The sequence below is a fragment of the Phragmites australis genome, chromosome 12, assembly GCF_958298935.1.
Source record: "Phragmites australis chromosome 12, lpPhrAust1.1, whole genome shotgun sequence".
Lineage (NCBI taxonomy): Eukaryota > Viridiplantae > Streptophyta > Magnoliopsida > Poales > Poaceae > Phragmites > Phragmites australis.
Genome location: NC_084932.1, coordinates 2709422 through 2841556, shown reverse-complemented (window position 1 = coordinate 2841556; position 132135 = coordinate 2709422). Strand labels below are relative to the sequence as shown.

Here is a 132135-nt window from a genome sequence, read left to right as displayed (position 1 = left end):
CATGTGAAAAGCATCTCATAGCACAAGCAGAAGACAACAGCAACAGAACAACCTCTTGTTTTCTGATCTGCAGCATCAGCTCAGTGTGGTCTCCTTTGTTAGATGTATATGTACCTTTTGTATTTTCCCTTTATACATGGGTTTCTTTCCATATAGCCATGCTTGTATATCTGCCCTTCTAGGGCTATGGAATACAATGAGCTGCACATTCGTAACATCCTTATCACCAGTCAGCCTGAAGAATGAGAGACGGAAGAATGAGTATGTTATATATATTTATGCAATCGCTGATTCCAGTCTGCTCAAATAATAACGGAGATTTGTTTTATATTATCTATTTAATGTTTTCTTTCCTAGAAAGTATCATTCCCGTATCACTTCTTTCCCTACTCTCCTTCCGTCTCCTATAATCTAGTATTTCAATCATTCTAGGGATGACTGAGGCAAAGGAATCTAGTTTTCTTTATGGGCTTATTTTTCTATCGATGCCTTAATAGTTTGGGTGTGTCATCGTTGGCCCATGGGCTTTCTTAATTGGACTGGGCTAACAATTTTAATCAACAGATTTGTAGGATGTCAACAAATTGTAACTCGTATTTGTATGTTTTTTTGGACAAACTGAGTATAAAAATGACTTGTAAGTGTGCATGGCCTAGGGATGCAAGCGGATAGCCCACTAACCTGTATAAGAGCTCGCATGCTACTTTATTTTCCACCAAAACATCTGATCCATGGGCGCGCGCCAGCACGCTCGATCGTAAGCGAGCGATCCGGCCCACACGAGCCCGCGTGACGGCCCACGGCAGCTCACTAGCCCAGGTCGCGTGTAACACTCAAAATTTTTGAGCTAAAACTTTTTTTCAAAAGTTTTTGAGCTAAATATTTTTTATCATAAGTTTTGATATAAAAGTTTGTTTGCAAAAAGTTTCCAAAAAATAGAAAGTCACGGAGGGAAAAAAAATTCCCAAAATATTGGAGCCCGTTGGGAACGAGGCGCGAGTTCCCGTTCCCGCGCGCGAGAGAATTAGAATGTCCATTTTCCATCCACTATTACAAAAGTGGATGTAAAAATATAAATATAATTGTGGTTAAGCGGGTCTCAAAGTCCGCAAACCCATCCCGCTTGCATCCCTAACATGGCCTACTTGTAAGCTGTGTTAATAAACTTGTGAATACACATGAATGACTCGTAGGCCATGTAAATCTGATATTTTTTACTACTACAATCCAACTTGTAAACACACTTGTAAGGAGTGGGAAGTAAAATATGCCTCTCTGATGGTGCTGGTTATATGGCAGTGTCAAAAGGGTACTCCGATGAGAACCGTCTTTATTTGTATGGTTGGTGAATATTATTGTACTATTAAACCTTAGGTTTGTTTTCGTGTGTCTTATCAAAGTGAAATTTTCTTTCAATGTTAGATGAAGTACCCGTCAACAGCAAAACGTTTATGATGAATTTGTAAATCTTCAAAATCCGTATCTCTGATCTTTAATAGATATTGTATGAGGGTGTGCATACATCTATACTACCTCCATTCCATATTATAGGGCGTGTAAAATTTTCTCTACCATTCCACAATATAGGACGCCAAAGACTGGTACATTCCATTCTCTCAGATCTACCCCTTCCCTCTGCATGCATGCACATGGGCGATGAGTAGCTACTGCATTTAGTGAGTCGCGGCTACATGCATGAAATACAGGACGCCAAATGCCGGTACATTCCATTCTCTCAGACCTGCCCCTGCCCTCTGCATGCATGCGCGTGGGCGACGAGTAGCTGCTGCATTTAGTGAGTCGTGGCTGCATGCATGCCCTTTAGCTAGTGACGCCTCGTGAGTAGCTGCTACAATTAGTGAGTCATGGCTGCAAGCGCTGCTGCATTTAGCTAGTGACGCTTCATGTAGATATGGTTCGTGAGGCCATCTGAGTTCACTTCGTCCCAGATGTTCAGGAGGAGCACGCGCTTGGCGACAGAGGCAGCAGCGGTAGCTCGATGGAGCGAGGGCTTTGTCTCGTCGAGGAGCACGCCCACGCAGAGCGAGCGCTCGCTGGCAGCGACGAGGAACACGGCTAGGCGGAGTGTGCGTTCACCGGTAGCGGCGAGGAACACGGCTAGGCGGAGTGTGCGTTCACCGGTAGCGGCGAGGAACACGGCCACGCAGATCGCGCGTTCGCCTGCTACGACGATGGCGATAGCTCGATGGAGCGAGCGATTTGTCTCGACGAGGAACACACCTAGGCGGAGCACGCACTCGCCGACAGCGATGACAGCGACATGCAGCATCTACATGACTCCGAGCGTGGCATCGACGATGATGTCATGGGCATTTGCGCGCTTGCCAGTAGTGATGACGGCGACAACTCCTTGCTACCTGACGACGATGATGACGATGAAGACATAGAGCTACGCGTGCTCCCTACAGACCACCCAAGGTGGCGAAGACGACTACGGTGCTCTCGCTACCAGTGCCGCCACGATGACTACACGTGGACTGCGAGGATTTACGGCTTCGACCAATTCGATTGCACGGTAATCCTACCTAATGAAGCTTCTCTTCGCACTTGGCATATCAACATGGGTATATCAACATGGAATGGCTAGCTAGACATAAAATAAGCACCAATGCCGAAGTCAACAATCTTGATGATTCAGTGCTAGAATCCATGGACGTGGTCCCGGACTCCCTAGCAAATGATAGTTATGTCTCGAACACCTTCGGTGAATAGTGCAGTTCAAATTAAGTTTGTTTCCTTGTTGCTACAAAACCTGTCTAAGTGATGTTTTGTTGAATTTGAGTACTTTTTGTCTTGGTGAATGGTGAAGTTGAAATTAAGAATGTTTTGTTGTTGTTGTTGTATGTGGGCAGAAACTGGAATCCATAGATGATCATCCCATTACAGTAAAAAAAACTAGGACATGTCATTCTAATTGAGGTACTCAATCGCTTGGTTTACAATTTCTGGATCACACTGCAAACTAACGGGAAGAATGTCATTCCTCTTTAGTGATTGCTTCTTCAAGTGTGGAATATGGTAGTGTTGCCCTCCTTTTTGATGTAAAATTTCTCTCATGCATGATTAGTGAGTGAGAAAAATAGGTTGCTCCTATCAACCGGATACTCGTCAAAAGCTTGGACAACCTTGGCGACGATGTCTTCAACATTACTCGGACATGACTTTTGAAACATGGCTTGAAGAGTTGCAAAAAAAAAAACCTAGGTCTAACACATTGAGATCAGGAGAGTTGGGCGATTGGCAAATCATCCTTATGTCAAAACCATCACCAGCTGTCGCATGACAAAACTCGACATCATCGACTGCAATGTGCGTCCTAGCATCGTCCTACTAGATGTATATGAATCTGCTGAACCTACGGTAAGCATGCCCATGGCCACCGTGACCGTCACCGTCGTCTCAATCCTCCTCTTCTCCTAGGACATGGCCAGTGTGCTCCTCGCCGCCAACAGCACCACCATCCAAGGCACCACCTCCTTCGCCGTCTTTATGCACACGGTCGCGCGCACCATGTCCGTGGCTGTGCTCATCACCATGGTCCTCGGCATCGTGCCCGGTGAACCCGAGCCTACGCATGGCGTGCCCGTGGTCAGCGAGCTCGAGACTGCCATGGCCACGCATGACGTGACCGTGCCAGCGCCCGGTGTGACCTTGGCCGGCGAACCTGAGCCTGCCGTGGCCACGGACACGTCACCATGCCTGGCCTGCCAGTGCCAGGAGTGCTCGTGCCCATGGCCCACTGGCCCGAGCTTGCCAAGCCTATGGTAGGCGTGCCCGTGGCCACCGTGATCATTGCCGGTGTCTAGACCTTCCTCCTCTCCTTGCGCATGGCCAATGTCCTCCTCACCGGCAACAACACCACCATCCGAGGCACCACTTCCTTCACCGTTTTCGTGCACACGATCACGCGCACCATCCCTGACACCACCTTCTTCATCGACTCCATGCGCATCATCGTCCCACTCGAGATCATAGTTTAAATCAATCACCGGTCTTTCAAACTCCTCAACCTCTTCCCAATTGATCGGTATAGTAGGAGAATTAAGGTCTAACCTAGTCATTAATTTTGACCATCTACAATTATGGTATTTATATGAAGAGAGAAGAGCAGAGAGGGAGTAGCTAGTTTATGAAATTTCAATTATTCTTTCAAATTTCCTTCCCTCCATATCTCACTCAATTTGCCAAGTTTTCAATTGATTCACTGCAACTGGCCATTTATGATTGGTGAGAAAGGCAGCGGGCTCTAAACTTGACAGCAAATGGCCATGCAGGTAGCGACTGAGCTTACGAGCAAAGCGATGGAGCTGAGGAGCAAAGCACGGGCGTGCGGCTGGAGCAATGTGCGGGCGCGTGGCTGCAGCAAAACGCGGGCACCAGGCGGCAGAAACTCACGGGCACGGCCTACAGCGAAACACATGCACAGGGTTGGAAAGAAACGCGGGCACAAGGCAGCAGAAAAGCACAGGCACAGGGCTGCAGCAATGTGCGGGCGCGGGATGGAGCTAGGCGACGCAGCTCTTCGTCCGAATCTCCCGCTCACCATAGCCTTGATCTCCCAGAAAAAAAACTATGCGCCCCATATTATGGAATGGCGGTAGCATGTTGTAATGGTGTTTAGAAAAAAAAGTATTCCGATAAAGATCAAAAGAGTAGCAAGAAGTTAGTTGTCACTAACACATCACATGTCATGTCAATCCCCGACAAACTGTTTATGCCGTCAAGTGACGGAACACAGACAGCATTATGGGAGCAACCAACCATCTTCTGCTCCCGTCGGCAGCATGGCCGAACCAACCAGCGATCCAGGCATCCAACCAGCAAATTCAATGACTTCAGCAACCCGAAACTACACGAGTTTACAACCGAAAACCATTCCATTCACTCTAAGAGCATCTTTACATGGTAACAGCGACAGGTAAACATGTCAAACAGTCAAGGCATTTTACCCCCAAAACAAAAGGGAAGATAGGTTTCATGCATGAATGACTTCTTGATTAATGGTACAAAGAACAGCTAGCTACCCTACGAATGATTCATATGAATACGGTATACATCAGCTACCTTTACAGTACTTAGTTGCGGTTGGTATGTGCGACATCAGGCGCCCGAGCTAGTCTCCTCACATGAAATCCATGGAGTCGTTCAGGGACTGGTCAACGTTTGAAGAGTTCTGGGGATGATGGTTCTGACGGTGATGCTGGCCCTGGTGCCCGCCCAAGTAGTGCATCTGCTGTGGTTGCGAGAAATAGCTTGCCATCTGCTGCTGCTGCTGCTGCTGCTGTAGTCCTCCGTTGAAGGGGTTGCCGTTCATGTTAGGAACTTGACCTGCGGCTATCTTAAGCCGCTGGACTTCTTCTCTCAGGGCGTCATTCAGAGCTGCATGAAACAAAAGGGAGATTCGACATGTTGCTTACTTAACTAGGTGAACTGATATTTGGTCATAGGATAACTGATTATATCAGTTGCCTTGTAATGTTCTCGAAACAAGAAAACTTTCTTTCAGGTTCTATATTAAAGTGGCTTAGGAGCTTCCGAAAGAAACTAGGACATACCATCTCGAAGTTTAGCTTGCTCTTCCATGGCCTGCAGCCGGAGTTTGAGCTCTCTGTTTTCAGTGGTTAAACCAGAAGTATCCCTCTGGATTACAAGGAAAGTCCAACATGACAAAAGGAGACAATATTAGATATGTGCTTAACACAATCTATTAAGATAGTCCAACAAAATATTGGATAGGAGGACAATTACTAATTAAAACAAAGTAGCACAATAGGTAATGGGCCGGATGATCAATCAAACTCTCAGAATGATTACTGACGGAGCAACAATTTAAATTTATACTAATAAGAACATGGCATTAAAATCCAATCTTGATTCACCAACTGGTCTTGAATCCAGTATAACTCTTACTAACTCTTGAACTTCCTTATTTCTTTTTCCTACTTCAATAAAATGTTCAAGACTAGCCAAACTTTGTGGAGAAAGAAACACTTGGGTATATATCCCCAATCACAAAACCAAAGCTTCGGCCTAACACCACCCATCTGATTTGGTGATTCCACATCTTCAATCAAATCAGCTTTCAAACAGAACATCATTTGCCCTGTTTGTGACAGTGACCTACCTATCAAGTACAGAGACATCTGCGTTATCACCCTGCTTTTAGGTGCAATAAACCTCCCAATAGTCACATCAACTACAAGAACACTTGCAGACAAGACTATCAATTGGATAGTTCAAAATTTACTGCAATGCTTGAGTTGTGTTGTCCATATACAAAGGGCTACACATTTACGATTATTATACTTGACTGCAGCTAACTTGGCAGCTATCAAATGACATGTTCACTAGCCAGTTATTCAGAGTTAATATAGGATAAGCTCATTCTGCTCCAGAGCATTCAGCTGTACGTAGGACTTGTTCAAAGTTTCCCTTCAACATAATGAAATTTAGATCTAAAATATTCGTGCCTACTTTAATGTAACTAAAAGTTAGCAAGCGCTGAACTGAGGGAATGATGTTACAAGGATTATACAGCCTAGACAAGGTATCTACATCCATGAGATCCACACGGGACAAAGGAAACTTAATATATAACCTAATAGGGTTTATCCGATGCTACTGAATCCTCAATTATTACTTTATATACCACTGGAGAAATACTTGATTTTCCATATATTTAGTAGGCCATCATTAAACAACATCCAAATCTTGTTAAATGGACCACTTACATATGCGCAAGAAATTTTGCAAATCAAGGCAACTTGGAAGCTATCTTTTTTCTGGTGATACTCATGACAGTAGTATATAACTTCAGCGCAGGACATATTTGAAGCTGCTACAAATACATTCAAAGTGGGAGGGATGTATCCTCAAAATTATTCAACTAAACTAGAAAAGGTAAGACAGAGTAACCATAAAATTTGTGATTCCTGAGGAGATCAAATTTCACATGTACAATAATAAAGAGTACTTACAATGAAAACTAAATTCAACCAAAATGAAACTAACAATCATTTATACCAAAAGCACAAGTTGCAACAAATTTGGAAAAAGATATGTGGGGGCTGGGTCGGGATAGAGTGCATTGATGAAGTATCATAAAACAGATGGGACATACATCATATCTAACCAACAGTATTACCAAATTTAAAGATTCATAAGAGAATACCTAATTCTTTTATGATCTTATCTTATACACAATAGCCTTGATGAACCAACAACGATAAGGTTCTTATCAAACCTAAGGATAGAAACAAGTTAAATTTCAAGGAAACCCTCAACAAATATCAATGACTAGTGAAGCGAAAACATGAAAACCCAAGTTACTTGAGTGAAATGGGTAAGCTGAAATAACGAACTATTACTGTGACCAATCATAAGGAGAGGATACAAGTGAGGGAAACCGTTTGTCTCTCTAGTAAATTATATCATGCAACAAGCTGAGTCAGATAGGTTCATTGCCACACGCTCACACTTGTCCAACACAGCAATAGACCAAAGAATTTCAAATGATCGGGTAAATAATAGCTTATCTCCTATTGGCTATTGCAGTCCTTGTAGCACGAGACAAGCTTCAGTCAAACAATTAGGGGTGGCTGAAGCAATCATACGTTTCGTACACCCCAACCAAAAGATGATCCATTCAGTAGGATAATCAGGAATCGGGAGGGGCACTAGAAGATATTATAGTAACAGGTCAAATAAACAAAGCATCATCCCTTACCTGAAGAAGCGTGAGCTGTGCTGAAAGCGTGGTCGCCTCGGTCTGCAGCGTCTGCACCTTCCTCTCCAGCTCACTTGTGTACTTGATCTTCCTCTCCTTGGACCTCGCCGCCGACTGCCGGTTGGCCAGAATCCTGCACACCGCAGGCCACCACGGAACCACAATTTTAAACCCAAATTACACCCCAATTGCACCATAAGAAACCCCCAAAACTCAAAGCACAACAAAAAAACAGATCTCGAAACCACGAAGTAACCCAGGACAAGCTAACACCCTTGGGTTCTATTCTCTAGCTGCGGAAATCAAGGGAGATGGCTCAAAAAAAAAAATCTCCGCACCTCTTCGCGCGCTTGGGGTCGAGGAGCGCGAGCTCAGCGAGCTTCTCGGCCGGCACCGCCTTCTTCGCGTAGTCCGGCAGCACGCCCGGAGGAGCGGACTCGCCCTCGAACGGCGAGCTCGCCCCGTCCATGGAGCCGCTCCTCTTATGCCCCGCCAAGCCGCCGCTCCCCACTCCTCCCCCATGAAGCGAGAGGTCGTCGAAGAAGGCGGCGTCGAGGGAGAGGCTCCTCATGTGGGCCCCGCTAGGCGGCCTTGGCGCCGAGGAGGCCGCTTGCGGCAGCGGCTGGGGCGGCGGAGGCGTGGGGTCGGACGCGGCGGGGGAGTTGTCGGAGAGGGAGGGGAAGTCGAGGTCGGAGAAGGCGAAGTCACCCTCGGGGTCGAGCAGGAGGTCGGCGTCGGGGAGCCGGATGAACGTCTCCGAGTGGGCCCGCCGGTGGTGCCCGCGTCCAGGGGCGCCGCCCCCACCCCCACCGAAGCAGGAGGACGGCGCCGGCGGCGGGAAGCGCGGGTCCATGGCGGTCAACCGCAGTCAACGCCGGCGCGGGAGGCAGTGGCGCGGCGATGGTGAGCTCGTGCGGGGACTGCTCGGGGCCGGAACCGGAGGAGATGGGTTTGGTGCTCGTCGAGCCGTCGAGGTGTGGGGAGTAGTAGAAGGTCGAGGACCGGCGCGGGGGGCCGCGGCTCGCTCCTGCGTGGAACCGGTGCATGAAGCAAACCAGGAAAGCACGAAGCTTGATGCGGAATGGATGGAGCGGATGGCTTCCGGTTCGTGCGGAGGGTGCAGGGAAGGAGGAGCACGCGGCGGCGGGAAATGGGCGATAGCTCCATGTGCGCGGGGGGCACCACTTACGGGTGGACCAGGTGCATGGACTCGTCTCTACCCAGCGTGAATCTCTTGGCAATTTGGAGCCTAGGTCCGTGCGACAGGTGCACGGGAGCGGAGAGCGGGAGCGGAGGGGAGGGGTGGAACGGTAACTTCACACGAGTGGAATAAACTCCGCGTGGCTCCGAGAGAGGAAAAAAAAGAGCGGCCCGTCGCTGTGGGTGTGGGGCCGGGCACCGGTAGCTCGCTGCCAGGCGGTGGCCCGCCTGCGCTGCGCATGACAGGTGGGGTCCGGCACGTCGGGATCACGTAGTCAGTGACGTTCGCAATCCGTTGGGAGAATCCGTGTCGCGCGTTCGGCTGCTGGCCTGCCGGTTGCTGAGGGAGCCGGTGGGGCCCAGCAGCGGGACAGCACGACTCCGACATGCCTACGGGTCGTCGGTCGAGAGGAGCTCAAACCAAAACCTGTGCAAATTTGCACGAGTTCAAACAAACATGATGATTTTAGCCTGTGGACACCGTCTTAAACCATCTATGATCATATAATTTTTGTTGGTTCAGCTATTGTTGTCCACCATTCCTCTCTTTTTCTTTTTGAAATTTGATTCTTTTTAGAACGAGATATTTGATTGCTGACTACCATTCTGGGTGCAGACACACTAGGAAATAAAAAGGTGGCAGCGACGCTGATCAGACTGTCAACCATGGCCTTTGTTTCTTTACGAAAAATTCTTCTGCCGTCGTTTTCCACGCGTCACGTCAAGGGTCTCTTCAGTCATCCTCATAAGAGCAGACTAGGAGAATACGCTGGCTGGATTTTTCTTGTCTGTTACGTTCAAATCTCGTTTCTGATATTAGATCAGATTCTAGATAGTTATATCGTATATTAGATTTAGATTTAGATTCAGAGGGTCATGTATCAGTTGGATATCAGATATATGAGAATAAAATATAAAATCAGATATTATTTGAGTCTATCTTCTAAAATTTATAACCTTCTCAAATAGAGTCGGAGACAACCTTTAAATGAAAATTGTGATTTTTGATGAGATCTATAAGGTTATAGTGAATATTTTTATTTAAAATTATTAATATATTTAAATAATTAATAGAAACTTTAGCCAGCATATTGGGCACTCGTGACTTCTCTGATTTTGCTCTAACATAACTCTTTTCATATGAGTATATTGTTTATTTGCGGACCTCTAATATAGTTGAGTTTTGAATATATGGAATAGTCGAACAATCATAACATATGCGATATATATGATTATTGTTTTCACTCAATATCTAAATAAATATTCATAATTTATATTGTCTGCATCTGACTTATCATATATTCGATATGTATTTGTGACCGAGACTATCCGCATCCGTATTTGTATCCGATATTATCCGTGTCCGGCTCCAATTCTGATAAAAAAAATATAAGATGTGATATAGAATCAGTAATATCCATCCATATTTGATCTGAAGGCAGAGATTATGGCCCCATGCATGTCATACACATACACATGTTATTGTTGTGTGACCGGCCAAATATCTAAAAATTTGGCTAAGGAACAGGATGAGCATCTGAAAACGATGTTAATTTGGGCAACAACGAGATTCTTCTTCTCCTTGATCCGATAAGTTTGGCCCTGGCCCTCCCAAGGCCTCTGGGCTTTTGGTCTTCCTAAAACATTCGTGATAGAAATTTACTAGGATTTTGAGAATTAGAATGTGCAGGTGATATATAGTCCAGTGCACAAAAATGCAGTGGAAAAAGCAACATGTGTTCGGTGTCCCCTGAATTAACACACACTAAAGGGGTGTTTGGCAGGACTCTAGATTCATGATTCACAATAGATCTGGACAAAGCTCTGCCAAATAGGACGTCTTCACGATTCTGTGGAGCAGCCCAATTATGGATCTCCTTGGTTTCCTCTGTAATTTTGTACAGCGGTCAAAACATTACCCCAAATGTGGATCCACCTCCGTGGAAACCAACCAGCCCACTGAGTTGAGAGGATATTACCCCTTATACTATCAGTCTACTGATGGATTTACTCCACCGTGAATCTGTTGAGCAAATTTGGAGCTAAAGGCCTCCAAAAATGGGGAATATTAACTTTTTGCCACTGTCTTCGTTAGACATCCTTCAATTACCACCGAGTAGATTCATCTAACATATTGCCACTGGAGGGAGAAGAATCCTTCATCGTGTGTCATTTTCGCCTCTTTTGTTCACTTGACAGAGCCATCTAGAGTTCTCGGCATGGAACGCCAAGAGAAAGGATCGCTCTGGCCCCGGCTCAAGCATGCATATGCAGCACGCACCAAAATGCGTTCGGTTCAACCGAGCCACTTCACACTCGCCCCCATGTTCTTCTTCTTCCTCTCGCGACGGCGAAGGTGACCGAGTTGGAGACGGCACCTTGCTCATCGCTCCTAGCCCCAATGCTACAGGTTTGAATGAGACCTTCGTTTCCACTTTACCTAGCTGTAGAGTTTTAGGGTGTGTGATAGTTATTGATTTGGTCTCTTTCTAGAACCCTAGGTTTCGAGGATGAACTGGGTTTTCACAAGAATCGACCAAGAAACAATGAACTCGAGTGATTGCCCCCCCCCCCTCCTCTATGGTAAGTTGTTCCCCATCTTGTTGTGTTTGATTTTGTTTAGGGTGTATGTGCTGTTTTCGAATATGGAGTTAGATCTACCCCTAACTCCAATTATTGTCATTTGTATGATTCTGTCAGTATTGATCCTAGCAGTGCATTTAGATTATCTGTTAGCACTGGTAGATATGTTGGTAAGCTCGAGTATGGTTTATTGGAGATGGAGGAGCCAGACCATGAATGGTGGGTTGATTCTCATGGGTACTCTCTGGATCGATTTTGTGAGAATCTTGCAAGCAAGATTATCTAGGGGCCAAGCTAAGAAATTGTAGTGTGGGAACTGGATAGGGATTCAGGTGCTGAATGGAGGATGACACACACTTTAGAGATTGAAAAGTTGTTTAAGGATAATTGGGCAACGAAGACAGCAGCACGTTCTGTTCAGGTTGTTGATAAGGCTGCAGTCATGCCATGCCAAAGTGAAAGTACATCTAGCCCCTATGTGTGGTTTTGGTAATTAATGACAATATCTATGGACTAATAATGGTGTTGAGTTTGTTAGTAGGTTTTTCCATAGGTGATACATGGATGAGAGATATGCATGGGCTCTAGGTAAATGGAGAGATTGAAAATGCATCAAGATGAATGAGCTCTAGGTGATGCTCGGGTAAGTGATGACAATGCCTATGGACTAACAATCATATTAAGATTTGCTATTAGGTTATTCCATAGGAGATGCATAAATAATGAAGCATGGATTCTTTGAGAAATGCCATGAGTTCAAAGAATTGCATCAAAAGTCATTGAGATTTTAGTGATGCTCATAAGAAGAAGAAGAAGCTCAATAAGACTGGCAATAAGCTTGAAGGCTAAGTTACTTGTGGAGATCAAGTAACTAAATGTATGACTTGTCAATAGAGTTTTATGGACTAACCCGTGTGCTATGTGTTTAAGAATGAGTAGGGTTAGGTTCTATATGAAGATTGACAATATGCATGAAGGCTAATAAGTTACTTGGGGAGATCAAGTAACTTAAGGTATAAAAGCTGTCATTTAGGTTTTATGGACTAACCCATATGCTTTGTGCTTGAGAGTGAGTTGGAGTTAGGATCTATAAGAAGGCATAAGTTGAATTGAAATCACATATGCCAAGAGTGAAGAACAAAAGTGGACTCCATATATGAAAAAGTGAATTCTCTGAAGATGTCGAATACAAAATAGTCTTCTATGGCAAGACGGTGAAGGGCAAGCAAGACTCGGCTGTGATGGACCATCCGGTGGTGAAGGGCAAGGAAATGGCTTGGCGCCGAAGGACCAAGGCGATGGTGAAGAGCGAGTGAAGCTTTGCGCCAATGGACTGTGCAAGGCCATGAGAAGCTATGAGTGATTCGCATCAATCACATGAGGAATCAAGAATAGATGGAGTGAAGATTTTATGGAAGTTAGCAACTCTCAAATGTTTGAAAGTGAGAAGCGGTACTTGAAAGTATTCAAAAGACTTAAATTGGTTCAAATGCGTTTTATCTTTGAAATTGAGTCTAGGTATGCCGCACTATTAAGAGAGATGTAACGTGAGCTAATTGTCGCGTCTCAGTACTCAAGAGTTCCCAACCAAACCCAAAGTGAGAGTTTCTTGTTAAGAGTCCGAAGCGGAAAGTGTGGAAGTGTCCAAAATGGGTTTTAAAGTGTTCCTAGTTTGATAATTTGTGTTTTAGGTCATGAATTCAGTTGATATGTGTAGCACTCTGAATAAGATTTCCATAGAGTCCAAATTCGTCGAAATCGGACTCCGGGATCAAAAGTTATCTCCGTTTTTCGGAGGTCAGCTGTGCTGTACTCGGAGACTCCGATGAAGACCGGATTCTCCGGTACCTGGAGTGGCCGGAGACTCCGGTGTAGGCCGGATACTCCGGCAAAGTCCAGAAAAGAGCCTAACGGCTAGTTTTTTGAAGTGGGCTATTTATACCCCACTCACCCCATCCTTTGGGGCTGTTGCAAGGGCACGAAAGAAACACTTTTTAGAGCCAAAAGAACTCCATCCCACTCCATTCTTGTGTGTGATTTGAGAAAAAAAGTGAGTTGGATTGAGAGATTGGAAGATTGAGTGCAAGTGAGCTAAAATCCAATCTTGAGCACTTTAGTTCTCGACAAGAAGTTCTCGAAACATTTGTTACTCTTGGAGGTGAAGCCTCCTAGCCGGCTAGGTGTCGCCGGTGAGCTCCCGTGCTTGTGGTGAGCCGTGGAAAAGTTTGTGAAGGGCTCAATTTCGCCTCCGCAAGGGAAGAAGTAAAGAGTGGATCGAGAAAAGCGGTTGAAAGAGACCCGGCTCGTTGGAGCTTCCTCAATGGAGACGTAGGATTCACGGTGGTGAATCCGAACTTTGGGAAAATAAATCTTGTGTCTCCTCTCTTGTTTTTTACTTTTGAGTTCTTATTCAAATCTTTGTGCATATTGCTCGATCTACTTGTTTGTGTGTATTTAAGTGTAGGTTCTCCGTGTAATCTACTTGGAATCATCTCCGGGAACACACGATATCACTTGGTTTGAGCTAGAACTCTCTACCCATCCTTTATATTCAGTTTCGGGCTTAGTTCTGTACAGAATCCAGATAATCCGGACTTTACCGGAGATTCCGGACCTGTACAACCCGGAGACTCCGGTCTTCACCGGAGTATTCGGTGAACAGTAATTTCAGGTATATGAAGAGTGTTTTAAGCCTTTTTCAATTTAAGTTTTATTGCATATATCTCGCTAGATTATAGTAATTTTTGTCACCTTAGGATTGTATTTTCCACACTTATTTAGGGTGATTGTGCACTAGTTGAGCCTAGCATATTTAGGTGAAAATCTGTTAATTTATATTCCGCTGTAAGTTTAGGCCAACGGTAAAAGGGGACGAATTTTTGTAAAACGCCTATTCACCCCCCCCCCCTCTAAGCGACATCATTGTCCTTTCACAAAGCAGTGTGCCTTCAACCTCAAATGTACAATGCCAGTCCAGTGCTCAGGATAACTCTATTATGACAGTTACAGAGTCTAACACTAGTCAAGTAGATCTCTTTGGACTCATTCGACATCATTGTCCTTTCACAAAGCAGTGTGCCTTCAACCTCAAATGTACAATGCCAGTCCAGTGCTCAGGATAACTCTATTATGACAGTTACAGAGTCTAACACTAGTCAAGTAGATCTCTTTGGACTCATTGTGGGCTGGAGTAAATTGAACATTGTTGTTGGGGATGCTTAGCCTAAACAAGATGGGGATGCTTAGCCTATCCTGGATGAGGATGTGTTGTATGAGGCAATGGGCCTAGCAACAGAAGATGCCAAAGCACAAGTAGTAGGTAAAGCTCCAACTGGTACTCCAGTGATTCATCCTGATGTTGAAAGGGAACTTAGAGAAGTAGCTATGCTAGTGCATGATGATGTTCCTGTTGAACCTTATATGGATTGGGATAAGGAGGACCCAGACATGAAAGTTGGGACAGTTTATCCTTGCATTGATGATTTTAGGATTAGTCAAACATCATGCTATAGTCAAAGAATTTGAGCTTGGCACTAAAAAATCAGATAAATCTACAATGTAAAAGGATGCCCATGAAAAATCTGTACTAAAACTCAGCTTAATAAAAGTGTTAGGATACTACACTTATTTGGCATTAGTTGTAGTTACCATATATTAACTTAATCGGTGTTGTACGTACATTTTACTCAATCTTTACTAACTAATGTATTGTCATATGCAGATGCAAATAAACACGTATCAACACAAGTATGCATCAACTAGTAGAGTATTGGGCAGAATGGCCTCTCTAGCTTGGGTAGCAGAAAGAGTAGCAGCATCTCTGAAGAAGAAGCCTAGTATTCGTGCAAAGGAACTGCAAGCAGAGCTTGAAGAGAAGTACAAGATCAAGGTACCATATCAAACAGTGTGGTATGGAAAGTAGATGGCTGCACAAAAGGTATTTGGCAAATGAGACGATAGCTTTGATTGGCTATATAGATTCAAAAAAGAGGTGCTTTCTTTACACAAGCTATTAACTCATGTATTATATTCTTTATCTTACCCTAACATCACTACAAACTGTGAGCATGAAGAGGACCAAAAGAACAAGGCTCAGGTGTGAAGGAAGAAGGCAAAGACATATGTGCAAGTTGAGGTCCTCTTGGTTGACAACTCTGGATCTGTAACAAGCAGGTAAGATGAATTGAGTTATTTATCATTTCTTACATAAAATTGACCCCTATTACCACTACGTGAAAAGTAGTCATAAGTGACAGATCATAACTATCATGGGTGATGGATCCCGCACCCGTCACTCTGAACGCGTCACCGATGACTAGTCATAAGTAACGGGTAAGGACCTATCATCAATGAGGTTATTGGTGACGGGTCACAACTTGATCGCTCCGGCAAGACGTGCTCAAAGCCTTTCACAATCACACCATCGTGGCTCCTTTACAACCTTCTTTGAAGAGCTCAACAATGTAACTACTTCTAAGCCATCTAGAAGGCGGCAACCTTCAAGAGTAACAAGTCAACGATACTTGCTTGAAGGATCACTAGTGCCACAAAGCTCAAGCGCTATAATGCAATGCACTAGATGCTTTCACACTCCCAAATGTGCAACCACTAAGCCAAGAGAGAGAGGATGAGGGCAAGTTCTCAAGAGTTCAGAAATAGAACCAGTAAGGGGTCTATTTATAGTTCACCACTCGAAATGTGGCTGTTGCCCATGATTTGACAACTCTGTACATTTGATGGTCAGACCATAGCTCATCTGGTAGTCAGACTGCCATCCATACAACGACTATAAAAGATGTAATGATGACTTTGATAAAATGAAAAAATGATCTGGTGGTCAAACCGGCTATGTCCGACAGTCAGATCGCGAGACACCAAAACTCTCTGTTCTCTAGAGGTCAAATCGGCCATGCTTGGCAATTAGACCGCGAGCCACCAAAACTCTCTGTTCCCTGGCGGTCAGACCAGACATGCTCGACAATGAGACCGTGGCACCTGAAACTTGAAAAAACTACCTTGTTTATACAACGGTCAGACCGGCCATACCCAGTGGCCAGACCGCCATTTTTTCTTTGGTTCTTTTCAAACTTACGACCTCATTCCAGATAAAATGCAAGTTTGAGCAATTTGTGGTACTTTTGATATCTCAAGTAGACGTATATCAACCCCTCTTAATAGTACGACACTTATTCTATCAATTTGATCATTTCTCTTCTTTAATCACCATTGACCGGTAAAAGAAAATGATATACATTTTATACCTTTACCTTGAACTAGCCATTTGTATATCTTCTACATATGCTTCTTCTAGCTTCGCAAAATCTTTGGGACTAACCTTTTCATAACTCAATTAAACATGTTAGTCGACAAATTACATATTATCATTAATTACCAAAACTCGAGCTTACATCCAAATTCCACTCAATATAACATGCTTGGCCATATTTCTTCTTCTTATAAAATTTCTTGAATATCTTCTTGTCATCACTCTCCTTCTTCTTCTTGATATATTTTTCTTCTTCTTTGTTCTTGCAATGTATTGCAATATGTCCATTTTCACCACATTCAAAACATCTTTTTCTTCAAAAAGATTCCCTTTGTAAGATTGTCCCTTTTTTCTATATCCACCTTGATATCTTTTCTTCTTCATGAATTTCTTGAATCTTCTCACAAAGAGTCATTTCTTCATCATCATCACTTTCTTCATGATCATCTTTGTCTCTTGATTCTTGAGTCTTGAATGCAATATTTTTCTTCTTGGCATCATAGCATCATCATGAAGGTCTTTTTGTGACTTCTTGAAAATATCATGAGTGAGAATTTTACTTAAGATTTGCATTAGACCTGTATCCTTCAAATTAGATCTCAAAAGCAAAATCACAATAGTGTCATATTTATTAGGCAAATCTAAAAAAAAATTATGAAAGAAATCATCATCGGTTACGTCCATACTAAACCCTTTGAGCTCATTTATTATGTTGTTTAAATGATTAAATATTTCAGCAATGCTTTCGTTTAACAACATAGTAAATTTCTCAAGTTATCCTTTGCAAACAAAAGTTTTGCATCCTTAACCATGGTTGTCCCTTCATGGATTTTCTTTAGCATTTCCCAAATTTCATGAACGGTCTCAAGTTTACAAATACGATTAAACTCATTAAGATCTAAATCACCATAAAGAACATTCATAGCTTGAACATTCATAGCCATGCCTGGTTGTCAGACCGTGAGCCACCAAAAATCTCTTTTCTCTGGCAGTAAGACCGTGACACCTAGAATTTGAAAAATCTGCCTTATTTATACAACGGTCAGACCGACCATACTTGCGGTCAAACCGTCACTACACAGAAACCCCAAAAGGCAGTTTTTCTTTGGTTCTTTTCAAACTTAAGACCTCATTCTAGATGAAATACAAGTTTGATCAATTTGTGGCACTTTTGATATCTCAAGTAGACGTACATCAACCTCTCTTAATAGTATGGCACTTATTCTATCAATTCAGTTATTTATCTCCTCTAATCACCATTGACCGGTAAAAGAAAATGCCCTACATTCTATACCTTTGTCTTGAGCTAACCATTTGCATATCTTCCACACATGATGCTTCTAGCTTCGCAACATTTTTTAGACTAAACTTTTTATAACTCAATTAAACATGTTAGTCTATAAATCACATATTATTATTAATTACCAAAACTCGAATTAGGCATCTAGGTGCTTCACCGGAGCACACCCAAGAAGAAGGCATCACCATCAAAGGATGCACCAAGGAAGAAGCTGACTCCTAGGAAGAAAAAGAAGGTCTCACCATCCAAGGCTTGATGTTAAATTGTTAACTAAGTACTGTGATGTATTTTGATTGTTAAGTTGCTTGCACTATGTATTCTCAAAGCTATAAACTATGTACTGTGAACCATGTCATGTGATTTGTTCTATCTGCCCACCTATGGGTTATGCAGGACATGTATCTTATGGCTTTAAGATGGCTGTATGAACAATTTGTCCTCCAAACTAGTTGTAAGAACCTATTAATGTATGCATTGTTCCAGCATTTCAAGTGTGCTGATTTTTACTATTCAATCTGTGAGGCTGCGAGGATACTGATTTATGCTATTGAAGTGCAGCCTTTGCCATTAACTTTTTTCATCTCTCAGAAAATGCTAAAGCAATACTTGGTTTGGTTCATCTCTTGTTGTAGTTTTGTATATGTTTCCTACCTTTCTGATGCATTTCTGGACTACAGGAACAAATTGAATTCTCATAAACCTTTAACATGTTATGGTGCAAAAAAAAATTCTATAAATTCAAGCACACACATTGTTCCAAAAGGCATTCTGGTGCTACCTTATGCCTTCGAGAAGGAGCATTTCATTCATGGTCAAAAACACATTATGGTAAGTAGGACAAATGCACACACATTGTTCCTAAAGGAAAATTATTCACTACATTATGGCCTGCCCTACTTCACTAGATACATCAACACACACAGTAGTCCAAGCACTACATTGATATAAACCATCGCAAGTAGGACCTTGACCAAACTCAAGACCATCGCAGTCTTTGCTTCCATGTGGCTATTCTTGACTTTGGCATGACTAGATTTCAACAAATTGATGTCCTTCTTCATGGATTCAACGTCTTCATTCAGGTTAGCAATGGCTTCTTTCAGTCAGAAGTGGCTTCAAGAAGTTCAGGGAATGCATCATGTTTCAAAGTTGAATGTGTAGAATCTGAATCCAAGTATCCAAACATCCCCAACTCCTGAAGAAATTTAGCATATTCCTTCTGAAACTTGTAGAAATTGTTGGCATTCAACACCTGAAAACACAAAAAAACCAAGCAGTGAAACCCTAATTCCCCAAATCAAGCTCATTTGCAGGAATCTGACTCAAAAATCTCAAATTGAACTGCAAAATGGGTTGCACGCACTCACCCCTTTCACATTCCTCGGGCACTTGAAGAACTTCTTCATGTAGTTCGCATCGGTCTTTGACATGAGCTCTAGGACCCTCTCCTTGTGGCACATTGGGCATTGAATCAATGGCGGGCCAGTCTCCTCCCTGACCAGATTCATCGATGCGTTAGACCCTAGGTGCTTCATCCTAGAGCTCGATGACTCCATCGACCCAATTGGTGATCGAGACATGGTGGCCAGTGGCAAGCAAAGGGAGTGGCAAGAGGAAGAAGAAGAACATAGGGGCGAGTGCGAAGAGGCTCAGTCGAAGCGAATGTCTTATGGTGCATGCTGCATATGCACGCTTAAGCCAAGGATAGAGCGGTCATTTCTCTTGGCGTTCCATGTTGGCAGGTCCAAAAGAGGCAAAAATGGCACATGATTAAGGATTATTCTCCCTTCGGTGGCAAATATATTTGATGAATCTAATCAGTGGCAATTGAAGGATGACTAACGAAGATAGTGGCAAAAAGTTAATTTTCCCCCAAAACAAGGCCTATCGCGCTCTGCTTCTTTAAGAGTAGCACCAACACGTATGGACATGATTGAAGCCAGCCTGAATCTGTTTTCCCCTACACATGTACCCACATAGATGTCACGTTCGAACTACATAAGAGCCTTGCAAGTTCTGAAAATGAATCTATGGCAGACCGCCCTACTACGTAACATGGTTTACTTTTCTGGGTAAAACGACACTCTCTAGGCCTAGGGGTGGCATCAGGACGGGTTGGGTCAAGGGCTGAGTGGAGCAAGAATACACCCCGACCCAAAACATGAAACCTGATCCATACCCAAAAATTAAACCAAGTGTAAATTCACCCCTAGCCTCGGCAAGGGCTTGAGACCTGACCTTATCTCTTTCCCACTCTACTCCCCGTCTCGACCTTATGTCTTATGCATGAAACCCCACGGCCACCCATTCGGCATCGGTGGTGGAGGCCTCACTAGCCATGTGTTGCTACGCTGCCTTCTCGCAGTGTCCGTGTCCACCACGTCCCTGGCCCCCATCCAGCGGCATCTCAACACTGGCGCTCACGCCGTCGGTAGGGAACGGCTCCCACTAGTATGCACAAGGCAACCGGCGGAGGGTTGTGGAGGTGCAGGCGAGGCGGCGGTGGCAAGGCAGAGGAGCGTGTAGATCGATCGATGGGTTGCTGGGCTACGATGACACCCTTTGATGGGAATCAGATACCAGTTGGCCAACTCTTAGCACGATTCTCCTGTGACCATCGATTGAACTACAACGGTGAGGGATGGTTCTACTCTAAGTGTGGAGGTGGCAGAGCCGAGAAGCGCGCAGGCAAGATGCCTACCGATGGAAATCACCGAATTTGAGACCAGTTGGCCAACTTGACCTTCGGTATCGGGGTCTGACCCGATGGCCCTGCAGGGCGATTTCAACACCCGCACCCACACCCGCGCTTGCGCCCGCCCTTGTCGGGTATGTAACCCGCAGGGTCACGACCCGACCCAGCTCGTTGCCACCCTTACTAGGCCCAACTGATAGAAATAGAGATCACAGTAGAGTACACTCCGACTTGACCTCGGTCCATAACAAAACTGCAAGAGCTCTTTTACCGTACCCTTAAATGAATATGTGTCAATATTCCTTTTGGACATTGCTAAATTTCGGACATGCATGCTATAGCGGTTTAGCATGCACATCCATATTTGGTAAAAGTTGATATGAATGTCCACCTCACCTTTCTATTTTTGGGATATTTAACATTCAATTTCAGCACTCAAATCTTTTTACCCACTTCATTGTATGGCAAAAAATGAAGCAAAATTTTGACAAAAATCCATATATTCCTTCCTGTACACTCATGTACATAAGCAATTTTATTTAAAAATATAAGCATATCAGAATGGACTCATAATAAAAAAAATACAACCATGTGGAGGCAAATCACATCAATCTATTTCATATTTTCAAGAAAAAAAATCAGAATAATATGTGGAGAGTAAACCTTGAAAATAAAAAATCTGAACAAGAAAAACCTTGGAACAAAATTTTGGGGGGCAAGTTGTTGCCTATTTACAAGCAAATCATGCACAGGAGCAGTTCTGTTAAATTTGCGAGCAAGTTGTGTGAATTCATATCAGAGAGAAGTAAATTATTGCATATTTGCAAGCAAATCTAGTAAAAAGCATATGACCACGGGAGCCAAACATCACAAAGGAGCACTTGTACGGTTCTTCTTTCTCAAACAACTAACTTTTCCCTCCAGCCTCCGTCCGCTAAATAGCATAGGACCATGGGAGACAAAGATCACAAAGGAGCACTTGTATTCTTTTTCAAACAACTAACTTTTCACTCCAGCCCCCGTCCGCTAGTGCATCCATGATGAGCGGCTACAACGTGGATTGGATCACAAATTGAAAGCAAAGCTAGGATAAATTTGAAAGCAAATAAGCATAGATCTAAAAGGAAATCGGCACAGTTTCTAGGCAAATTGGTACAAATTAGCAATTGAGTGTTGAAGACAAGCTCGGCAGAGGCGGACGTCCAACACCGAGCTACCACCCATGCCAAAGTACACGTGTTGTTGCTCCACGCGATGCTTATGAGTCTCAAATCGAGCATCGGCCAGCAATCTCGATGACCATATGCCTTGTAAAAAAATAGTACCAAAATTGGGGGAAAGCTAAAATTATCAATCGGGAGCACATCAAAAATGGAATTGATCCCTCGTACTCTACTGGATCAACCAAAACACACACAAACCGATTACGACATAAAAACTGATTTGAGCATAGGGATGAAATCGAATCAAAAACAAACCCCACATGCTCACATTCATGGAGACCCTCCCCTCTTCCGATATCATCTTGCAATCTAATAAACACCCTAATCAATCGATTTGGGAGGAGGGGAACGAAATCAATAGCGAGAGAAAGAAGAAACGAGATGAAATGAACAACACAACTTGTGAGTCCCTTCCTGCCTCGTCAACTTCTCGGTGGCCACCTGTCACGTCCCAAAACCATAATCACATAATTAAGAATAATCATACTTCATAAGCATTATATTTAATTTTGTGTAATTTTTGTTTTGAAACGCTAGAGCATTTCGCTTAGAGTCAGTCAGTTGAGAGAAAATAATTTGGGAGAGAAAAGAATATAATTCATAGTTAAAACGATCTTCTTTTTCTAGAATGTGGGGCTCAAATTGGTGGCCAACCACTCCCTCTCTCCCTTGCTCCTTCTCTCTCTCCCTCACTCCCCCACGCTCTCTCCAACCAGCCAAGGCAAGGGAGCAGATCCCCTCTGCCTCCCCTCAAGCTCTCTCTCTCTCTCTTTCTTCCTCGAATCCACCTTCTAGAAGCCAAATCAAGGTATGCATGTGGTACTCACATGTTCCTTAGTTCCTAAGCTCCTCATCCATCCAATTCATTTTCATTTTCCCGAAGTATTCGAGCCAATTTTGATGTCTTTTGGTGTTCTTAGTTGAAGCACAAGGAGTACCAGTGTTCTTCCTCTTCCTAAGCTTTTCCACCTTCCACCAATGGTCACCAACCTTGGCAAAGCCTCTTGGGTGAGTCTTCTATGCTCCCATTGCAAGAATACATGATTTGGTTGGTTGAAATCCGAGTTTGGAGCTTCGGTTGCAAAGTTGTAGAGCGCCTTATGTTCTTGAGCCTTGGAACGAATTTAAGGATTTTGGATAAGTTTTGAGCTAGAAAATTGAGTTGCTAGTTAGTGAGTGAGGTCTATACCCTATGGACTAGTGCAAACCCTTTTCTCCTTGGATTGAGGAAGCTCGCAAATGAAATCGACCATTTTCTCCCACGAAAAGACCTCTCTGGAGCAACCGGATAGTCCGGTTAAACCCAGAGGTTCCAGGTAGCCCAGGAAAAACCCATTGTTTTATACTCAGAAATCGTTAGGGTTTAGGGTGCATTTTGGGTCTAGAAACCCTTGTATAGTGTGTATGCATGTCTATATAGGATAGATTTAACATGCAAATCAAATCGACTAAGGAGAGTCATCGAGAAGTTCAAGTCTGCCCAACCTAGATATCCTGAGTTAAACCCGGAGGGTCCGGGTATTTCACGGTGCTTTTAACCGAGCACCCTCGCTCAAAGCCTCACTTGGACATTCCGGTCTAACCCGAAGGTTTTAGACTCAGCTCGAAACTTCCGAGTTAATCCAAAAATGACTGACCGATAACCCTTGTCCGGAGTACACCTCGGAGGTTTTGGAACCCGGATATTCTGAGTTTAACCTGGAATCCCCGACCTCCTATTAGTTTTCGGTGTTATTTAGATCACAAAGTTTGTTATTCTTTCGCATATCTTGCACTCTTAATATGTTGTTATGCATATTGTAGCATACATTGTTGCACCTCATTCATGCTTATTATTGCATGTGTTTTTCTTTAGTGAACGAAGAACCAAAGTGTGACGCGTGTGTGGGTGAAGGCAACATCAATCTACCAGAATTCTGCAAGTGTTGCCTGGGTAGCATTAAACGGTCACCAGAGTAGCAAGACAAGCATCTAAGTATACTCTTCCAAGTACTTTGGATCAATATATGTCTATTATGATAAACTATGCTTTATGTAGGTTTGCATGGGAATGAGTCGAGTGTCGGGTTGATATGGGTCGAACCTATGTTGATGCATTATATTTTTCTTGTATTGTTGGTAACTTGTATCCTTGTAACCTTGATAATATTATTGGTGTCTAACTTAAGAGTCGCTTGAAATGCTTAGAAATACATAGATCTTTTGGTAGAAGTTGAGTGGTGGTTCAATCCCGTTCGCGAGTTTAGGGCTTACTTACTTGTTCATAAAGGATATGACTAAGATGCCAGGATGTTTAAGTGTAAGGATGAGACGAGATGTGGACGGTGCTAGGGGTAGGTCGGAAAAGGAACCCGGATGCTATAGACTGCTTGCATCGGTTAAGCACCGCCCGTCGGTGACATTGGCTTTAGCACTTTCTGTAATCACCACATGCTGATTTAATGGTAAGGTAAGCCTAGTACCATACGTCGTGCTGACACTCGCCTTACGGCCCTATGACACTTTTGAACAAGAATGAGGAGAAGCAAAATGGTGGGGAGCTGGAGGTGTCCGGGAGACGCTCGCGGTAACCCCAATACCATAGGGGTATGTGCGGGTGGGTAGTTCTGGGTATAAGAAATGTTGCCTTGGGGCTAAGAGGATGAACCCGAGGTGTGTGGGTAAAGGAATATCCCCTGCAGAGTGTAAAATCAATTCGAATTGTCGCACTCTCGGTCATTAGTATGCTTTTGTCCATTTACATCAGTCGTAAAGTCACGATTATGGGTTGGTGTGGTTATGTTCAGTTATGCTAATATGGTTCAAATTACTTACATGTTCATGATATTGGTTACATGGTAGAATGGTACTTTTAGTATAGTATAGTTGCTTACATATTTATGCCAAACTGCTTTCGCATATAAATCCACTTAATTATGTGACTATTTTCTTGCTAACATCCAAATACATAATCCTTAGAGTCGGGTTATCTATAAGTACTCATTATGGATTAAATCTTGTGAGTAGCTTCATATTCACGCTGCTCTTTCAGGTGCTACCAGCGTGAAGGAGTTGGTCTTTGGCTACTTCACGCCCGCTGATGTGGGTGACGGGCATGAGTAGGTAACTACTCAGAGATCGTGCTTTTGCGATAAAGCCTAAAGACATATGGTTTTATTATCCTTTTATTGTTTATAGCTTTAGCTTTCGCTGCATAGTTTCTCTTTGTCTTGGAATTGATTAGTTGTAGTATACTCCTAGCTCTTTTGTTGTAAATTGTGAGAATCTACAAATGCTTAAGAACTTATAATATAAACTTAATTTCTTGCTCTTTATTAAGCTATGTTGTTATGTTAAATATTGGTAAGGCTTATGTTCTGATCTTGAACATAAAACACGTGCTGTGACTATCGAGATGATATTTTGATTAATCGAGTCAATATTTTTGATCCGAAAAAAAGCAAAAAAAAAAAATTGGACTGACCAGGCAACCCTCACGGTCACAACATCGCAAGTCACAAGTCACGTGTTTTTTTCGCGCGAAATACACACGCTACGCGGTTTTTGGCACTCGAACTCGAAACCTCTCGGCTTGTGCGAACCCTCCTCACCATCTCACCACAAAACTACTACTGACCATATTAGCATATGTAATTCTTTTGATATTTTCTATCCAAAATTTCAAATGATTATTTGGGCATCTAAATGACTTAAAATAAAAAAAAAATTAACTACAAAGTTATAGATCTCGTCAAGGGCTATAATTTTCATATAAAATTTATACTCATCCGACTTTGTATAAAAAAATTATAATTTTTTTAAGATAAATTATCACCTATTTTCACAGGTGGTTCACCTAATTAGCTGCCTGTAAAAATGAACATCAATTATTATAGGCGGTCCACGTAAGTAACCGCCTGTATAAAAGGGTGACAACTTATTTTAAAAAATTCATAACTTTTTCATATAAAGTCGGATAATGACAAAATCTATATGAAAATTGTATCCCTCGATGAGATCTACAACTCTGTAGTTAATTTTTTTTATTTGAAGTCATTTAGATACCAAATAATCATTTGAAACTTAAAACGATTATTTGTACCTCTAAATGACTTCAAATAAAAAAAATGTCAACTACAATGTTGTAGATCTCATCTAGAGCTACAATTTTCATATAGAGTTTTTCCTCATCCGACTTGATATAAAAAAGTTATGATTTTTTTAATGGATGATCATTTTTAGATGTGAATTGCCTGTGATAATAAATTTTCACAGGCATTCCGTAATTGCAGAAGGTCCTTGCCAACTGTTTAGGCAGTTTTTTAAATGAATCATCTGTGAAAAAATATCTTAGATATTTCGAAAAATAGTTTTTATAGTAGTATATGTAAATGATCAACTTAATAATTAATTAGAATATTATTTAAACTGTTACTGACACCACTCCCACCGTGTAAATGCAAATAACTCATAACAAACTAATAATGTGTAGGCCTAGTATGAGGAAAGGAAAAGAGGTACAAGCACATCCGGTGCAAAAACCATCCGCTAATCAGCTACGCATCTCGACGGTCATGAGGTTCTCGACGACACCGTCCACATCGGACTCGTGTCAAGACCGTAGAGCTTGGCCACCGGAAGCAACTCCGGCGGCGCGCGGCGCCATGCGGACCGCCCGTGGATCTCAGCCTCTATGGTTCATTGTAGGATGGATGTTTTTTCGAGCATTGCTAGAGCCGACAAGCCAATGGCGTTGGCAAGCACGTTGCCGCAGCGCTGCTCCGTCGGATCTGCGTTCCAAGGCCGGCAAGGCGGCGGCGCCATGAACCTATGTGCACTAGTGCATGCATGCACAGCCACCAACGAATAAACCAGTGCAAATTCGCCATAAGTTTCCTGCAAATTCGCCACAAGAACCTTAAACACTTAAATTCGCCGAATGCATAATCGCAAACGTAAGTGATAAACCAGTGCAATTCGCCGCAAGAACCTTAAAAACTTGTCGGAATTTATTCAATGTCATCATGACTCTTCGATGCCGAATAAAAACGTAAATCGTACGTCGTATACAAATGCCGTCGTATTGATCTCTCATTCTAATGAAACAAATTCATTATTCTTTCCTCTCGTGTTATATATCTGGATTCTGGAGTAGCAGTCATCGAAGCTCTCGGTCGGTTTCTTCATCCTCCTCGAGGGCAAAAGCGCGCGCGCGCGCGCATGATGCGTCAGTTCTTGGGGTTCTGCTGCGTCGTCGTTGGGATGTCGTTGCCGTGCAAGGACGGCGGTGCCGGCGTCCACTGGTTGCCCGGGTGAGGCCATGGCCACGCCGGCGTCGGCGGCGGGTGGAACGGGAATGGAGGGAGTGGTGGCCACTTGCCTGGACTGGGGTGCGGCCACGACGGGAACGGTGGCGGGTGGAACGGGAACGGAGGCAGCGGCGGCCACTGGTTCCATGGCTTCGGCCAGACTGGGAGTGGCGGTGGGTGGAACGGGAGCGGCGGCAGCGGCGGCCACTGGCTCCCTGGCTGCGGCCAGGCTGGGAGTGGCGGTGGGTGGAACGGGAACGGCGGCAGCGGCGGCCACTGGTTGCCCGGGCGCGGCCACGGGAACGGCCACGCCGGGTTCTTGCCGTTGGGGCACTCTGGCCCCGGCGCGACCGGGGGCTGGTTATCGTACGGCTCCGGTGGAGGCGCCGGCGGCGACAGGTCCGGCGGTGGAGGAGCGTGGCGCCCGTGGTGCTTGGGCGGTGCCTTCGGGTGGTGCTTGGGTGGCGCCTTCTCGTGGTCGTGGTGCTTGCTCTTCACGTGCTGGCCGTGGCCCTCCAACGGCGTCGGCGCGGCAGCGACAGTTGCCGGCTCCGGCGGTTGCACTGGCGAGGCTGCAGCTTCTGCAGCCGGCACATCAAGCACCGCCGGCTCCACCGACGGCGCCGGTGCAGCCCGGCCGCCTTCCGGTGCATCGGCAAAGGAGGAGGAGACCAACCGTGACCTCGACGTGGCGCCGCAGCACGGCAAAAAGAGCGCGACGGTGAGCGCCACCACGTACGACACCTTGATGACTACCTCTGCACGCGTACAAGTTGTTCGTGATGCCATATTGGCTGATCACTTGGTCTGCATCATGCATGGTTAATTTGGTTGTGCTTATATAAGCTACAATTGTGATCAGTGTTCTTGGGTTGGTGAGGGGGAAAAAATGATTTTAAGCTGCAACTGAGTTCGGTATCAGCACATTTTGTAGTGCCTGCTTTTTGAAAGTTGAATTCAGATTTCTACACTGGTAATGGGTTGTTGGTAATCCCCGTGAAGGTGACATGCATTACCGAATGTTTAGGCAGGAGTCATTTTTTCACTGCTCATGGTGGATCTCCGAGATCTCTCTTTAACAATGCTGTCTTCTTAAGAGTAGCAAGTGCATGCGCGCACTAGTGTTTCTTCTCGCGGCTCTCCTCGTGCTATGTAGCAAAAAAATTGCCATAAAACTTGGCAAAATTTTTAGCCTTTATCTTACTATAGATTGATATAAAGATTCTGTTTAGTAGACCTACAATTTTGAGATTTTGATAGGATTTCGAGTTTGTAGAATAAATAAAATATTTTAAATATATATTTCAAATTCACAATAAGAACCCGATGCTTTAGTCAAAGACTCTCGATTTGCTTATAACTTCAACTCTAAAGATTTTTAGAGCTAGAGATAACCAAACTGAAGCTCTATCAAACATACCTATAATAATTTAAGAACTTAGCCAAGCACTTAGGAATCGAACAAATAAGTTTAATTACATTCCACCGACACTTATGGAGAAACAGGAACCACTTATGTAAGCGGCCGCTTGTACCATCCTCGCTGATGAAAATGGCATTGAGGTTCAAAATCAGTTCGAAGGTATGGGCAGTGATTTACTTTCTCCTTTCTTTTTTATTTGAAATATAGAGTCCTTGTTATCAACTTTTTACAGTTTGATGACCATCAATATATTTAACACAATCAATATTGAATTTATGAAAATTACAAAGGGGCTGCTCCTCATCGGTCGACCGAGAATGAAACAAATCTCAGTCGGCTACTCTCAGTTGTCGGATCTCGATCCAACGAATGCAACTTCGTCTTCTACCTCCAGCCAGCTTGCTTCTCTGGTGCTGATGTGTGTGCGCCATCGTCCTCTTTGCCTATGCTATTGGGGATCTGTCGCCATCGCCATCCAGTGTGTTCGTCTTCCTCCTGTGTTGCGGCTTGATTCGTTTGCCTTGTCGAGTTTGATTGTTTTTTTTAAAGTAGAAGCTGAGAGCTTAGGACTGGATTACAATCCTTTCACAGGAGAGGCGCCAGAAAACGGGGACAAAGTCCCCTGCAAAACCGACCTATCAGTATTACAAGCATATCTAGCACATTCATATGTTGCAACATTAGCCTCTCACCCTTTAAACAAAATACTCCTTCCGGTCATAAATATTTTACGTTTTAGATAAGATTTGATTAAACCTTTTAGATTTTGACTATCAATAATTTTTCAATATTTGGTTCGGAAGCATGAAAATCATATATATAAATTTAGCTAAAAAATACTTTCAAGACTCATAAATTTATCGTATTTTATAAATATATTTTAGTAAAAAGTAGTTGTCAAAAATATATATGGGAGATCTAGTCCTGCCCAAAACGTCAAGCAGCAGGGATCACAAAAACACTATGGAAAAAAAAGCTCTCTGACTCCACGCTATACGCCGGTTATGACCGAATAATGGTCGCCTTTCTTTCCAAGTAGTAACAAGGTTGTGGCAATCAGTTTCTTTCCACCATCAGCTTTTGAACTCCCATTCTTCACGCAAGAATAACACCATCACGGCAGACGAGTAATCTTTTCTTCCATTCCCTCTGCGCTATTTCATCCCTGTTCCTATTGGTTTAATTTCCTCTGTGCTATTTCAACCCTCATCCTCTTGGCGCTGCTGGTTGTCGTTTCGGCTGCAGGTTGAAGAAAAGAAATCAGGGGCATGTTTGGATTATGCCATGTTAAACCCTGTCAAGAATTGGCTTGTCAAAGGATTGGTGGCCAAATTTCATGCCCCTGGTTTGTCCGTGCGTTGCAAGAGAATTGACTTGTGGGAGCTAGGTGATGTTAACGACGATCTACGGAAAGCCAAAAATTAGCATCCATCCAAACAATAGCCAATATAGGATGGGTGATCTAATATTTAGCAGGGCGAGCATGAACTAATCTTGCGTTGGATTGAACACAATTCTCATAAATTTGTATGAATTTGAAACAAAATTCAAGAATTTGATCTAGGATTTGCAAAAATTGAATGAATATTGGTATTAATCCAAACAAGCCTTAAGCACCGGCCTAGCAAATTAAGCACCCCGACACATGCACAGACGCCCAAATAAGAAAAGAAATACGCAGCCAAAGGGCGCCCCCTCCTATTTGACATACATTTATGAAGAATAGGAGCCAAAGTCGCATCTTAAAGACATAAAAAGTCAAAAACATCAGATAAAAAGAACCAGAGGGAGTATTTATTTTTTTAATGGCAACAAGACGGAGTATCTTGTCGACTTGGTTGGAACACATAAATTTTATGACAAATGATTCGGTTTCCATAGAAATTGAGAAAAATCCCGTAGTCTAAAAATGGGCGTAACTGTGGAGCAAACACATATAAGAACTCGTTTGGTAGGGATCCAGATTCTTCTAGAAATAATTTGAATTCGGATTCTCTCTAAAAACGATTCTCTAATGAATCAGAATAATCATCTCTGAAAATAATTTGGCTAGCTGACTAGATTCGATTTCTACACATTGACGATTCACATTTGAGGGCGAGAATCACTGCAATCATCTTTTGAGGCAATTCTCGATCCCAGGCCAAAACGCCGAATCGCCCTGATCTGATTATTAGCCAAATCACCTGCGGATCGGCGCGTTTTGTAAGGATTCTCCCATCTAAACGCATCCAGATGACAATCATAATCATTCAACATGGCATGGAAAACCACTTGTTGATGAAGTGATGAAGTCATGAAAGTAACCTTGACTGTTGTGTGATAGGATGCACACTCGCATGTGATGTAAATTCGTTTATGTATATGCAGATGCGTTCAGTGTTTTAAGTTGATACTTGTGATGTAATGTGCCGTAATTCATGTTGCTAGCAGTTAGGACATTTTCTTCTCTGTCTCTCCTGAAGAACAAAACACGAATACAAATCCAGTAAAAACACAATGACATTAGATATAGGGTGTATCTCTCATTCTAATCTTCCTATTTTCTTCGTTACACTATACGAGAACTTCTTACGTATATATAAAAGGATAGAGAAATCCCTACTTGAGCGAAAAATTTAGCAAAGGACCTACTAGGACACGGATAAGGATACTTGTAGGCTTCCCCTCCCGCTCTGTGTCGTGCCTACTTGGCCTTGCCGTGGCTGAGTCAGTCTCCTCTCGCGGGGAGATCAGCTTTACAATATAATGTGTAGCTGTGTGATAGGAGACACATCACATATTGTGAAGTGTGGTTCATGCGAGCAGCGACAAATGTGCATTTTTCTTGTAATTGAAAAAAAGAAACACGAAAAAGACGGGTAAAAAATCAACATTAACAAATAAATCCTTTGTCATCCATCCAGATGCAGTTCTTATAGAATCTTTAACTGAATTTTGTTGAAAGTTATCTGAAATTTGATTCACTATGGTGACCTATGCCCATGATCAATCAATACCATCAGATCTCCGGCCAGCAGCCTCCCATCATAACCCATCCCTCTCCCGTAATCATGCCCCCGCTCAGATGAAACTTGGGAGAGTTTTGCATTCATACTCTCGCTGCTCGATTCTGAAACCAGGGCTTTCTGATCGGTGGTTTCGATTTTGATCACGCGCGATGCGGCGGAGTAGGCGGGACGACACGATGGCTCCAGATTCGGAGGCACCGGGCGACCAGCTGGAGCCTCCCGGCAAAGACAATGACCCTAACATCGAGGAGGTCGACCCCTCGCGTTTGCTACTAATCTCATCTCGTCTCTTCGGGATGGGTTGGGTTCTTGATCTACGAGCGGAGAGCTCTCCTTCTTGCTCGATCTTGATTAGATGCTGCATTGCAAACTTTTCTCAGAAAAAAAAATCTCTTCTTTTCTGATGATGCCTGCGGCTATTTTTCATACGTGCATTGCAGTACAAGGAGATTCTTGCAGTCTGAGTATTGTTTTTTTTTTAAAAACAGAGAAGTGATTTAGTAGCTAATATTACCGAATACGGTCTATCACAGGTAAGAATTCAGACTGCAAATTCTAAAAATTGAATAGTTGCAAAATTTTGCAGCATTAGTTGAATCTTCGTGCTGCTACTCACTGAACTTTTTTTAAGGAAAACAGTGGGGGAAACCCCCAGTGTGGCATTGATATATTATATAAGAGAAGAAACAAACTGTACAAAGGAAGAGGGAGAGGGCAATACAACAGAGCAGGACCATGACAAGAGAGCGTCTCTGAGGGGCCTATTCATTCTATGCGTCTGAAGATTTACAGAGTCAATGAAACTATTTTTCCAAATTAGGAAGGAGGGTCTAGCCCTATTGAAGACCTTTGAATTACGTTGCTTCCATATTTCCCAACCAAATATAGAGAAAACTTCTATGAAAAAAAGAGTGTTGGAAATTCAGCCTTGCTTCTCGTATCATGTCAAAGAAATTAGCTGACTGGTTCATATTATTCCTATCGCATTCCAGCACCTCATGCTGAAGGGGCACTGAAAAAGAGATGGTAAGTGGTCTCTTCTGCCGGGAAAGCTTCAACGTGATTGATTTGGTGGCAGCTACAAAGGCTTCGACGCGGTGGACGGCATCGAGGTGGCGTGGGCAAAAGTGGAGATAACCGACCACATCATGGGATCTCCGAAGGAGCTTCAGCGGCTCCAGACAGAGATCCAGCTGCTGCGGTCGCTCCAGCACAAGCACATCCTCAGGCTCTATGTCTCATGGGTCGACAAGAAGAAGAGGACAGTCAACATCGTCACCGAGCTGTTCACGTCCGGCAACTTGAGAGTGCGTGTATATACATGCATAGCCCCTCTTATACTACTGATCGAGCTTGTTTGATTTTTATTGTTTACATGCATAGCCCCTCTTGTACTACTGATCGAGCTTGTTTGATTTTTATTGTTTGCATCGTGTACTTTATCTTTTGCGATGTAATGTTCAGTTAATTACCGATGTGCAGAATCTTTTTTCTAATAAGTTCATGGTACTTCTAATTTTGACGATCCTAAATGGAATATGGTGTCTCACACATAATTGGGTTTTTTGGCCTTTCATTTCAGAAGAAAAAGGAGAGAAGCTGAACAGAACTGTCTAGCTTCCCATCCCCTTATGATCTGTACCTTTTATTGATGGTTTGATATGATCGGGTACCGTACAAAGCACAAGAAAGTTGACCTGAAAGCAATGAGGCGATGGGTGAAACAGATATTGACAGGGCTAGCCTATCTGCATGGCCAGAAGCCACCAATCATACACAGGGACTTGAAGTGTGACAATATCTTCATCAATGGGAACCATGGAAAGGTGAAGATTGGATATTTTGGTTTGGCAATGGTCATGCAGCAGAGGAAAACACAGAGCTCTACAAGTCGCATTGCCACATATTTTTGAAGGATTGGGGGTGACTGCAGTTTTGCTTTGTTCGAAAGTTTTTCTTTTAATATAAGGCGTAGCATTAGATATAGCATTTACCTTGAAACACAGGCACATTAGAATTCATGGCACCAGAGCTCTTCGGTGAATACTACAATGAGTTGGTGGATATATACTCTTTCGGGATGTCTATGCTTGAAATGGTGACTAGTGAGTGCCCTTATAGTGAATGTCAGGGCTTTGCTCAGATATACAAGAAAATTTCTGAAGTAAGTGGACTTTCATCTAGAAAGTACTTACCTACTTCAAGATTTTGCTAGCAAATATCAAACAGTTCCTTTTTGTTATGGATGGCCCTATAACTGTACAATTGCAGGGTATAAAACCCGTTGCTCTCTCCAAGGTCAAAGATGCAGAAGTGAGAAACTTCATAGAGAGCTGCCTATCTTCGGCAGCTGACAGATTGCCGGCAATTGAGCTCTTGAAGAGCCCTTTTCTCCAGAAAGATGATATCAACGAGAAAAGCTCTAATTCAGTGCAAGAACCGATAGCATTCCCGCAAAATTTAGAAATGGATCTTGATGCCACACCAATTTTTGTCTCTTTGTTACCGAATGAAACTGACATTGATGGGAAGGAGTCTTTCAGTCTGATGCTTCGAAGGGGTCAATTTGTGCTAGAAGGAAATATGAGTGTCACCAACCCGGTCAAGTTGTTACTAAGAGTTCCTGCTCCCAATGGTAATTACAAGCATCAAAGCTTCATCTTTGGATTGAACTAGACTTTCTTTTCTTCATGCGACACATTTAACTCTCTTTTTTCACTTATAGGTAAGTGCAAGAAAATTGGGTTCTCATTTGACCTGGACAAGGACAACAGTCTTTCGGTGTCTACTGAGATGGTTGAAGAGCTCGAACTGCCTCCTTGGAGTAGGCCTGTTGTGGCCAAGCTAATAGATGCATTCTTACTCAAGACAGTTCGTGGTTGGAGACCTTGTGTTCAAGTTGGTCAGATGATTCAGGTGGTACACAACACTGCTTCAGGAAATGGAAAATGAATCAAAATCTCTTGATGTTTCGATCGAGTTGCCCCTCTAGTCTGCCCCTCTATATATATGATCGCATTGCAATGTCATGCAAGGAGTTGCTAAGCACGTCTTTATTTTTCTGATGATGGAAAAAATTTGTACATGGTTACTAATTAGATTAGTTGGTGTATTTCTATTTCATATGATTTTTGGAGTGTTATTCTTAGGGAAGAGTATTCTGTGAAATTAATATTTGCTCCGATTTCTTCATGGGGTCGCTGATTTGGATGCATGGACGTCCCAGCTGATTCCTGATTTAAGCTTTTTCAAGTGAATTGCTGCGATAATGTTTGGAATGGTAGAATGCTATGTCCAGGAATGCAGGAACGCAGGAATCTCATATGAAGTGGTTAAACTTCCAATGAATATGTCATGTGATACCCCTTGAGTCTGTCGCATTTCATATCCTTTTGCATGCAGCGAATCATCTTCATGTCTGCCGCTGTCGCCTACCAAACAGCTCTCTCCGGTTGTTGCTTGATCTCCTCCTTTAGATCCTTTTGCTGTCAATGTTGTCCTACAGGCATGGTGTCCCTTAACCTTCAATTTCTCTGTTGCAGAGGATGCAAGAGTGTCAGGGAAAGAGAGGTAGAGCTTAATTAAAAGTACTTACATGTGGGCTCCATATTAATTTTTGGGCTTTTAGCACTATAAGTAGTTGACTATATTGTATTTTTTTCCTTTGGTTTAATTAATAAAAATCAACAGTAGGGCTCTACCATGCTGTTTTTTCCGTTAAAAAAACTATACTATATTTTCTTTGTTCATAAATAAGGAACATTTCAGACATTAAAAACATTCTAAAATCGCAACTTTGACTATATATTTTTAATATAATTTTTTTAGAAGGGGTGATATCCATTAAAACGAAAGCAACACATACATAACAGGACAACAGAACCCTAAGAAGAAAACAACAAAGAAAAATACAAGGCCTGCTACGGACACCCCAAGCTTCTTCTCTGATCCACCGTCGTGGAACATGTACGAGGGAACCGAAGCCGCAAACCACACTGACGAGGAGAGGCCATTGGGTTTTTGACAGCCACCACAGAGAACATCCCGCAACTAGGATGTGTAAAGACCACTAAACGCTTCGGGCAACCTCGTCGGGTAGAAGTAGATCCGATGTCATCGAGCACGCCGACGACACAGAAGGAAAATCGACGTCGTCAACGAGAATGTTACCGACCCGAACAAGAAGCTCACATGTCTTTACAGAGATGAAGCAAAACAGTCTCACGCGGCTATAACAGCCATGTTGAAATAAAATCACCAATGTCGTCACCTCAGCGCACCGGCAGGGTCACACGAGGAGGCGGACCAAAGGGCGATGACACCCTGAGCACGCAGCAGGGATGGGAACTCGGCCAAGGCGACCACAACAAGCCCCGCGGTGATTCGGCCGGCACCAAGCTCCTCGACGTGGCTAGGCACGTCGCACCACTGAGTCGCCGACACCACGCGCCGTAGTAGCCCGGTCGAGTGCACCGAGCCCCGAAGCAGCCCGCTGCCCAGCACCACCGCACCCGAAGACGCCTTCCACACCTTGAGGAGCGCCACGGCGAAGGACATCGAGGACCACGTCCAACAGCACCAATGACCTCGCGGAGCGACCAGCGAACCGAGCGCGAGGAACTCCATGGTAGACCCAAAAGAAATTAGATATATACTATTGCTATAGAACTAGATCTATTCTATTCCTATAGAAGAGGCGAGACCCCACCCTGCACGTCGCCGGCGGCGAGTTGGAGACAGAGGGGAGGGGCCAAATCCGGCTCGCGACTGGAGGCTTCTCGAGAGCTCTTTCGGAAGCTTCCTGAGGGAGAAAGGTTGCTCCCTACCGCCTTTGCAATGATATGATTGCAAATATTAACTTATTTTTAATATAATTATTATAAACCATAACTAGACCTGATGGGCAGAATAGAATAGGCCCAGCCTAGCCCAAGGCTGGTCCAAAAAGCCCAAGAAAACAGGGCCGTTGATCTTGAGGGGATGGGCCTAGGCAGCACTTTCAAAACCTGACAAAATATGGCCTGGCCTAAAACAATAAATTTAATTATTTTTTACTTTGGAAAATGACGGGCGGGCCTAGGTGCAAATTTCAGCCCCAAAAACTTTTGAGTCTTTTAGCCTGGCCTGGAAATCTTTTTGTGTGTGTGGGGGGGGGGGGGGGGTTTCTTATCCAAAGCACCAAATTTAGATTTTCCTTTTTACAAAGCACAAACCCTCAATAAAGGTTTTTTTTTTCTTTTAAGATTGTTGCTGCACGTAGAATTGCTACTTCTAACGAGTATCATAACGCTGTGGGCATGAAAAACACAATTTTGGGTGTATGATTTAGGAACTGTTTGTATACCTTATGCTGGTTAGTGTAAGAAAATATTTACTACTTTATTTTCTTCTGATTTGTATACATCCGACAAAATGAGTTAGTTTTTATTTCCTGTAGAAATTGGATGAATGATACTTCTTAAAATGCTGATGTCTGATTTTTCGCCATCCTATCTTATATTCCTATGCCATGTGCTGATCAGAATGGTGCGTGCCAAATCTAATGGCCTTAACTCTCTTTTTTTTTTATCAATGCAACACAAATCTCACTTTAGTATTTCAGGGCTAACTCTTTTGCATCGGTGCTATCCTACCGTTATATCCTAAAGAAAAATGCTTCACATATCATAAACAATCAGTAGGATTGGGAAAGAAAAACATAATGTACTGCTAGAACTAAACGTTTCTGCAGCTTTGATACATCATCAAGCTATAGCTTGTGGAGAAACTCCTTCCTTTTCTTGAATTGAGGTTTCGCTCCTTGAAGTAAAGAAAAAAAAATTCTATGCAATTGTCATTGGCTTCTGAAAATGACACATGATTTCCAATTTTGTTCATTCATGTTCTCTTTAAGTAAAGCATTTTTTTAAATTTTGATCCTGAATATCCAGAAATAATATATGAAAACTATGCATGATATTTATAGAGTACACAGGAAGTTCTTATTTCACGTATAATTTCTTCTTTCTCTATGCTTAATTGTTGCTGGTTTGCTCCAATCAAAACTCTAGAATTTAGGATGCCGACTAGAGGGACATGGTGTGAATAGATAATTTTAAAACTTTAAACTAAACGACCAAAATCTAAATTGCAGGGTTAAAACAATTGATCAACGAGCAAAATACAAGTAAATAAACTACACCTAAGTTGAATAGGTTAGTTGTATTCATGTTGGACAAGAAACAAGACTTTGCTGAAGTGTTAAAATCATTGGCATGTGGATCACTTTTGCTTTATGAAATTAAGTTTTATTGTTAACATCTTGTTTTGTTCTAATTGTGCAAGAAAAAAATTGTATGGCATTTAGGAACCGTTGCAAACATGCGGACCCCTTACTAGCTGATTATTATTCTTTACTAGTTAAATATTATTTTAGAGATGTCTCGTTAGGCTAGTCCTCGTGAAAATGGGTCAATGCCTATGAACTCACTCCATGGACCTTGGCCACGTCACACGAGCTTATGTGTCAAAATCACTCTACGTTAGCGCAACATCACATGGGCAAAGGTTGATTGGCCAACAGTATAGCTGTCTGACTTCTATTTTTTTCCACTCCTACTATTATACTCGGAGAAATTAAATTTTTGCCATCCTTAAAAACGGCTACTCTCAAATTCTATCCTCTTCATTGTCTTTCATGCAAGGTTTTCAAAATCGTTTTGCAAATGGTAACCGGACTTGGGTGGTTACCGAAAAATCACAGTTATCGCAATAACCGCTTGAAATTTGGCTAAAATTCGCTTAAAATTCATTCGGTAAAATTTAAAATTGAAAAAAAAAAATGACAATCCGCCGTTTGGTAATCGGTTGAATTGGACCGGTTATCGAGCGATTTTTTGATAAACCGAACGGTTTTTTAAGGTAACCGAACGCTCAATAAACGAGCGATTTTGATCGAAAACCGACAAGATTAACTCCTGATCTATGATTTTTTAGAAAAATAAAAAACTTAAAAAATCACCCAAAAAATCAGAAAAAATAGTAACAAATATGGCATGAGATTTGCTATGTTGTATTTAATCAGAAATTTTTTCGCATGACCTTTGCTATATTTTGGACATTTATAAGGAAACAAATAGATGCTAATAGCAATACGAGCATGATCATATAATTGTTTCATCGAATATATGCATACATTACATATGTAGTACCTCAAATTAATAAATATATCGAATTGTCCATACAAAATATAAAAACACAATCACATGCCATCTAGCAGTACTTACCAAAGCGATGATCGATGCTTAAAATGTAGTTTGCATATAATCGAAGCCACGTGCAACCTACAAGATAGAAAAAAAAATTAATATAATACCATTGTATGAAAATAAAGTAGTTACAGAAAGTAAATTATCATCACTTTTAGAACCACCAGCTGGGGGGGAGGGGAATTAAATTCGGCTGTATTGTACTCCTCGGTAGACATAGCATTATCCGTCGTGAGCAACTCTGCCTTAAACTCTGCCCAAGTTTGCCATATCCATGCAGAAGTGGTTGACCATTGTCATTTCAATATGGTATAAAACTCAAGATCTTGCCACTCATAGACCCAATGAATAGGAGGCTCTGACTGATCATCAGGGATAGGATAGTGATACGGATACAGTCAGAACTACTCTCCATACTATAGTTACTAGAATAGCTCCCACTATTTTATGGTCCATCATGACTACCCTGTATGACATGACTTTGTGAGGATGGGGCACCGTGGTCCTATTCCTGTGTGGCATGCGAAAACTAACTCTCACCAGTGAGTTGCATGGGAGCAACGACAAAGGATGGGTATGGAGGAACATCACCTCCCTGACCGTTATCGTCAATGCTATCTGTCTTTGAGCTGCTGCCATTCGATTCTTGGTAAGTTAGGCTCTTTGGGTCATTATTCGTGCTCTCATCACTTTGCACTTTTCTTTTGCTCTTACCCTTAATCTTCTTGCTCTTCTTTGGATACGGCATTTACTTCTTCCTCTTTCCCATGTGTGTCACCTACCATTTTAGCAGCCCACAGTTGTAAATCTTGTGGGTTCACTATGTCTGTCAACATGTGAGTTGGCAGGAGTATGTCACTGTCTGTGTCCTCCTCATCAAGCTCTGGGGAAGCATTTGATCTACTAATCTCCATCTAGTCCTAGAGCGAATTGTTCTCCTCGTTCAATGTGAGCTCAATAAGCCGTTGAAATAGATCATCATCAACAGTCGACCTGATGCCTGCATCCAAATTATTCTGTATTCTCATGTTGTAGTTGACATAAGCGGCTGCAAACTTTCATGTGGATAAATGCAAATGTACTCCAATTCGAATCAAGCACTAAATCGTCATAATCGACAACACAACGAACTGTCGACCTCCTAAGAATGATTACTGAACGAATTACATGAAAAATCGCTAGTAAATGGGCGGTTACCGAACAAGGATCTTCAAAAATCGCTCGGCGTCAGGTGCTGCGCGCTGCTCTTCAAAGGCGGACGGTAACCGTTCAGATGCAGTCGGTTACCGATGCTAATCGCTCGATAACCGAAGCTTCAACGCCGGATTTCCACGGGACTGTCGCGGATTTGGTCAACTGGGCGACGATTCTTCGATTTTTGTTGTGGACAAATGCGAGGGGAAAGTGAGCTGTGCATCGACACGAGCTGAATACCGGCTGCCCTTATCCATTTGAGTTGGGCTGAAACGGGCCAATTTCACTGTACATTCGACCCGTTTTGTCATTTTAATCATTTTCGGCCTTTTTACAAACTCCCAATGTTTAAGCGGCTAGTTGGTGATGCAAACGATATTTTTTTAAAATTACTTTCACAGATAGTCTTAAAATTACCTCTAATTTTTTATAGAATTTTTTTCTAAAATTTTTGAGTTTTTTAAAATCAATTTGAATTTTTTAATTCAAATTCGGTAACCAAGCGTATTATGAAACCGAGCCACACTGGTACGGTCAGTTACCGTATATTTCGAGCGATAACCATGCATTGTTGAACCCTGCTTTCATGTTTTGCCACGAGAGAGAACACAAATTATTGGCGTGCCACTTTACACTCTTAGCTGGGGGTAAAAAGGCCAATTTACTTAACCTTTCTTCATCCTCCCTTCTCTCTCATTTCTCTCGGTTGCCCATTGCCCATCCGTCAGGAGCAAGCAAGAAGTCGATGCATCCAATATTTGCGCACCTCTCTCTTATCGTCCTCTTTTTTCTCATCGCCTCGCCTTGTTCCCTGCGGCCTCCACGAGAGCTACCTCCGCTGCGTCGTGCGCCTCTCGTCGACCACCGCAGACCTCTCCTGGCTTGTCCATGCGCCCGAGGTCGTCTCCTTCAACTCTTTACTCAACGCCACCATCCAGAACCTCCACTTCGCCTCGCCGTAAATGACGCGCCCAACGCTGCTCTTCACGCCCCGAACCATCACCAAGCGCAACCCTTCGTCTCATGCTGTCGGTGTCATGGGCTCACGGTCTGCGCCCGCAACAGCACCCACGACTACGAGGGCCTCTCTTACTGCTCACTCTGGACCGACGGCGTGAGCGGCGCTCGCCCCTTCGCCGTTGTCGATGTCGCCACGCTCTGGGAGGTGAGTGTCGACGCAGTGCGCCGTTTGGCGCACGCCGGACCCGGGGCCACACTCAGCTGGAGAGGAAAAAAAGAGGGGTAAAAGAGTCGCGGTGGAAGTCTTCTCTCTCATGTGGCATTTTTGTAGTCATATGATTAAGAAACTCTCTCTCAAATGGCAAAACAAGAAAGACAACGAAGAAGATAGTATTTGAAGAGTAGCCGTTCTTAAGGATAGTAAAAACTTAATTTTCCCATTATACTCGGGTAACTCAAAGATCCTTCCAGTGTGGTAGCCGTGTGGAGCAAAATGATCGGAGCTAACCATAACAAAATTTATATGAGCATGATTCTTAAATATTTTTAATTAATTTAAATATTCTTAAAGTAATTAATGGTATTTTTTATAAATTTTCTGCTGCAATCCAAAACCATGCTGGCAACTAACTATTTTGCTCGTCCGGAGTACGGACCATCTTTATCACCGTAGTCCAGGGTCACCCTGGCAACCAAACTGGGAAACGACGCGTGGCGCGGGATTCGCGCAATGGAGACGTGCTGCTCCGATCCTGCCGAGTTCAGTGGAGCACAGAGCCACAAACGCAAGCTCTTCGCCTTCCGTTTCTCTCTCTTCCTTTGAAGCTCAAACTCACTTGCAGCAGCGGCGCTCTTGTTCCACCTATGGGTTCGAGATTGACGACGACGAGGAGGAGCTTCTGAAGGTGCTGCGAAATGGTACGGATTACCTCCCCCCTCTCCGTGCGGCGTTGTTCTTTCTCTTTTCCTGTTTGGCTGGTTTCTTTAGAAGAGGACTGTTCAGATCGCAGATTAAGCAGATAAACTCTATATGAGCGCACAATACCGCCTTTTTTTTTTGTGTTTGAGAAATGCGGAGCGCTTTTGCTCAGATTCTAGCAAAAAAGTAAATTTGTTCAGCAGCGAGGGGAATCAAATTGAGTCACATTTGCTTAGGGCTATCCAGTTCTTGTGCAGATATTTGCATATGGGCACGGACTGGGACGCTTTTGAGGTTCGAGAATGGATGGTTAATTATTGGCTAGAAAATGTGATTGGAGGTCACGTGAGCAGAGGTTTTTGTTATTGCAGATTTGCAGAGTGGGGGGGCTTGTTTGGAATGAGGGAATTTCACTGTACATTGTCTAGTTGCTGCAGGAATCATAAAAATGTTCTTGCTTTCGAAACGGGGCCTATTATTTGTGATCGATCCAGGAATCGTTGTTGTCAACGTGTCTCCTAATGCTTTTGGCTACGCGCTGTTGTGGATGTCGTGGCAATTTGCCTCGACTTGAAGCATTAGGTGGGTGTCTCATCAGACCAATCGGTCCCTGCAACACCTTTAGCTTTGTCTACATGAGTGGTTTCCTTGGGACTGGTTTGTTTGATCTAGGCGTGCGGAGAAGATAGTGCAAGAATGAGGGAATGTAAAAAAAGGAGGCCCAGTGTTAAACATACCAGTTCAATAAAATTACCCGATACGACCGGTAAGGCTGATTATCAGTTTTTAATCGATCGGCATATTTTGAAAATCTGATGAAATTTGACTGAATTTGCCAAGAAAATAACAAATTGATCAAAACTTGTCCAAATTATATATTGTTGTCAGTATATAGTCCTTACTAGTGGTGTCCAATAGCGCCGATAATTGGTTGGTAACATTAACATTGGGAGGCCATACTCCTGAAAAGACGCAGCAAAAGATGAAAACAAGTGAAAAGAAAAGAGAGAGAGAGAAGAAAATAATGCGAGGCTGCTCGTAGAGCATACAAGAACGCACAACCTATTAGGGGTTCCCATCCTTGTTGATGCCGCCTCCTTGAGACCCATCTTCGTTTCTCTTATCTCGTTTTGGTGCACCCCTCTCTCTGTTAGCAAGTGTAACATGCGCAACGAGCAATGAATGGTGGTGGCAACTGGTCTTGGCACCAGCTCGGGTGATGTTAAGGTGGGCCACGATGGTTGAGGCTTGGTTTCACTTTCCCTTACTATGTGGTCTATCTCGATGCTTGGTGCTCCTCTATGTTATGCTCTTTTTGCATTGCTTGGTTCGTGAGATTGGATATAGTGACCTTCGGCTCCTAGTCTCACACAATCAATACGGGGCTATCCTAGCCACAGGCGTGACCTTGAAAAAGAAAAACCCATGCAGAGCTTCTAAACATATCTTGGAATTGTTGTAAGAGTATCTCTAATGCTCAGTGGTGGGACATGATTAGGGATACTTCTCTTGTCACACTAGAGTGAGGAGGTATAAAAATTAGGCACCGATGCTTGGTTCGTCGTATCTTAGAGCATGTGCATCACTAGGTGACAAGAGAAGGTCAAAGGGAGGGAGGGATCGATAGATAGATGTTTTCAATGGTGTCCCATGGTGCGCTCCCTAACACCAAGGGTAGAAAAGATACAAATCTTAGAGAAGTTGCTGCCTCTCTACCCCGAGCATGTGCGGTCTTGGGAAGTGTGCCTAAGTGCCTAACCCTTTATTCGCTCATGTGGATATTCTTATACTCATGTGTCTCGAAATCTATCCTATGACAGCACCCACATGGTGCACCCCTTGACACCAAGGGTAGAAAAGATAGTATTGAAGCAAATCTTAGAAGTTGATGCCCTCCCTATGCCGCATGTGGTATTGTGAAGTGTCCTTGTTTCTCTTATCATGCAAATATTTTCTATAGTAGTGTATCTCCAATCGATCGTTACAAAACACCCACTTTGGTTTTAAGGGATGTTCATCCATATGTTTGCAAGAACGTGCAACCATTTATAAAGAGGTGTGTATTTGCAAACTTTTGTTCCGTATTACTTTGAATATATATTTTTTATCTTGAGAACCTTAAAGTAGTGTTTCTCTGCCTGTTGTGTCTTTTCCTGACATGTTGAAGTTATTCCCTCAACATATTTTTTTATTTTTTATTTGTAATGAAATGTGGAGTGTTTTCCGTTCAAAATCATTTGCAGCCTCACTTTCTTATTTGATTCAAATCAAGTCCAGCTAGCATGTGATCATATGGATCTACTAATATTTTAAATAAATTGTTTCTTGGGAAGAAGATATTCGCCAATATATGTTGTACTGATAATTTGTATGTTCGATGGTTTTTATGCTTCCATGTTCTATCCTTGCTAGCATATGATCATATGGATCTACTAATTATTTAAATAAATTGTTTCTTGGGAAGAAGATATTCACCAATATATGTTTTACTGATAATTTGGATGTTTGATGGTTTTCATGCTTCCATGTCCATCCTTTTAGTCTACACGTTCAGTTCTTTTTAGACATAGTGAGAAGCCCATTTGAGAGAAATGTTAGAAACTCAACTTTCTATGTGGATGCACTTATGTCTGCCATGTAGTCTCGTTATTTTTAATTGTGAGATTTTGTAATCCAAATTTACATCCTTGGATTTTTCTTAGGATGTTGTATGTGAACTGTGTGGTGTTGTTGGCTTCAAACATCTTCTGGTACAGTGCAACAACTGCAAGAATTCTATTAGGCACCGGTACAGTAACTTCTCTTTGTGCTTTAATTTCCAGTTGTGATGCCTTTACATTCATATTAAAATGTCTGCGTAAAAGAACCAGACAAATGCATGGATGTTGATTCTTGGAACATGAATATTACGGAATAACTTTGGTGCTTGATTTATTATTTATTAACATTCATGTAGAGCATAATTTGCATCAATTTTGTCCTTGTTTATTCACATCCATAAAACTATATTTTGTATATAATGGTATACTAGATTAAGGTTTCATTTGGCATTAAGGTGTGTGCAAAGGGACTATTTTTTTCCCCTCTAATTGAACTATCTTTCTTGTAGCCATATAGTAAAATCTTATTAGAATTACTAGAAAATTGCTCCCTCTGTTTCCTTATATAAGTCTATTTGGACCCTTGTACGTGAATGAAGGTGGGTGGTACAATAACCCTATTGACCATCAACCATTGTCATAATTGAGGTAGTCCACCCTACTCCCTTGCCCTAGCCTCACCCACCACTTACCGCAACGTACCGCAGACAGAGGTGTCCTCACTGCCTCGTTGCACCGCCGTCAGGCCAGCCACCCTCCCTGTTTCTATCGTCGAGGAGACAGGTACCCTACCCTAAACCTAACCCTAATCCTAAACGTCATAGCAGTGGCGTCAAGGTCTCTGTCGCTGTATCACCTCCTTTAGCACACGGCGTTGATCCAGTCACTTGTTTACTCGAGCGAGCTATAAACAGACATATTGTTGAAAATGTCAGAAGTTGGAGACTCATCTCTCATATTCGTTGCCCGCAAAAATTCTAATGCCCACAAAGCAAACAAGGGATTTTAAATGACCCTCAACCACCCTTCCCACAAATTCCCTCAGAAGCAAACATATCGGTGGGGTTAATTTCATTTATTCCTCTTATTAATTGATTGCATTTATAGCTTCTTAGGGCATTTCCAATGGTACATGTCGTCTAGCTATAAGAGTGTCCATATTTGATTTTTACCTACATGGAGGAGAGAAGAAAGAGAAAACTAGTTACTAACTAGCAGTCAGTATCCAAGACACATGCAAGACTTCATTATCCTATTACATGTGGACCCATATTACATTTGGAGAGTATGTTATAACTGATCCACTGGAAGGGTTGTGTATTGTACTATCTATAGATGACATGAATAACTCTTATAGCTAGTAGTTGATTATATTGTTGGAGATGTCCTTAGACAAAAGATCTATCCTTACTTAGCGTGATATGTGGTTTTGTAGATATTGTTTGGATACAATTATTTATGATGGACCATCAATAGAATGGTTGTGCGATGATTGCGTACCAAAACACAGCGAAGCTGCGGAATCATTAGAGTTTAGGTGTGATGACCACCACTCTATTCAGTTGGGTTCCTCTATAATTAACGGACCAAATGTGAATAGAGTAGAGTTGACAAAGGAACTGTGGTCATGGGGACATCATAGGTATAGATCGCACAAGGCAAGAAGAGATAGTACTGATGCATGTACGAGTGGAGACACACTCAACTCTTCTGAAATGTTTGCCGGGGAAAATTTGAATCGCAATGATGTTGAGAAGGAAGGGGAAAGTAAAGCTGATCACTTAATCTATATGCCAGAAAGTGCGGATGGTTCAAGTCATTCAGCTTCTGACCCTGCTTCAGAAATTAAACTATGTATAAATTCTCTGAAGACAAAGGGTGGTTTTGAACCTACTATGGAGCGGCTGGACCTCTCAAAGGAAAAAGATAGCTGCTTTTCTTCATCGAAGTATGTTCAAGGGTCCATTCCTCAAGGAACAAAAGCTGACTTACTTACCTCAATCAATGATGTTGAGAGATCCCATCCATTTGTCACCGATGATTCTTGTCCTAGATTGCCAAGTGTGGAGCAAGCAGATGGTTCTAGTCATACACTGGAAAATGTGGAGCAATCTCGCCCTTTGGAGGTGGTTAAACCAGATGGTTCTAGTCATTCAGCTGTGGACCCTACTTTGAATTCCATGGAGTTGCTGGACCTCGCAACAGAACAAGATAGCTGCTTTTCTTCAATGAAGTATGTTGAAGGGTCCATTCCTCAAGGAACGAAGACTGACTTATTTCCTTCAATTAATGACGTCGAGCAATCTTATCCATTTGTTACTGTTGATTATAGTCCCTCACTTCCAACGGAGGAGCAAGTAGATGGTTGTAGTCCTACAATGGAAAGTTGGGAGCAACCGCATCCTTTGGAGGTGGTTAAACGATTGGTTCATACGCCCAAGAGTATCCTAGGATCAAATTCTTCATCAAATTACTCACAGCCCATGCAAAGATCAGATCAAAATATTGGGAATATGGATGTTTTGGATCCTTCCAAGGAGTGCTTGGACTCGAGGCCAATGTCAAAGACTATAGAGCTAGCAAGTTCCACAAATGGACAAGGGGACTCAACTGTTGATAAAGACAATGCTGAAAGAACAAAATGCTTGTCAGATGAGGAAATTGTCACCCCTGAGTTGGATAACCTCAAGGGACCAAGTCCTTCAATGGCAAAAGAATGCTTGATTCTTAATGTAGACAACTCAGATGAAGCAAATAGACCAGATAAACATTTTTTGTGCACTGTAGACAACAAGGAGCGAGGGCAATCGACGGTACCTTCATATCAGAACACCTCGAGTGGCAAACTTCATTCCAGTTGCAATGGTCTTAATGAGGGAGGTAACTTATGCAAGGCAAATGAAAGTTCAGATCCCAAGCCAGCACTGAAGGGGAACCGATGTGGAAGGAACCTTCAAAATGATGTACGAAGGACATCGGTTCGTGCTGGCAAAAATGTGGTGTGTAGGCAAGTATCACAAATGGAAGGTGTTAACTGTGAGGCATTGCCTATCAAGCATGTTGGTCAATGCAAGGCAACAAAAAGTAGCTCTAAAAAGAAACATAACCGACCAAACAGACACATTCCACGTCATACTAAACATCAGAAAACCAAGCTCATCAAGAACATAAATGCTGATCCTGCAAAGTTGAAAAGTGGTAGGCTACCAAAACAACCTGATCATACTCACTCAAGTGCTTCCTTGGAGTTGTCTTCAAAAACAAAGGAAGTACATGATGCCAATGATGCAGAACCGAGATGTTCTAGTGCTGCTCAAACTTTTGAGAATGTCATGCCAAAGAAAAGAAAACTTATTTTACCATATAGCGAAGATGAAGATGCTGAGGCCACACAGGTGGAAGATTCGAACCCTCGATCCAGTGATAATTATGGGCAAGTGAAGAAGCGTAGAAGATGTGTGGAAAATGGCGTGATGAACCAGAGAAGATCTGTAGAAAATTGTGAAGAATCGTTACGTCCAGGAAATTCAAATCATCAATATGTCAAGAATCATACGCAGGAAAAAACGCAGAGAAGCATAGAAGCCAATGAAGATAAAAATCCACTTTTAGGGGATCCTACTGCTCGGTGTGCTCAGAGTGATGCTGCACAGTTAGCATCACAAGCTGTAGTCGCAGAAGACCACTGTAGCCTATCCGCGATGCCAGTCATTTACACACAACCCACTGATAAACCTTATTGGACGTATGTTAGATGCCCTTCATCCCTTTCTAAAGCATTATTCCGTTATTTTTTTTCTCACTGCAGTGCTAATATTTTCTCCGTTTATGTTGATAGTGGAATCATGAAGATTGGCCAGGAGTATATTTCATTGGCTGCACACCTTTCGGATCGATCATGCAAGAAGGTGCAGGAATTATCAAGATCATTACCACCAGTAATGAAAGTAACGATGCATTCTAAGTTGAAAGCCTGGCCAAAGAGATGGGAGGCGTCAGAACCTACTGCTGATAGCATTGGCTTGTATTTCTTGTCAGATAATATGAGGTGTGTTGACCTACCCTATGCGTATTGCTTGTTTTATTTTTTCAGGTACATGAATGCTATGTTAATGTTCTTGTTGCTCCTCTAGGCCAAATAAAGAGCTGGATAGATTAGTGCAGTATGTCACTGATCATAGCATAGTTCTTAAATATGTTGTCGGCTTCGCCAAGCTGCTTATCTTCCCTTCTGTTCTTCTACCAGAGCAATGTCAAAGTAAGTACCATATTTGCAGATTCATGGATATGATTTAGCACTGCACTTGATTTGCAGTTCCAACCATGAATCAAGTAAAACTGCATTTGTATTGTATAGCAGTGCAATTTTGCATGATTGCTTTTACTGTCCACTTGAAAAGTTATTTACTTTCCTGCAGTAGAGTACTTAAGTGTGGATTTCGATTTTAGACGGCCTTGCTCCATGTCTAATATTTTTCCATTCACTTGTCAAATTCTGTTTTATTGTAGTGTTCCAAGGGAAACACTATCTGTGGGGAGTGTTCAAGCGGAGGATGGGTATGAGCAAAGCAGGTAACCCAGTGAAACAAAAAGATTGTACATTGCATATTTCGAAGAAAAAAGAGGAGCAGCAAAACAAAGGTGCTAGGTGACTCCCTGGACCAAGAAATGACTATTTCAAAGCATATCATCTGAGAGCCAACCGTCGCCAGGCACTGTCCATGACGTGGCTGACACTAAGACTGACCCCGGTGATAATAGGAAGCCCTGCTCAAATTCAGAAGCTTCCCCACCTAAGCTGTTTGGCCTTGTCATCGCGCAGACACCAAAATCTGAGCAGTTCATTCGGGAGTTAGAAAATAAAGGTGCACTGGTATATGCAGTTCATTCGGGAGTTGGAAAATCTTAGCAATGCTATAGCATCAGAACTAACTTGCAGCAATCGTGCTCTGGCTTCTGAAGCATAGCTGTAACCATTGTTTGATGTTCAGGACTGAACTAGATGGTCTTTAACTCTGTAGGATGTATCAAACTGAAGCTGAACTGGAGCTTTATGCCACCTCCATACAACTGCCAGTTCCTGAGTAGTATTACTCTTTAGTATCAATTTGTCGCCATCGGTAAAACTCAAAATGTGCTGTGCATTTATGCAACCCTAACCTAGATTTATCATGCATTAAGTGACACTACTGTGCAAAGCTTAGCAACAAAATATGTTACTGCATGTCGTTTGCACCATATTTTTTATTCTCTACATGCATGGTTTGTGTGCTGTAGATTTGCTGCTCCAGATGCAGATATCTCAAATGTAAAAGTATTGTGCAATGGTTGTATTGTTGTTAACCACTAAAATTTTATAGGACATTGATTATGAAACTATGACCTGAAGTATTGAGCAATGGTTGTATTGTTAACCACTAAAATTTTATAGGACATTGATTATGAAACCATGACCTGAAGTATGAAGTATGTCATTCATTTGCTGCTATTACTACCAGCTCTTTAGAAACTGCAGAATCTGCAGTTATGAAGCAGGCGAGCATCATTTGGTCAGTGGACATAAAAAATGGATTGCATGGAGATGCATGTTCATGCATCTACAGCTGGACCCACCAAATAAAAATTCTATGCAAATTGAAAAAGTTAAAACGCGTGTGAGGTAACATGATATTTTTGAGTAAATTGCACGGTAGGCACACGAACTTGTGAGGTGGGTGCAAGTAGGTCTTTGAAGTTGAAAACTGGACATTTATGTCTATATAAACTTGTGAAACCAGGTGAGTGATGTCCGGAAGTAGTTTTCCTGAGATGACATGGCATCCACGGAGGCTATGGGCACTGATGTGGAATCTACTTGCACCTACCTCACAAGTTCATGTACCCACCGTGCAATTTATCAAACAACCAAGAGACAGTTGACTTTGGTGAAACCCACAGCAGAGCAGATCTGACATGATGCCACAACCCTCAAGGTTTTACCATACATCAATCAGCATCCTAATTCTGAATCCAAATTATGGAAGTATGAACAAAAAACATAAATATAACTAATTATGAAATGACTGTCTTCTCTGTACAAATCCCCTCCAAGTAAGAAGAATGGAAGTACACATGATGATAATATGATCATAATAAGAAGCATGCATAAAGGAACAATGGTACCACAAACATATATGATCAAAACTGTCCTCATTCGATAGGTTTTAATTTATGTACATTTGGCCTCATATACAAATTGGGAAGTTGTGTATCATCAGAAGCATCTACGAGCTAAGAATGTTCAGGAGAGAAACCCTACTGTGAATCAATCTCTTGAATAGAAACTCAACACCATCTTCAAGATCCCCCATGCTGCGTTCAACTTCTTGCAACTGCTGCTCCTCACACACAACCTTTCTTTTCTGGAACGTCTTGGAGACAAGGGACCATTTGCTTGCGTTGGGACTACCCATTTGCTTCGGCAAGAGCCGTGATGTGGATTCGAGTAGAGAGATGATGTACATACACCGGGCTTCTAGCTTCTCTTTATGAGCGAGCGTGGCGCACAGCAGATGGCTGTATTCAGCAACTGAGATGCCTAATATGACATTGTGTATCGTATTCGGCAGCTCATATGCTGAATACGGTTGTTTTTGGTATATGAGGTGCCAAATATAGTGTACAATGTCATATTCGGCATCTCAAATGCCGAAAACATGTTTTTGGTGAATAAGGTGTCAAATACACCGTAAATTTATAAATACGACAACATGTTATTTATTTTGGTAAATACGATCACATATGTTGGCTATTTTTGGATTTTTTTTCCGCATTTGGTCTAGTGGTATGATTCTCGCTTAAGGTGCGAGAGGTTCCTGAGTTCAATTCTCGAAATGCCCCTGTTTCATTTTTTTCCTTCTCTTTTTTTGGTTTCCCCCTTTGAAAATGCAGCATGTTCTTTTTTTTTTATCAGCACAAAATTTGAAGTTCCAAGATTTGGTGTTCTGCAAAAGTAGGTTAAATTGTGGTGCATTCTTCAATTATGAAATATGGGCGGAGATAAAATATATAAATTTTAAAATCAAAAGATAAACATATGAGTTACACTTCGGTGTGGATTTTGAGCAATTTTAGTGAACTATGGAGAATTTGACTAAACTATCAAAGAAGAGCTTCCTCGCAGTCGCACAGGTAAATGATGTCTCTTTGGGCACGTTTAGATTGAAGCCAATACTCGCCTTACTAAATATTAGCTCGCTCGGGCTCCGTTGGCTGTTGTTTGGAGTGGCACCAAGTTTTGGCTCGTCCAGCCCCTGTAGTACATTTTCTCGCCTGCTCTTAGGTGAACTACAGGCACGAAAAATGCCCGCCAAGTATTTGACACGCTAACGACTTAGCAGGGCAGGGCTAGGCAGAATCCAAACATGCCCTTAATCCCTATGGCATGGAAGATCTTCAAAAATATTAGCATCAAAAGTTAAGTGGTGTGGTGTCCTTTAAAAATATCATCCATAATTGAGTGGGACAGGAATCCGTTAGAAGCATTGTTTTTATGATAGATTTATCTTTTTCTTAGGACACCTCATCATTCATTTGAAAGATACATCTTACATTCACACTTTATATGTAAGAACCACCAAAAACACCACACTAGATAGTTCCACACTTCCACCTTAGGGCGCGTTTGGTTTCTTTGTTGAACCAGGCTAGCCCGGTGAACCTAGCCTAACCTCGCTGAGCAAGGCAAGACAAAGACAGCAAAGCTATTTGGTTCTCCGTAGCTCCTTATCCTCGTCACTTCTTGCCCCTTAGCTGCAGAAGAAGAACTAATCCACGATTTGGATGTGCGTTTGCTTAGTTTGGCTTCGATTAGTGTCCAGGAGCTAGATTCGGGGACAATGGAACTCGATTGGTAGCGACGAGTTCAATTGGAGCCCGATTTGGCAACCACGAGCTCATTTGTGGCCAAAGCAGAAGCAAATGGGGATGGGCTCGGCGTTGCCCGGAGCATGAAGTGACATGCTTGTCTTTGTTCGGAGCTCGATTGGCTTCGCGTAACCGAGCAAGCAAACCTTGCCAGTGCGGGAGAACCAAATCGGCTCTCCTACGTGGGCAACAAAATCCTTACCGAGCCAAGCAGATTTGCCAGCAAAGTTAGCTTTTTCTAAGCTCTCAAACCCATATCCTCGCTTGGCAAGACGAGGCAAAACTCAACAAAGGAACTAAACACGCTCTTAGTATTTACGCATGATACTAATCCAGTGTAACATTTTGCTACAAATGATATTTTAATGTTGTTGAAAATTAGCATAAACTTTGGCATGACTTAGAACATCACGGGAATTACGCCACTTCAATCAAAAACTCCTAGTTCCAAACGGAACCTTTATATCTTCGTGCATATGTTGCAGGCTTATAGTTTCACAAATTTAAACTTTTTAAAGTATCTATGCCATATTGCTCTTCTAAAATAAAGAAGAAGAAGAAAAGGTTTCTCTTGCTTTCGACTCATGTGAATCCACACCACAATTTAGCTGTCCCTGTCCTCCATCTTTTGCTTATCCTAAAGCATCGGTCCTAGGAATGCATCTTGATGGACCCCACGTGTCAAGTAACGGGCAAACGACATGCTTATCGTTATTGACCGTTAATCCAACCGCTTTCAGCATCACGCCCAATGACACGGGGCCCCACTGCCTACGTGGCGCGAACCTGTCACTCGCGACGGGTGACTCCGGCAGGCGGAGACCGGTCAGATCGCCGTTGCCTCCCGATCGGACGTCCAGAGCGCCCTCGACGCTGCTGTCCCTGACAAGGCGGACCCACTTCGTCAGTATCCAACGTGGCAGGGACATCTCCGATGGCCCGCTGCCAGGATCGGGCCCACGTGCCAGCGGCCTCGTCCGGGTACAGAACACAAAGGCTGGTTCAACTCGGGCACGAAAATTAGAAAAAAAAACCCTCTGAAAATAAAAATCGCCGTCGAGACTCGCCGAGCCACCACCCTGGCCGAGCCTCCGGCGACGGCGGCCTCGGCGGCGAAGCCCTAGGGGGACTCCCTTCCATACGCGATCCCACCGGAGCCTTCTGCCGCCTGCATCGGGCGGAGATGCGGAGGAGGATGGGGAGCGTGGACGATCTGATCGAGGAGGCCAAAGTGCGCACCGTGTGGTGGGCGCTCTGCATCTTCGCCATCTCGTACTTCCTCACGCGTAAGCGCGCCCGCTCTCTTCCTCTATATCTCTATCTCATTGTTGACTCGATTGTTTTTTTCCACCTAGAAGCGTTTCACAACATCACCCTGATGCGGGGTTTGATTGGTTCATTGTGTCGGATTACCCCGTCGTTCGATGTTTATCTGCGAAGCGCGCTTGCGATTACTGCTGGACTAGGCATAATTGTAAGAGATTTTGGGTAACTGCTGCTGTAGATGCTGTATTGTGAGGGAATTTGGTGGATAATGTGTTAGAAAGTTGAGACCTTTTGTTAGTCGGGGCAGCTAGAGCTTGTGGTTACACCATCTGTGAGCTCCTGAACCTATCCAATTAGCGAGTTTTGATGGCTGTTACGTGGGATGTTTTGGATGTTAGTTGCTGTCTTGCTGCTTGCATTCAATCTAGGTACTACTCTTTAGTGTCCCAGTCGAGATCGTTAGTAAAGAAGCTTTCTGAATCGGCTTGAAATGCCTAAGAAAGCTTAACTCTGTTCTCCCGAATTTTCCTGTGGAAGGTTTTCATGCATTCTGGATGAAATTGCCAGAGATGGACAATGTTGTCTAGGGTTTGCTGCAGTTCTGTAGGTAAGACTTATATTTTGGGTAGAGGGCTTGTGGATGGCCTTATGTAAAAGATATATGTACTAGTGATTGTGGCAAACTGTGCAAATTCTATAGGAGAGATTTTGGCAGTATCTCTTGGATAAGCTTGAAAAGAGATTATTGTTTGGCTTACCCTGAGGCAAGGTACAGTTTGAGTGCAAAATTTCCAAATAATGATCACTCAGGTGCCAGTTTTTTTTTTTAAAAAAAATTGTCTGTACTCTTGAGTTGAAGGACGAGTGATTTGTATTATACATTTCCATGTTAATTTCCTTTAGTGCGTGATCTAGGGAATAGCTGTTACAAGGGATTAAATTTTGTAATGAGTGGTTTTATGCTAGCATGCTTCAGAGGTTCTTAGTCTAGTGACCTATCAAATGATGTAGTAGATATGCGATCATCTATCTACTTGTTGTTGGCAAGTTGCAATTTCATTCAAAAAGGAACCGATGCAGGAAAGTTGTTGGGTGATTTGTTTTTGAATGGTCAAGTATGGAAGTACTGGTTGGATGCAAGCGTAATTGGCAACTAGCTTATGTCCTTCTGAATCATGGATTCCTTGTTTGTTCGTTACTAAATTTGGTTCAGAGTTCACACGTTAGTAACTTTCAACTTTTTAAAGGATTTTCTGGGTGTTCGTATTATACACAGTGAAGGCAAGAGGAACCTACCTACTGATGTATAATGTTTTCGTTTGTTTACAGACCGGTGAGTTAGCTTGTACCAAAAGAAATATTAACTATAGACACTGCTACTTGTGAATCTTTTGTAACATCTGGCCACTCAGTTGTCGGTGGAAAATTAGCTTCAATTAAATGAACCTTTTAGCTTCACAAGGGTGAAAATGAAAGTTAGATAAGTAAATATTGAGTCATGTATAATTTTATTTGTTTCTAAGCTAAGCATGGATATATTTTTCTGCAGTATTTTTACGTAACTATCTTTCTTTCTTTTTCCTTGCGTCACTTTGTGTTCTCTGAATGTTGTGTGCAGCTGTTTATTTCTGTATCCTTAGTATATTTCCTCTTAAATATAATCATGCGTTCCTGCTAACTTCATCATCATTTTTGTTTTGAGTAGATACAAGTAAATCAATGTGGACAAATGTGCCCATGTCAATCATTATACTTGCATTTCTCCGATATCTCTCCTTCAAAGTGGAGTTCCGTTGGAGAGAACAGCCTGTACGTAAGCAGAGATATTTGCCTCAAGTGTCAAAAAGGCAGCTGTCTGCTAACGATCATCGGCTTTCAACTGTGCCACCAGTTTCAAGATGGAGAAGGAAAGTTGGTTCACCTTCTGTTGAGGCTGCTTTTGAAAGTTTCATTGAGAATATTTTGCGAGACTTTGTTGTGGACTTGTGGTATTCAGATATTACTCCTGACAGAGAGGCCCCAGAACTGATACGTGGCTTAATACTTCACGCACTTGGTGAACTATCAGGCAGGGTGAAGGAGATGAATCTAGTTGACTTGCTAACAAGGTAACTGAAGGCTTGATTTACTATCTAGTATCTACAATTATTTAGTCATAATTCTCTGTTAAAGTTGAAGTGTTTTTTCTTTTTCTCTATTTCAGGGACATGGTTGATTTGATTGGTAACCATTTAGATATTTTTCGGAAAAATCAATCTCTAATTGGTGTTGATGTCATGGGCACATTGTCTTCTGAGGAAAGAGATGAGAGACTGAAGCAGCACCTAATAGTTTCACAGGAACTGCATCCAGCACTGTTATCTTCAGAGCATGAGTACAAGGTAAGAGCTAAACTTTTTAGCTTTCATGTGATCCATATTCCAATAATACAACAATTGATTATATGTTTTTTAGGTTCTTCAAGAAATTGTGGGGGGCGTTATGGCTCTAGTTTTGAGGCCACAAGATGCTCAAAGTCCACTAGTTCGCTGTTTCTCCAGGGAACTGATGACCTGCCTAGTTTTGCAGCCAGTGATGAACTTCGCAAGTCCCATGTAAGCTCTTAATACTTCACTTTGTTTGTCTTTTTTACTCTAGTGCAAGTTCTTGAGTGTTAAGTAGTTGCCTCCTTGATACTTTGAGTCATGACATATTTTGAGGAAAATTATATATTTTATTTCATGTTATATCTGGCTATTGTTTAGCCCTCTCTTAATAATCATACACTGCTGCTTATAATTAGTATATGTAAGTAGTAGTTATCTCACATTATTCATTTATGGCAATGTATCGGCTTAAAGCAGTATATTGGTTGGTTACCTGTAACTGTAAGTAAACCTATTTTAGTTTTCCCCCTTTCCCTGTACCTAAGTTTTGTCCCAAATTTGTGCTTGTTCTTGTTTCAGTTACATGAACGAGTTAATTATCTACCTTCTAAACAACAAAGATACAAGCAATGGAGGAGGTAATACAAACATGGCTAGTACTGAAACAGTCACGCTAGTGCATGATCATTCATCTTACAAAGGAGGTTCACAAGGTTTTCAAATGGAACCAAGAAATTGGACTGCAGAACCAAGTGGATTAGTGCCAGCAAATAGTTCTGGGATGAGATCACTTGTTACTTGTGGTGGTGGAAAGTCAAAAGTGTCAGAGGATGACCATGGCAGTGCCATCCAGCTTCGTCAACCAGGTTGGGCGGTGGTATTGGATGCAGCTACTAAAAGGAGATCACAGGTTCTTGCCCCTGAAAATCTTGAGAACATGTGGGCAATAGGAAGAAATTACCAAAAGAAAATGGTGAAAGCAGAGCATTCGGCAAGATTGAAAGGTTCTGGAGGTTTAGATAATATTCCAAATGCAGCAGTGGGAAAAGAGCTATCCTCTAACTTCAACGAGAGAATTGCATCTGTTGATGATAAATACATGGTCAATTTGATGCAAAGTACAAATAGGAATGCTCAATCTACTTTTGTCACAGGCAGTCACCCACTTGCTTTGCAAAATACAAATGAAGTGAAATCAAAAGAGGGGAGTCACGTTAATTACAACAGCAAGGAAAAACCACGTGAAACCATCAACAATGCAAAAGCTCAACTAAAGCGGTCTAATAGTACTCCTGATATTGAGAAAAAATACTTGACCAAAAGTAATCAAACCATGGTTTCCAGTGAAAGCCTAAATGCAAGGAAAAATCAGGATGAGAAAGGTGCTGGTCGTGCCTCACATGTTGAGGTACCATTGCATGTTCCGAAGATAAGATGTCGGGTAATTTTTTTTCTTATCCTATCACTAGAACTCGTTCCAGTATCATTTTCTAACTCACAATCATCACATTACTGGGTTCTACTGCACATTACTGGGTTCTACTGAATAAATTTGATCAATCCATCAACATTGCATTGCTAGTATTCACCAATTACCACAATTTCTGAGTGCAATGTAACTATTGATAGTTATACCAGTAGGAACATAACGCTGATCTTATGAGCCCAGGTTCATATGCACCAACTAGAGGTTTGCACACTTATGTATCTTTGAAATTTCTTACAAAAATCATATATGTAAAACATGTGCATTTGTGAAAAATTGAGCAAAAATTTGATCATATGCTCTATATACAAAGAAGACAACAGGAAAGAACAAACCTAACTGACAAAAGAAGTGTATAATATTTTGCTTTTTTGTACAGTACATGAATAAAAATAATTTTGCATGATTTTATAAGTGCTCATGTACCCACGTTTACTACATCTATGAACTTTTTGAGATTTTTTCCTATGTACACAAGTGTACATGTAGGGGGTACAAATGAACCCTTGTTCATTTCTGCTTTTCCCACACTGTTATGTGCGGGAGTTACAGTGTGGGAGTTAAGTTTGTTAGGAGATATTCGGTTTGGATAAGTTTGTAAGAAATAAAGTAGAGTTAGAAGTCAAGTCCAGATTGAGATAAGTTAGGTAACTCGGATTAGGTAAGATTGGAAAGAGATAAGTAGAGTTGGATTCGGTTCATATTTAGCTGGGATTGTTAGGGCCGGGCTCTATATATAAAGAGCAGTCGGCAGCCTTTGAAATTAAGCAATAAATCAATCTATTTCCTCATCTCCTTTTCTCTTTACCTCACCTCCCTGCTGTTAGTCTGTTACCTCTGTTCCTCATCCCCCTACTGCACTCGGCGCCTCCCTCGACGTCACCACGGGAGGAAACCATCCAAGGAGCAGCCGAGACCCCCCATGCCTATCCAATCCGGTCACTTCCACACGGACGTGACACACACGCATCTCTTATGAGATAAGTTTCAGAAGTTTGTAACAATGACAGGCTAAATTGACCGCTGATTTTGTTGTTTTGCTATTGCTTGTCGCTGTTAGGATGTGACACACACGCGTCTCTTATGAGATAAGTTTCAGAAGTTTGTAACAATGAGAGGCTAAATCGACCGCTGATTTTGTTGTATTACTATTGCTTGTCGCTGTTATTTTGTTGTTTTCTGTAGGTAGTAGTACTAAAATCTTTAAGGGGGCTCAGGTTTGCTTTTCGCTTGTTCTCTTGTTATGCCTTTCTATTCTTAGAAATCAATCATTGACTATGTTCTTGATATTACTTGCCATATCTGTTGCCTTTTCATCCTTCCATAAGTAATCTTAGCTATGGACTCTTCTTTTTCTCCTACTCAGCATTTAATGGATAGCATGCGGGCTTCTATGGTTCCATTAGTTTTAGTACATGGTGTTCAATGAGAATCGGCATGTGTACGATCTTTTGCTTAATTTGTATGGTCTTTGGTTAAGAGAAAACACACAATATGCCACTGAATAACAACATGATTCACAATGTGGCACTCATTGTGAGGCTGACATGTGAGGCTCAGCCCACATGTCAGTGAGACATCTGTGGCATATGGTGAACATACAAAGTTATTCAGTCTTATATGGGAAACATTAGGTATTTTGAGGTGGTTTGGTCTGATAATTAATATCTGTAATAGTTTTTATTCCTGCATGATTGCATCAAGCCTAACAATTTTGTATCACGTTCAGTTCTCTTGTTCATGATACAATATGCATCTATTTATGTGAACTAATATCATTCTCAATAGCTGATGTGATTTTTCTTGGTTGTGCGTTTCTCTTTGCAGGTTGTTGGTGCATATTTCGAGAAACTAGGTTCAAAATCTTTTGCAGTTTATTCTATTGCCGTGACTGATGCAGATAGCAAGACCTGGTTTGTGAAAAGAAGGCATGATTTTACTTGGCATTTTTGTGAACTTGTTGCAGCTTTGAGAGAGTAAGGTGTATGATGCTGACCTATAACTTCTGTTTGTAGATACCGGAATTTTGAACGTCTTCATCGACAACTGAAGGAGATACCTAATTATTCATTGCATCTGCCTCCAAAGAGTTTTCTTTCATCTAGTGTTGATGATTACCTTGTGCACCAACGGTGCATTCTCCTGGACAAATATCTTCAAGTATGCTTGGTTCTCTAGCATTTTTCCTCATCTTTTACTTAAAAAGTGTTCACAATAATCATTTTGTGTTCAATAGGATCTCTTGTCTATAGCTAATATTGCTGAGCAGCATGAGATTTGGGATTTTCTGAGTGCATCCTCAAAAGTATGTATTCTACGCCAACCAAATCCTTACAAGCCTTCTCCTTAATAATAAAAGAATGGCTGTCTTCTTTTAGTAATTTCTTGAGTTTCTTAGCTCTTCATTTCTTTTCCATTTTGTAGAATTACTCTGCTGGAAAGTCAACCTCTGTTATGAAAACCTTGGCTGGTATGCATATCCCTGCATTTGCTTTTTTTTTCCTTAAAAAATATGAACTTGCTATGTTCTTCTCTTAAAGATATTTTGTTTATTTTGCATCAACAGTTAATGTTGATGATGCAATGGATGACATTGTTCGACAATTTAAAGGAGTTTCAGATGGTTTGAAACGGGCGGTTGGCACATCACATTCTAGTGCAACTTCACAATTGGCAGATAATAGAATGTCTCTATCTTGGAATCAGGAAGAGACAGATAACCACAATTTGCATCATAGAAACTTGGAACGTGCTCATAGCCTTTCTGATGGTGATAGCAACTACGAAGATCTCACCTCATCTGCAAATAGTGGATGCCACTCGGACAATGAGGTGAAAAATAATAGAGGCTATGCTTCAAATGATATTAAGCACATCGAAGCATACTCCGGTTTGGATCCACAAGTCAGCCAACAAATAGACAAACCTGCAAGGGCATATTCTGATTCTTCAAACATGTCGTCTCTGAATACATTTGAGGATCCAACAGGAATTCCTCCTGAGGTACACCACACCTTGCTACTACATAATTCATTTGATGCTGATCGCAGCGAACTTCTGTTCTAAATGTTATTCCCTTCTATTCATAAACCTTCTATTCTATTTGGCAGTGGATGCCAACAAATGTTAGCGTGCCTTTATTGAACCTGGTTGACAAGGCATTCCAGCTAAAGCGACGGGGTTGGATAAGGTCAGTTCCTTTTTTCATGAGCTTTATCTAATGTGTTCCTCCATAGACTAGTTTCAGACTACCGTTACGTGGAAATTGCTCGGAACAACAACTTGTATTTCTTAGAGACCCTGGGCCAGCATATATACACATATACAGGTGACAATATGCAAGAAAACCCTTATAATCCAGGGATATTACACAAAGCAATATATAAACACTGTAGAACTTTGGAACCCAAATGCATTTGATTGACCTGATTGGACTGGTTACTAGATATCATGATGGTTCTCACTTCATGTATTTTGGCAATATATTATTTTCTGATGTTTGTTTACATGATAATGAATCTGGGTGGGGTGTCGCTTCAAGTATGACATTTTTTGTTTGCGATTTGTTCAGTTTTTCTCAGATATGCACCAAGATTCATTTTTCAATTTGTTTTGGACATTTTTTTGGTCCGGTCATAGCCCTGTGCAAATCATTTTTATTTTCAGCTTCCATGATTTGATTCCAAAATTCAACCACTTTTGCAATCCAGTTGTTTTCATCTTTCAACTAGCTGAATTAAGCGTGCAGATGCACGGCTAGGTACTACGATGTGTATTTTTTACTTAAAAACATACTTTGTTAAACAACTCTAATACCTACGATAAAATTTAGCTCGATTTGCTATATAGCATTTCTAGTGTCTGTATATATCCAATCGATACAGTACCTTAGTAACATGGTTCCTCTATATAATTAAGTGTCATAGATCTTTCCACTTATCTTAATTGTCAATGGGATATTTTCGTGTTCATTTTTTTTTATTAGTATGGGAATTCATTGCCCACTTAGCAAATAAGTGCTTTTATTCTGTGAATTTCTACCGCAAACCATGAGCACCTGAAATTTTAGCTGTGATTTTCCAATGCATGTTGTTATATTTGTTTGTATACACGATGACTACTCACAAGATACACAAAGACAATTATCAATTTCTAGCACATGTGATACCGCAAAATAATACAACATGAAAAAATTTAGTTAATTTGCTTTGTTTGTACTCGAATAAAAATAGTTTCATTGTATGGTACTACTGCTCAGCGGTTAACGATGCTTACCGAGGCACTGATTGTTGCGGGGCACCTTTTGCTTGCCCTTGGCGTCCTCGCCGCTGGCGGCAGATTCTTCTTTGTTTGTACTCGAATAAAAATAGTTTCATAGTATGGTACTATTGCTTAGCGATTAATGATGCTTACCAAGGCACCGATTGTTGCGGGGCACCTTTTGCTTGCCCTTGGCAGCCTCGCCACTGGCAGCGGAGTCTGTCGAAGCCATAATGTTGCCCTGGCATGAGGTCAGTGCTGACGGTGCGTGCTTTGCTGCCCTGCACAGCGAGCGCGGCCGATTGGCAGTACAAAGAATTGGCTGAGAAGCACGCATGCACGCTATCTTTGTCTTCTAGTGCTTGCCATCATTGGATGCGTATAGATCATATCCTGAGATCTTGTATATCGCATGCTGCCTTCGTTGATGGGGACATACAGAACCCATCGTTGATGTGCACATAGAGGAGTTTTGTCTTCCTTGGATTCTTTAGTTTCACAGTTGAGGATGGGAACTATGATCTCTTTATTGGCATGGAGATCTCCTGTATTGCAAATAGAACTAATGTATATCAATTTGTTATTTTCATATCTTTACTGTTTATGCTTATCGAATCTATACCATTGTAATTTGGTCCTACCGTAATCAGCGGTGTAGATCTCTCTCTTTTTCTCCCAATTAATGAGAGAATTTCTATGATTATCTTTTTTCTTAGATTTTCTTGATTTTAGGATTTTTTTTAATACCTTGTACATTATATATATGATTGCAGAACATGGTGTTTTACTTGATATGCTATGGTATCTGCAGGAGACAAGTTCTTTGGATATCAAAACAAATTTTGCAGTTGGTCATGGAAGATGCAATTGATGAATGGATTATAAGACAAATCAATTGGCTCCGAAGAGATGATGTCATTGTACAAGGAATACGTTGGATTCAAGATGTAAGGAGGCACACTATCTTTATTTTCCCCTTCAATAGATTGTTCTCAATTTTCTTCCAATTTTACTTCAAAATGCTATTTTTCTGTGATGCCTTGGGGCACTACTAATTGTGTGATGCAGCAAGCCATTTAAAGAGTTGTTCCAAATGGATAAAGTTTCACATGGATCAATCCATGTAATTTGTAGAGCTCAATAATTTCTTGATCCTTTGAGGTTCATAGGTCTTATGATAAAAGTGCAGTTCTGTGATACCAAATCACTTTTTGTTAATACTTACCTGAAAGAGTTATCATATTGATTAGCAAGCATACTACTTCTGCATGCTAGGCTCTAATACAAGATTCTAGCACTGTGGTCTATCACACATAACTTTCGTCCCAAGATAGGTTTTCTTCTTTCTGCCCAGGTCCAACAGGGACTGAGTCAAAGCTATATTAGCTGTAAGTCGTAACTAATGGATGCCATACTTTTTTCCCTTTTCTTGTACTAATGGATTTCTCATTCGACAGACACTTTGGCCTAATGGTATATTCTTCACCAAGTTGGACGGATATAAAGGGAATGCAGGCGCAAGTCAATTTGACAAGCTACCATCAGGGAATGCCAACCAGGCTATTGGCAACAGAAAAAGCGGTGCAAGCTCTTTTGAGCTTCAGCTTGAGGCATCTAGAAATGCCAGTGAAGTTAAGAAACTTCTTTTAGGTTAGTCTATTGACTTCCTTGGGCTCATTGCTTTTTTAGACTGTCTATTTATGTTTTTCTCCTGAAAATGTTAGCATGATGTATGTGTGCAAATTTATATGGTGTCATAAGAGCAAAATGTTGCAAATTTATATCTGATGCGTTGGTGATATCTTCATTGCCTTCTGCAATGGGCCTCTTTATATTAAAAAAGAAGACATCATTACTGTATTCTTCCAGACTTCCGACTTCCGATTTGCAACTTTGTTTAGGTACTTAACTGGATTTTAAGAAAGGCACTACTTAAAATACACATGTGGAACTGACTTGGTACCGTTAGTTTATGTCTATAGCCACATGCCTTCTGTACCATGTCATCGAACTAATACTATTTGCTCCTCTCAATAATACGATTTGCTCCTCTCAAAAATAAAAACAAAAATGGTTTGCAATGCCCTTTCAGGTGGAACTCCATCTGCGTTAGTCAGCATAATTGGGTACAAGCAGTACCGACGAAGTGCAAGGGACATCTATTACTTCCTCCAAGTAAGTAAAATTCGAAATCCTTGTATCATAAGAGGACTATGATGAAATATCACATCATTCTGATTTCCATGATACATTATGCTGTGCTGCAGTCCAACGTCTGTGTTAAGCAGCTCGCGTATGCAATGTTAGAGCAGGTGCTTGTGACAATCTTCCCAGAGCTTCATCAGCTAATTGATGACATACATGAGAAGGGTCGCAAGGAGCAAGCATCATTCGCGTGCCAACTTTGACCCAAGAGACTGTCTCTAAAAAAAATATGGTACTCCAGAAACAGTCTTGATATTTTTGAACCTGCTTCCTTTGCTCTGCGGTGAAATCCTGAAACACAAATGTTTGACAAGTGGATTTCGACGACCCAAAGTTGGATTGAGGAAGCGCAATGTTTGACACGGTACCCCACAATGGTATGTACAGATGTATATATCAGAAGCTGTGTAAATTAGTCCCCTGATGGAAACCAGAACTAACTTATAGTGAGATCTAGTAGGCGTTATTCTTTAATTCCTTTTCCCCCTAAGATTTAAGTTATCATCTTGTTCTCTTAGGCCGAGGCTTGTAAATTATCGAAGATTCAAGTGTATAGCTGCATCGTATGTGTTGCCCTGTGCATTGTTTTGCCAAGGAAATCAAATCATTTTTCTACGAGATAACTACCAAGAACATTTCATGTCTTATGATGCTCTGTGCATGGTTCCGAGATGAACGGACAATTGATGGATCATCGTCTTGAAATGTTTTGGTTACATTTATTACCGAAAGTGATCAATCTGGGATATGAGCTGAACAAGTAGTCATATTTTTCTTGGCACAGACGCTATTTCTGGTTAGTAAGGTTGCGATATCCGAGACAGACATGTACCGTTGTCCTTTTGCCTTTGTTCCTAAATTCTTTCTATCCTTGCAAAAAAAGAAGAGGAAAAAAGAAGAGAAAAACTAAGACTCCATATGGACTTGGTGACACATCTGACTACTTGTGATACAAACGTTAGACGCCTAAATGCAGACAAGGTTGGCTGATTCTTGTACACTGCACTGCCAATGGTCAACAACCTAGCGTGGAGAAAAAAAGTACTAGACTCTGCACATGGAAACAAATTGTCGGAACTCGAATATCTGTGCACTCGTCGTCTCCTCGTGCATATGTTTTGGCCACTTTTCCATGCCGCCTACCTATGGAGGTCCCCCTAGCTACACCATCCTACAAAATGTCATCGTCAATACATGTCCAACTGAGGCCAAGGCAACGCCTATAGTGCCTAGTGTGATGTAAATAAAATGTCGAGCATGGGCATGCTTATGGATAAAATCTGCTATGAAATCGACACAAACAGTCACTTGCAAGCAGATCCGAATTCTTACATATAGTGTTATGAGATTTGGAGTCGTCATCCATTAAATCCTATGACCTAGCATGCGTAACAACTATGCCAAAAAGAAAAGGAGCAAATAAGTTCTACAGTATATTTGATTTCACAATGACTTTGGAACAGGGAGATAATATGTATATATTGGTATAGATTTATCACTGTGTGTCAGCAGTGTGGTATAAGGTTGGATGTTCTTGTCCGTGCTGACGTGGTGTGGCCTTATGTCATGCCCGCCCGGTTCCTTATCCAAGATCAAGTGGTGGTTGCCCTATCACTCTCTCACCTCCTGTTTCAAGCCTAAGGATAAATATTATTATTGTCATTGCAGCTACAGGTGAAAAGATGTGTTTCGGTGGTCTAAAGTCACTTGATCGATCAATTTGGTAGTTCCATATGCAATTTTTTTTTTTTTGACAAGTGGAGCCAATGTTTGTACAACATGAACAATTGGCTATATATACTGCAGCAAATTTTGGCAAGGAAATGATCGACTCACTAATGATTGGGTCCTACTAAAGAGAAAATTTTGCATGATAAAAGTGTGACGACGAACCAAACAATTATATTACCATATCTAGTCGAATGTTCCTATATAAAATATAGCAAACAGTGGCTATGAACCAAATATGCCCTCATAGCTTATTTGGATAGACAGGGGTTAGCCTGGCTACTTTGGATAGACAGGGATTAAATCTGATGACCACCCAACTAAGGTAGAAATTTTTCCTACAACGCTTGTTTGGAACATTTGATTGTTGAGGATATCAAACTCCTATGGAATGCTTTTTCCTATGCCCTTAATTCCATAGAAAAATAGGCATGAGCTCAAACCTCATTTTATTTTTCCTTTGAGAAGTTCAATGCACTCTATTTCTCTCTCTACTCTCTCTCTCTTTTTTACCTGAAATACCCGTGTTTGCTTCGTGTGAACTATCCAAACCTAGCAGCTCTTGGATTCTTGTGTATTCAAATTCTGTCGAATTCACCATAAATAACATTTAATCCATAAGGCTACATGCATCCCATGATGTAGAGGTCAGAACTATTTTCTTCATCTAAAAAAGATGATATTTAATTCATCTATTTTTATAATTCCTACGTTCTAAAGAGACTCTAAATAAGTCACGCTACTACTGCTTGGATCAACGCTCACAACTTGTTACTACGTTGAGCTGATGCATTGTATTTCTTCTAGGGCCTTACATCAGATCGAAAACTAATTAAATTCTAGTTTTCAAAAATGGAAAATATATATCACTTGAACAATGCATCGGATTGTTTGCTACATCTACATCCATGATCAGCTGGTTGGCCCATCGTGTCGATCGATCAAAGAATTAGTGTCATTTCGAATGAGGCATCGTTTCACCCAAAGTTAACCGTGGGCCGAGAAGCTAGAAGTTTAGCTTAACCAACGGCCTATGACTAGGGATCCAATCCCAGCACAAACTCGACATGAAAAGACCTGTCCTTCTCCAACCACAAGAACACTCCAAGCTTCATCTAATATACTAAATTTATTCTTTTTTATTTATCCTTTTAGAATGCATACAATCAATTTTTTTAAAGTTTGACCACTAATATATTTAGAACTACCAAGATTAGCTATATAAAAATTATATAGCTAAATTTATCTTTATAAAAGCTTTTATAAAAATATAATTTTATTACTATATATTGATACAATGTTATGAAAAGTAGTGGTTAAAAGATACCGTGAAAAATCATCGAGAACATATCAAAAATAACGGATGTAATATATACTCTTAAGTGGCTCCTCCACGGGGAAAAAAAAACTCTCAACTGCCAAACGAAAGAATCTCAAGTGATCACACATCACGTGGCGTCATTAGTCGTTCTGTGCTCTGTAATTGCATTCTCTCAAGCTGCACTGCACTTCAATTCCTGGGTCTATTTTACCATGAGGGTGTGTTGCGCTGTGTTATGGGATCTACTGGTTATATATCAAGAATATTTTCCGTTTAGTTTTACAGAGTTCTGGTTTGGAGCTTTAAAATAGACCTAAGTATAAAATACCCGGCTCGAGAAAACCCCTACTTTGGCCTAGGCCTAGCCCCACTTTGGCCTGTCCAAGCTGACCTGTTGGCTATTGTGGACGGGTCTAGGCATCAGTTAATGACTAGTGCTAACTACCAGGGCCGTGTTTACTGAGCCAGTTTGAGGCATGATCTAGACACGACACGGCCCGAGGGGTAGGTGGGTTGAGCCGATACGACACGACTAGCTGGGTTGTGCTTGGACCGACTCCTCGGCACGGCCCGGCCTGACCACCACCACCCAGCCGCTGGTCACCCTTGTCCGCGTCGCCTGACCGCCCCCGCCCTCGCCCTGGCCGCCCCCGCACCCTCCTCCGCCCGCCTAGCCGCCCCTCCCCGCCTAGTCGGCCCACCGTGCTACAACTATACCCGGCTATTTAGACGAGTCTATTAATGAGCCAAAAAATAGACTCGGCTTGAGACCACACTGTAAGGAACCGTCCAGATAATATTCTAATTAATCACTAAGTCGATTATCTACATAATCACGACTACAGTGATTAACCAGAATACCACCCTAGTAGTCTCAGCACGTGTTTCGTGCCTAAGATCAAAACACATACATCTTCAACATATAGCATCACAACGCAGTTTAAGAAAAGAGCAAATAATTAAAGTTATATTACAAGTTCTTAAGTATTTATCAAGTTATTAAAATTTACAGCAAAAGAGATCTAGGAAGAGATAAAAACCAACTCAACTCCTAAACAACAAAAGAAACTACGCAGCAGAAGACTAAAGACTATACCATGAAAGAATAATGGAGTCATATGCCCTTAGACTTCATCATAAAAGCACGACCTCCGAGTAGTCGCCAACTCATGCTCGCCACCACTCTCGGGGGACGTGAAGTAGCCGAAGACCAACTCCTCCTCGCCGGTAGCATCTGAAATAGCAGCGTGAGTACGAAGGTAATCGCAAGACTTAATCAACAATGGACACTTATAAATAACCCGACTCTAAAGATTATGCATTGGGATGTTAGTAAGAATATGAAAACATGGTTAAGTAAATTCATATGCGAAAGCAAATTTGATATAAACATGTGTGAGCATCTATACTTGACCAAAGTAACAAACTAGCCTATAAACATCAACTGAACATAATGTAAAAGGAACCATAGAAATAGTATCTGTAAAGCACCATCTCAACCTATCAACCACTTCAATCTACATTCGTAACTCTATGACAACTGCAAATGGACAGAAGTATGCTTATGAATAAGAGCGCGCTACTTCAAAATATTTTTACACCCTGCAGGGGTACAACTTTACTCACAAGACTTGAGGATCATACGGCTTGTATGACCATACAGGTCTATACAAGGGGTTCTCATGTCAACCTTTCCCAATAAATCCCAACCATTTGAATCGTGCATCGCTCGATACGGAGCCCACTTTGGTTAACTCTTGGAGCAACCACAAGTGTCTCTACAAGCCCGCCCGCTCACACCATCAATGTTCAAGCCCAAATGATCACAGCTATAGAGGTTTTTGGATTGTCTTACCATTAGATCGATATGTGGTAAGTGCGGTAAGTGCTAGAGCCAACTGCAACAACGATCGGTGCTGAAGTGATGCAAGCGGTATACGATGTCTGGGTTCCTTTCCCGACCTAACCAGGGGAGCTCCATGTCTAGGCAGGAGAAACACCCTTAACACCACCTACATCTCATCTCATCCTCACCACTTATCCAACCAACACCATCAACCCATCATTGTGATCATTGTACAAGTAATTAAAGCTTATGGTCATGAACGATAAAATATTTCACCACTCGACTTCTACCGAGGATCTGAACACTTTCTAAACATCACAAATAATATTTTAAGTTAGACAACATCATATTAAACCTAGGCTAAAAGAATACGAATCAACAATTATTCATTCATGACAGGAGAATTAGTACATCAACATAGGTTCTACCCATCATAAACCCGATATCGACTCAAAAGCATGCATAACGTACATAAAGTATATTTATCACATTAGACGCATATGATCCAAATTAATGGAAGAAGTATGTTTAGATGCTTGTCTTGCTGTTCTCAGGTTTGCCTTATACTACCCGCGCAATACTTGCAAAACTCGGGTTCCAGAACCTTTGGGTGAACCTCCGGGTGAGGGCTCTCGGTTAGCCATTTTTGAAATAACTCAGAACCTCCGGGTCGAGTCCGGATACTCCGGATTGAGTCGGACACTTCGGGCGAGGCTCCGAGTGAGGCTCTTTGCTAAATCTATATTGAATTTACCCGGACCCTCTGGGTTAATCTAGACTATTGGGGTTCTAGCCGAGTTGAGTTCTAAAGTGTTTTTCCCGACCAATTCAACTCGTATGCTAAATCTATGCTACATCAATATGTATATGTCCTATACAAATAGTTCTAGACTTAAATTTCACCCTAAGCCCTAACAATTTCTAAAGACAATTCAATGGGGTTTCTCTAGGTTTACACGGACTATCCGGATTATCCGGGTTGTCCAGAGAGGCTGCTTCAAGGGGGAAATCTCGGCCGATTTGATTTGCAAGCCTCTCCAAAACAAAAGGAAACATATTTGAGAGAGTTTATAGAGTATAGAATTCACTCATTAACCTAGCAACTCGATTCCCTAGCTCAAATTCACTCAAATTCCTAAATTGCTCCGAAGCTCAAGAACTCAAGAACTCCACAACCCTAGCTCAAAACTCGAAACCTAACCATCCAAACTGAGGATTCTTGCCATGGATGCCTAGCGAACTTACTCAAGGGTCCTTGCCGAGGTTGGTGTTCATCGGATGACAAAGGAAATGGAGGAAGTCGCTCAGGGAAAAGGAAGAACGTTGGTGCTCCTCGTTCTTCAAGAACACCAAAATACATTAAAATCGGCTTGAATTCTTCGGGAAAATGAAAATAAAAATGAATTAGATGGATGGGAAGCTCATGAGCTAGGGAACGTGTGGATAGCACATGTATACCTCGGCTTTGACTCTTGAGGGAGAAATCTGAGGGAGAAGAGAGAGATTGAGAGGGGAGTGAGAGGGGAAGCTCCTCTCCTTATCTTGGCCGGTTGAGGGAGAGAGGGAGCACGAGAGTGGAGTGAGTGAGCTGAGGGAGTGGTTGGGCTGCTGCCCATAGATAGGGAGAGATAGGTGGTGGGACCACATGTGGAGCCCACATGTTAGAGAACAGAGTCTATTATAACTGCGAATTCTATTATTTTCTCTTCCGAAATTCTTTCTCTCGCCCGATTGACTCAAAACGAAATGCTCTGGTATGCCTAAATAAATTGCTCCAAAATTAATTGTATGTGTCAAAAATAGTACAAAGATTAGGCCAACAATGATCAGGAAACACAAAGCTGGAAAAAAAAAAGGTCCTTGGGAAAAAGAACACTGAGGGGTTTTTTTCGATACTAATTAATGGGATATGTATACACATTTTTACCAAATTGCAAGTGGATGAGAAAAAAAAAGATGTCAAGGGCTCCATGCAAAAGATAGCTACTCCCTCAATCTCTACTATATAAAGTATAAGTTGGTTCTTCCGTCACCTCTTTCCCTACTCTTCTTCTATCTAATAAAATCCCCTAAAATTTAAATAATTTGTTCACTTGTGTCATCCATCCTCATCTTGCAGCCTCTCCACCTTATTACTAGCTACGGATATGGAACACATTTTACTAATAAAAATAAAGAAATTAAGAGGGAAATTAACGGATAATCTCTTTTTTTCAGATCCTGTCTGAAATCAAATTACGGTATTGTTACTGACGAATTCGTTCGGTGATACTTCCATAGCGCATCTATATCTCCATACCTTGAATTTGTACTTGATGTTACCGTGTCTAATATTTGTGTTTTTGTTGTAACATACATGTACTTAGCTATTTTTTTAATAGAGGACACACGCCTTACAAGATTAAAATTGACGATGTTTGAGCAACAATCAGTTTATCAATTTACAGATTTTATGATACAAAATTAAGTATCATTATATATATGTGTGTTTGTGTTTGAAAGTACTTTTTCTATGATAATGATTTTATTATCATGGATAATGTAATATAAGCAAAATTAACGAACAGTGCATTCTTGAAAATTGCACCGAGTCAAACCGCCCCGTACATTTTGAAATGTGAAATGGAGGGAGTAATGCACAGTCTTGTGTAGGGCCCTTTGTATAAGTACATCTGTACATGCATGCATGTCCTACAATATAATGTCACAGAAGCGGGCTGCGGGCACATGATCAAGACCAGTTTGGGACGTCTCTCTCCAGTCTTGATCTATCTATCGGTCCTTCCCAATCAGATAACCTTAATTATACCTGGAGCTAGAGGTCTCTGTCCTATTTCCATTTGGACATGCATGGACTTACGATCAGTTAACTCGAGCATGATTTACAAATGCAGATATCGATCTATGGGCAATTGGGCAGTGCCCGGGCCCCAATCGAAACACATGCATGCATGTCAGGGTGTCCTCCGAAGTCTCAACTGGAGGACAACATCAACCGACAAAATTATGCAGTCAATGTAGTAGTAGTAGTTGTACTTCCTGATAACCACAAGAGTTTAATTCGATTTGTGCGCGCTTTTCTCGTTGAGTTCTTGTCGTGCAAATCACTATTCATATGTACGTTTGGGTAATTACTTTTAACTCAGCTTTCAGATCATTGCTGTTTTTTAACTTTGCTGTTCAAACTTTTCAGATCATTGCTGTTTTTTAACTTTGCTGTACAAACTCTTCGACTATATATATATACACTACATCTAAAATATAGAATATTATTCTACATTTAGACTCAATCTAGCCGGCGCAATTACCAAGCCATGTGCCTTGCACGCCCAACCCACACGCTTATGCCCCGTGCCACGTGTCCCCATAGCCACGTCGCTCTCCTTGCACGTGCCACGTGTGCCCTGCATGCCCGTCCGCTCTTGTGCTCACGCGCCACGCGTCCATTTATTTAGTAGTCTAGTAGTTCAATAGGAGCTCTGAAGTTACTCAATAGTGTTTAATATTTTAGTAGTCTAGTAATACTCAGTAGTGTTCAGTACTTTAGGGTCTGTTTGTTTGAGCTTCTGTTTTTGAGCTATTTTGAAAAGCTGTGCTTTTGGTTTGTCTGGAAAGTTATTTTTGAAAATAGGTTGTTAGCTTTTACAACAAATTTTTGACTTCTCAGCACATAGCTTCTCAGAAAAATGTCTCTCAGCGAGCTTCTCAGCTTTAATTTATTTTTTCTCAGAATTCTTTAGAACTCCATTTATTCTGACTTTTAGCTTCTGGCTTCTGGCAGCAGCAGAAGCAGAAAACAAACATAGTCTTAGTAGTCTAGTAGTGCTCAATAGTGTTCAATACTTTAATAGTCTAGTAGTGTTCGTTAGTTTTTGTTTAGTAGTCAAGTAGTGCTCAGTAGTAAAAATTTACTATGATTTGGATGTTTCAGTAATTATTAAATTGTTAGTAGTCGTCGGTAGTTTAATATTCAGCAGCTTCAAGTCATAATTGTTCGGTAGTTTATGTCAGTAGTTGTTAGTAGTATCAGTAGTTTGTTGAGTAGTGTTAGTAGTTTTTGTTCAATAGTTTGTGCCAATAGTGTTAGTAATTGTTAGTAATTTATTCAGTAGTGTTAGTAATTTTTTTTTAATTATTTCAGCAGTTCTCAGTTAGTTTTCATGCCCCTAGTAGTTAGTAGTTGCGCTGGCATAAGCCACGTAGCTAGCTGGCACGGGGTCACACACGGGCGGGATGTGGCTGGCACGCTATGTGGCGCGCACAGGTTGATTGGTGCGGGGGCGTGCGCGAGCAGGCTGACGTGGCCGACGCGCCATGTGATGCGAGCTAGTTGCGTGTGGGCGGGCTAGGCTGGCGGCCTCCTGTGTGTATTATACATACATACATATATATAATTACTTGGACTTATATGTGGAAAATCCAACAAAATTGTTTTTCATGTTAGTTAAGTAAATAAATCAAAATTTCTGTTATCCAAAGTCTAAATAGTAAAATTGACCGTGGCAGTTATCTGAAGTGCATGAATTGCTGTTACAATTCATTTATAGTTAAGCTTGTGCAAAGATCGACAACTAAAAGGTGGGGAATATCAGTCGTTGGGGACATGAAAGACCTGCATAAACTTATCTCTGACATCTTGCTACCACCAGCAGAGCTTTACAAGGCGCACGAGTGCAGCAGGTAGAAAATCTCTTGTCTCATCGATCCAGATTTCACCTGGCAAGAACGACTAAGCAAACAGGGAGATCAACTGATTGGACTCCATCGTCGATCATCTCAATTACACAAGGCTCTTTTTTTGTCAAGTCAGTGCATCATCAACAGGTGTAGCAGTGGGGTCGTGTAGGTAGCTAGGAGAGATCGATCATGTCATGAGTCATTGCCGCCACCCACCAAAATCTCATGCATTGAAAATTTTAATGAATTTTGGATCAATTTTTTAGGATGCTAGAGAAAAATAAAGTATCTCTTTCATATCAAACAGAATTTGTAGCTAGCTAGCTAGCAAATTAAATCACTATAAAACCATCTTGAAAATTGCCTTTTCGCCACACCTGCCTACTAACTTTAGACCAAATTATTGATCCCTGGAACTAAGTTGAGAATAATATTTTCTTAAACGTGCAGAGTAATATCATATCCCTGTCTATGTAGAGGATCGATATTACATCATCCTCTTAGTACATGAGCTTAATTTGCCGCTCTTAATTAGTTGCCACCATCTCAGCCGGCCGGAGAAAACGAGGTCGATCGGAACATATGAATCTTCAAGATGGCAGCGGACTTGATCACTGTGATGTAGCAACAGGGACGGGGCTTCATGCAGATTAACCTCTGGGTCGTGGCCCTCCTTTCTTTTTGCATGTCTATATCTATAACTCAGAAGCTAATAGCTTGAATTCAAGGCTAAAAAACCAGTAATCTTGGTCTCTGAAATCCATGATTCTGTAGGCTCAAAGCTTTGTTTCTCAAAGCGATATTTCATCTCCATAGCTAGCCCCATCTTCAATTGTTGGCAAGCTCCGTCACTATGTAGCAAATCAGCTGACTGTTTTTGCGAAAACTACTGGTCCACTATGATGTATAGTAAGTCAGGATCGTTTTGAGCAAAATATGGAAGCAGCGGATGACTTGATCGCGATGGCAGCAGCTTCTGAAACGGGAAGCTCGCCAGTAAAAAAATGACTAGAAAGTTCAGATAAAGCCATGCCGGCTTTCTCCTTCGGTGCAGGCTAACTGATCGAAAAGATACGGAGCGCGACATGCAAGAAAGAGATCGAAGTAAAGGTACAAAAGATCAGGAAGCATGATTGCCTTCTTCTTTATTTTTAAAAGGCTGATGAAATCATTGGCCCTGTGTGAGGCAATAGTACTGTTCATGTGTTAGCTAGTGGTGTTTGTGCGTATCTGTCAGTGGTGTTGTTGCATCATCACCTGTCTTAGTTAAAGTGATTTCGCTAAACAGTGCAGTTTCGATACTGTAGATCTTTTCTCAACGTCACTGATCTTTCCTTTCCTTTCGGTTGGTTTTAGAAAGTTTAAGCAAGGCTTTGGATGCTTTACTAAACTTGTAGTCACTGATCTCGATAGAAGTTAATTTCCTATGAATATCATTCCCAAGAATACTAGTGTCAGGATCCATATCCGCTGCCTTTCGGCAGAAAAGGCTGTGCCTCTAACTTTGCCCCTTTAGCAGCCATTGAATCGAGAACCGACGCTTCAGATCTTCTGCTATATGTGCTATAGGTATTCAATGATCAATATCTAGCTACAGTAATTTTATGGAAAATACCTTCTACAGTAAAAACGACAAAGAAGACTATAGCACAGAATTAGTTTACTGTTTGACTTTGACTTTTCTGCAAAAAAAGCTAGGATACGGGTCCCATCCACCATATCTTCTACGTGCGATAGATGAGGCCACATGTGTCAACACACCGACTCAACTATTACTACGAAAAATATAAATTTCTCTCACAAAACCGCTGCTTTTAATGCCAACCCTCAAACGGTACGAACCAGCGACGAGCTGTGCAAAGCACGCGGCCTCCGACCATGGCGGCCCACGCCCACGCCTGCGCCTCCGTCACCCGCCGACACGCCACCGCGCACGCGCGGCCACACCCCGCCCGCCCGTGCACCACGCCGGAGCCGCCACACGAAATCCGCGCAGCTCCACGCGGCCAGTTCCCCCGCGGGGCCCGCATATTATTCCTGACATGTGGGCCAGGCTGCGGAGGCGCCAGCGGGGGAAGCGGCCGCCGGGCCCCACTCCCCGACAGCGACGTGGCGCCGAGCTGCCGGGCACCGGTTGGCCGCGCCCTTGACCATCTCCCCGTCGGCCCGGGCCCACCCGCGGCTCCCCGCCGAATCCGCGGGATCCCGTGCGCCGGCGCCGAGCAACGCGCACGGGGGCGCCGCGGGATCGACACGTGTCCGTGTGAACGGCGTAAATTTGCGGGGGCCCACCCGGTGGGCCAGGCTCGGGTGCGCGGCCCCGTCGGGGTGGTTGGCACGTTGGGGAAGCCCACCACCAAAAGCGACCGGGATGGCGCCGGCTGCTATGACCTGTGGGGCCTTCGAGCCCGCGGGACCGCTTGTCAGTGAGGCCCAGCGGTCAAGGGCAGGTGCGGAGGGGTTAGCAGCGACGTGTCAGCGTTACGACCCCATGCGGCTGGGGACGGAAGATTTTTTGCGCATTCACGTTTAATTGCATTTTTTTGGCATGTCTCTTAAGTCTTAATTGGTACGGCAGTACTTAGATAGGAGTACTGTTGATATGGAGGGTATTGGCAATTTGCACCATCGATGGGTGAAAAAAACTCACCTTAATTTTGAGGCTAGAGTTCGCATTTTGCCGCAACAAAGTTTTTCTAATAATGAAAAAAAATCTCAACCCTTAGACTTTGGAGTGCACACATCTTGATTCATTATTATATTGTTGCTGCATTATACAACGAAGTTAGCTAAGTAGTTTAGATATATTTTTCAAGTTAAATGTCATCACAGTTGTTACGAGTAGTTTGGTGCCCACAAGACACATGCTAGATTGTTATATGTGTGATTCTCTTGAAGAAAAGTCTTCTCTTGGGAGATTTATTGAAGCAGAACTATTGTTGTACAACTACAGCATTTATGTTAGTAAGAAAGTCGACAGAGATATTGATTTAGTATTACTATATCGCAGCAACCATACCAACAAATTGACAAAGACGTTCATAAGTCAATAGAGAATACAAACTAGTAGCAAGATAACAAGGCGATAAAAAATATGCATGGAAAGGTGGAAAAATGACTGTATTGCGGGAGGCTTCACTATGTTGGGAGTGGAAAAAAAAAGGGATCAGGATTATGTGGCTGAAACTCAAGACAAATAAATATCAACGAAAAGTAGGCATGTGGATTGCGTGTATAAGAGAGGGTTTTCGAAAAGAATATACACCAAGCAAAGCGATGATGCCGCACCTAAATTCCTCATGCTATCATGTAGAGGGCCCCCATTTTGATTCCCTCCATTCTTGACATGTTATAGCTTGAAGCCTCGATAGCATCCAATGGTAAAGCATGGCTATAAGCAATAAACTCACTTTTTCACTGTATAACCTAGTGCTAAAAATAATTTTAGAAATTAGTCCATCATATAAAAAAATATTAGTGAAATTTTCTCTATTTTTGGGATTTTGTTTGGGTTCCTAATAATTGTTAGGAGTTATAAAATTAGCATTTTTAGAGAATTTTAGTTTAAATTATACACAAGATTTTTGGTTGAATCTAATTAAAATGGGTTGAATATGGATTATGAAACATGTACAAAAAATTCTATGATTTTTGAAGAAACATAAGATTATTTTTAGGTTAATCTAATAAAAATCGGATTTTGTGTGAAATTAGCGCACAATACTTGTAATTTTTTATTACTAGACATAATACTTGTAGTTTTATGTTACAAATGGTACAAAACTTGTAGTTCTGTACAATTTACTCAAAAAATTATCTATATATATTGTAGTATATAGATTCTAATAGAAATTTATGATTGGAACTGACATTGCAATGGGAAGATTAAGGAGTTCTTTGTTTCATTATTTGCACTATGCAGGGATATGGCTGGAGTCGGCCAATTTTAGAGACGACGGCACCAGCGAGATAGTGAGGTTCCATTGCGGTGGAAAGAGCAATGTGTCGCCGGAGATAGATTCGATGCTTCTAACTGCAATAGGTTAGCGTTGCCCTGATTTCACCTTACGGGTTCTAAAATTAGAGCTCGATCACATAGTGCGCAAATTAATGCATGGTGCACAATTTGAAAGTACTGTAGAATTAGCATGGTTCACATTTTATATGATTATAACATATTACTTTTTTTGGTAATTGCCTAATTGATGCAATCGTTAGTCGTAAAGAACAAATTTTATTGCTAATAATAGTTCTTACAATAATGACTATTGCCCTATTGCCTTATGCTACAACACTTGCTCCAACCCTTTAGCCCTAGTTTTATTTAAGATAGACATGTCTCTCTGAATCATAAGACTAAAATTTGTTTTGAGTTATACAGAAGCCTGGAGGGCAGCGGCAGCGTGGGCTCGAGCTAGGAGGGGCACGGGTGATGGCACAGGCATGAGCAAGGTGGGGCGCGTATGGCTACGGGCATAAGCGTGACAGGTATGTACACCCAAGTTAAAAATTTTAGGCCCGTCACTGATTATGTGTATCAAATGGAGCAATAGTTAAACTATATCTAACATGGCAGCAGTGAACAGAGAGATCTCGGAGGTATATATCGATACTCAGAGTAGATTTTGAGGTAATATTTATATGTTGATATAGAGATAATATTTTAGAAATTTTGAGGCATCATTAATCAAAATATGTAAGGCTTATTTCTTAAACAAACATTTTGTATGTGCATTTATGAGACATTTATTTCTTATTCACAAGATTAACATATTCGTGTTCGTGCATCCATTTTCACAAATACAATACAATACAAGATGTCAAAATCCACTTACACCATTTTCATGCATGGTCATGCACTCCTTTTCACTTCCATTGCTTTTGCAACCTTTTCTCCTTTTGAGGAAATTTCAACATCTATCTACTCCAATAAGCCCATTTAAATTGAAGAATATGTTGCAAGAATGTTCCTGAATGTACCTATATGGATGTGGATGCATGTGTTGTGCCATCAACGTTCAATTATATATACACATGTGCAGACCATGCATGTATTTGTCAATGGGTCAAAATGACAGATTAAGACAAACTCTGTAGGCAATGTCATGCGTAAGAGGAGGATGATTTTCAACAACGACATTAACAGCATTCTCTTTTTGTGAGTGTGTCTGGAAATGATTGTTTCTAGACTACAACTTCCTTTTCTGATAATTACGGGCTTTTTTAAGCTTTAATTGTTTCTTATCTTATCATGTATGACCATGGAACATATTGGCTCATAATAGACCCACAAGACATGCATGCAAAACAATAAATTATCACCCATGCACTAGAACTAGCTAGCTAGTTGCATAAAGAGCAATACATATTCTTAGATTATTTCACTACGTGAAAAAAATCATTAGTAACAGGTGATAACCAGTATTAGTGACGGGTCTCGTACCCGTTACTCTTATCGTGTCACTAATGATAGGTTATTAGTGACGGGTGATGATCCGTCACTAATGAGATCATTAGTGACGGGTCATATGTTTAGTTATTAGTGACGGATTGTAATATTGACCTGTCACTAATGACCGATGAATATTTTTCATATTTTTTACACAAAGAAGTCAAAAAAAAAATCGCTCGAGCCATTCCAACGCAAGCCCATCACATATGCCTCATAAGTCATGTTGTTTTTTCATATTATTTTCAAGTTTACGTTTCATGGGAATCAAACTCATGACCTTCTCCTCACTCGTGTAGCCACGTTACCACCTTAGTTATCACGTAGTTGTGATAGAAACTGGATATTTTATTCTTTTAACATTCTTTACCTAAGGTCATTAGTGACGCATCATAACCATAACTCGTCACTAATGACTAATATTGCCAAATTTTATCGAGAGTTATAATTTGATAGGTGACTCGGAGTGCATTCAGTAAAACAGGCATAACTTTCGTATACAGACTCCGATTTTGACGTTTTCTTTACTCTACGGACATCAAAAAAAGTTACATCTGTTTCTCCTCGACTTTGTCGGGTTCAAAGAAATTTTCGAGGCCAAAAACGGTTTGGAAGATTGAGTTCTCGCCCCCGAAAGTTTCTGCACCGTTTTCAGAACGCGTGTTTGTATCCATAGCCGCCACACCTTACATCAAACTTGAGCAAAAATATACAATAATTCCTATTCTAGTGCTGCTGAGGTGAGAAAAAATAAGAGAAAAATAAAAATATTTGTGAATACTGTCATTAGTGACTGGAGTCGGTCATTAGTGATGGATTACAAATTAAACCATCACTAATGACCTTACTATTAGTGACAGATCACAACTTAACACATCACTAATGACTGGTCTAGAACGATCCGTCACTGATGACCTAATCATTAGTGAAGGGTCACAACTTGATCCATCACTATTATCATCAGTGAAGGATCATCTTACGACCCATCACTAATGACCACTCATTAGCGACGGGTCTCTATCTACTCCCGATCAGAAGGGACATTAGTGACGGTATCCTTATTGGACCTGTTACTAATAGGACATTAGTGACGCGTGTTAAACAGTTATCACTAATGTGGTGTTTCATTTGCTAGTTTGTTATATAAGTGTTTGTCAAAATATCTTTCCCGGGATCACTCAATAAACACATATTTATAATTACCGGTTGGAATAAAGTAAACAGCTGAGAAATAAGGTCAAAAATGGCATTGCAAAATTTGTTGATGTGCTGACTGAAAATGCATATATACCAGCTTCTTGGAATAGCAACCAATTCCTAGATGCAGGCAACTGGTTTGGATTCCTGAGCTTTCAATCGCTTTACCTCCGAATAAGCCATCCATCATCTGACCCAAAAACAAAAGAGTGAAGACTGTCATGCGTGCTAGCTAGCCTCATTTAGCAGGAAGATTATTAGGATTGTGAAGTAGACAAATGCATAAACAAATACCCCAACAAAACAAAAGGACACATCAAGGGCAGTCGTCCCCCAGAAGATTGGGCCTTGAGAGTGAGAGGGGAAAAGGGCAAAGGAAAAGGAACAGAAGCAAATCTCACACACATGTATACAAGTATAGTAGTACAACTACTGTATTAAAATCCTGACCTAGACAGCTTCCAAAGGGAAAAGAAGAAGGAAAAAGCTAGGAAGTGAGATTGCAAGACCTAGACGTGGACATTTCCTAGTTCTTCTGACACACACACAAACACATTGGCCGGCCGGCTAGCTATCAGCCATCTCTCACCACATCTACACCAGACACATATCCAGCCCCTCTCTCTCTCTCTCACTCTCGATCGACTAGTACTATGGCGGTTCTGTACAACTAATGATGAGGACAAAAAAGTATGCCAAATCTAGTTCCCAAAAAAAATAATATGTCAAATCATATGAACTTTCAAAGTTAAAACATTACTGTAGTATTGTGGTACCTTTCCAAGGGAAAACATTTTCGATTTGTGCAATTAACAACGAAAACCATCTCGATTAGGTTATGTTCTTTTATTAAGCAAAATTACCGTGTTTGTCGAAAAGATTTTATTTTATTTTTCCAATGAAAGTGGATCTATTTGCAATTGAGTGTTGGTGTCAAGTGTGTAACAGTGCATAAAAGTCCATATAGTTGTTAGTATTTGAGGACACAATTACTCCTACTTGTACACACCAGTCTTGTGCGATTTTGTCTTGTTTGCTCAAACTAGTCACCCAAGGCCAAAACTGTACAAATGGGGTTGCACACCTAAAATGCATGCTTGATGAGAGAGAAAGGGAGGAAAAAATCTTCTAGGTAGCTAGAAATCTAGAGAGAAAATAAAATAGGAAGTGGGGGTTGTGAGGATAATGGAAGTGGGAGGTGGGTATCTCTTCTCCACTGCCCTTTTCATCCCTCTCTTTCTCTCTCTTAAAGACTTCTAATTGGCCTGGTCTCTCTCTCTCTCCCTTCTTTTCCCTTTCAGCTGGAGGAGATCCCAGAGAGGAAGGAAAGATATATAGGCCGGTGTCTTCTGTAGAGAGAAAAAGAGAAAGGAACTTGCAGCAGGTACTCAACACTGACATGAGTGATCTCATGATCTTGATACCTTGGTACTCTTACATCACTCTTCTTCTTGCTCCTCTTTCCTCCCCTCCTCTTGCCTCTTTCTAGCTAGAGAGAGAGAGAGAGAGAGAGAGAGAGAGAGAGAGAGAGAGAGACGCAGCCATATTTCTTATTTGCAAGGGACAACAAGTGCAGGAGCTCATGAGCTGCATCAATTCTTGAGGTAACATAGAGAAATAGATAGAGCGAAAGAGATGGTGAGCAAACTCAGTGATGTGTGTATGTGTGTTTTTGTGTTGACGTATGTACATGCACCGTTTCTTTGTTAAATCACTAGATCAAGATGGATGCCTACCTTTTTCTTACTTATATATTTTTTTTCTGATGCTGATGCCTATTCCACATCTCTCTCATCTTCTTCTTCTAGAGCTTAGCTAGATATACCTTGTACCCTTGCATCAGTGTTCTTCTTCTTCCATGCATATATACATGCACCCTAGCTACATCTCTCTTCCTCTCTCTCCCTCCCTTCTCTCTTTCATGGATCCAGTTTTACCTCTCAATTCTCATCATCTTCGAATCATTGCTCTGGTATTTCTTTTATTTTTTTTGTAACTTGTGGTTCCCTTGTTCTGGTGTGTCGTTAACGGTCTCTTGGTTCCTCATCTTGACAGGCAAAGCCACAAGCTTGTGATCTTGTAGTGAAGGAAATTGAGGAGAATTTTGGTGCACAAAAGTACATAGCCAAGGTTTCGCCGTCGATCTATAGGTGTCGGCGATCGCGATGGCTGCATACTACCACAGCAGCGCCGGCACGGACATCCAGGCCAGCACCGACGGCCTGCAGACACTGTACCTCATGAACCCGAGCTACGCCGGCTACGCCGATGCCAGCGCGCCCACGACGACGGCCGGGGCCAACATGATGCTCCTCAACTCGGCGATGAGCACCATGACCCCGGCGTCCTTCGGCCACCAGCAGTCGCCGTCGGCGGGACAGCACTTCGTCGGCATCCCTCTCCAGGCGCCGCCGTCGGGCTACAACCTGTGGACCCCGGCTACGACCTGTGCCGCTGACATGTCGCGGCCGCAGCAGACTCCCTGCACGACGGGGGTCAGCTCTGTCCTTAGCCTGTCGTCCCGCGAGGCGCCGCCGGTCACGGTGGCCTCGGTGGCCGGCGACGAGGGGAAGTACCTGGGGGCGTCGGCGACGTCGCAGGGGCAGATGGTGATGAGCTCCAAGTACCTCAAGGCGGCGCAGGAGCTGCTCGACGAGGTGGTGAGCGTCAGCAAGGGCGTGGAGGACGCCAAGGCGGCCGCGGCAAAGAGCGCGGCGGCAGTGAAGAAGAAGGAGGACTCGGAAGGCGTGTCCGGTGGCGGCACCGAAGACGGTGGCGTGGCGAAGAGCGGCAGCGCGGCGGAGATGTCGACGGCGGAGCGGCAGGAGCTGCAGATGAAGAAGATCAAGCTTATCAACATGCTTGATGAGGTCAGTAATATAATTCAGTATAGTAGTATTGCTTTATACCAAGATTAATTAATTTACCATTGAATTTTTATTTTTTATCTTCGAGATATTTTCTTTCTTGTTTTAGAAAAAAAATCCAGAAGAAAAAACTGTTTTCGAATTTTCATGAAAAGTTTTATGTTTTGACCTTGAGGGTTCTTAATTATCAAGAAAGTTTTTGTTTTGGCTTTGAGAATTTAACCTTGCCTCTCAATTTGGTACAGAGAGATATTTGTTGATGTTTTCGCTGTTTGCTTGCCTCTACAGTTTTAGACACTAGTGTTATTAAAAGGCTACGAGCCATTTGCTTTTCGGTTATCTTTGGTTTGCTGTTTCTTTTTCTAAAAGATGAGTGAAGTGTACAACTTTAATTTGCTGGATATTCCAAACTTTTCTCCCACTCTAAATCATTCTCTTAATCAAACAAGTTTTAATCAAAAAGTTTTATCACCTAGCTAGTGTAGCACCAATTATTGCCCCCTGTTTAGAAATAATTATGATGTGATTTCCCTGTTCTTATGGTTAGATTCCTAAACACTTCATCACAACTTTTATTATTTTTTTCCTTTTCTTTCCTTTTATTTTCTGTTTTGTACAAAGGGTGGGAAGCAGGGGTTAAAGACCAAATCAGTTTTAATAATAAAATGAAATATGTCGAATAAAGTGCGCAAGGTAGATAAGTTATAAGAATATATGAACCTAGCTAACAAGTGGCAATATTGGAAACCATATCCTCTTTTATTTCATTTAGTGAAATATAACAAGTGGACGTTTTTGTTATGTTTCAGATAGGATCAGCGGATGCATGTACAAATTAATAAATTAGTGCCATTCTTTTGGTTGTCCTTTGTCGACGCCATGTACAAACAGGCTTCAATTCGTTGCCGGATCAAATGCGTCTCTCTTTTTGTCTGAAATAGCTAGCTTAATGAGTGGATACACTTTACTCTTTTTAAAACATCAATATAACTTTATGTATTCACATAATACTTTCTAAAACTGAAAATATGAAACTTAAGATCGATAAAGTTACCGCCCATGTCTAGTTATTACCTGTGAAAAACAGGTAGTTCTTAAAAAAAAATAGAAGTGGTTGCGGTTATGATTGCACCGATTGATAGAGCTTGTTAACGAACTGTTTGTTGGATCATCACTAATCAACTAATTAAATCAGATAGCAGTAGCTATAGCACCCCTGATTTGTTGATCAATTGATTAATCAAGTGGTGGGCAATGATTAGCTGATGTCATGGATCCATGGCAGGTGGAGCAGCGTTACCGGCAGTACCACGGGCAGATGCAGGCCGTTTCGTCGTCGTTCGAGGCGGCGGCGGGGCCCGGGTCGGCGCGGACGTACACGGCGCTGGCGCTGCGCACCATCTCGCGGCAGTTCCGGTGCCTGCGGGACGCGATCGCGGCGCGGGTGCGCGCGGCGAGCCGGGCGCTCGGCGAGGACGACGCCGACGCCGCGGCCGGCGGCGGGCGCCACACGGTGGGGTCGCGGCTGCGGTACATCGACCACCAGCTCCGGCAGCAACGCGCGCTGCAGCAGCTCGGCATGATGCAGGGCGGCGCGTGGCGGCCCCAGCGCGGCCTCCCCGAGCGGTCCGTCTCCGTCCTCCGCGCCTGGCTCTTCGAGCACTTCCTGCACCCGTAAGCTCCTTCCTACTACTTGCTATATACTCCTGCACTTCGATTCATGCATGCATACGTGTAGTGGCGAGAACAATGGTGAAGTATAGAGGGGTTCTCCTCTTCTTCTTCCTCATCTCCTTTACCTCCTATCCGTCTTCTTTTTTTCTCCTCCTTCCTCTCCTCCTTCTTCACTCCTTCTTTCAATGCCATTCCAGCAAGTACAGGGGCTCGAGCACTATTTAATTTTCAACATATATAACTTTGTCTATGCATGTGGCACACGATCAAGTCATATAATTTAAATTTGTACGGCAAAAATTTCCTGCATGCACTCGTAAGAGCCTAAGGCAGTGTTTGGATGTTGAACGAATCTGTACCTGTACCATCCCGTCTTGAATACGAGCTTATCCCGTATTTGGATGGTTGAACGAACGAAACCGATCGGCGATCGATACAGATTCCATGTATATTCTTCTGAGATCCTGAACAAGCTGGATCGTCCAAATCGGCCGAAGACGTTCCGTCCAAGAGAACTCATCTGCGGAAACAACTATTTGTACCATATCATTTAGACTATCCCGTCCAATCCTATCCCATCCAAAACATCCCATCTCATTAAAATTAGTTCAACCAATCAAACACTCCTAAACCTAACATGCGATGTTTGCATGTCAATACGAATCATGATGCATTCGCAGTAGCTGATTGATGATGAGCTCGATCTTGGTATACTCTTGTGGGTAGAAATTCAAAATTAGATAATAATTTAAAATTAGATAATATATATGACTGTATTTATTGAAATAGATAATATATCGTTATATTTACAATTTTAACATATATATTAGGTATCTTATTTATCAAAAATTGATTTTTATACACCGTACCATGAAAAAATGCGGGCCCGACGAGGTGCTAAATATGGCACTGTAGCTCATATTCAGCACCTCATATGCTAAAAGATCAGGTGTATTCAGCACATGAGGTGCCGAATATGGGCTATAGTGCCGTATTCAGCACCTCGTGTGCCTAATATGGCATGTACCGTATGTCGTGCGGTCACATCCTACTTTTGTCATGTCTTCGTCGCTTCGGTGCTTTTGCTTTCTTTGCGAATGGTCGATATGCATGCATGTTGCTTTCTTTTGTGTGTCGGTGTGTCGTTTTATTGCTGTCGGTGCTTTCGGTGTGTCCCCTGTAGCCCGCTACAAAATGAGGAGTGAGTAGGAGCAGCAGAGACGAGCAGCGGAGCATGAGGTGAGGAATAGCAGCATAGCGCGATGCGAGGAGCAGCATCGCAAGGAAAGAGGAGGAGCAGTAGATAGAGATCAGTTATAGTAAGTAGTAATTAGATTATGTAGGTAATTAATATAGATTAGTAATAATAATTAGAGTAAGTAGATTGTTTAAGTTGTTCAATTAGATTTGATAAATTATATTAAGTTGATAAATTAGAGTACTTAGATTATTTATGTAATTAATACTTACATTAAGTAATAGTAATTAGAGTAAGTAGATTGTTTTATATGTTAAATTACATTTGTTAAATTATATTAAGTTGATAAATTAGAATATTTAGATTATTTGAATAGTTTGATTATATGAATTTAATTAGTCTGTGTAATTATATTATTGAATTAGTTTAATCAGTGTAACTAGATTATTGAATTAGTTTACGTACGTGACGAAACCCTTTCCGGCATAAAATGACAGCATCAAAGTGCCTGCAGCCGGTCTCGCCATATTCGGTACCTCATGTGTCGAATACACTTGATTTTTGGCATAAGAGGTGCTGAATATATGCTACAGCGTCATATTTGGCACATCGTGTATCGAATATGATCGGGCCTGCGTTTTTTGGATACGGTGTACTGAAAGTCAGTTTCAGTAAATAAGTGCCAAATATGGATCTAAAATTATAAATACGATAATATATTGTCTATTTCAACTAATATAATTATATATGTTATCTAATTTTAGATTTTGGGCTACTCCGGTCGTACGAGAGAGACACGTAGGCCCTTCTAGCTACTCCGGCCATTGCTCTTCGGTTGTTACTTTCGTGCTCCATGCATCATGATCGGATCGGAGCATGCATGCATATGGATATTTTTTTTAAATAATTTTATTAAAAATTTATAAATAAGTTAAACTCATAAAATTACAAAAATAGATATATGTTGGTACGCAGAGTGCCGACTAGAAGCCTATTGTTACTCATGTGTCAACATCCTACGTGGCAATGAGATTAGGGGTATGTCGGCACTCCACGTGCTGACAAGTTTGTGTCTTACAGATAATATTAAAAAAATCATAACTTTTTTTATATAATTTTGGATGGAGATAATATTTATTATGAAAGTTATACCTATCAACGAGATCTATAAATTTATAGTTGAATCTTTTCTATTTGAATCTGTTTAGATGTCTAAAAGTAGTTAGGAGCTCCGAATCTAGTTTTTTAGATAAATTTATAACCACTTTTAGTCATCTAAATGGATTTAAATGGAAAAGTGTTCAACTAAAAACTGTATATTTCGTCAAGAGACACAATTTTCATATAAGGATCATTTTCATACAAGATTATATTAAATAGTTATGAATTTTATTAAATTTATCTACGAGACATAGGACCTGTTGGCATGTTGATTGCCAGCAACATGTGGATTGCCAACCACCCCCGGACCCACTGCTAGTAGGTTTCGGTATGTAGAGTGCTGATAAGTCCCTAGTCGGCACTGCATATGCAGTCAGACACCTATTTTTACAATTTTATAAATTTAACTATTAATTTATAATTTTCTAATAAAAATAATGTTATTTCAAAAAAATTCCATGCATATGCATGCTGCATTAGTTGTTGCATGCATCTATGCACAAACGCCAGCGACCACCTTTTGTATGTGCGCGCCAAAACTGGTGCATACTGGCGCCCTCGTGTCGGCATCTGATTGGTCCGCATGGATCCCCGTGTTGTCACGCAGATACCCCAAGGATTCGGACAAGATCATGCTCGCCAAGCAAACCGGCCTCACCAGGAGCCAGGTGAAAAACCGATCGCTTGCTTATTACCGCGCGTAACTGGATTGATATATCTGCGTGTTCTTCTTGGTTTCATTGTTACTGTGGCAGTGTAAAACTGTGAAAAAATTTGGGTTTTTCTTTGGTTTAGGTGTCGAACTGGTTCATCAACGCGAGGGTGCGGCTGTGGAAGCCGATGGTGGAGCAGATGTACCTGGAGGAGACCAAGGACCAGGACGGCGGTGGCGGCAACGACGAGGGGAAGTCCGGCGGTGGAAGAAAGAGTGGCGATACAAGCAATGGCGGCATCGACGCGACCCCGAGGGAGGATGGCGGCGGCGCCATGTCGAAGGCGGCGGCGGAGAGCGCGTCCACCAAGGGCGTCGGCAGTGCCCATGGCCCTTCCCTGCTCGAGCTCGTTGGGAACCAGCAGACGGCGCATGCTGGGTTCTATGATGACGATGAGGAGGAGGAGGATGACGGCAGTGCTGCCCCCGCGATGCAGCGTAGGCTCAAGAAGGCGAGGGGCGACGAGCCGGCGGCGGCCATGGCGGCAACGTTCCATCACCACATGCACGACATGGCCGCGCTGCACGCGCAGGCCGCGGCGGCTGCGAGGCAACGGCACGAGGAGGTGAGCCACCGGGAGCTGCTCATGAAGTTCATGGAGAGCGGCGGCGGCGGCGCAGGCGCCAGGGACCACCACCAGGACGGCGCGTACTCCCTGTTCGCGCCGGGGCCGTACGGACAGTTCACCTCGGAGCCGTTTGCGTTCGCTGGGAACGGCGGGGTGTCGCTCACGCTCGGCCTCCCGCACGGCCCCGGCGCTGGCGCTGAGCAGACGGCGTCGTTCCTCATGGGCAGCAGCACCACCAGCGACAGCGGCAGCCACGGCGCCGCCGGTGGCTACGACATGAACATGCAGAGCACCAAGTCCTTCGCGGCTCAACTCATGAGGGACTTCGTGGCTTAGTAGAGTAGCTGGCATAGCAGTCCATGCAATTAATCAATCCATCAATCAATTTAGGGCTTGTATAGAAATAAAGGTTCAAGCCTAGACATGCTTATACATATATAAGAAGCAGTTAAGCTTGGCCCATAGGTTTTGGGAATGTAATGATATCATTGTGCAATGTATACAGGTATAGGATAATTGACTAGTTATAACTAGGCATTGTACAAGATTTTATATGTAGACCATAGGTATGAGGGGTATACAATATGTGAAAGGGTATATGGATTGAAATATAGAATTGTATCTTTGTATGTGGTAGTTGGTTAAATAGTTTATTCAGTAATTCAGTATTGGTTTTGGTCTCTGTAATGCAATGTAACACTAGCACATTGCGGCACAATTGTAGTACCATGTCATACCATTCATTGATCTGTGTATGATTACAAGCAAGCATGCCAAGCTAAACATTTCCTTGTAAAACTGATCTGTCTATGCTGCTGTAAAAAGGGAAAAAAAGAGAAGTGTCTGATGCAACAAGGTTCAAGTAGTGCAGAAGGAAACGTAGGGGCCAATTATTTCAGTTCTGCAGCCTCAGTAGTCAGTAAAGATATCAGGGGATAATTCAGGGCAGCAGATCAACCTCTGAATGCTGGTAGGCGACAATGAGCAACACACAGCAGCCTGATAAGGGTAATGACTCAGAATCTGTTTGCACAGTAACATCACTAACATGTATCTTTTCACTAGTTATGGACTTATGGTACTCCATCACCGGATCGCATGCTAAGACTTCTGGTTCAGATGTGGGTAGAGAATTATAAAGGGGGTTTTCCATTTTTTTTTGTTATGTGAAACAAATCAACCCAAGAATTTCCATTCTGAATAACAGTGCAAAAATCCACTAATATACGACAAAACAACGCTAACAAACTAACTAAAGATTATACAAACAAAACACTGCCTAATGATCATTTGTGTTGTCGTCTTCAACTCATCTCATGTCGAAACTTGCTGCGTTCAGGCGCTAAGGATGCACATTTGCCCAGATCAAGATGTCACAGGAAAGCAGGCAGTGCACTGGCACGTTTGGCAATGCTAGTCATGGCAGAAGCGAGCGGAACTCCTGCTCTTAGCACTTGAAAGATGCTTGAGGGTTTTGCTATACTTCTCACTGGATGAGACCTGTTGCTGGGATAACAGGTTGGTGCACCAAACCAAGAGGCATGTTCACCTTGTTAGCATTCTCTGCTGCTCCACTGCCATCACAATTTGGTTCCAATAAGCGCACAAGTGATAGAAAGATCTCCATTCTGGTTATGTCCCGGTTTGCCTGCATGAACACTCAATCAGTGTCAACCAGGAAGTTGATAAATCAGCAGAGAAGTAAACACAGAAAGTAGTATTAGTCAGCAGTATTTCATAGCTCTAGTGATGGAATAACCTTTTTCTATGTTACTTCGGATTTTCAACTGAAAGAATGCCTAATTAATATGTTTAGCTATATTACCTCAACAGTAAATCGTGCCCAGATTTTACTTTTACGCATTTCCATTACACCCCTCAAGATAGTCAATCCAAGTCCCTTGATGAAGTCAGCTATTTCCAAGAAGATTCCTCTATCCTCGCAAAGCATCTGGAGAGGCACCCATGTCATCACATTTGTATCACAGTTACATGCGTTCCTGCTGAAACATCATAATATAAAGAATAAGAACTAGAATAGTCATTACCTCCACGAGCATCTGACGAGGTCGGTCAAGATCCTCAACAATGATTGGGCATGTCATAGACTGAGAGCCAACATCAAAAGCCCAGGTTGCCCCACCTTCAAAGTAATCTTTCCGAAGGGGGCCATTCTCACCAGCAAGTATCTGCTTGAAGAAGACTCTTCATATTAAGGACATTTTTTAACTAAGGAGAATTAAGTAAAGTTTGCAGATCCACCTCATCAAGTAAGCCATAACATCACTTTCTTCGTCATAACCCAAGGGTAAGACTGATAAGAATGTGCATACCTTAGATTCTTTAGAATCCTTGAGCTTGTCTGCATTCTGTGTCACGCTTTGTAAGAAAAGCATGTGCTTAACTGTCTTCTCCAACAAAGCATCAATGCTACACTGTTGATACAAATGCGGTGACAATTGTTACCACAGTATTGCAGATACTCTGATATTCAGAAATGCAATTCAAATGCTCAAATATCATCATAGAACTTAAAATTTGCAAGTCTGCAAGAGGATACCTTTGCACTATTCGGTACAAGCTCACGGAGCTCCTTTAGACGGTCCTGTATCAGCTGCCGGTCCTTTGGTCGTGGCTTGGGACTCTCCCCTGGTCGAGATCTCTTTCGGTTTGCCTTGCTTGGCGCATCAAGACCCTTGCTGTTAGAAGCTGACGCACTTTCACATTTCATGTTCTGACCACTCTCAATCCAAAGACGTATCTGAGATTTGTGCATTGCATTATTTTGGGAAAGGCAACCGTCACCAGACTTGTCAATGAAACATGGCTGTTTAACAAACTGTGCCGACTCATGCTTGATTAGCGCTGAAGGAACACCAGAGGACTCACATCGCTTCAAGTCTTTCGGACCAAACTGAGATGTGCTAGGAATGTCCGTCAATGAAGTCTTACAGGAAGCACTATCATCAGGACACTGCTTGCCGCCTGGATTGACGTTTGAGATAACAGCATCCAATAGTTGATCAGTATCAGTTAGTGAGAAGATCCCAGAATAGTGAAGCTCGTTGTCTAGTGAACTGAAGAGGGGAGAGCTATCAAGACATATCGATGATTCAGGCACATCTCTATCTGGATTATGCAACTCTGCACCACTCCAGGAGACCAAACCAGCACCCATACTGTGGGAGGACTGATGAAATTCAGCACCAAGCATATCAAACAAGTCATTATCTGAAGTAGGCTCCACAAGCAACGAGGAAGCTCTCTCACTGGGCATTCCTGGGTGTTCGCATCCATCCCCATTCTTCATTCTTTGTGTTCTGACATTAGTACTTGAATCGCTAACTCTGTTAATCTTTTGGCCTTGATGGATATGGTTTGATCTGCTCAATTGATTCACTTGGCCTGTGTTCAAGCTGTTAGAAACCTGGTCATCAGATTGAGAAGCTGGAACTGAAGGACCTTGATATGACCCTCTTTTGGGATTGTCCATTTTCGTAGAGAATTCAGAAGATTGGGGAACCTTGGATGGAACTAGAGGCTGCATCTGCAGCAATGTTCCTGAAGTGGGATGGCATCTTTGGTCCAATACTTGACTCGATACACTGGTACATAAGTTAGCCATGCTTACTCTGGCACCTACAGGGAGAAAATCAAAATTACCAGGTCCATTTATATCATTGGATACCACATATCTTCCATGATGTATATTAATGTTTGTATTTTCGCAGACAGAAGGGTCCCGGCGCACAAGGGATTTTAAAATGACATTTCTTGCCAAATCTGCTGATGAATCTGCATTATTACTGAATTCTAACTGCCCAATGCTGTTCATCAACAGTGATTGCTTTGTCCCTGATGTCAAGCTTGGGGAGATCAAACCTGAGCTCATAGCAATACTCTGTGGATTATTTCCAAGCCGGCTCTCACAATAGGGTGCTTGTTGTATGAACCTAACATCAGGCTTGGCACAGACAATGTGCTCTCTAACAGGCTGACCATTCTGTTGCGCAACCTTAAGCAAAGATGCATTCAGCAATGCATTTGGTGGTGTGCTAGTTGACACAGTTGCAGTATCAGGACAGCTGTGTTGTTCAGGAGTCATGGGGAATTGACTGCAGATTTTTGAGATACTGTCATCAGAGTGGACATGAAAGGCACCATGTAAAGAACGTGACTGACCATGCTGACTTGAAGCATTTTTAACTGAAGCAGATACAGCCATGCTTGAACGATTGTTTAGCTGAGAACACAACTTCTTTGCATACATCACAAAATTTGTGTTTTCCATAACCTGCCAAGAATTAGCCGATCTTTTCAACTTTCAAATATTTAGAGAGCAAACAAAAGCCCACTGAAACCATCATATTAAAGCAAATGATGCCTTTCGACATATTTTCACAATAATCCCTAACACTGAACACAACAAAGTATATAGCATATTCTGCGAAAATTTTACATGCCAAGTTTTCTAGATATTCCATCACAAAACAGGACATCAGATGAATGTGTATGCCATCCTCTAGAGGCATAGATGAAATGATGCCATGAATTTGCAATGGGCATTCTGAATTTGCAGTAGCATTAAAAATAGGTTTTCAGATATGTAGTGGCGTGGTCCAGATACCATGTTTTGCAGTTTGCATATCCAAAAGTTTGAATGGTGTCTACTCGTTTGGCAATGCAGTAATGTTCTTTTCCACTTTTCACTACCATCCACAGCTGAACCATTATTTTTCTGGAGCCTAGTCTGATAGCTATATTCTTTATACAGGGATCTATAAAGAATGTATAGTATATTCTGGGAAAAAAGTTTACACAGTGAACACAGCAAAGGATGTATAGTATATGCTGGGAAAATTTTTACACAATGATATTTCTAGACATCCTATCACAAAATATGACACCGGAGATATATGTAATATGTTTATGTCATTCTCTGGAGCCATAGCCCATAGATGAAATGTATCCATTGATTTGCAAAGGGCACTATGAATTTGCAGAAGCACTAGAAGAAATTTAGGTTTTCATAGTTGCAGTGGTGCAGTCCAAATACCATATTTTGCACTTTCCATATTTGAAATTTTGTTCTCAAATGGCATGAACTTAATAGTCAATGTACTATTGTTCACCCCACTTTCCACTACCATCCACAGCTGGAGCATCATTTTTCTGGAGCCTAGTGTGATAGTTATGTTCTTTGTACAGGGATCTCGATACAAAATACTGGACCACAATCAACAACTTCCACAGACTAGTGGTGCCTCACGACTACTAAATAACAAAAGATACCAAACTTTAAGGCATGGAACTTCAAAGATTTCTCTACTTTTCGAGCATGTATTTAGAGCATTGACGCCTTACCAGACCAGTAGAGCCCAACTGTAGCACACCCCGTGGTAGCACAGGAATAATCGCAATAGTCTACACAAAAGGACATTTAAGTGAGTTCCAGAAGCACATGGCGACCAAATAATTCACTATTCACAATACCCAGTTGTACTCACCTGAATGCCAGCTTTGAACTGATTATTCATCTCAGCAGCAACCTATGAATGTGAAACCATAATATAAGATCTCCAAAACTATGTAATAAAAACTCAAAACTTAATTTCAATGAACATACTTATAAGATTTCAAACAAGTGGCATAATTATCTACTCAAAGACAAACCATATCGAATATTCCTCTACACTCTCTTTCTATTTTGCTGTATTACAAAAGGTCCATGTGTGTTCGTTTACAACTAGCATATCTTAGTGACCACTTATTTTGCAGAATGAGCAGGCCAAAATCAAAGCAGCTCACTAAGTGACAAAAGTTCAAGAAGGAGGCTCCCCCACAAGTCCTTAAATGTTGTGCCAGCAAAATGGAACCAGACAAAACTGAAACTGGGCTCGCATTTATATCACTCCAGAATTCAGAAGGAAGCACTCCAGTACTGCTCGTACCTCTGATGAAAGCCCGTGACCATTGGCAGTACCATGAACGATCCATTGATGATTGCCAGTGAAAGCAGCACGGCCTACGGTCCTGAAAAAACACAAGCGCAGCCGCCATGAATCCAAGGAAAGGAGCAACCAAGAACATTGCATTCTAACAGAGAAATGATGTGAGTAACCAAGAAGATGAAGATTGCAATTTGCATGTGACCAAATGGAAAAGAGAAAAGAAAGAAAGAAGGTAAGGTTGCTTACCCTTCTCCGACGACATGAACCTGCGAAGCCATAACTTTCTTGACGAGCGAGCAAATGGTGTCAGCAGCAGCAACAGAGCACCCGACCTCGGTGGGCACAACTTCAGAAGGCTCAGATCCGGCAGGGCATGACGTGTGGCCGCAGTATCCGTCCTCCCACACCAAATGCCTTGAACATTTCCAAGGGGAAAAATGAGAGAAGAAACACACTAACAAAAGAAAGAAAATTCATGAAACAATAAGTACAAGAAGCCAAGTTCAGAACATAGACATCAAAGATTATTAAACGAATAAATTCACTCCCCAAGCGCTCAACTTTAGGAATCCTAAATCTGTAAGAAAAGTTCGCGCAAAAGACTCTTAATTCGCCGATTTTGATCTCAAAATAACTCCCCATGTTACAAACTTACAACTTACAAAACAGAGTAGCAACGAAAAATGGACACACTTTCAAATCAAACAAAAGAAACAGCGCCAAAAATCGAACATTTCGGTGAAAAATAAACAAACCCCCCCAAAAAAGCTTGGATTTTTAAGAGAAGCAGGAGGAGCTTAATTAAGCACCAAGATTCCAAGAAGAATCGCCCGAAAGGAAACGAACAGAGGAACTGAGGAGGCAGCGGCTTACACTGGATCGGCGGCGCCGATGGCCTTCCAGAAGACGGCGTAGGACCACCCGATCTCCTCGCACAGCCGCCGCAGCGCCTCCCCGACCGCCATCTCCCTTAACCCTCCCCTCCCGCCGCTCCGCTAGAACCTCGGCACACTCCCCGCCAAAACCCTAGCTCCGACTCCGAGAGAGAGAGAGATCGCCGCCCGCCGCCCGCTCTAGGCGCCGCGGCAGCTGGCGCGCCCGGCCTGCTTCGCGCGGAGACCGCCGCCCCTCCTCACCGCCGCCGCCGGAGCACCTACGCCTCCCCTCGCCGCCGGCGTGCGGGCAGCCATCACAGGGCGGGACCGGCTGTCAGACTCTTCAGCGCGCGGGGGCCGCCCTCCTCGTAAACACAAGACGAGCGCCTCTCACAGCCGGCGGGCGGCGGCGATGGCAGCCACGGTTGCGGCGTGAGTCTTGGGACCTGTCTTCTCGGATTCAGCCTTGTCGCCAGCTGCTGGTGCTCTAGCTCAGCAGACGGCGGCTCAGCCTTGCTGCTCTCCACTCTCTCTGGTCTGGCTTCTCGCTGGTGGTGGTGTCACACTGGTGTGTGTCGCTCGCTTTCTTCCTCCTTGTTGCTTTGTTTACTTGTCTTTCTTTCCTGTTTTTTTTTCTGCCTTCGCAGCTCCCGAGACAGCCATCATTCCCTCCATAAAGGGCAAAGTCGGGAATTGCTATAGCTGCCTTTTGTTTACTCTATTTAATAGTATATCCGTGTTCTGATTGCCGAACTCCTTTTGTCAGATTTCTCACTAATCAAAACTCTCTGTGACGAAATCTTTTCTGTTGGGCTCAACTTTAATAAGTCCCTCTATTTTTATTGAGGCCTATATGTATTCACGTTTCCTCTAATATATTTCCTCCGTTCTTTTTTATTGGCATTTTTCGGCCGCCAGGATAAGATTTTGGCCACTACCTTATAGTTTTGTAACTTACTCCTTCCGATTATAAATATAGATCGTTTTAGACTTGTGCATAAGGATTAAGAAAGTAGATCAAATGACTTTGTTGCCTTTCATTTATAATGCATTGAAAAAGATAACTCATTTATTTGTGAGAGTGATATATTTATTAAATAAGAGTAAGACGGGAATAAAAGAAAAAAAATATATAAAGAACAACTTATATTTAGAGAATAGTTGAGAGGCTAAAATGATCTACATTTGCAATAAGAGTGAGTATATTTTTAAAACTACATTTTTATGAAAGTAGTTTTAAAGACAAGTTCAGTCACATAACTTCTATATATCCAATATTGATAGTTTAAAGCGTATTTTGTAAAGCTTCGTGGCACAAAATCTAGGACATTAAATGAAAAACAAAGGGAGTAACAATTTTACCAAGGTTCCAAGGAATTCTAACTAGTTTAGTTTTGGTAGGAGAATAGAGAATTCCAGCATTCAAAACATAAGAAAAAAAATTCTAGCCTGGATAACCTTTGTGACTAAAATCTTACATTAACCCAAGTCATCTGCATCACGCTAGTTGCTCTTATCCTCCATTAGATAAGAATATCTACCGATGCAATTTCCTTGTTTAATTCATGTTCATGTACGTTAATCTGACATGCTATTGTCATTCCCCCTCTGTCACATAACTTTTTTGCAAGGATTTATACTATCACAACTGCTAAAAGTTGTTTCAAACAAGACAATCCGGATAGCATAAAGAAACATGGAGCAATTGGAATGTCTTGTGGCAGAATCACAAAACTAGAGTTTTTTTTTTGTAGCTACTTTGTGATTGAATATACTCGTAGATACACATACACCCTTGGTATTGTGGAGCATTTACAATGATGACGATATGGACCTTCAGAAGCTGGGATTGGAGTGCAAATTATGTGGTCGTGTATGCTTTTGAGGGGGCGGTGGGTAGTTTAAAATTTTGACAAATACTATATAATAGAATAGTATTGTTTTGCATAAAGAAGAGGGAAAGGCAAAGGCTAAGCCATTCATATGGCAGATGCTGTCTTTGCTCGATTGAAACCTTTCCTGGTAAAGTTGTATTAGCTGAATGGATGTTATATATGTTTGAGATTTGTTTGATTGAAATTTAAATAAGTCCTCCCGTTTAGAATGGGGATTTTTTCCTATTTCTATGCAAATCGAACTGTTTCCCGTGAAATTCATGTGTTAAAAAAAACTGTAATCATGCTTTCCTCCTCCTCCTCTCTCTCTCTCTCTCTCTCTCTCTCTCTCTCTCTCTCTCTCTCTCTCTACACTTTCTCAAGTTTAGATGAGATGAGCTGCTTGTCGTGGTTAGATATGCCTGTCCACCAATCACTGACAGACGGGCTCTGTATAAATTGGAGACCCTTACGTCAGTCCATGCTTACTAAAATCCTACTTCTGCGTGTAGCAAACGATTCTTGTCTAACTTTTGCTACATGAAATCTTTGTCGTTTGATCTTGTTTTCCCTTTTGGAAGAGGGTTTGGCCTCAGTTGTTGAAAAGGCCTTGGTCTCTCCTTGTACCCGAGCTGTTGCAAGGATATGACCTGTTCATACTTCACACTTCCAGATTTGCAAAAGCAGTGTAAAAATGTGAGAACATTCTGTTCAAGATCTATCAATAAACTAAAGGAAGCATCCCTTTCAAGTATGATGCTCTGATGTTGAGATAACAATTCACAAGTGATTGGTTCTTGACCAGTCCAAGAAATGTGAAAGGGAGCTTCGATCTAATTTTGTTTGCTTCGCTGTCCAGTCACATACCTAAAAAGCTTCAGGACACACACAAAAAAATGCCCGACTTTTCTGATTTGTCAAAAACAATTGAACAGCGGATGCCCTCTTTAACCTTGGAAGTCATAAAACAGAACCATAAATCTGTTCTGATCTGTATATTAAAAATAATCTATTCTTGAACGTGCGCCATTTCTTTGTTTAATAGGCGATGATCCAATCCAATCCAAGATAGGTGAAGTCTCAGTAAGCCATGAAAAGATTATGCTGGCTACTCATCAGTGGAAGCTTGTCTTTTCGATGTGGAAATATAATGTTAGTTCTAGAAGCTCAATCGCATCTTTTACTTGTGACCAAACCAAACTGGAGTATCTTGGTTCAGTTAACCTCATTCTTGTCCGGAAGCAGCTATAGATTATTAACTCTAAGTATCTCGAACACGAAATGGACAAATAATAGATAAAGGATGAAAAAAGGGAACTATGCTTTATATACTCACTGTTCAGACCTCGCAACTGGAACTGGACGTAAAAAAGTCAAGTGTCTAGAAACAAAAATTCCTTTAGATCTTACAAAAACTACACACTTTCTTCCTAGGAAGTCATCTTTTTGGGGCTAGAAGCGGCATTCATCGAGTGGTACCAAATAACAAGTTGCAGGGGGAAAAGAGCATATACATGTAGGAGAGAGAGAGAGAGCAAATGAAGGAGATGGATGCCCTGGGCAAGAGGGATTTGTGAAGGAAAGTGGCAACCAAACCCACTACCAGACACGATCCGTATGAGAATCTTGACGTTGGCCTCTTGCAGATAATGCAAAACGAAGTGCTATTGTGAAGCGATGGTTTTCATCGGATTCTCCCTTGGTTTTCGAGATACGGTGTGTGTGCTCGCTGATGCGTCTTTCTTTTTTGTTTTCCCATCTCTCCTCTCCTGTCTCCTCTCCTTGCTGCTCTTGGTTTTGTTTTGTTATTCACCTCGGTTAAAGCCCTAATCATAATCATGGGCGACAAGAAAGGCAGCAGCAGGATATGGAGGAGGGAGGGCATGGTCGGTAGCAGCAGCTAGTACGTTCTCCATCCCATTCCGACCCAGACCCAGTTCTCTCTCTCTTCTCTCTTCTCTCACTGACGATTCGATTCTTTTCTAAGAGAGGAGAGGAGAGGAGAGAGAAACAAAACAAGAATCACTACTTACAGAGACAACATGGATCTCCACACAGTGAAACACCAACAGCTGAGACGTCAAGTTGAAGCAAATGAGATCGACTGCTGCTACAGAACATTTGCCGGCCGCGGTAAAAAGCCAGCAAGGCGGCGAGAGCGTCATCCCAACATGGTACAATCAAAAACCCTATGCCCCTCCCTCCTAGCCTCCTTAGGCTCCTCCTACTACTGCTCCAGGTTCTATAAAAATAGAGGAAAACGGTCGACAGATGTTCGGTCATTTCAAGGGGAGGATACCTGCAAATCCGGCTCCCCTCCGCAAATCCATTCCCTCCGGTTTGTACTGGAGTACCATCCTCCAGTGAGGTTAGGACCATAATACCAGTGTCCCACATAAGCAGCCTACGGAAGCAGCTTGTTAGGCTGTTTGTCAGCCATTCGGCTCCAATAATTCTTAAAGTTGTGAATTTTAAACTTAAACTGTTTGACCTAGATACGTAGATAATGTTTGAGTTAGCTATTTTATTTTTATTTTAGTTAAAAAAATAGAAACTTAAATTGTTTTATCTTACTCTACTAACTCAAAATTTAACATGAAAGTGGAAACTAAAATCCTACTAAATAGAGTCGGATTCTATTTGGTAAAACTCTAACAATGAATATGGAGCTAAGCGTAGGGAAGTGGGTGAAAGACGAAGGAGGGTGACTAGCCAGAGGGCAGGGGTGATGGCTAAGCGGTGGAGGGCAGCAACCTAGGCGGTGGACGATTGGACGGCAATGAAGGGCGGCGAGCAAACGGCCCGGAGGTGAGGAGAGACGAACGATTGAGAGATATTACCCTAGTGACAGTGATGGGTAATTTTTGGATCAAGTTTTTTAAAAGCATCATTTTACCTGCTCTATAAATTTGAACCGTGAGAAGACCAACTCCACATATTAGGCTGCTCAAAAAAATATAAAGCTGCTCCGTTTCGCCGGGCTTAATCCAGATCCAATGTGAATCCTGGATTTGGAGCCCTGCAAGAAAATGTGATCTTACTGCGATGAACAAGAAGATAAGATCCTCTCGCCTGCTCCATGCCCTCCATTACACGAACAAGTGCTCCTGCTCACCCAGATCAATCGAGCAAAGTTGACAACAGCTCGCCAGGGCAGCACTGCACATGGTCCTCAGTTTTCCCTCACAAGGGGCGCAGCAGGCATTGCATCGTCACCACCCTTTGCCGTGCTAGTGCCTGACTGGGCCCGCCGGTGGCAGGAGGCGAGGAAAGGACCACAGAGAGCTTGCCCTGCCCGTAAGAGAGAACGAGATACCCACAGAGGCAGGCCAGAGAGGGCCAGCAAAAATGACATGGCCTGTGGTGTAGGGGGCTCTCTAGGTTCTCTCTCTACCACTACTGCAATGACATGGCCTGTGCGGATGCACTGTACCAGACAGACATTCCGTGGGTGGCAATCATGACATGATAGTGCCACTACCTCTACACAGTAGTGCACACAACATTCAGTAGGTAGAGCCTAGAGCCAAAGGCAACAGCAAAAGCACCTCTCCATGGGTGCAGACACCCAACAGCAACAGCAACAGCAACAGCAACAGCAATCAAGCAACTTGGGTATAGACGTATGGTAGTACCTAGCAGACAGGGATATGATACCACAAGTGTAACGCAGGTGCAGCATGCGCGTGCATGTTTGATCGATGCTGTGCTGCAACCGCTCAAGTCTCAACACTCTGCCTAGTTTGAACGAGAGCGAACGGGCATCAAAAGTTCAAAAGGAGGGCCTTTTTTTTCTAAAAAAATATATTCTAATTTCACTACAAGTAGAGTGGTTTGTAATAATGGACAAGGCTTGCCTTTGGCATCAGGGAGAAAAAAACACAAGGAAACGACTAGTGTTACAAACTGCAAGGCTATATCTATCTATGTACTAATCGACAGTGGTAGTATACTTTACCAGCCATATATGGGGTTCTGTACCTGGGGATGCAGGAGGCGGAGGTCCAAACTATGCTGCTTGTTGTAATTGAGGGTTCCCGGAATGGCTCCGGTCGACAGTCTGAAAAGCTCGTTGCCCGTGAGGCAGTAGTGGGCGAACGCCAGACTGCCGTCAACGATGTCTGACATGTTCGGCACGGACGCTGATCTCCTCATCTTTCTGTCTGTGCTTTTGGTGCATTCAGCGGTGCTGGTGCAGTTGCTGTTGTTGTTGTTGTTGTTGTTGTTGTTGTTGTTGTTGTTGTTGTTCAGGACCTTGTCCAGCTCGGAGTGCTCCATGAATCTATGGGTTGCGGCCTCCCATGATAGGTTGTATCTTTGCTCGGGGGTGAGGGGTTGTGGATCACGGGTCATCGCTTCCTTCACTTTGGCGACGAAGTCCTCCGAGGTCTTGTATGTCAGGCAGTTTGGGAATGACCTGAAAAAGTCGTTGGATGGGTGGTCTGCGCAGACGACGAACTTGCCCATCGCTAGCGCCTCGGTGGTTGCTGTGCAGAGGACATCACTAATGCTTGGATTTATGAAAACCTTGTACCTGAAAATAGAACAGGAGAAACATTCAAATAGATTGCATCACATCCACAGATATAGGAAGATGTATGTATAGGAAGGCAGTTCAATAGTTCTGGTCTTTACCCATGAAGAGAATCATCTGCATGGTCCCGGCCTTTATGAAAGTTAAGGTTCAGGTCCAACTTCTTGGCAGCCAATTGCACTTCGTGTGAATCTTCACCATTTCCATAGATGTCCAACTTGAAACCTTCCAAATCACTCTTGTGCTTTGCAAACAAATCTATCAATTCTCTGTAACCCTTGGCCCAGACCATCTTCCCCAAAAAATAAGCTCCTTTTGAGAAGGATTGCTGGCCAGACTCCCTCTCCAATGCCATTCTCTCTCCGACCTCCAGAAACTTGGGATTAACACCATGCACGTTGCAGATCATTGACTTTGGCAGATCTTGAGTGGCACCTGACAGTCGCAAAATCTACATATCATTGACACCATCAGCCCATAAATGATAAACAAACCATAGTATAGTTTTCAAATAAATGAATATACATACATGATGCACATGCTCAAAGCCTCAAACATTAGTTGAGAAGGGAGTACCTTATTGCAATAAGCTCTGGCAACCAGATTGTTGATATGCTTAACGAAAAATGCTTGAATAGCACCATTCTTCTCCCTCTTGATGTACTCTAAATAATTTGTATGTACAACACCAACAACATGATTAAATTTATCTGTCCAACGTTTCCCATGATGGTACCAGTTGAGGTGCTCGGGCTCTTCCAAGATTGCAATGTCAGCTTCTTTTGATGGTATAAATTGTGAAGTGTCCCCGGCAGGAATTATACTTCTCCTTTCTTTCTGAAACTATAGCAACGGGAAAATTCAGGATGAGACGAGTTATGCACATACCACGGAGTGTTGACAATTTGACATATCATGATGAAAAAGGAAACTTTACCTTTCCAGGGTAAAACGATATTTTGAAGTCCGTCTTGAAACCAACTCTTTCCTCCAGCCAATTCCTCATATAATTTTCTTGCTCTTGTGGCGAATTAAAAGTCATGCTATTAGGATAGACAAGTTCTTGATCTGACTTGCAAAGCCAGGGCACTACCAAGGTTACATCTTGCTTGGAAGATTTAGCCAAGTATGCAGCCCGAAACAAAGGATTCACAGCCGTTCCAGTCATCCAGGGAAGACTGGCAGTAGTGACTATGGCAACATGTCTCTTGTCAGCTATGTCACACTTTTGCCCATCATTCCAAAATCCACCATCATAATGGTGTCCTGTACTTTGTAGGACACTAGCTATTCTTAGGTCGAGTTCATCCCCAACATTGTCATTTCTGAATGAAGACGATTCACTTGTTGACGGAAAAGTATATGCATGGTTATCCTTGCGCTTGCTGCATAGGGACTCCACCAACTTGTCGCACACATCTATACCACATGAGGAAAAAATCAGCTCAAAACAAGTTAAACATTCCAACAAAAAAAATTAAAATCAAGCATCTTACCTCTTTTCATACCAAGTTGGTCTAACAATGGTCCGGATTGCTTTAGAAAATAAGCAAAAAGTTCTCCTAAATCCAGTGGTGGAACTTCCTGCACAGGAGCAATTCAAATTATTTAAGTGCAGATGCAGACAAAATTGTGTAAAATGAAATGTTCAATTAGTTTGATAAAAGTAGTAATGACACACGGCCACGCGCAAAAGAAATTTAATTATACCGGGGTTTCCAAAAAGTGTTACACATGGCTATAATTGCTCTTTATAATGAAATGGGTATTCTGCCCATTCCAAAATCTTATAGTACGTACAAAAGAATGGAACTGCAAGCAGCAGTTAACATATTTAAAATATTGTTCAGATTAAAAATTTCTTGCAATAGTCACTATCACAAAAGCATTCATGTTGCGAGATGCAAGTCTCTAGACCACAATAAACAAACACTAGTATATGTCCAAAAGGTATTGTACTTGACCACATAGTGCAACAGGATGTGAATCCAGATGACTAACCTCGGATACTTCAGGCACAAAGCTCATCGATTTCTGCAATAAGAAATGCAACGATACATCAATTCAGTCTGCTCATATATGTGCTCAATCAGTAGAAGATTTACCACAGGAATCTGCAACATGCATATCCCAGAACAAGCTTAATTATAATCTACGCTCTTGCAAACAAGAACAAATTATATAAATTTGCAGATGATTAATATATTGGATGAGTACAACCTGATTCCAGACGGCTAACTTTTTCTTGGACAAATTTCAATGCTTCGAAGTCTGTAAGTCCCATTGTATCAAATCTAAAACCGAATAAAATCTAAAGTTGTCGGACTTCTACTGCAGAATACCTTCATGAGCTTTCAACCTCCAATTTCTTAACACCACTAGTTGCCTTAGCTCATTTAGTACACAAGATGCAATTTAAATTCCATCAAGATTGATTAATCAGCATGGCACGGCGCTGCAATATGAAAACATTAGGCACCTATAGTAGGCTCCCTACTGGCCAATTTCTACCAAACATGTGACCTGAACTTTCTGGTCCTAGAACCTCTTAGAATCAAAATTTGATCATATGCATAGGAAGTAGCTGCCAGCATCTTGATGAAATTTTACATCTCAGTTTTCAAACTTTCAAGCAAAAGTATGAATGATGGGAACTATTTCTAAAAAAATTGCATGATTTCATATTAAATTTTGGTTCACCAGGAAACTCAATTCGAATCACACAATAGGCTTTCCCCCCTCCAAACTGCAAGCATAAAGTTTCAGTTGGGATCCAAAGGGAACCGCAAAATTTCCCAAAATGAACCAAAATTTCCAATTCAACAACATCCAAAATACAATTGAACCAAATTATGCACACCATCAGTTCGTCGTTCCACTCAATTTGAGTCGTATTGGATTTGGAGAGTGTTACTAACTATCATGGCAATGATACTATCCCAGGTTTCGGGAGCTTACCAAGCTCAGCTTGACCTTCTGGAGCACGTCCCTGGCTGACTGTCCCTGCCTCCTCCGCTCGAGCTCCCTGAGCCGCGCCTTGACCATCCGCACGGGTTCCCACTCCTCGGTCTCCACCTCCCACCTCCACTTGGCCGTCCTCGTGCCCCTCCATGACTCGGCCTCGAACGCCTTGCCAATCGCGGACAGGTCCAGCCGCGTCCGCGCCGATGAGGCGGAGGAGGTGTACGCGCGGCGGAGGCGCGCGAAGAGCTCGGGCTCCGGGACCGCCGCGTTGATGAAGGTCTCGAGCTCCCCGGCCCGCGCGCGGATGAGGCGGAGGTCCTCCCGCAGGCCGCGGGAGAGGAGGGACAGCGCGCCCTCCCCTGCCGCCACGCCGCCCCCGGCCGCCGCGGCGGCCGGGCGGGTGTCGACGCCGAAGCTGGCCATGGCTCGCCGAGGGAGAGACGGCGGCTGGGGCTAGGGTTTTGTGCGGCGAGAGGTGGCGGTGGCGGTGGCAATGGAGGAGGAGGCGGCGGCGGTGGATGCGAGAGGAAAGGATGGGGCAGGTGAAGGAGAAGGAGAGCCGTCGAGGAGATTTCGCGGGCCCCGGCGACGGCTGAGGTGGCGGCCCGGAGGCCGGAGGTGAGGTGGGCCCGGTCCAGTGGCTACTGAAAGAGCACGGCGTCCCTTTCTGAGCCGCGAAACCAACGGCTCGCGGCCGTTCAACGGCTCATTGGCGCCACTGCAAGGACCGTTTGTTTGAAGTCTGAATGGAATTTGGAACGTACGAATTTCACATGAAACAGATGATTATTGTGAGGTTCGTATGATATTCTTGTGAGATCATTAGGTTTTGAGTTATCGGAATTATGCTAGCCAAATGTGGAGCTCTTCTTGTGCAACAAAAAGAAAAAGAGAAGACTAAGTGTGTGTTTGATTAGAGGACAAGAATGGATAGGATATAGTTATTTTTGTTTTTTTAATATGTCTATTTAAGTTGTCCGTTTGGTTAGGCTGATGAAGCTAATTTTCTGTTGGGTTAGAGAGATGATGGTAGATGGAATGATAGTAATTAATTAAATTATATCTTTTAATTTTAAATAATAATAGTTAACCATATACTAATCAACACGTGCTCACACTTATCAATGCTAATTTTATCATAGTAGTTAGTAATTAACAACAAAATATGCTAATTATCATTAATCGTACTCTAATTAACACACCAATAATACACTAATAAACATACTAACACTTAAGTACCATAATATCATAGTAATACATACTAATTAGCAATACAACCTGCTAATTATCATTAATTATTTTTCTAATAATCGTGATTAGCCAATGTGGATGGCATCATCCGGTCAAAATGAATTGATCACTCCATCTAGTATATTTAAGAAATATTCCTAAAAATTCCCGTTCTTCAACCAAACACCTTAAAATATACATGATCATCTCCCATCTAACTAAACACACCTAAAAAGATTTTCGCATGCTTTTCAGTCTAAGGAAATTTGAGTCTAGTAAGAAAAAAAGAACATCTCGTCTTATCTGGTAGTACTAGTAAAAGCCAAAAAAAGAGAGATGAGAACAACAGTAAGACATCTATAGTAATTTCGTTAATTTCTAAGCTTTATATTTTCAGTTTTAAGTAGATATTATGTGAGTGCAGAGGCCGAGCCTGAATTGAATGATAGAAGAGGCCAGGAAGAGATAAATTTGAATTGGTTTTAGAAGCTATTAAATTTATCCTCATAAAAATACATAATTTTTTATTAATATTGGTTAATCTCTTTTATATTCTTTAGAAGAACAAAATACATGTATTGGCGTCTTGCGATGGATCCATGTTCCATGATCATATTAAAATATTTTTTTATTCATACACAAATTTATTCACAGTAACAAATGTACGCCCTTTCATATAATGAATGATTTATCCATTCAACGTCTTGATATTGCCTTTGCTAGTTCGATATAAGCCTATCATAGAAGTTGCTAAAAACTCTCTATAACTTTAAATAACTAAAGCTCAGGTCAATAAAAAGATAAAGTAATAGAACATGAATCATAATTATTAAGGGCAAACGCTTTAAACTTGGTAAAGTTTTACAAGAAAACGCTTTAAACTTGATAAAGTTTTACAAGAAAAAACACTTCATTACATGCATTCACAGTTACTATGCGTAATAAATTAATTATATTTTACGATATTTGATACCTGGAATATGTTAAAAAGAGACATATAATACTTGAAATAAATATAATAGATAAAAATAAATTTGTATATCAATGAGCTCTTTTTCCTTTGTTTTAGCCGGTTGCTGCAAAATATATGTATCTTTTAGTATAAACTTGTAATGATCTCTTGATCTTTAATTAACTACAGGATTCTGTTGATAATTAAATAACACCATAATTCAAGTGATGAAGATCACTAATGTTGCTCCAGTATACCGTATATCTATGTCTGAGCCGGTACTAGTTACCATCTAAAAAGTATTAAGTACATACATGCACGATGAAGAGAGGACATGCATAGGGGCAGGCAGTGCATGCTGCTGCAGGGTGACCAATACGCATGATGCATAGGGGCCTGGCCCCCTTGTTTCCACTGAATATGTATATAGTGGTGTGAGTGTATATGTAACTCTACCTGGTATGAGTGTATATGTAACTCCATGTGTTGTTTTCAGATTTCTTAAAAGAGGCAAGAAAAAAACAAAAGTGCACATTTCTGAACAGGTAGAGGCAGATCAGCATGAAACCAAGAGTGAAAGCAACGCTAATCCGAGTTTTCCACGGCAGCTCAGTTGGAACCTTGCACAGTTGCACTCCAGCGCTAGTAAAAGACCGAAAACAACGGCCGTGCTGTTCTTGGCAGGCAGCCGTCGGGCAAACGCCACTGCGACACGGGACCTGAACTTTTCCGCCTAAAGAAATTTGAGTGTAGTAAGGAAAAAACACCTCGACTTATCTGGGTAGTACTAGTAAAAGCAAGAAAAGATGGGAGAGGCACTGGTGACTTCATCAATTTCTAAATTTTATATTTTTAATTTTTAATAAATTTTATATTTTTATTTTTAATAGATGTTATGTAAATGTGTATGTGATGGTATAAGTATATATGTGGCTCTACTTGTTGTTCCGAGGTTTCTTAAAAAAAAGCGAGAAAAAGACACAAGTGCACATTTCTGGACATGTAGAGGCAGATCAGCATGAAACCAAGAGTGAAAGCAACGCTAATCCGAGTTTTCCACGGCAGCTCAGTGCCTCAGTTGGAACCTTGCACTCCAGCGCTAGTAAAAGACTGAAAGCAACGGCCGTGCTGTTCTTGGCAGGCAGCCGTCGGGGACCTGAATCTGGTACGTTCTTGGAAGCCGCCATGGCGTTCGAGTTCAGATTCAGTATTTCCCTCGGCTGCAACCTCTGATGACTCTGGGTGCCTGCCTCTCCCATCTGTCAACGATCAGCATCAGCATCAGCAAAGGAATGTATGGCACAGGGAAGAGTTGCCCTGCTAGCCGCAAAATTGTCGTCCATTCATCGCAGCTTTAGATGAAAAATGCTTTGATAATTCCTGCTTCATGGGTTCCTTCGGATGCAAGGACAGATTAGGATGCCGACGCTTCTGTGATTATCTGTCTCTTTCCACTGCTAGTTTGTTCCAGGCTGCTATTGATTCGTCTCCAGTCAGGATCAGTATCGGAACCTCTGAAATACCTAGGCCCAACTTTCTAGCAGTCTATTACAGCCATATGTGAGTTATCCGAAGGATTTGAAGAGCTCCCAATCACATGTCAGGCTTCATGACAACTCTACCAGTACATTGTAACAGGCAATTTCGACTGGTAAGATTGTGATTGTCGGTCCGGGCATGTGTGCCGTCTCCCCCTGCTAATTTGCTCCAGGCTGCAACTAGTTGTCTTCAGTCAGCATCTGTATCAGAATCTCTGAAATTCCAAGGTGCGATTTCTGTTGTCTTACAGTCGTATTTAAGAAATCTGAAGAGCTCCAATCACATGCCAGGCTTTCTATCAACCCAAGAAGTACGTGGTAACAGACAATTTCAATTGTACGAATTTTACTTTGGGCATATGTCCGGTATAAGAAACAGATACTGGCAGTAAGCACAAGAAACCGCTCCATTTCCAACATCTGATTTATGTTAGCAATTACACTTTCCCATGGGAAAGATGTCAGAACTCAGGAGCTTCTTGACCGGATTGCTAATATAGGCCTCACCAGTCACCACAAGTTTTGAGAAATAACATCTCATTTCTTATACACCCATTAAAGAAGCGGCACATTTTATCATGGGTCAATGTTATTTTTGTCCGCAAACAGCAAAACTCAATAAAGCAGACATTCCCAACCTTACTGCATTTACAGTTTCATAGAGTTCCATCAGATCTTTTTTGCACAAAATTTGACTTAAAACCCAGCTCTTCGATCAATTATAATCAAGTTTGGGAAGTTTCACTGTATGATTAGCCATGTACTCCTCTCAGAGCTGCACTGCTAGCTGCATCGAGGCAACATGAGAGCTCACAGTGTGAAGAGGAGAAACAATTGTCACATTCTACTGGGCATCTGTTAGAGGCCTGCATAGCATTCATGCAATCAAAGTATCCGTCCATACAGAGGCCAACAATGGAACACACTGACACTGAGGTTCATGTGTTCATGCCATGCCAGAAGTAAAGAAGACCTTGCCACCCATAAACAGTCACTGTCAGCTTGTCACTGCCTTCTACAAATTTCAGGTTTCACCAGTCAGGGGCGCTTGCTGGCCTCAATTACTGAACACATTGCAACAAGCAGCACCACCACCTCCCTCATCTATTTCTTGTCAGTTTCATATCCCAGGAATCATCGCGAACAATGCATGAAAGATGATCCGATGTTGGGTGCATACCGAATTGCCGATGCATTGGCAGACTGCAAGTTTTCATGCGATGCCATACCGATGCATGAACCTGGCCACCCGCTCGGCAACGTCGACACGTCCGTGCACCCGGCACGCGGCGAGCAGCGCCGCGCAGATGACCCTGTCCGGGCGCGCCTCCATCCCCGCCACCAGCCTCTCCGCCTCCTCGACCTCCCCGGCCCGCCCCAGCATCTCCACCATGCACGTGTAGTGCTGTAGCGCGGGCCGGCGCACCCTCGCGAACACCCTCCTCCCCTCGCCCACCATCCCGGCACGCGCGCACGCGGCCAGGAGCACCGTCACCGCCTGGCCGTCCATCTCGGCCTCCTCCTGCCCGGAGAACAGGTTCAGGGCCTCCCGGGACCGTCCATGCGCCGAGAACGCGCTGGCCAGCGCGGTGCGCGCGGAGAGCGTACGTCCTTCCGGGGGCAATTCGTCGAACAGGTTACGGGCCGAGGCGAGGTCGCCGCAGGCGGAGTAGGCATGGATGAGGGACGGGACGAGGAGGGCGCCGCGGCGGAGCGAAGCGGCGTGGAGAGAGGACACGAGCGGGAAGGACGGCAGGGAGGCGGCGCGGCGGAGGAGCGCCGCGTAGCGCCGACGCATTGCGGCGTCCGACCTGACAGGGATGGACGAAACTGAGCCTGTTCCCCCTGGCGAGCGGAGCGGGGTGGACGGGGTAGATATTTTGAGATCGGCCCATGGGCCGTGATCCAGATACAAGCCCAGATTCGGCTGGAACTTTTTTTTATATTTCTTAAATCGAAACATTGAAAAAATAGACGTTTTCTTAAATGGCACGTCTAGATTAAAAAAAAAATTATCGTCCTTTCAACGTTACATGTTAAAAAATAAAAACACAAAATTATAATACTTTTAAAACTCAAAATATTATCGAAATATTCATGAAAAATTCTAAAAACAATTTACAAGGTAGAGGACTCTGTACAATGAAATATATCATTTTTGTTTCTCATTGTATAAGTATTTGTCTGAGTTGAAATTTTTTAGAGCTATATTATAGCATCCAAAGTACAATATTTTTTTTTAACTCAAACAAAAACTTTGTACAACGAAATTTATCTTTTTTGATTAAATTTATCCTTTTTGTTTCTTATTGTACACACCATACTTTTGTTCGAATTTTTTTAGAGCTAGATCATACTATCCTATACACCACATTTATTTTCAAAATTCTCTATGATTTGAATTTTGAGAGCATGGAACATATCATTTTTTATTTTTAAATGTGTCCTTGTCGCTTGGTGATAGGAGTCAAGATGTGCAATTTTTTAAATCAAACACCTATTTTTGTAATTTATCAATTTAAAATTTTTAAAAAAACTAATTCGGCTGGACCGGGCTACTGATTCGACGATGAGCCATCGACGGCGAATTCTGAATCTGTTGACGGTGAACAACTGCATACTCGTTGCGCCGCATCGAGCTCCACTAGAAAGATGGCGAAGCGATGGCCCCTATGTTACATCACGAGGTAGAAGATTAAGAAGTAAATTTGATAGAACATTGTATGAAAACTAAAAATGAATGATGGATTTGAGGCAGCGGGTGAAAACCTGATGGCAGAATCATAAGGAGCTCTTGCACAAATACTTCGGAAAGGATCCACAAATAAGGGAGATGGCAAAGCTTGAGTTCATATGATTCGTCACTCTCCACGAGGCAAAGCTTGTATTCATATTTGAGTATCGTTCATAATAGCTACATTCATTTGTAAATAATTCAATAATTTCTCCCTTTTTTTAAGTAAACGCATCCATCATGAACATTTGTTAGGCTCATCATTCAAACTCTAGTGTGTGATTGCTAAATGAAATGAGAGTCCACTCACAGATTACATAGTGTAAATAATAAGTTAATAATAAATATAATGAGTTCTTTTCTTTGCCAACAAAACATTGTGCAATATACCAAAGAATAAATATAATGAGCTGTATGGGAGACTTTACAACATATTGCCAACAATTTTGTGAAATGTGGTTTTCTGCATGGGTGTATATATGTATACCCAAATGTTGTATAAGCACTTTGAAAGTAATTCTTCAAATCGTGTATCAACACCTGAAGGTTTTATAACACACTATGAAAATGATGAAGGGTAACATCGTAGCTTGAACATAAATGTGTTTCATACATTATACACTACAACTGATATATCAGTGCCATAAACACAAAAATAATTATTATATAGCCAAATAGTCATGGCTACCGGTAGTGCTATTTGCTAATATCACCATGAACACATAATCATTGCCAAAAAATACTGCACTTAGATTTGGTATGACTCTCACCTCCTCCACAAGAACTACAAATAGAAGGAAAAATAAACAATATGATTAATCAGTTAACCTAACTATAAGGAATAATACCCATAAAAGGAATATTATTATTTTCATCAAGTTGTCTACAGATTCTTGCATATAAAGCAATTACTGAAACATTGATTATTAATTGTTACTCCCTCCATTTCTTTTTATTGGGAATATTAGGATTTAAAAAAGTCTTTCAAACTATACTTTGACCATTAATTTCTCTTACAATATTATCAGTTTCTATAAAACCAATATCTTATTAAAAAATATATGTGAAATAGGAATCTTTTGATACATCTTTTTTACATAAAACATGTGTATAATTTCACTAATTGTTCGTCAAAATTTACAAAGCTTGATTTTTTTAATCCTAATAAGCCCTGCATTTTGAAATGGAGGGGAGTATCATTAACAACAAAGGACATATAGTGATAAATGGAGTGCCTAGAAAGCTTGCCTAAGCATTTGCTGCAACTGAATGAAATGGAAAAATATTGTGTAGGCAGGCAATCAGTATGAACGAAAGATTACATATCCGCTACTTCTGGTGCTGAGCAGAAGACATTTATTGCCCCAATCCTTTCTGCATATTGACCAAGGTTCTTGCTGTAAGACTGTGCAACAAACACTTCCATTCCACGCTTAACAAAAAGTCTGACGGAAAATGCATCTTCATCAAGGCTTCCACCGGCAAAAACCCTACATAGAAAGCTTAGCAGCTCAGTAGGAGACAGAAATGTGATAAACAAAAATTAAGTGCTAAACAGTTCACCTGGTATGCAACATCAAAGAAAGGCATATGTTTTTTCCCTTAAATGACATCTGCAATTTTCTCCCACTGCTCAGGAGTTGGGTCTATTCCAGTTGGGTTGTGAGCACAACCATGTAGCAGAACAAAAGATCCTTCTGGAGCAGCCTATTCTGCAAAGAGTAAACACATAAATAATACCATAAAAAACAATTGATCCACAACACACTGTTCATTTCCAGAGAAAATGTCTTATGATGAAATGTAGCCTAATTGAATAAAAGTTTACACTCAACAGAGTTCATCAAATGAAAGATAGCAAGTGAAAATAACATGAATATAAATGCAGGGACATTCAGTTTTATCTGATTTAAATGCCTCCGAAACCCCAAGAATTGGGTCCGGAGGGGGCATTGGCACTCCTTAAAAACGAGAAAACATCAACTGCAAGTGCCATCACGACGAGGCCAAAATTCTACATTCAAAACAACAAAGGAACAATCAGAGTTCAAAGCACAAACCATATCGAGAAATATCAAATGTTGACAAAGGAACAAGCATTAAAATACAGTTGACATCATACAAAAAAAATCATACATAGTGGAATGTGATGTGGTTTAACTTCAAAAAGAGACATTCTAGCGCGTTGTTGTCATTACACTAAAATGTCAACTCCTGTAAGAGGCCTACAGCTGGGGTTAGTAACCCATTTTCTTTACTACGAAATGAAGGTCCCCACAGAGCCTAATGACAACTCCACATTTGAGGACGCAATGCAGTTTGTTTGTTCTCATGTGAGCTCGTGGTATTTTTACAAGGAAAAAGAATTCGAGCAAGTTATTAGCATAAGTAGTCGCACATTGGCACTATCGGAAACCAACAAATGTTCCTATAGAATGCTGATAGATCAACGGTTAGCAAGAGCTGCAAGACTGCGTTGTACATGTCAAGCATATACGAAAGCAGAAGCCTAGTGGACATCCATAGCAGAATGCGAAGAACATCGTAAGCCTCTGCACTCTATTGTCCTATAAGCCCTAGAAGCTTATGATATAATTGATAACGTATAACTGGAAATCGCACATATATGCCTGAATATTTCAAAAGCCAGAAGCACTGAAGCAGTCCCAATTCCCCGAATTTCTCATCAAGGAAGCAACCCATACTGAATCACATTCGATACCTGACAATACCCACAGCCATTTCATACTACAAAACCCATACACCTTATGCACATGTAGACTTACAAACTACACACAGAGACAGTAGCTCCCTAAGAAGATCAACGGAATCATCAAGACTCCATCCTAGTCCCATTGTGACTCCACGTTTGAGAGGCCTGCAGTGGAAAATATGGGGATAAATCCTGGTGAGGCCCGAGCTCGACCCTAGAGATTGAACCCGGATGGCAGCGCTCACACATAGAGCCCCTAGCCAATCGAGCCCCTGGCTCGTCCTCAACACATCAGGCTTTTGTAGAACGGTGAGGCGGGGGCACGGCGGCGTAGAACCCAGTGAGTCACGGCGGCATACAACTCGTCAGTGACGGACTGGATTCGCAGAATGGGTATTCAAACTTTTAAAAAATATATTTAACAGAAAATATCATAAATTTACAATTGCATAACTGAGTACACAAATTATTCATGGTAGCGACATCTTAGCTAATTTAGAATAATTACAAAACAATTAAGAAAACTACAATTCAACTCGTGTTTCGTCACGGCGTTGAGGAGGAAGCTACCTTTTGTGCCTTACCCGTTCTTTCCCACAAACATTCCAAATCCATCATTTTCTTCTTCATTGTTCAAAGGTTCTACAATCTACATTGCAAAAATACACGCGTTTCATCTCTGGCCTAGCAGATATCAATGAAAATCGGGGATTGGAGAATGTGGATCAAATCATCTCTCACCTTCCGGCTCTAGAATAGCTGGTTGCCACCTGCCTGCCTATCGCGTGCGACGTGCTGCCTGTTGTCGCTGTGCTCGTGCGCCGTGCGCCCTCGTAGTGCGGCCCTGCCCACAGCTCGCACCCGAAGCCCCGCACTACACTGCCCCGTCTGGACGGCTGGTCCAGTGGTCCTACCACCGGTGCCGGCACGCCGCACGTCCCTGCGGGCTGCGGCCCCGCCTGTTTGCCTGGTCCTGCCGCTACGAGGCTACGCGCACCGCCGCCGCCGCCGCGTAGGCCGCTGTGTTCTGTGTTGGCAGCGACTGGAGGAGATGAGACGAGCAATGGAGGCATAATCGTAAGAGGTCTGCAACTCTGGATGAGATTGGGCCAACGAGCTCACAAGGGGGAGTTCGGCCTCACTGCTTGTGGGCTGGCCGGCTGGATGAGATTGAGCTATTAAGGTGGGTTCGAGACTTAATCTACTTCATCTTAATTTATTTAAAAAATAATAGGTATTCAACTGAATACATATGAATTATAGCAAGTCTACCTATGCAACCCGACGGGGCGAGCGTGCGACGGCATGGAAGAAGCCCGAACGACGAGGATCGCAAATGCGGCGGCGAGTCCCGACGGTGGCGCGGTGGAGCACGCGGATGCGATGGTGACGAATCGGAGGTGGATCAGTGTGTTGAATCCCAATGAATGGGTGTGAACGCAGCGGCGGCACGTGAACAGCGATGAAATAGTCTCTGATACCACTTAGAGAATTGGGCACGAGAGACACATATTTATTTCGAAAAACCCTCTAATACAGAGGTAAAAAAATCAAGAGAGATAAATCTTTATTACAATGGCTCCAAGATTACAAAGGTGGTCTATTTTTATAGATTCTTTATGGAGTCGTATTCACTAGGAATATTTGTAGTATTTTTCTAGGATATGTATTTTCAAGGTGTTTGAGTCATTATCATTGGCGGATCTGAAAAAAAATTAAGGGGCGGCTGGCAGACCCGCGCCCCTCGCATGCATGCCTGCCTGCACTAGCCGCCTGCGCCGCCCAGCTCTCCAATGACCCATCAAAATTTTCAAAGAAGGGATCAGGGGTTATCAAGTGCGCCAGCACAGTAGGGGCTCAAGCCCCTGCACCCCTCAGATCCGCCACTGATCATTATCCAATAGTCAAAACACCAAATGTTGCATCAGGAACTAGGCGGATAAACCTTCCAAAACCATGTTTAGTATGATCACCATAAGTTTGTCAGACAAATACAGACTTGGCTTCAAATTCGGCGGATCCACATTGCATCAGTCTTATGGGCCCATATATGGTAGACCTCATGCACCACAATATGGTCACTACATGATATATCTCTGTAGCAGAATGATATCAGCACAAATATTTGTATTCATTTATTGCACTGCGTAGCTCATCCGGTAAGCATGAAGTCAGTTAGTTTGACCAAAATTCAAAAAAAAAAAAAAACGTGTTTGTGCACACCATCCCATCCTATGTCGACCTCACTTTGTCCCTGAAAATGCGAAGAAAAGGATGAGAGTTATTCTTACCTTCAGTTAGTAGCGGGTCAGCAGACACAAAGCTAAAAAAATGTGGTTATAATTATCTAGGAGTTCATATTTTGCAGCCAGTTTTTCGCAAATACTTGGCAAAGTGTATAAAATTTCTGGACCTAAACTTCTAATCGCAATGGCTTTATGTCTGAAGATCTTGCTACAGAATCTTAGTTATCATGTAGACTTTTAATTGGATTCATGTCCAATGGGTTTTTAGTGAACATAGGGGAACAAGTAACATATGGATATCAGATGGTGGCTGCAATGAGAGGCTTGCCTTTACACCTGTTTGATGATTTTGATGGATGCTAGACTTTTCCCTACTACCATATTAATCTGATGGAATTTATATTTAGAGAAGTAAATTGGCAAACCAACAAACTCCAAATGACCATAACTTCCTTGTCAAAATTCCAAATGTTGCATCATCTGTTGCATCAGAAACTAGGCGGATAAACCTTCCAAAACCATGTGTAGTATGGTCATCATAGGTTCTTCAGACAGATGCAGACTTGGCTTCAAATCAGGCGGATCCATATTGCATCAGTCTTATGGGTCCATATATGGTAGACCTCATGCGCCATAACACGGTCCCTACATGATATATCTCTGTAGAAGAATGATATCAGCACAAATGTATGTATTCATTTATTGCACTATGTAGCTCATCCGGTAAGCATGAAGTAAGTCAGTTTGACCAATTTTTTTTTAAAAAAGAAACGTGTGTGCACACACCATCCCATCCTATGTTAAACCTCACTTTGTTGCTGAAAATGAAAAGAAAATTATGAGAGTTATTTTTACTGTAAGATCATGTAATAAAAATTAGTTGAATGATGAAATTGGCAAAGTAAAGTGATTTAGCATAATGATATTAGGATAATATTCATGAGTTGCTAAGATGTTGCTTAGATATACTTATACGTTGTTGTTAGCGCTGAGATGGTGCAATATACTCGTATAAGTAGTGTTGCGTGAACTGATTTTAAGTCATGTCGGGAAGGACTTATTCTCGTACTCGTTTGTTATTTGATTCATGTGTAGGTATTGCTCGATGATGGGATCAAAACTACGTTCAGAGAGGAACTAAGGTTCTAGTGATCAAGGATGTCATGCGGGATGTTCGGGTTGGAGAACAATGTATGTGAAGGCAAGATTATAGGTGTGCGACTAGGGGCATTGCAGGAAGGGCAGACGTACACGAGGTCGTGGGCAACTAGATGGTGTGTTTGGATGATGGAGTTGTTCGAGTACATGACGAGGTTGGCCTGTGGTCTGACTGGTCAAATCCAGTCCCATAAGAAATCGAGTGTGAGTTGGAGTAGGACTTGGGCACGAGTAGGATTCGATTATGGGTGGACGTGTTTTGGTATGGTTTGTATCCAGGTATGATACAACAAGGATATTATTGTAGATATGGCTGCACGTCGCATGTGTTGCATACGTGATCATATAGGATTTGTTTTCAATCAAGGTCGGTTTGGGAGACTATATATTGAGAAGGGTCTCGGCCTCTCAGAGAAAAGGCAAGGGTGTTGCAAGCAGATGAGAGCGGATCTAATTTGTCTAATATTTTAGAATTTTGTGGAAATCCTTATTAGATGCTTTGGAGAGGCATCTTGTAAACCCATCTATGCAATGAAAATCAAGTTTCGTAAGTTGATGAGTTGTTGATTAAGAATTTTCTCTGTGTTCTATATTATGCGTACTTGGTTTTGGTTTTTTATTAATTTCATATTTTTATCGAGTTTCATCTTAGCTTAATCCATCCAAAACCTTGCTAGAATATCTAGTGGTTAATCTGAGAAAAAAATCTAGTGGCTTTGATTTGATCTCAAGTAGTTTTTTTGTTCGTTATCGACTAGGTTTCGATTTACTCGATTCTATGTGATACAGTCAACTTTGACTAGACATATTTCTTGATTGACATATCTGATTGACCTGATTCTTCTCAGAAAGTTTCATTTTTGAATCTAGTTTCTAATGACCAATTTTGAGGGCAATCGGACTGCCTAATCTTACTCTACATCAATTTTAGTATAGTGTGTGCAATCTGTCTTGAGTAGAATACCGAGTTTAAGTCTGTTTTCAGTTTGGGTGAATTAATCTTTGAATTTGGATTCTGTAATCATTCAAGCCCTCTTATTGCCATATTAGAGTGTAATCTATCCTACAATTGGTGTCCGAGCCTTAATCCTTTCTAATTGATCCTAATCGATAATTAGAAATATGACTTCAGATAGGTACTCCATAAAATCTTGTGTTTTCAATGAAGTTTATTTTTAGTTCTGGAAGACAAAGATGGAGGCGTATATTCAAGCATAGAGCTTTGCAATTTGGGAAAAGGTCTACAAACCATACGTGGTTCCAGAGAACAATTAGGTGACAACGTAGAACATGTCCGCCGTCGAGGCGAACAACAAGACAAGGAATTTGATCATCCAAGACTTGAGAAGGAGTGACTTCGACCGCATGATGCATCTCCAATTGGCGTACGAGGTATGAAAAACACTATGTGATTACCATGAAAATTCATCTACCATTAAAGAAGTACTTCAAGATTTATATAAGAAAGAATATATTAAATTTGAGATGAAACCCGATGAGTCTCTTGATGATTTCTTTGCTTGCTTTAATAAGATTCTTAGCAATATGTGTATTGTTAATGTTGTATATACTAATGCTGAAAATGCACGACAATTACTAAGAGTTTTAGACATGTCAGTATGGGAAATGAAAGTAACATCTATTAGAGAATCCATTGTCATAAGTACACTTACATTAGATGTTCTTTATTCTAAATTGAAAACTCATGAGCTAGATGTCTTTGCTAAGAAGAACGCTAATAAATCATTGCTTTGATCTCTCAACCCAGCATGTCTCATATTGAATCTTCTTCATCAAGTTTTCCATTATCTTTGATATCTTCACTAACTGATGATCAGCTTGTGTTGATTTCTGAAGAAGATTTAGCACTACTCTCTACTCATTTCTCTAAAGCATTGCAGAATGTGCGTATGAGGAAGAGAGGAAGTGGGGTTTCTTAAAGATGCTATGAATGTGATGGTCTCAACCATATTAGTTCCAATTGTCCTAAGCTTGTAGAAAAGGCATCAAAAGAGAAGAATGAGAAAAAGAAGTGCTTGTTCAGTGACAAGAAAAAGAAGAGCTTCCTCAACCGTAAGGTTATGTATCGAGTTTTTTCAGCGCTTGAACAAGTTAACTTGAGTGACATTGATTCAGAGAGTAGCGAAGATGATATAACGTCCAAGGGAAAGATGATGCATGACTTGACTGGATTGTGTCTCATGGCAAGCAATAAGGAAAACTCAACCGAGGATGGACTTGACAGCGATGGTAACGAGATATTGCCAACGTATGATGATCTATCTAATGTTGTTGTTCATCTCGATACACTCTTAGAGAAACGTAACAAAAAAATTAAGAAACATGATGTTTTAATTGAATCGTTTAATTCTAAAATTGCAAGACTTAAGACTTTAATTTCTAATGATGATGTTTGCAAGTCATGTGACTTAATTTATTCTAAACTCACTTCTCTTAGAGGTGTTTATGCTTCTACTCTTGAAAAACTCAGAGAAGAAATTGAGAAGAATGAGAAACTTGCTGTGTTGAATTGCAAACATATTTAAAATGCTAGTTGTTCAACATCTGATTTACTTGATTCAACTTCCTATTTTAATTGCTCAATTCTTGAATTGAAGTTACATGATGCTAATGTTAGAGTTTCTCAAATAGCTCATGACATGATTACTCATGAGGTTCTTTCATGCTCTAATTGTCGTAAACAAAAAAAAAACCATGAGGGTTGCTTGTGATAAGTGCTCAGCTCTCTCTAAATAGGTTGATTACTTGAAAGGAACTTTAGAGCATTTTTCTAAGGGAAAGAAAAATTTGAACCTGATTTTAGATTCATCTAAGTCAAGCACATATAAACAAGGTTTATGTTTTGATCTCTATGCTCATTTTAAGATAAATGCACCCACTGTTGTCAGAGCTCTTGGTAGTGGTAAATTTGAAACACTTACTGAATCTGAACCTAAGAATGTTGTTTTTAAGTAAGCTAGATTTCTATCTTCTTCAATGAATGCAAATGTTGCTTTTTCTTCTAAACCTACACATCATGTTAAGTACACTTGCACTTATTATGGTAGAGATGGATATTTGTTAGATTTTTGCTTTAGACTACCTAAACAATAAAGAACAGAAAGGTTTCAAGCTAGGCCTAATTTGAGAAAGGTACACGTTATCTCTCGTGAGGTTGTGACATCTCATTTTGTGCCTAGGGTGAAACAATCATCACTTTTTGCTACTCGTGTAACTCATCATGAGCCTACTCGGGATTCTGGAGTTGAGACTACTCGGGCTACTAGTGCTTCTCGAGTTGAGACTACTCGGGCTGCTCGTGTTTCTCGAGTTGAACCTACTCATGCCTCTCGAGTTGAGTCTACCCAGGTTACTCGTATTTTTTCTACTTGCATTTGTCGAGTGACTCAGTACTGGATTCCTAAATACTTTATTACTAACCCTAATACTGAGGCCTTGATATCTTCTGTTGCTTTATAGGCTTCACGAGCGAGAAAGGAGAACATATGGTTAGTCGATTCCGAACGCTCACGCTGAAAGGACAATGATGTCGCCTAGAGGGGGGGGGGTGAATAGGCGTTTTACAAAAATTTGTCCTCTTTTACCTTTGGCCTAAACTTGCAGCGGAATATAAATTAACGGATTTTTCACAAGTGAAAAACCTAAATATGCTAGACTCAACTAGTGCACAATCATCCTAAATAAGTGTGAAAGTTTATAATCCTAAGGTGACAAGAATTGCTCAAATCTAGCGAAAGATATGCGATAAGACCCAAATTGAAAAAGGCTGAAACACTGTTTATATGCCTGGAATTACTGTTCATCCGGATACTCCGGTGAAGACCGGAGTCTCCGGGTTGTACAGGTCCGGAAACTCCGGTGAAGTTCGGATTCTCCGGTTTCTGTACAGAACAGAGTCCAATACTGAATAAAAAGGATGGGTAGAGAGTTCTAGCTCAAACCAAGTGATGTCATGTGTTCCCGGAGATGATTCCAAATAGATTCTCAGAGAACCTACACTCAAATACACACAAACAAGTAGATCGAGCAATATGCACAAAGATTTAAGCAAGAACTTAAAAGTAAGGAAACAAGAGAGAAGACACAAAGATTTGTTTCCCGAAGTTCGGATTCACCAACGTGAATCCTATGTCTCCGTTGAGGAAGCTCTAACGAGCCAGGTCTCTTTCAACCGCTTTCCTCTCCAAGCTCGGTCACACTTGAGCTTGGCTTCCACTAACTTGATCTCTTCTCTTCCGGAGGCGAGATCGACCTTCACAAACTTTTCCGCGACTCACCATAAGCACGGGAGCTCACCGGCGACACCTAGCCAGCTAGGAGGCTTCACCTCCAAGAGTAACAAACGCTTCGAAAACTTCTTGTCGAGAACTCAAGATTGGATTTTAGCTCACATGCACTCAATCTTCCAATCTCACAACCCAACTGTCTTTTATTCTCAAATCACACACTAGATTAGAGTGGGAAGGAGTTCTTTTGTCTCTAGAGGATGTTCTTTTCGTGCCCTTGCAGCAGCCCCAAGGATGGGGTGAGTGGGGTATAAATAGCCCACTTCAAACAACTAGTCGTTACTGTTCTGACACACCTACTCTGGAGTATCCGGTGAACATCGGAGTCTCCAGCCTAAAATCCAAAACAGCGTCAGAACGGTCACAGAACTGTGTCAGAATTAGCCGTTATGCTCTTTTCTGGACTTTACCGGAGTATCCGATCTACACCGGAGTCTACGGTCGGCACTTAACACAGAAAACAGCCCTGGAGACTTCTTGGAGTCTCTGACCACTCCAGGTACCGGAGTATCCGGACTTCACCGGAGTCTCCGACCACTCAAGGTACCGGAATATTCGGACTTCACTGGAGTCTCCAAGCACAGCACAGCTTACCTCCGAAAAACGGCGATAACTTTTGATCCTGGAGTCCGATTTTGACGATTTTGGATTCTATGAAAAGCTTATTAAGAGGAATACACATCCCAACTGAATTCATGACCTAAAACACATAGGATCAAACTAGGAACACTCTAAAACCAATTTTGGATACTTCCACACTTTCCGCTTCGGACTCTTAACGAGAAACTCTCACTTTGGGTTTGGTTGGGAACTCTTGAGCACTGAGACGCGACAATTAGCTCACGTTGCATCCCTCTTAATAGTGCGGCATACCTAGACTCAATTTCAAAGATAAAACATATTTGAACCAATTTGAGCCTTTTGAATACTTTTAAGTACCACTTCTTACTTTCAAACCTTTGAGGGTTGCCAACTTCCATAAAATCTTTACTCCATCTATTCTTGATTTCTCATGTGATTGATGCGAATCACTCATAGCTTCTCATGGTCTTGCACGGTCCATTGACGCAAAGCTTCACTCGCTCTTCACCATCGCCTTGGTCCTTCGGTGCGAAGCCATTTGCTTGCCCTTCACCACCGGATGGTCCATCGCAGCCGAGTCTTGCTTTCCCTTCACCGTCTTGCCATAGAAAACCATTTTGTATTCGACATCTTCAGAGAATTCACTTTTTCATATATGGAGTCCACTCTTGTTCTTCACTCTTGGCATATATGATTTCAATTTCAACTTATGCCTTCTTATGGATCCTAACCCCAACTCACTCTCAAGCACAAAGCACATGTGTTAGTCCATAAAACTTAAATGATAATATTTATACCTTAAGTTACTTGATCTCCACAAGTAACTTATTAGCCTTCATGCATATTACCAATCTTCATATAGAACCTAACCCCACTCATTCTTAAATACATAGCACACGGGTTAGTCTATAAAACTCTATTGATAAGTCATACCTTTAGTTACTTGATATCCACAAGTAACTTAGCCTTCAAGCTTATTGCTAATCTTATTTAGCTTCTTCTTCTTCTTATGAGCAACACTAAAATCTCAATGACTTTTTATGCAATTCTTTGAACTCATGGTATTTCTCAAAGAATCCATGCTTCATCATTTATGTATATCCTATGGAATAACCTAATAGCAATTCTCAATATGGTTGTTAGTCCATAGGCATTGTCATCACTTACACGAGCATCACCTAGAGCTCATTCATCTTGATGCATTTTCAATCTTCCCATTTACCTAGAGCTTATGCATATCTCTCATCCATACATCACCTATGGAACAACCTACTAACAAACTTAACACCATTGTTAGTCCATAGATATTGTCGTTAATTACCAAAACCACATATAGGGGCTAGATACACTTTCACATGCCACATGTCCGGTGATAAGAATTGGTTATCCTCCCTTATACATGCATCTCATGCTGAAAGTATTCGTTTTGAGATGCTTCTTCTATATCAGTTGTTGCGAAAGGTACAATACAGGTAAATGACAAGTTTATATTCAAGGATGTTGCTTTAGTTGAGAACTTTAAATTTAATTTGTTTTCTGCCTCACAAATGATTTATGGAGATCTTGAGGTGTGCTTTAAGAAAAATGAATGCAAAGTATTAGATGTTTTAGGTGACCTGGTTTTTAGAATCTCACGCTTTGGAAGAGTTTTTAAAACTAACTTTGATGCATCACCTTCTTCTAAACTTAGATGTCTTATTGTTAATGTTTCTATAGATCTATTATTTTGGCATCATAGACTTGGTCATATTAGTCTACATCATCTTACTCGAGTTAGTGGTTTAGATCTTATTCGTAACTTGTCTAAGCTTAAGGGTGATAGAGAGTTAGTATGCTCTTCTTGTAGACATGGTAAAATCTATTTAGGTTCACATCCATCTATTACTATGGTTATGACATATACGTCAAGTCAACTTTTACACCTTGATACTGTTGGACCTTCTAGAGTTCAATCTTTTGGAGGTAAATAATATGTGCTTGTTATTATTGATGACTACTCTAACGGAGTCATCCACCTGAGTAGATGATTGGAGATTTGCACGATCGAGTCACATGGTCTAGGTTTATTGATTCTAATTTTCATGCTCATTTAGCTTTTGTTGATTCTTTTAAACCCAGAGATGTTTCACATACATTAACTGATGCATCTTGGATAAATGCCATGCATGAGGAACTTAAAAATTTTAAACGCAACAAAGTCTAGAAGCTAGTCGCACCTCCTCCAGGTCATAACCTTATCGGTACTAGATGGGTTTTCAAAAATAAATAAAGTTAGGATGGTGCTATTGTTAGAAATAAAGATAGACTTGTAGCTCAAGATTTTTACATAGGTGTAAGGTCTAGATTTTGATAAAACTTTTGCTCTGATTGTTAGACTAGAAGCCCTTAGAATTTTTTTAGCTTATGTTGCATCTAAAGGCTTTAGATTATATTAAATGGATGTAAACAATATTTTTCTGATTGGCTACATTAATGAAGAGGTTTATGTTAAGCAACCATCTGGTTTTGAAAATCCTAAATATCCAGATCAAGAATACAAGCTGCCTAAAGCTTTGTATGGTTTAAAATAAGCCCCTAGAGCATGGTATGATAGGTTAAAAACTTTCTTGCTTAAAAAAAGTTTTGTAATGGAAAAAGTGGATAAGACATTGTTTGTGCTCAAGCATGATAATGATTATCTACTTGTTCATATTTATATAGATGATATTATCTTTGGTTGTTCTTCTCATGCTTTAGTGTCCTAGTTTTCTGAAACGATGAGTAGGGAATTTGAGATGAGTATGATAGGTGAACTTATGTACTTTTTATGTTTTTAAGTCAAACAAACGAAGGAATGTACTTTTGTTCATCAAAGTAAGTATACATGAGACCTACTATGATATTTTGAGATGGAAAACAGTAAGCCGATCATGACACCCATTGGAGTGACAACAACACTTGATCCTGATGAAAATGGTGAGCCGGTTTATCAAAAAGAGTATAGAAGTATGATTTGATCAGTTTTGTATCTCATTGCTTAAAGGCCAGACATATAATATGTTGTATGTTTGTGTGCACGATTTTCAAGCTTCTTCACGTGCTTCACATCGACAAGTTGTCAAATAGATTCTCATGTATCTTCATGGTACTCAAGATTTTGACATTTGGATTTCTGCTTCTTCATCTATTAGCTTAAGACTTTTTTCTGATGCTGATTTGGGAGGTTATAGAATTGATAGAAAAATAGATCTGGCACATGGCATTTCTTGGGTAATTTTTTTATTGCATGATCATGTAGCAAATAGTCCTCTATTGCATAATCTACTACTGAATCTGAATATGTTGCTGATGCTAGTTGTTATTCACAAATTCTTTAGATAGTTGCTACACTTAAAGATTATGGGGTTAATTTAGAGAGTGTTTCACTTTTCTGCGATGACACTAGTGCTATAAGTATTGCTAAAACCATGTTCAACATTATCGGACTAAACACATTGACATCAGATTTCATTTTCTTAGAGACAATGTGGAAAAAGGGAACATTGAACTTCTTCATGTGGATATTGAACACCAATTGGCAGACATTTTCACAAAACCTTTGAATTCTTCTTATTTTGCTTTTATTTGGGGGAGAACTTTGTGTTATTCATCCTGTGAGATTGTTTTGAGAGGGAGTTCTTATATCTTGGAGCTTGTCGAAATTTAAAAATAAGAAAATAATGAAATATGATGAACGTCGTATTTGATATATGTGTGACTTTTTAAAAGCCAATGCTTATTCTACATGAGAGTTTTTACACCTTCATATCTACATATGTAGGATGTAGTTTTTGTCATGACTTTCTAAATCGAATGACAACTTGAATTAAATCTTGTCATGGTTAAACTCTCTTGATTGCTTTGATCTTTGATAAAAATGATAAATATGAAAGTATCAAAGTTACGTGCTAAATGCTAAAAAACAGTTGACAGGTGAAAGATCAAGAAAATATGCATTGTGGTACTTCTTCTTTACGAGACTGCGTATCATTGCACTTTGATATGAAATTGGAAGAAGTTGTGTATGACCGAGATCATTGATCTTAAGCTTCTGATTGTCTTTTTGATATAGGCTTGGCATGGTTGAAAAGTAAGGCTGATGATGCATATAATTTCTTGCAAATAAACTTTATCTTATATGCTTTCAAGCAATCGATCAATTTTTCAAGCACAATAAAGTGTTAAAGTTTTAATGTTTTCTGAGGTTGAAGTAGTTGAGATTGGGAGATCTTGTCTTGAAAATAAATCATTAATTATACTTGATAAGTTGTGCTCACACTATATTTTTATATGTGTAGATGGGTTAGTGTGGCTTGGTCGAGTATCTGTTATATATGTGGCTAATCTATGATGCTCATTATGATAAAAGCAACAAAAAGATTTGATTCTCTCTTTTGAATTTGTGATGAAATCATATCCAAAGGGGGAGAGAGTTATTCATTTCGGAAGAATTGCAAGAATTGTCTCTCGGAAATTTTTGGTTTTTTGTTGATCATTTAATTTCACTTTGCTTTTGATTTTAAAATCAAATCACGTCTGTTAAGAGGTTGCCAATGTTCACATGAGGGTTGCCGATATTTTCATCAAGTGGGAGATTGTGAGATCATGCGATGAAAAATTGGTTGAATGATGAAATTGGCAAGGCAAAATGATTTTGCATAATGATATTAGGATAATGTTCATGAATTGCTAAGATGCTGCTTAGATATGCTTACGCTGGTGTTAGTGTAGAAATGATGCAATATACTCGTGTGAGTAGTGTTGCGTGAACTCATCTTGAGTCAAGTCGAGAAGGACTTGTGCTCGTATTCATTTATTGTTTGATTCATGTGCAGGTGTTGCTCGATGATGAATGTGGTCAATGATGGGATCAGAACTGGTTTAGGGAGGAACTGAGGTTCTAGTGATAAAGGATGTCATGCGAGACGTTCGGGCTAGATAACAGGGTACGTGAAGGCAAGGTTGAAGGTGTGTGACTATGTGCGTTGTGGGAAGGGCAGACGTACAGGAGGTCGTGGGCAACCAGATGATGTATTCAGATGATAGAGTTATTCGAGTACATGGTGAGGTTGGGCTACGGTCTGACTGGTGGAAGAGTCCAGTTCCATAAGGAGTCGAGTGCGAGTCGGAGTAGAACTTAGGAACGAGTTGGATTCGGTTATGGGTGGACGTATTTTGGTATGGTTTGTGTCTATGTAGGATACAACAAGGATATTATTGTAGATACGGGTGCACATTGCATGTGTTGCATACATGACCGTACAAGATTTGTTTCCAAACTAAGGTCGGTTGGGAGGCTTTATATTGAGAAGGGTCTCAGCCTCTCGGAGAAAAGGCAAGGGTGTTGTAAAAAGAAGAGAGCGGATCTAATTTGACTAAGGTTTTGGGATTTCATTATAATCCTTGTTGGATGCTTTGAAGAGGCATCTTGTAAACTCATCTATGTAATAAAAATCAAGTTTTGTAAGTTAGTGAGTTGTTGATTCAGAATTTTCTCTGTGTTCTATATTCTTTGTGCGGTTTTAGTTTTCGACTAATTTCAGGTTTTTATCAAGTTTCATCTTTGCTTAATGCATCCAAAACCTTGCTAGAATCTAGTGGTTGATCTTAGAAAATTTCAAGTGGCTTTGATTTGATCTCGAGTAGTTTTTTGTTCATTATCGACCATGTTTCGATCTACTCGGTTCTATGTGGTATAATCAACTTCGACTAGGCATATTTCTTGATCCACATATCTAACTTACTTGATTCTTAGAGGAATAGTTTCGTATTTGAATCTAGTTTCTGCTGGCCAATTTTGAGGGCAATCGGACCACCTGATCTTACTCTACATCAATTTTAGTAGAGTGTGTGCAATCTATCTATCAGTTTAAGTTTGTTTTCAATTTGGATGAATTAATCTTCGAATTTGGTTTCCACAATCATTCATCCCCCTTTTATTACCATATTAGAGTGTATTCGATCCTACACTTACCTTTAGTTAGTAGCGGGTCAGTCGACACAAAGCTGAAAAAGCTATCTAGGAGTTTACATTTGGCACACAGTTTTCTGCAAATACTTGGCAAAATGTATAAAGTTTCTTGGTGACCTACGCTTCTAATCGCAAGGGCTTTATGTTTGAAGATTTTTCTACAAAATCTTTGTTACCATACAAACTTTTAATTGGATTCATGTCCTAAATTTCAAGAAGTGAATGTGATAGATGTCTTTATTCACAGCATCAAAATTGATCGTGCATGTAAAATTATTTGTAAGCAAAATAGTAAAATATTACTGCTTCTGGGTCTTGATAAATGGAGGATGACACTGATCACAAGATATAAGATCGTGCATGTAAATGGAGGATGACGCTCATCACAAAGGTTTCCCTTTATTTTTAGTACTAAAATTAGCACTAGAATTGCTAATATTGTTCTACCAAAGCCACATCCAACCCAAAATCAAAGGAAGGTTATGCTCCCTTTTCCAATTTACCAAAATGTTTTTTTGTCACCTTGGCACCATTGTCTCTAGTGGTCACATTGGTGTAATGTCTAATAGCTCAATAAGATGGTGAGGAGAGGATGGGAGGTCGGATGACCAGCTTAATGTTTAAACCGATGGGGTTTTTAGTGAACATGGTGGAACAAGTAACATATGGATATCAGATGGTGTCTGCAATGATAGGCTGGCATTTACACATTTTTTATGATTTTGATGGATGCTGGACATTTCCCTATGAACCCTATTAAGCTGATGGAATTTATATTTAGAGAAGTAAATTGGCAAATCAACAAACTATGAGATGCTAAAGAGGATATATGGAAAATAGATTAAGTAACCAATGGGTTTTTCAAGATATAGGTTCTTAAGGATCAAAGTTGCATGTCTTTAGAAAAGATTTTCTATCATCAAATCTAGTTTGATTAACCCATTAAATTCCAAGTATACCAAATCCTAGATACTTCTTTTCAATGATATATGTGCACCGAAGCAAATAATGGACTATGCCACAATTAATTCGATTCACCCTAGGAGTACAAATGTTCAACATGCATAAACCAAAAGCAATAGGAGTGACACCAAGACTACAAATGTTCAACATGCATAAAACCAAAAACAATAGGAGTGACAGCAAGACTACAGGCGTTCAACATGCACATAGTTGAAAGCAATAGGAGTAAATAAGCAGATGTGTAGAGAGAGAAAGCTCCGCTATAAATACCCCCCTCATCCCACAACCAAGACCACACCATCATCGCTTTTGACACTTTCTTGAGTAACAGTTGCCAACCAAAAGCTTGAGTTAGAGCTCTTCATGGAATCCAGCAACCACACCATCAACGCTATAGAACTTAGGATGAACCAAATATTTCAAGTCCCTAGCATCCAGCTGGCAACTACTAAGGAACTAACTATCTTGGTTTGTGTTATAACTTGACTTTTGTGTCACTTTGAATTTGGTTGTTGCATTGAATTATTTGGTGTTGACTTGAGGTTTCCAACTTGAATGTTCTTATATGTAGTTCTATGGAGTTGGACCATTTGGAGAGCTTCTAGCATATGGGCATGATCGAGGAAACACGATGGTGTGGCCACTCGCACCACCAGGGTCATGGAAGTTTACCCCAATGGACTGGCAGGTGACCTATCAAGAGTAGATATATACAACCATTTCTTCATATTTTTTCTTGCTTTCTTTGTTTGACAAAATTGTATGTTTCTCCATAAAAAAAATTCTATTTCTGATTAAACTAGAAATTTTTCATTAATGTATGCATTTTTACCTATTACTCTTTCATGAGCATTGAGCATGTATTTTACTCAGTGTAGGTAGCTACAGGTTGGTCCAAAAATGGCTGGGTGCCAACTGTACACTTCACTGGAGCACCTTTGTCAAAGTGGAGTGGTGGCACTGGTGTGTTCTTTCCAGATCCTATCCCCTTGTTGTACCATGCACCTAATTTCACACCTGAAGCCCCTATGAGAGGTAATATTACAAATTGACTTTTGGATTTGCTATTTTTTTCAATATATTGGAGACTCGATAACTATCAGGAAATTTTGCTCACCATAGAAACCAGTCACAATTACTTCATGCTTCAAGGAAAATCCTCCATGTCTCTTGTAGTGGTGATCTAACAAGTGGTGGGGTTAGGGTTTAGTTTCCCCATATCAACTAGTCCGGACTAGAAAGGGAGGGAGGTGTGATGGTGACGACGCGACAAGAGGGAGTGGGGCTAACCACCGTAGGTACATAAGAGCTGTAGTGGCAAAAAGACAATGTTTTATGATGATTTTATGGTTTAGAGAGCTACTAGATCCAAAGAATGAGGTGTAGTGGTGGAGCAACGATGGAAGTTGCACGGTGCCAACAACCGTTGTGTGAGGAGGAGCATGGAGAGGGGATGGGAGAAGCAATACATAGATGAGTTGGGATTAGGGTTGGGAATTTTTTTTTACTAGATTAAGGTTGGGAGCAGAGTAAGTGAGTTTATATACTAAGTGGGGGAGTGAGGAGAATGGTTGAATCTCTATCCAGAGGTTGAAAATTTAACTAGCTTATATATTGCAAAGATATTTGACTACAAGGTAGTTTGTGGTGGATTGTGCATCCTTCTTTTTGGGCGTGAAACAGTGTCAAACCCTTATTAACATACAAATCCCTAGGCCCCATTTGGATAAGAGGAATTTTCAAAGGAAAAGTACATGATACATGAGATCGAGGAAAGAACATGAAGAGAGCATTTGGATTGAAGGAACTGCCAATTCCATTCATGTGGGATACTGTTCTAAACCTTTGATTTCATACGAAAGAAAAAAAAAATCCAATCTTGCCTTTTGTTTTCTTTTCCTTTGCGTAAGCCCGAGGCAATCGCATGCTAAGATTGTTGGGAGGGAAGCATAGAGGGCTCTCCACCGTCATCCAAGCCCTCTCTACCCCATGTAGTACCGCCACAAGCCATCACAACGAGCTCTCGATCAACCCACCACACTTGACCTTGTCTTCTGTCATTGTGTGACCATCCCATGGCTCTCCTGGCCGGCCCACCTCTGCTTTCGCCTGAGGTTGCATGGCCCACCCAGTCACTACCAAATCTACAGAAATAGCACCAGGAAGAGAATTTCGGGAGAATACAATGGCGTTGATCTCTAAAGAAAGAAGATGCATGACAAGGTGTGGTGCTTGCAGAATGAGGTTGGGAGCAAATTTGGGGAAATTAGATGTTGTGCATGCAAAGCAATGAATAGGACAAGGACATAAGACAATGGTGTGTGTGGATGGGTTAAATTAATGGACCACATGTCACACATGTCATAGGGTCACTTTGGAGATAACAATTCCACCCGTAATCATATATGCTTGTTAACTAATCCATCACTAAAATATTATGCCTAGCATGTTTCATGAACTTGTGTTCTAGATTCCTGTGTTACAAAAGCCTCTTCCTGTATTTTCTCTAGATTTTCCAATCATTTGTTTTGCCACTGCATTATTATCCCATTCTTGGGTTTTTCTCCATTCATCTATTTTTCTATTCCTTCATTCCATAGATGGCCATAATTTTATTTGTTAACTCATTTTTAATTTTTTCTCATATTTTACCTAAATTCACACATCTTGTAAATTCAAACAAAATTGATATATGCATAAGATTTCGATGTGGAGGAAATATAATATCACAAAGAGGCACTCAAATCAAATATCTCTAGTCTTCTGAGTCTCAAGGTTAAGGAAAAGATTGACAGTGAGTATTGAACTACTAATCATCTATGCCCCACAAACACATGGACCTAGTAAATACCATACTTGTTAACTAATTAATATTGATTAGTACTGTTATTGTTTTTTACAATTATCTACTAGTTTTACCAAATGTACATTGTTAATTATGCAGATATGAATGTAACAATGGTTGGCGACAAGTTAGATCAG

General features: G+C 41.6%; 10 protein-coding genes across 18 annotated transcripts; 4 read left to right on the top strand and 6 right to left on the bottom strand.

The window, feature by feature from the left end:
* Positions 1-4879: 4879 nt before the first annotated feature.
* LOC133886735 (transcription factor VIP1-like) lies at positions 4880-8811 on the bottom strand. Its single transcript, XM_062326536.1, has 4 exons — positions 8086-8811; positions 7748-7880; positions 5577-5661; positions 4880-5400 (listed from the first exon to the last, which is right to left on the bottom strand). The coding sequence occupies exons 1-4, from the start codon at positions 8598-8600 to the stop codon at positions 5144-5146; spliced, it is 990 nt and encodes a 329-aa protein (XP_062182520.1). The 5' UTR covers positions 8601-8811; the 3' UTR covers positions 4880-5143.
* Positions 8812-26447: 17636 nt separating this feature from the next.
* On the bottom strand, positions 26448-28148 carry LOC133887023 (vegetative cell wall protein gp1-like). The gene is made up of 2 exons (XM_062326929.1): positions 26984-28148; positions 26448-26889 (listed from the first exon to the last, which is right to left on the bottom strand). Exon 1 carries the CDS (start codon positions 28089-28091, stop codon positions 27222-27224), a length of 870 nt encoding a protein of 289 aa, XP_062182913.1. The 5' UTR covers positions 28092-28148; the 3' UTR covers positions 26448-26889; positions 26984-27221.
* Positions 28149-31912: 3764 nt separating this feature from the next.
* LOC133887424 (probable serine/threonine-protein kinase WNK6) lies at positions 31913-34688 on the top strand. Its single transcript, XM_062327370.1, has 6 exons — positions 31913-31998; positions 32815-33043; positions 33404-33626; positions 33743-33900; positions 34008-34371; positions 34462-34688. Exons 1-6 carry the CDS (start codon positions 31913-31915, stop codon positions 34686-34688), a joined length of 1287 nt encoding a protein of 428 aa, XP_062183354.1.
* A 7133-nt stretch (positions 34689-41821) lies between these two features.
* Positions 41822-50037, top strand: LOC133886100 (ASI1-immunoprecipitated protein 2-like). The gene is made up of 6 exons (XM_062325829.1): positions 41822-42055; positions 44759-44844; positions 46092-48401; positions 48495-48704; positions 48790-48914; positions 49166-50037. Exons 1-6 carry the CDS (start codon positions 42053-42055, stop codon positions 49306-49308), a joined length of 2877 nt encoding a protein of 958 aa, XP_062181813.1. The 5' UTR covers positions 41822-42052; the 3' UTR covers positions 49309-50037.
* Positions 50038-53565: 3528 nt separating this feature from the next.
* Positions 53566-64767, top strand: LOC133886568 (uncharacterized). Its single transcript, XM_062326235.1, has 15 exons — positions 53566-53847; positions 55533-55935; positions 56031-56208; positions 56282-56421; positions 56773-57634; positions 59507-59607; positions 59695-59839; positions 59916-59984; positions 60104-60149; positions 60246-60682; positions 60790-60869; positions 62751-62886; positions 63397-63589; positions 64032-64114; positions 64207-64767. The coding sequence occupies exons 1-15, from the start codon at positions 53745-53747 to the stop codon at positions 64345-64347; spliced, it is 3117 nt and encodes a 1038-aa protein (XP_062182219.1). The 5' UTR covers positions 53566-53744; the 3' UTR covers positions 64348-64767.
* Positions 64768-81616: 16849 nt separating this feature from the next.
* On the top strand, positions 81617-89170 carry LOC133886233 (BEL1-like homeodomain protein 1). 3 transcript variants are annotated; one of them, XM_062325970.1, is made up of 5 exons: positions 81617-81746; positions 82418-83232; positions 84515-84903; positions 87870-87930; positions 88058-89170. In XM_062325970.1, the coding sequence occupies exons 2-5, from the start codon at positions 82528-82530 to the stop codon at positions 88877-88879; spliced, it is 1977 nt and encodes a 658-aa protein (XP_062181954.1). In that variant the 5' UTR covers positions 81617-81746; positions 82418-82527; the 3' UTR covers positions 88880-89170. The 3 variants fall into 3 exon arrangements, with proteins under 3 accessions (XP_062181954.1, XP_062181953.1, XP_062181955.1); XM_062325969.1 differs by having other exon boundaries at positions 81631-81966; XM_062325971.1 differs by lacking the exon at positions 81617-81746 and adding an exon at positions 82004-82334.
* A 495-nt stretch (positions 89171-89665) lies between these two features.
* On the bottom strand, positions 89666-96082 carry LOC133886232 (transcription factor LHW-like). Its single transcript, XM_062325968.1, has 10 exons — positions 95368-96082; positions 94741-94908; positions 94495-94576; positions 94051-94092; positions 93908-93967; positions 91104-92837; positions 90877-90978; positions 90592-90732; positions 90369-90494; positions 89666-90191 (listed from the first exon to the last, which is right to left on the bottom strand). Exons 1-10 carry the CDS (start codon positions 95457-95459, stop codon positions 90030-90032), a joined length of 2709 nt encoding a protein of 902 aa, XP_062181952.1. The 5' UTR covers positions 95460-96082; the 3' UTR covers positions 89666-90029.
* A 4928-nt stretch (positions 96083-101010) lies between these two features.
* Positions 101011-105424, bottom strand: LOC133886605 (digalactosyldiacylglycerol synthase 1, chloroplastic-like). 2 transcript variants are annotated; one of them, XM_062326320.1, is made up of 7 exons: positions 104736-105424; positions 103779-103811; positions 103274-103361; positions 102715-103196; positions 102354-102614; positions 101879-102228; positions 101011-101777 (listed from the first exon to the last, which is right to left on the bottom strand). In XM_062326320.1, exons 1-7 carry the CDS (start codon positions 105162-105164, stop codon positions 101198-101200), a joined length of 2223 nt encoding a protein of 740 aa, XP_062182304.1. In that variant the 5' UTR covers positions 105165-105424; the 3' UTR covers positions 101011-101197. The 2 variants fall into 2 exon arrangements, with proteins under 2 accessions (XP_062182304.1, XP_062182303.1); XM_062326319.1 differs by having other exon boundaries at positions 102354-102620; positions 104736-105419.
* A 2475-nt stretch (positions 105425-107899) lies between these two features.
* On the bottom strand, positions 107900-110370 carry LOC133886604 (putative pentatricopeptide repeat-containing protein At3g13770, mitochondrial). The gene has a single exon (XM_062326317.1). It carries the CDS (start codon positions 110257-110259, stop codon positions 109675-109677), a length of 585 nt encoding a protein of 194 aa, XP_062182301.1. The 5' UTR covers positions 110260-110370; the 3' UTR covers positions 107900-109674.
* Positions 110371-111773: 1403 nt separating this feature from the next.
* On the bottom strand, positions 111774-115059 carry LOC133886936 (uncharacterized). Of its 6 annotated transcripts, none has more exons than XR_009903484.1 (4): positions 114650-115059; positions 114479-114557; positions 112759-112907; positions 111774-112685 (listed from the first exon to the last, which is right to left on the bottom strand). XR_009903484.1 is itself a non-coding variant. In XM_062326844.1 (2 exons), the coding sequence occupies exons 1-2, from the start codon at positions 114979-114981 to the stop codon at positions 114551-114553; spliced, it is 339 nt and encodes a 112-aa protein (XP_062182828.1). In that variant the 5' UTR covers positions 114982-115059; the 3' UTR covers positions 114322-114550. The 6 variants fall into 6 exon arrangements, 1 of the variants encoding a protein (XP_062182828.1); XR_009903485.1 differs by having other exon boundaries at positions 112759-112902; XR_009903481.1 differs by having other exon boundaries at positions 114493-114557.
* Positions 115060-132135: the final 17076 nt, after the last annotated feature.

Coding starts and splice junctions, on each gene's coding strand:
- LOC133886735 (XM_062326536.1), bottom strand. CDS start 8,600: ATGGACCCGCGCTTCCCGCCGCCGGCGCCGTCCTCCTGCTTCGGTGGG. Junction 7,881..8,085: donor GACCCCAAGCGCGCGAAGAG/GTGCGGAGATTT, acceptor TGCGGTGTGCAG/GATTCTGGCCAACCGGCAGT. Junction 5,662..7,747: donor CACAGCTCACGCTTCTTCAG/GTAAGGGATGAT, acceptor CTTGTAATCCAG/AGGGATACTTCTGGTTTAAC.
- LOC133887023 (XM_062326929.1), bottom strand. CDS start 28,091: ATGGCATCACGAACAACTTGTACGCGTGCAGAGGTAGTCATCAAGGTG.
- LOC133887424 (XM_062327370.1), top strand. CDS start 31,913: ATGGCTCCAGATTCGGAGGCACCGGGCGACCAGCTGGAGCCTCCCGGC. Junction 33,044..33,403: donor TCACGTCCGGCAACTTGAGA/GTGCGTGTATAT, acceptor TTTGATATGATC/GGGTACCGTACAAAGCACAA. Junction 34,372..34,461: donor AAGAGTTCCTGCTCCCAATG/GTAATTACAAGC, acceptor TTTCACTTATAG/GTAAGTGCAAGAAAATTGGG.
- LOC133886100 (XM_062325829.1), top strand. Junction 48,402..48,494: donor ACTGATAAACCTTATTGGAC/GTATGTTAGATG, acceptor TTATGTTGATAG/TGGAATCATGAAGATTGGCC. Junction 48,705..48,789: donor TTCTTGTCAGATAATATGAG/GTGTGTTGACCT, acceptor TTGCTCCTCTAG/GCCAAATAAAGAGCTGGATA.
- LOC133886568 (XM_062326235.1), top strand. CDS start 53,745: ATGCGGAGGAGGATGGGGAGCGTGGACGATCTGATCGAGGAGGCCAAA. Junction 59,840..59,915: donor TCCTGGACAAATATCTTCAA/GTATGCTTGGTT, acceptor TGTGTTCAATAG/GATCTCTTGTCTATAGCTAA. Junction 64,115..64,206: donor ACATCTATTACTTCCTCCAA/GTAAGTAAAATT, acceptor GCTGTGCTGCAG/TCCAACGTCTGTGTTAAGCA.
- LOC133886233 (XM_062325970.1), top strand. CDS start 82,528: ATGGCTGCATACTACCACAGCAGCGCCGGCACGGACATCCAGGCCAGC. Junction 84,904..87,869: donor TTCGAGCACTTCCTGCACCC/GTAAGCTCCTTC, acceptor GTTGTCACGCAG/ATACCCCAAGGATTCGGACA. Junction 87,931..88,057: donor CCGGCCTCACCAGGAGCCAG/GTGAAAAACCGA, acceptor TCTTTGGTTTAG/GTGTCGAACTGGTTCATCAA.
- LOC133886232 (XM_062325968.1), bottom strand. CDS start 95,459: ATGGCGGTCGGGGAGGCGCTGCGGCGGCTGTGCGAGGAGATCGGGTGG. Junction 94,577..94,740: donor GTTCATGTCGTCGGAGAAGG/GTAAGCAACCTT, acceptor GTGTTTTTTCAG/GACCGTAGGCCGTGCTGCTT. Junction 90,495..90,591: donor CTCGTCAGATGCTCGTGGAG/GTAATGACTATT, acceptor GTGCCTCTCCAG/ATGCTTTGCGAGGATAGAGG.
- LOC133886605 (XM_062326319.1), bottom strand. CDS start 105,164: ATGGCCAGCTTCGGCGTCGACACCCGCCCGGCCGCCGCGGCGGCCGGG. Junction 102,621..102,714: donor TATCGTTTTACCCTGGAAAG/GTAAAGTTTCCT, acceptor CCGTTGCTATAG/TTTCAGAAAGAAAGGAGAAG. Junction 102,229..102,353: donor CCAGAGCTTATTGCAATAAG/GTACTCCCTTCT, acceptor AATGATATGTAG/ATTTTGCGACTGTCAGGTGC.
- LOC133886604 (XM_062326317.1), bottom strand. CDS start 110,259: ATGCGTCGGCGCTACGCGGCGCTCCTCCGCCGCGCCGCCTCCCTGCCG.
- LOC133886936 (XM_062326844.1), bottom strand. CDS start 114,981: ATGCCTCCATTGCTCGTCTCATCTCCTCCAGTCGCTGCCAACACAGAA.